Source organism: Phoxinus phoxinus, assembly GCF_949152265.1.
Source record: "Phoxinus phoxinus genome assembly, chromosome: 16".
In the NCBI taxonomy this organism is placed as follows: domain Eukaryota; kingdom Metazoa; phylum Chordata; class Actinopteri; order Cypriniformes; family Leuciscidae; genus Phoxinus; species Phoxinus phoxinus.
In genome coordinates this window covers 15,222,989-15,367,167 of record NC_136891.1, presented here as the reverse complement: position 1 = coordinate 15,367,167, position 144,179 = coordinate 15,222,989, and the positions used below count along the sequence as shown (strand labels likewise).

General features: G+C 39.8%; 3 protein-coding genes across 18 annotated transcripts in view; 2 read left to right on the top strand and 1 right to left on the bottom strand.

Annotated features, from left to right (window-relative positions):
- Positions 1-4,612, bottom strand: part of prkg3 (protein kinase cGMP-dependent 3) — a 43,899-nt gene extending 39,287 nt beyond the window's left edge. The window contains exon 1 of the mRNA XM_079583896.1: positions 4,572-4,612. The gene's annotated coding sequence lies outside the window, so the exon portion shown is untranslated. The remainder of the gene's footprint in view (positions 1-4,571) is intronic.
- A 38,198-nt stretch (positions 4,613-42,810) lies between these two features.
- Positions 42,811-52,289, top strand: nrl (neural retina leucine zipper). Its single transcript, XM_079584059.1, has 5 exons — positions 42,811-42,914; positions 44,525-45,269; positions 45,557-45,829; positions 49,646-49,861; positions 50,816-52,289. The coding sequence occupies exons 2-5, from the start codon at positions 44,673-44,675 to the stop codon at positions 50,963-50,965; spliced, it is 1,236 nt and encodes a 411-aa protein (XP_079440185.1). The 5' UTR covers positions 42,811-42,914; positions 44,525-44,672; the 3' UTR covers positions 50,966-52,289.
- A 12,547-nt stretch (positions 52,290-64,836) lies between these two features.
- On the top strand, positions 64,837-124,675 carry senp6a (SUMO specific peptidase 6a). 16 transcript variants are annotated; one of them, XM_079584742.1, is made up of 24 exons: positions 64,862-65,284; positions 73,149-73,242; positions 75,425-75,488; positions 78,061-78,158; positions 78,348-78,497; positions 78,781-78,819; positions 81,322-81,383; positions 87,047-87,135; positions 90,349-90,733; positions 92,475-92,716; positions 94,680-94,820; positions 98,109-98,142; positions 98,284-98,472; positions 100,489-100,676; positions 100,756-100,979; positions 104,313-104,429; positions 106,790-106,912; positions 106,994-107,086; positions 108,191-108,405; positions 108,491-108,564; positions 109,239-109,327; positions 111,550-111,618; positions 117,477-117,627; positions 123,961-124,675. In XM_079584742.1, exons 1-24 carry the CDS (start codon positions 65,254-65,256, stop codon positions 124,174-124,176), a joined length of 3,177 nt encoding a protein of 1,058 aa, XP_079440868.1. In that variant the 5' UTR covers positions 64,862-65,253; the 3' UTR covers positions 124,177-124,675. The 16 variants fall into 16 exon arrangements, with proteins under 16 accessions (XP_079440866.1, XP_079440870.1, XP_079440867.1 ...); XM_079584743.1 differs by having other exon boundaries at positions 90,346-90,733; positions 100,489-100,670; XM_079584734.1 differs by having other exon boundaries at positions 90,346-90,733.
- Positions 124,676-144,179: the final 19,504 nt, after the last annotated feature.

Genomic DNA, 144,179 nt, shown 5'->3' with positions numbered 1-144,179 from the left:
CTCATGCTATTTAATGTTAGTCAATCCCTGTATAGGCTATAAAGTTGTTGTTTTTCTCACAAATGTATGACTTTTGGAAGTGCAATTTGATTAAGTTACCATATCCAGTTTAAATAAAGTTGAATTAGCTAACCTTCTAAGTCATTTTTACTCTTCAAAGTGTTCACTTGCAGTTGTTGATTATAATTCATTTATAAAAGTATATGATTATCTAACATATGACTCATTAAAAATGAACCACAAAACATAACATAGCCTATTAAATGGGGGATATATCTAGCATAAAAAAATAAATTGTCAGAACGTCGTCTCGCAGTTGCTGAATGTCGCGCAGCAACGTTGCTACAGCCCTGTCTCGTCTTACGTTGTTGTTACTATGTTGTTACAATGTTGCGAGCACGTAGACAGCGACGTTGCCACAGTAGAAATGCAACGTGCCACTGACGTTGCCACAATGTAAATGTGTTTGCTGGGAGTGGAGTTCAGGAAGAACAGCTGAACAGCACTGTGGCCGCCATGGAGTCCTTCATGTTCAAAAGGTTCAAAAGTTCAGCAGCTTTAATCATCAGATTAATTTCAATCTTCCACAGGTTACAATGATAGTTCTACTCAGCTGCACGTCTATTACTGTCAGCCACTGTTGTTCCGTGATCCATGAGGACCAGGGGGAGTATTACAGAATTACTTAAGTTAAGATCTGACAAGTAAATTTTTCACAAATTCGTATTACAGAAGCAAATCTTAAGTTGATTTAGGATTCTTATCCTATCTTACAAAACCTTATCTGTAGGTAGGAAATCTTTAACCCCTCCATAGAGTTCGGTAATCAACTCTCAGGTCTGTTACCAAGCAACCAACGACAGGTAAACAGCTGCTGTGAAGTAAAACGGAAATACTGGAGAGTGGAGAAAAAAAAAGTAGTGCTTTTCATTAAGTGAAGTTTTGATAAGCTTGGTAGAAAAGGCAAAGCCTAATCCCTTTAAGGAGTCTGTAATTATTAAGTTTAGCACATCATTTGGGTGTTCACAAAGTCTTTCCACCATCAAATATTGCTGTTCTTCATCTTGTATCATTAATAAATGTGACGCCATTCTCAGACAGGGCTATTATTATGTGATTTTTACAGTTGGAATTAACTCATTTTGAAGTTAGGACACCATTGGGGTTGCCCCAAGTTACAACAGTTTTTAGGATTGTTTGTGGTTACTGTAGGATGCTTCTGTAATACCCTTTTCCTATCTGTAGTTAAGATAAGATAAGATTAAGAAATGTAATTTTGTAATAGCTTTTGTCCTAAAGGAGGTCCTAACTGAAATTTCCATGGTTACCAAACAGATAAGATTCTAAAGTTAGGATCTTTCTGTAATGCGCCCCCAGGCCCAGTGCTTAATTTATAAATTCCGAGGCCTGGAAGAATGGGAGGGGATGTATCTGGCAAATTAATGGGCAAGGGAATGGAATGCGCAATCTCAGTCGGGTTTCCATCGATTATTTTGATGCACATTTAAAAAATACTCTTAAAAAGAAACCTTGATGGAAAAGGTTGACATGTGAAAAATAAATTCCCAGAATGCTCTAGATGGAGATTATCTTGAGTTTTGCCGTTAGTTAAAGGAGAACTCCGGTCAATTTTAACATTGAGCTCATTTTTTTGTAAATTTGGAGTGCTGTCAATACAGAGAACAACGAAAAAATCATTTGCACCCTGTTGACTTCAATGGGGCAAGTTGTTTTAAACCTGCTTTTAGCCTCTTAACATCCTTAATGTTTCATTACAAGTGCCCAGCCATGTTAGATGATAACTTCAGAGTGAACACGAGTGAATCTGACTGCAGTAGGTGTGAAAGATATGAATAAAAATGATGTTATTTCAGCCAGCGCACATACCTGTATTTACATCCTGTTTTCGGTCGAAGTCCAAAGTAGTCGATTATCGAGTTCACGCGCATAGGTTTAGTTACCTATGATCGCGCGCGTGAACTCGACAATCGACTACTTTTAAAACAACTTGCCCCATTGAAGTCAACAGGGTGCAAATTTTAAAAAGAGGACAACACGGTGTAGGCAACACCGATTTTTGTCGTTGTTCTCTGTATTGACAGCACTCCAAATTTACAAAAAAAATGAGCTCAATGTTAAAATTGACCCGGAGTTCTCCTTTAAAATGCGCATTAAGGGGATGGAAACAGTTTATTCGCATACTGATTATGTGTTATGACCATTTGTGCATGCAAAACCCTATGGCATTTTGTATTAGGCCCAACAAAAGGACTGACCGTGGCACACAATTTCTCCAAAATATAGCCCTTGACATTTATACGGAGTTCAAAAGTTCAAACTCTAGCCATAGTTATTTGTTATTTATTTGTTAGTTAGTTATAACACAAATAACTCTCTCCCAAGCAATGGGCTCCATCACGACAAGAGGTTCATAACATAGTGGATGGAAATGACCTTTTCTTTAGTCGAATATTCAGAAAAGAGCATACAAAATGCAAAAAAATTTGGATATAAACCTAGCATCGCCAGGTTCCCATCTCAATTGTTCACAAATAACAGAAGTGCATCAAAGTTTATATAGCCTATTCTATTGTCAAGTGTTGGAATGTTAAATCCAATAGATCATCGTCAAAACATGGCATGGACCATTTTGTAGCGGCATTTCTTCTACACTCTTAGGAAAAATGGTTTTAAACAGTACCAAATTAGGGTTCTTCGGCTTGTAACAATAGCAGAACCCTTTTTATAAGGTTCCATAAAGAACCATGCTTTGAAAGTGCTGCACAGGACCTTAATGGTGTTATAAATAACCTATTTAATGATATTTATTTTCATTAATATTAATAGATTAGCATTATTTTTTTATATATTATTTATTAATATTATTTTTATATTGTTTATATATATTTTAGTGGTGCATGGGATAGGGGATTTCCCAAATAAGGTGCCGGATCGGATTTTGGAAGTGCTGGATCCGGATCCGCCCTTTTCAGGCACAAATTAAGCCCTGACCTGGCCCTACGGTTCGGCACACATTTGATTTGCAGATTAATTGCAAATTGAATCATCATTGATTGAAAGTTTATCATTTGCAAGTGTCTTGTCTTGCCAATTTACACATTCAAGCTATTTCATTCATAAATCATTCCAGCACAAGAAGAGGCGACAAATAACTAAATTATGTACTCATGCGCACACTTGTATATCTCCAGAGTGAAGAAATGGGCAGGTAATAATCTCAGATCCCTCGCCTGTCTGCACTTCAGACGATACAGATCTCTGTGTAATAGAACATCCAGGCACAACAACAGGGTTTTTTTTCCAGGCTATCTCCACCTTAAACAGCTAACACACACACTACTATCTACCTTTTTTATAGATCAGTATCCTTATAGAATTTATGCCACCAGGGATTGGGCAATACAATTATAAATACATATTTGCTAACACTTTACTATAAATAACTACCTTATTTGACATGAACTGAGAATGAACTATACTTCTTCAGAATTTATTAATCTTAGTTAATATTCATTTCATGATTTACTAATACGTTATTAAAGTCAAATGTTTTATTTGTTAACATTACTTAATGTACTGTGAACTAAAATGAACAAACAATGAACAGCTGTATTTTTTATTAACTAACATTAACAAAGATGAATAAATACTGTAACAAATGTATTGGTTAGTTCATGTTAGTTAATACATCAACTAATGTTAACTAATGTTAATAACCTTATATTGTAAAGTGTTACCACATATTTTTATTTTTATTGAAACAGTTGTTCCATAGGTGTATGTTACTAAACAAATGTATTACCTTAATTATACATAAACATTTTCTAATAATGCTTGTTCTTGTAAGTCAAATAATTAATATTCCTTTCATTTACCTCATAACCTAATGTTTTTTTTATACAGCCAGTCACAGGTTTGAAATAATTTCAGTATTGTATTATAGTGTCATCTATTTCAGATAAAATAGCTTTTAAGTGTCATGTAGAAACAAAACAAATGTAAATGGACACTTTTGGACAGACCATGTCGACCATGACTATAGAAAAGCTCGGCCAGACTTTATGCTGACAAAAGTCAGGCTAAGTAGAAATGACTTCCATTCAAATGGAATCCATTTTATGATACAGCATTTTAAAAGCCAATGTTAACCTTTAAGGAAATGATTAGCTAGCCTCATTGCCCTCTATGGTGTACACTTTATGACTGAAGAGGTGTTCAGGGTCTACCGAAATCCTACTAGTGCCCAGCCATCATTGCTTGCTAAAGGAAATTTCAGGGTTTTGACAGGGTTGGTGGACAACATGATGGATAACAGAATATTTTATACCTGTGCAGAGATATTAAAAGTTATTTAGATTAAATCGCTCTGTCCCGTCACGTGTCTAAAATATTGCCAACAGCCAGGTTTAGTAGATAAATGGAAAGTCCTTGTCAGGTATCCCACAAAGCACAGCAACGTAGATACACACTGTTAATCCATGAAAAAATGTCTGTTTGTCATCTATTCTGACCATAATCAAATCATTGTTTTATTTGTTAATGAAACCTACCTGAAAACCCAAGCTCTCAGTCCCTCAGATCAGTGTGTTCTGACAGAAAGATCAGCTTTATTGACATAAATCATTAACCTGATGCCCCACCCTTCGCCTCAGGTAAAAAGGAAAATGTGATTAACAGACCTAGACATTCCTCTTACATTGCTCAGCAGATTTATTGAATGTCTCAGTTGGTTTATTTATCAACTTCAGGTGTGTCTCATAACATTCCATATAGGAGAAATAATAAACACACAAAGGACAGTAAAAAATGGAGGCTAGTGAAAAAGCTTAATTCTTTATTCCTAACCCCACTTCTACAGGAACAGCAATGGAATGGTTACACTAGAAGACAAGAAAAATGAAGAATGGTACCTTTAAAGTTTTGTATAGCACTGAGCTTGTCTGAAAACACCTCTGGGTGTCACTGCAGAATTACTTTTATGCAGTGCAAGCAGTTTCTGTATGGTTTCTGCGCCTTCAGCAGAGTTCTGTAATATGTCTGTCATTATGTGGTGAACTAATTTATATACAATATTACTTGTTTATATGTTTAAAATACTGAATCTGTGCACGTCTTATTTTATTTGTTGTCATGCTTTATTGTATAGAATTTCGTTTTCTGTGGACAATATAAATACTTTGGTTTTGAATGTATTTATTAATATAAATTGTTTGTTCCACTGCCTTATGTTGTATTTATGGTTTGAGAGTTTGTAGAGTATACACACCTTTTTTTGTTTGTTGCAATTGTCAAAGTTGAGAAATGTGTGTGGTGCATGTGCAGACACATTACGTACTACATAATATTAATTATAATAATCATGATTAATAATTCATTTTAATATGAATATTATTATTAATAATTTCATTTTCATGGATTAATTTATTATTATTATTTTTATTGCAGGAATGCCATGATGGCTAAAATGGACTTAAAGGGAGTAGTTCGCCCACAAATTAAAATTAGCTCATGATTTACTCACCCTCAAGTCATCCTAGGTGCAAATTACATTCTTCTTTCAGACAAATACAATTTGAGTTAAATAAAAAATAAAAAAATCTGGCTCTTCCAAGGTTTATAATGGCAGTGAATGGCTGTCCATCAAAGTGCGTCCATCCATGATAAAAGTAATCCACATGGCTCTGGGGGGTAAAAAAAAAGGCCTTTTGAAGCGATGCGTTTGTGAAAGAAAAATATCCATATTTAAAACTGTATTTGACTTATTTTCATTTTTGTGAGAGTCAACCAAACTGTTATTTAACTTCTTCAATTACAAATGTGCTAACTACTTTTTATTCAGTATTAATGTTGAAGTGATACCTGTCAGGGAACACAGACTCAAGGAAACAGAGTAACTTCAGTAGAAATGGTTTATTGACAACAGATGAAATATGGAGAAATGATTGCTGAACTTTAACAAGAGAGAGGAGAAGGATGACAGTCTGTAATGGTACGTGGCACCACACACACACACACACACCTTTAGATAGCAGATGGTTAGAAGAATAATGCAGTCCTTTTCTCTTACAGCTTGGGCACTTGTAATGACACATCAAGGATGTTAAGAGGATAAAATCAGGTTTAAAACTTGCCCCATTCAAGTCAATAGGGTGCAAATTTTAAAAAGAGGATAACACGGTGTAAGCAACACCGATTTTTGTCGTTGTTCTCTGTATTGACAGCACTCAGAAACACTACACTAGAGAAAAATATATGGATTAACATGTGTTTCTTCAAATGTTTCCATTAGTTATGACGTTATGAAATGAGATTGGAGTAAAAACATGAATCCTAATGTTTGGTACGTTTTGCACATATAAATGTAGCATTAGACTTCATGTTTTTACTCCAATCTCATTTCATAACGTACATTTTAGGATGGCACCAGTTTGACTAGTTGCTACAATTTAAAGATTATATAACAATAACATGCTTACTATTATGAGTGAATGTCTTACCTTTCGCATTACCTATCGCGTTCTTCTAATTCTTCTGAGGTAATCCAAGGTAAACAGCACAGCACAAACACAGTCTTCTAAACTCCATGAAAAGTTACTGAAGTCTATTATTCTTTGTTTTGAGGTAATGAGGGCGTTAACAGCTCTGCGTTCCTTCCAGTGGACTATTTGCATGTCAATCGTTTGAGCGCATGTGGGTGTGGTCACATTAGAGTTAATTAGGACGTGTTTGAGAAACTGTACATGTCGTTGCTTTCATACGGATTACTTAAACAGAGAATATTTGTTTTTGATATAATTTACATCATTCAGAAACAGAGACTCCAAGTGTTGTAAAGACATACGTTTCAAGTATGTGTGAAAAACATTCGCTAAGTTACGAATTTGTTTTACGAAAAACACAACATTTTGTTTTTAATATGAGTGTACACAAATAAAAGAAGACATGTAACCGGTTTCTTTAAATTATTTTTGTGTTTTATTAGTGACAAATTTGGGGAGAGGATAGCCTACATATTGCAAAACTTTCTGAAAATACGAATGAGAATTATTAACCCACTTCACATTCGGCCCCTGCCGTACTGGCTTAAACTCCGGGTTTCAAGCCCACGCTTGGCGCATGGGTCGTCTCCACATCAAGGTGGACCACGGCTGTATCATAGTCCAGTCGGTACCAGACTGGCGTGGACATGGGAGCGTGGACATGGGAGCGTGGACATGGGATTGGTCTTCAGGAGGAATGTGAACTCGACAGATGCTTCCAACACGGTTTGGGGAGCTCTGTATGAGGGCGGCCAACGTCTTGGTTCGTAAGGACAACATGGCAGTGGTGCCCATAGACATCATATAGATAGACGCCCTATCGACCGCTACTGCCTACTAGCGCGGTCGAGCCGTGGGGCCGCCATCTTAAACCGGTCACCCGCTCCACTCAGTGTAATCTGTATGGCAGGTGCAATGAGCTGTCAGCGTATTTAATTAATCATACCTCACTGAATACCGAACTGATTTTCACGCAGGGTTTTTTTCTGCAAAGGTCATTCATGTAGCTATGATATAGGACACATGGTTTGGCGTATTTTAATATTCATAGTAGGCTTAAAGGGGTCATGACATGGTTTTTTTATTTTATTATTATGTTCCCTTAGGTGCAATTATAGTATTACTATAGTTTTTTTTACAAAAAACTTTTAAAATGTAGTGATTTATGACCTTTTCCCACCCTGTTTCTCATCCTCTGATTCAAACAGTCTGTTTTGGGGGTGTTTCCCCTTTAAGAGTTCAGTGTTAACGCCCACTGTTATGATTGGCTAACGTCAGTGCCTATGCATCAATTATTAACGCCCCCAGCCAGAACATTTGCGGATTCAGCGTATTTAAAAAGTAAATACATTACTTACAGTTTGCGTCGTCGTTGTTGAGCCCAGAATAGTCGGCACGGACTTATCTTTGAGCAACAGTTTTCTGGCAAAGCCAGCATCATTTTGGGATTTGTTCTCAAAACAGTCATCCTTCAAATGTATAGAACGAACGCTTAAATTAACACTGCCGTGACTGGGACGTCCGCAAAAAATAAAGTGCATCCATTTTTCCCTGACGACTGGATCTTTCGGCAGCGTATTCAAAGATGTTGTTTGTCCACAGCCAGGAACAGCACATCTGCGGCATCGTAATTTCCCTGTACACAGACCCACTCGCTGTCCGTCGACTGAACACTTGTGAGGCGCGCGGCGCGCGGGCGCGGGCGCGACAATGATACGAAATGAGCGTAGTTGTCTTGCGCTTAAAGCGTAGCTGTCTTGTGCTGGAGGCGGTCATATGCAAACGCTGGTACGTCACTTCGCACCGTGACGTCACTTCTTACCATGGATCCAGAACGAGCTGTATTTAGAGCTTGATTAAATAAATGATTCGTTTATAATGGGAAGGACGTCTTAAGCTATGAAACTTGCAGGACGTTTTAATGACACAAAGACCTCTTATTTACCAAAAGATCAAGGCAAATTTGGTTTCTCATGTCATGACCTAATGATTTAACAGTAATATTTAATATACTGATATAAGATATAAAGTGACCAGACATCCAAAATCAAAATATGTGATGTAGGATATAAGGTATTTTATAAATAACACACTATAAATATGATAAAGAAGCAGAAACAGATAGTTGCAGTAAAGTAAGATATTTTAATAAGTTGAAGAAACAATAATGATTTGTGACAAACACACACACTCGATTTGCGCATCGCCGGCATGTGTGTATTACACAGAGTGTGATGGCTACGGCCACACAGGGTAATATCACCTCAGTTCTAAACATTTGATTACCTTTTTAGTATTTCACCTCTTTAGTTTGAACCTTTGGTCTAATTACACATTGTTACCTTGTCAACCGTTATCTGAGATTTGTTTTCATGATTATCGAATGTAAATAGTTTTATCTCTAAAAACAGTTTAGCCTATAACGCTAGTATAACGCTAGTATATGGGGCATTGAGTAATGACAAATAAAAATTGCTTGTTAATACCACTAACAAGGCTCAAAATAGCCCCACACTAACACGGTAGCATAATGAGGGTCCCTACCTTCAAACCGAAGCATTGAGAACTGTGTAAGTGTCCAGACAGTTTAATAAGAAGATATTTTATACATACAGTCAACTTCGCGAATACAGGCAGAAGCCATCTTTGAAAAACAGTCTCTATCAATCGATCTACGAACCGCCGATCCAAATGCGCTGGACCATATGAGATTCTACACAGTTCAGCGCATTTGGATCGGCGGTTCGTAGATCGATTGATAGAGACTGTTTTTTATTTGTCATTACTCAATGCCCCATATACTAGCGTTATACTAGCGTTATAGGCTAAACTGTTTTTAGAGATAAAACTATTTACATTCAATAATGATGAAAACAAATCTCAGATAACGGTTGACTAGGTAACAATGTGTAATTAGACCAAAGGTTCATTTTGCGCCGGAGTTCTCCTTTAACAGCGGGCCGACGATAGTGCAGTGGTCAACGCAACAGCACGAGCTTCACGAAGCTTCAAGCGATGAGATCGAATCTCACTAGCTTTGGCTGACAGGCAGCGTTACATTTTTTACCATTCTTGATGCTTAGATAGGTATCTAACTGTTTATTGAAGTCAAGCATTTTGTTTCATTATCAATGCCACATTTCAACATAAATTTGCTAAATTCCAGTAGAGCCGCTGCACAGACGACAAAACTGATGAAGGAAGATTATCAGCCGATCGCGTCAGAAAATGAAAATGATGAAGATAGTCTTTAATCTGCTAAATTATTGTTTTGTGAATCATTCATATTAAAATTATACAAAACTAGTTGAAACAAATGGATTGAACACTTCAACTGAAATGCTGTGTGAAACCCCTTTAAATACAATACATAAAACTACAATATTTATAATTTAAGGGCCTACATTTGGACACATCGAGAGATTTATCTTTAAAATATTTTGCCTTTGCCTGGTCATCAGACTCACTCTGCATATGAAAGACAGAACATTTAACACCTCCTGAACCCCCACCCCCCACAGGCTATCTGAGTTTGAGGCCGACTTAAAACAAAGAGAAGTCGCAATTCACACTTAATTCTAGACATTAGCATTAGGCTAGTAAAGTGTTGATAATGAAATAATTGAATTATTTAGCTACATGTAGGCTAGTAGGCTAATATTTCTGCCATAAAAGTTTATTACTAAACATTTAATTATTTCAATAATTGAAGAAATAAAACGCTACCTCGGTTTGGGCCAGCTTTTTCCAAGCAAACCTAAATACAAACGCATGTCAATTTGTTGTCATGAATACAATGTTCAACTCCATGTTAAATTCCGCGGGGATCTTTGGATCCTTACAACCTGCAGGCGATTTGTGAATTATTATTATTTTTTATATATAAATCTCGAACCACAGTGCTTCGTGGTGCTGCTAAACTAAATAACATTTATAGAATAATTATGAACTTAAATGAAACAATATCGCAACATTTCGACAAATACATTATCTGATCTGTTTTTACAATTTAATTCAGGGTGATTTAGCCTATAGACTACATTTAATTATAGCGAGATTTTCACCCTTGTCCGTTCATCATTGGGAAGCGCTCACATGGATGCTGTCGCTTCGAGTTCTGGCTTCACAATGATGTGAAAAACATCCTGCCTAATCGTTCACATAAAACAACACATTGATTTAAACTTTGTAAGACCGAGGATTATGCATGATGGCTGATGGGTGATGGCCCATCAATATTAATGAGATTCAGACCCAGGGTGTGACAGACACACCCCCAATGGCCCATCATGAGGCAAGCCTAAACAAAGAGCTTTGAATCTTTTTTGTTTTTCAATCTGTTTTATTGTAATTCCTCTATGTGGAGGAACTAAATAGATTCATCAAGAGAGCTAGTAAATTCAATTTAAGAGGAACTGAAGTCTTTCAGAAACCCGAGTTTAGAACAAAATTAAAGGAAAGATGTGTCTCAATACAAGGTGTCAGTCTGTGGAACAATATAAATAGTGAAATTAAAACTTCAACATCGTTTTTTGTTTTTAAGAAGAGTGTAAAAGCATTACTAATAGAAAAATATAATGCATCAATTTAGCAGTGTCATGAACTGCTCCGAGACACGAAGGTGGAGAATCCAAACGCAGCTTTATTTAAGGGGAAATCCAAAGAACAGGCAGGGTCAAACACAGGAAGGCAGTCCGTACAAACAAACAAACAAACAAAACAGGCAGGGACCAGAGGCAAGAGAGTAATCCAGGGACCAGAGGCAAGAGAGTAAACCAGGGAACAGGGCAAGATATCCAAAAACCAAAAGACAAGAAAACCAGGAGAATGCTCAGAAATGCAGTGTGACACTAAAACAAGACTTTGCGGTGAGTGAATGAATGAACAAGGTATAAATAGACAGACTAACAGGATGATGAGACACAGGTGAATGCAATCAGTGAATGAGGTACAGGTGATTGTGATCAGTGACAAGTGATGAGGAGTCCGGGCAGTGAGTATGGGAGATGTAGTTGAGAGTGATAGTCTTATGTGGAGTGCCCTCTGGTGGCTCTCAAGGGCACTCCAGCTGGTGACCGTTTCAAGCAGGAAATGTGATATTTGATTTATGTCTTTGTATATGTGTTGCAAAGTAGATGTGTGTTGTAAGCGCACCTCTTTGGAATTGTAATTTAACTTATGTTGATAAGGGGCAAATATTATAAGTTTATCTTCTTTCTGCTCCTTTTCATTTCTTTTTCAAAAGAATGAAATAAAAATATAAATGAAAATGAAAAATGAAAAAAATGAACTAAATGTTCAACTGAAGACACAAGTGAACATTACATGCCTGGCATTTGGTGTGTCCTTCTTTTTACCAAGCTGTCCTTTGCAAAGCACACAAATCTTGCGACCAACTGCAAAAAGGAATATTTCGCAAAACTGCAATGGAAACAGTTTTTGCGCATTTACAGTCACCTGACTTAGAAGACGCGGTGTGTTTGGGATCCGTGTACGCAAATAATAATAATTATTATTATTTTATTATAACATTAATTAGGCTACATATTTAGAGACGCTTTTATCCAAAAAAGAAACAAAGCAATTCGTCAAATGTCATTCATAATACGGGTTAGACTGCATGGCACGGAGCCGCGGACGAGAACACTTGCATTTTCCTATCAACAGTAGCCGCGTTTCCATTACCCTTCAAATTGCGCAAATTGAAATTGCGAATTGAAAATACGCCCAATGGAAACACGTCAATTTCGCAAAAACTCGCGTTTATCGCAAAAAAGTTTTTACGCTCGCATGAGGTGGTTTTTCAGGCAATTCGAAAAAGGAATATTTCACAAAACTGCAATGGAAACAGTTTTTGCGCATTTACAGTCACCTGAAGACGCGGTGTGTTTGGGGTCCGTGTACGCAAATAATAATAATTATCATCATTATTACTAGGCTACAGCCTATTTAGAAGACGCTTTTATCCAAAAAATGAACAAAGCAATTCGTCAAATGTCATTCATAATACGGCCGACAATAATAATACAGGACTAAGATTATCACAAATAAACACAAGATTTTGACGCATATCCAATGGTTTGTGGAGCGGAGTGTGGAACGCGCACTGGATGGCACGGAGGCGCGCGCGCGAACACTTTTTCCTATCAACAGTGCAACAATTTAAAATACTCTATCATTTCTGGTCATACAGAAAATAATACATTATTTGTAACTACTTTTATTTGTTTAAACAATAACAAGAAAACGTTGTGCTTTTGTAAAATAAAATAAAACAATCAGGCCCGTTTCATGATCTCCGTGAACTGGAGCGCGAGAACTGAAACAAAATATAGCCTAGGCTTCCACTTTAAATCGAACAAATTCGAATCGAAAGCTAATACATTTTGTTCTGATTAAGGCCACATTTACACATAGCCGGGTATTTAGAGAAACGAATATTCCGTTTATTACTGTTATTACCGTTTTCAATAATAACATCGTGCACACAACCCGCATAAATACGCCGTCGAGCGCCATCATAACTATGCTAAACCTATGGGCGGCAGTGTAGGGAGAAGGATAAAGCCATGCAAGCCAATCAGAATCCTCAGAATCGACAAGAGAGAACCTAAAACCCCGTTTCTCCCAGTTGACACGACAACATATAACCGGCGTTTTCAGAAATCTCCACTTTGGCCGGAGTTTTTAGAAATGATCGTTTTCTGGGATAAAAACGGCGTTTTCGTGTAAATGACAGGCCAAAACGCAGAGAAATATCTGCGTTTTCCCATCGTGTAAACGGGGCCTAAGTAATCCGTATGAAAGGTGCATTTCTCTCTAAAAGCGCATCTGAACAGCGGAGATGGAGATCTTAGCCGACTTAGAAAACAATAGTTTAATATTGGCTCTTCTCATTCAGCACTGCGGGAAATTATCAATTCCAGGTTCTAATTTGGCCTTAGAAAACCAGTAAAATCGACATGTTTTCCATATGAATTTGTATATATTTTACATGTTTAATAAAGGGGCAAAAAGTCATTAAACAAAAATCTGAAAATTCGTCGATATTTTTACATTTTTCGTTTTTCAATTAGGCCTACGGGTCTAAAAAGGAAAAACGAATGGACACAAAAGTAGCCTACATGGATCGGAAGTTATTTATTAAATTCATAAAATAAACAATAATTAGCCTATAGGAATACTGGATTCTAAACCTCAAAGAAATGTCACAATCAAAACCTCAGAGCAGAAATGAGGGGAAACACCCAGAAACTCCTTATATATCGTATAAGGTATAAGGGTCTTTCCCTGCCATTAATGCTTGGATAACACGTACGTCTCCTTCCATTAATAATAATAATGTATAATGCGGTGGCTGTGATATTATAAACCAATGTCCGTTGCCGTGATTTTTGGAATGACTTATCGCGAGAGAAAAAAGGACGTTTTAGTTGCATAACATCGGTTAATGGAAACGCCGTCATTTCGCAATAGCTTTTTATCGATATTTGGATAATAGCGCAAAACATTTGCGCAAATCTGTAATGGAAATGCGCAAATCTGTAATGGAAACGCGGCTAGTGAAACAACTTAAAATAGCCTACTCTTATCATTTCTGGTCATACAGAAAATAATAATACATTATTCACAAGTCGCAACTACTTGTATTTGTGTAAACTCACAATAACAAGAAAGCGTTGTGCTTTTGTAAAATAAAATAAAACAATCAGGCGCGCTTTCATGATCTCCGTGAACTGGAGCGCGAGAACAGAAACAAAATATAGCCTATGTAGGCTAAAGCTTGAAATGTCCACTTTAAAACTAACAAATTCGAATCGAAAGCTAATACATTCTGATTATGAAATGCGTATGAAAGGAGCATTTCTCTCTAAAAGCGCATCTGCTTAAAGGATAATTCCGGTATTTAAGACCTTGAGTCTATATTGTAGTTTGTTTTGGATGAACAAGAGTGGTGGACAACATTTTTTTGACAATGGTTCCTCTCTCGAGTTTTTGACTATAAAAGAATTGGCCATGGACCCATTTAACATGGGAGTCAATGTGCATGTCCGAAAATGTCATTAAAACAGCCAATGATGTTCGTTTACAAAACTGTTAAACTCACCGAGTGGTTAGTGGTGTTCGTTGATGATTATAAACAATATATCGTCGCAATATATGATTCCAATCCGTTTATTTTGCTATAGTGGAACTATTTTTTCAACAATGGGATTTTACAAAATGACGAATAAAACACGACAGAAACTGTATTTCGCAACACTTTTTGTTTCTGGAACATCAACTAACATCACTAATCACTCGGTGAGTTGCACAGTTTTGAAAAATAATGTTAAAGGTTGTTTTAATTACATTTTCGGACATGCACATTGACTCCCATGTTAAATGGGTCCATGGCCAATTCTTTTATAGTCAAAAACTCGAGAGAGGAACCATTGTCAAAAAAATGTTGTCCACCACTCTTGTTCATCCAAAACATACTACAATATAGACTCAAGGTGTTAAATACCGGAATTATCCTTTAACAGCGGAGATGGAGATGTTTTTAGCCACTTAGAAAACAATAGTTTATTAATAATATTAATGGCTCTTCTCATTCAGCACTGCGGGAAAAATGTCAATTCCAGGTTCTAAGTTGGCCTTAGAAAACCAGTAAAATCGACATGTTTTCCATATTAATTTGTGAAAATATCTGTAAAAAATATCTGTAATAATAGTGGGTAAATATGTAGCCTACTTACTCTTTCTGATTTCTGACAGTGTTGCTAAGCGCACTCCGAGTTGCAGGCGTAGGTAGTGATGAAGCTCCATTCCTTTTAAAAAAGTTGAAGAATATTGTGTCGTGCCATCTTCCCAACGCGCAGGTGACTGAATGACGAAACTTAAAGCATTTGCTTGGGGGCGTTTACCTGTTTTGCATAGATGGCTTAACACATTATCTTGTGAATAGCGTGCTCCGTCAGTAGGCGTAAACAAATTAAAGTCAATGAGCTCGTAATGAGCTCGACTGGAATCGCTCTCTTTTCATACAGATTACAGAAGCTGAGAATATTAGTTTTTTATATAAATTACTTAATTTGAAAGATGCGATCTCAAGCTTTATGCCCGTGGGTATGTTTGCCTGTTTGACTGAATTTTTGCGGAGTTACAGATCATTTTCGAACGCGTTTCAAATTAGAGTTCATTGACAGAGAGAGTGCAGAACTCGCATCATGTTCATTTTTCTTTATTTGGCAAAAAGCAAAACACTTTATTTTTATTGTGAGTATACAGAAAAAAAATAGAAACTGAACAGGATCGATTGATGTATAACACGAAAATGAAAGATCAAAATTAACAGAGTATTTTGAGTTTATTTTGCATTGCTAAAAAAAAACACGAGCAAAACGCGCGGGCGCGTTCTTGGTCCCCAGAGGGTTAAATATTTAGACATTTAAAGGCTTTAGATATAGCCGATTTCTTATCGTGACTGAGCGGAGGAAAGTTGCTTTCGGTTCATTTTTATGACGCGCAGTTCCCGGAGACAGAGACGACAGATAAACTTTTGTCGTTAGCCTAATATGAATAAAAGTTTACAGTTTTGAACGATGTAGGCTACTCTACTCTGATCTGTATGACTAAAAAACTACGGAGTAACCTAAAGGGCCCAAGTTATTTTAGCTGTCTGTTATTAGAAAAATAAATCCAAATGAACGGGCCGCCGCGTCTGCCGAACACTAATTCAACATGCCAGAATAAAACCCGACTTTAGAACAATGGATAGCGCCACTCGGCCTGGTGTGCCAAAATACTTAATTATAAACTTCAATATTTCATTCAAAATAATCTCAAAACGCTTTGTAACATTTTGAAAGCCGTGCATGCATTAAAGGAGAACTCCAGCGCAAAATGAACCTTTGGTCTAATTACACATTGTTACCTAGTCAACCGTTATCTGAGATTTGTTTTCATGATTATCGAATGTAAATAGTTTTATCTCTAAAAACAGTTCAGCCTATAACGCTAGTATAACGCTAGTATATTGGGCATAGAGTAATGACAAATACAAATCGCTTGTTAATACCACTAACAAGGCTCAAAATAGCCCCACACTAACACGGCAGCATAATGAGGGTCCCTACCTTCAAACCGAAGCATTGAGAACTTTGACAGTGTCCAGACAGTTTAATAAGAAGATATTTTATACATACAGTCAACTTCACGTATACAAGCAGAAGCCATCTTTGAAAAACAGACTCGATCAGTCAATCAACAAAACGCCGATCCAAATGCGCTGAACTGTGTAGAATCTCATATGGTCCAGCGCATTTAGATCGGCGTTTCGTTGATTGACTGATCGAGTCTGTTTTTCAAAGATGGCTTCTGCTTGTATAGGCTAAACTGTTTTTAGAGATAAAACTATTTACATTCGATAATCATGAAAACAAATCTCAGATAACGGTTGACTAGGTAACAATGTGTAATTAGACCAAAGGTTCATTTTGCGCTGGAGTTCTCCTTTAAGGCCACTGGAACCTGAACGTAACCGAAACTGGTTCTGATTTTATTGTTTGTCGTTTAAATGTGACTGTTGCATATCTTTATTTTATATATTTTATATGGTCTATTGGTGAAGTAATGTATAGCATTGATTACTGTGGAGGGAGGGGGGATTAAAATAATTCAGCAGAAGCAGGGATGTTTAGACCAGAAGGAAATCCCCGTCCCCCTGGCAAATCGCACCTTATTAAAACCATGTTTTTTTTTTAAATGTATAGGCTAGGAACCAAAAAAAAGGCTATCCTGTATAAAAAAATGTTTTCGATTCGTATCACTCGGCCATGAATTTACTCATTCGTCTCATTCCTCAATAGCATAGCCGTCGATTTCGGTGGGGATGGTGGGGACGCATACCCACCAGATTTCGTCATGAGTCATTTTGTACCCACCACTTTTTAGGGTTGCTAGTAGGGCTGTAAGTGACACCAAACCCACGATTCGATTCGTATCACAATGTTTGACCCACGATTCAGTTCGTATCACGATTTTTGACCCACATTCAGTTCCACGATTTTTTGGGGGATAAAAAAATAAATAAAAAATCGGTGCTGATGCAGTGGTGACCCGTTCATGTAACATATAAGGGTGGCGCTGCCAATAAATTTACGTTTACTGCTTTACTTATTATTTATTAAATCCAGGCAATTGGTTGATGAAACATTGATTAAAGTTAAGATACAATTAATACAAAACGAAATTCACTTTAAAGAAAGGCTTTGTGCTTTCTGATTGAGGTCTGTGAATGTTTTAAAGCATATTTTAGTGCCGATTTCAGAGCAGTCACGTCCGTAACCGAGAACTGTCACGTCCGTAACATCGTTTTTTCCACATAAATGCAAACACGAAAATAAAATAAAATGAATATTTTATGTTCTGTGGAGCTCGTTTTATTTTTTCAAACGTTTATATTATTTTCTGCTTAAAGGCTACTGAGTGCATGGAGGAATATAGCCTAGGCTATTCCGCGCTCAAGCACATGCATAAATCTTGCCGCAAAGCACCGGCAAAAGCAGACTAATGATAATATGTCTGAAAAAATTAGGCATTTTTATTGTTTATTAATAAAATATATATTTCTAAATCAGTGTCGGCTCCAAACTATATACATCTCCGCTGTAAAGTGGATGCGCCTTTAGAGAGAAATGCACCTTTGGATTACAGCCTAATCAGCCGGTATTTGCTTTCGATTCGAATATTTTAGTTTAAAAGTGGACATTTCAAGCTTTATATAGAAATAATCATCATGTTTTTGAGTCTATACACTGCATTTCAGTTCATTATTGAGACGCGCTCCAGTTCCCGCATGGAGATAATTATATATAGCGCGTCCTGTTTGTTTTATTTTATTTTACAAAAGCACAAAGTTTTCTTGTTATTGTGAGTTTACCCAAATAAAAGTACTTGCGACAGAAGCATTATTCCTTTCTGTATGACCAGAAAAGATTGAGTAGGCCTATTTAAAGTTGTTTCCACTGTTGATAGGAAAATGCAAGTGTTCGCGCCGACGCGTGCCATGCAGTGCACACTGAAGAAGGCACGCGCCGAAACGCGTTTGTGCAAAGAAAAACTATTTATGCATAGTGCGGCCTCTCTCCTGTTCTAAATACTCTAATTATTCAGGCCAGCACTCTTAAAGTTTAAGTTTAATCATTGAGTGAAGCCCGCTCCTATTCCCATTTACTTATCACTCAATACATGTCATGGCGATTCATAGACTTTGCAAATAATATACAATTTAATATTGATAACAAAACTCAAGCTTGATCTGTGTATGCAGTAAAATGACCTCTTAATTATTTTTTGTATCTTCTGAGCAACTGTAAACATTAGTTCAATATGCCTCTTTGTGGAAGAGTGGGATACATTTTAAATGCTTTCTTTCTTTCTGCTTTTGTTAATTTATCAACCTATTGTCAGATCTGCTTCTGTGTCTTGTGCTCTGTGGGACTTTTATGTTGTAGTTTCTTTGTGTCTAGTTTCTGTATTCTTTCCTGTGTCCTGTTTCCTGTGGCCAGGTTGTAGTTTTGTAGTCTTTTACATTTTCATTAGTCTGCTCCAGGTGTGTCATTTTCCCTCGTTAAGCTCGTTTACCCCTTTTGTTTAAATAGCCCTTGTTTTCTCTGGTTCTCTGTCGGTCGTTGTTTCATGTCATGCAGGTGTCTCCAGTTCCCCGTGGTTTCTTTGTTTTTCTCAGTGTTATTTAGTTCTTCAAGTAAGTTATGTTTGTTTATTTTCATTAAAATCTCCCTCCATTTGGATCCTTCAACTCTGCCTGCCGTCTTTGATTCCCCCGTCCCGTGACACCTATTCTTGTGGAATAGTGGAATATTTTTTGTTAACTTCTTCTGTGAATAAATTTTTAACCTTTACATTATTTGTTGAACATGGTATTAATAAAAAACTACACAATAGTAAGAGCTGAACTGGTACTTCATTTATCCAATTTGGAAAAAAATGCTAATTTTGAATTCCACCGGAAAAAGTGGGCCGGTCTTGGGCCTGAAACTCCCGGGCTGAAAAGTGGCCCCACTCCGGCCCTGTAATAGGCTATCCATATAATAGCGAACATTTATCTAGGTTAAAGTTAGAGCGAGCTGCCATGCCAGATGGATAAGTCCTTTTCGCTTAGGCTACATTATTAAGCTACATGACGTCGTCTTTCAAAACATGACCTGTGCTAAAGAGAAAAAAAATGAATGCCTCATTGTACCCAGCACTTCTGAAAATGCACTTCCGAATGCGTCTCTGTCCCCAGCACATTTCAAACCAAACTGACGCCCATGCTCAATAGAATAGTAAAACAAATAATCAGCTTCATTGCACCTAATTTATTTTTGTTTGTTATTTTTGTTATTATTATTATTTTTATTTATTTTTTATCATGCTGCTCCCAACGGACAATAGGCTTATGTCGCCCACCGACGTCTAGGCGTAGGCTACAATATGAAATAGCCTAAAGGCTACATTGTTCTCGTCTCTGTTTTTAAATTATGATTCTATTTTTCTGTCCTAAACAATGTTCTATAGTAGGCTATTTCATCTGTTAATTGACATTAACCCCGCTTACATTTCAAAATACGGCAAACTCTGCTGTTTTGCACAATGTCCCTCTGCACCACCTGGCGGTCATTTCGCGAATGACTGTGAAATGCGACTGGATTATTTTTGCCGCGGTAGTTTCGCCGCGGTGCCTGGCGTGGCGGTAATAGGCATTCTGGTTGAGTACCATCTCTATATAAGCTCCCTTCTGTCTCTTTGTGGCAGGTCAGTTTTTTGTTCAGTTAGCCTTGTGTTATGAGTCTACGTATTTGAGTTTATATTCAGTTACTTTTTTGTTGACCTCTTTTAAGGCCTTTTGGTCCTTATGTAAACTTCTCAATATTTTTGGGTAATAAAACCCCCTTTTTGAGAAACAGTCTCCTGTGTCCTCTCTCTGTCACAGTGTCTGGTGGTTCCCTGGGTTAAACACTAGAGGTCCTCAGTTTTCACGGTGTCTAGGCATTCTCACTACAATTCCCATCATCCTGTCTGTCACTGATTGTTCATTGTGTTCAGCTGTTTCTCGTCACCTCGTTTAGCACTTGTGTATATATACCCTGTCAGTTTCAGTGTTTGTCACGGAGTCCTTGTTTAATGTCCCCACACTTCCGTTCCTGTTGCTGCCCGTTTCTTGTTCATGTCTTGTGTCTTTGGATTGCCCTATTGGATTTTGACCCTTGCCTGGACTGGTTTTGTGAGTACGGATTACCCTATTAAAGAATACTGCATTTGGATCTTCGTGTCTTGTGTGTGTGTCGTGACACTTTCCTCACTGCTTTTGTCCCTGACAATTGGTGGCAGCGGTGGGATCATCCAGTGACGGACAAAGGAAATTATTATTACTTTTTTTTTTTTTTTTTTTAGGGTTTAACTGTTGCACTTATAAATTAGTTTCATTACAAAATTTTTTTATTACAATTTATATTTTTACTCAAATTTAGTGTAATGGGTAATTGGTCACGGGAAATTGTATTAAAGTACATATCTCATGTAAATGTTTTTGTTAGCAAAAATCAGATGACTGACAGAGAAATCAGTCAAAGTATCTTGATTAAAAAACAAACATATTAAGTTCACCTCTGTTAGAGTTGAATGTCACATTGTACAGTGACTCATTGTTCAGTTCTTGCTTTGTGACTTTAACGCTGTCTGGTTTAATTGTCCACAAATCATTCAGAGCGTTCTGCAACTCCATCGCTGATGCACTAACTGGGATCGGCCCTGTTTTAAGATCTCCATATGCCAGGAAGAAGAATGTGTTTTGACAGTTGCTCAGAAAGAAACAATCACTGCTGATTCTCAGAGTCAGAACCTCATTGATGGGGGTTACTGGCATCCACCCCACGAAACGAACCACCTGTTTTTCAGGTACTATATTATAGTTTGCATTAATCTGCTGTTTCTCATTAATAAGAGATTCAATTGTCTGTTGGGCCATGAAAGGGCTGATCTCTTTGAAAAAGGCCACATCCACTGATGCTACTACTCCATACTCCTGCACTAGAATCTCAATGTAGTACGGTTTTCCCTTCTCTAAGCGCATGACGTCTGACCTCTGAGTGTTATAGCTGAAGAAACTGCTTGTATAGGAAGGCTGTGATGCAATTTTAACCTTATCCTGGGGAAGACCTGTCTTGCTGAAATATAGCTGGCATCGGTCGTCTGCTTTGATTCGGAAATAGTAGTTGTCTGTCTCCGTTGGAACAAAGAAACCACTCAGTCGTGCCACAAAGTTATCAACTTCATTGGGCCAAACATAGGACAGCGAATCCACCCACTGGACAGAATACCCAGGACTGTCTGGAATTATACTTTAGGACGTCCTCAAGAAGGTTTGGAGAAGATCCGTTCTACATCTCCATTTTAAAACCTCTGCCACCAGGGAACACTGTCATATTGTTTTTTCATAACCAGGTGTTATGCAGACAATCCTCTCATTTGATACACTCTGAATCTGACACTCACGACCTCCTACTAACACCATGGCTGGCTGGTCAGTCTTATCAAAGTAATGTCCCTGAATGGTCAGTAATGTGCCGCCCAATATGCTGCCCTCAGAGGGAGAAACTCCTGTCACCTCTGCGTATGTCTGGAACATGGCAAGCTTGTTCAGTGCTGAGATGCTGAAAACCCCAAAGTCTGGCAAACTCCTCCCAAATTGACCGTCAAGAATGTAACTGAGGTTGTGATGACCAATATACGTCATTTTACAGCTCATATATCCCCATTGGCTGCTCTCAGAATCCAAAAAGAGGCCATACTTTTCATCTGAATTGGGTTTTAGAAGTTCACAAGGCATGCCTCCCATGTACGCTCTTAAAAATCTCGCATCCAGGCCATTTGAGCTTTTTGTCCGTGTTGCTTTCGTACACATCAGTATAGATTCTTCCCTGCAGTGCCACCACAGTCCCTGGGGGACCTGAGAGTGGACTGATACTTTGAATGCTAGGTGTATAGTATGTTCGGCTATAGAACATGCACCAGTAATTCCACTGATATCCATAACAAATGTTACTGGAAGGAATTGGCACGCCATCCACGCTGACCCGCACCTCATAGTCATCTTCTGGCAGAGCTCTTGTATAACACATGATCTGATTGGAGTGAGGGGAGTCTTTTTCGACATCACAGGGAACAGATCTGGTTCGAGACACCAGCGTCACACTGTTGCTGAAGTTTGGGTCATTGGCATTGAGATTGAACTGATTGGCTTGAGCAAAACCTTGCCCCTCTATGGTCAGTCTCGTGCCGCCATTGAGACTTCTGATTTTTGGGGTCACTTTGTTGACACCCAGGTTCTGCCATGGAGGCTGCTAAACTGGCGGATGTGTTTGTGGCGGCGCGGAGAAAAGGACAGCCATGGAGCTACAACTCCTGGAAGACCCCAAGAGACAGCCGTAAACCCCCTCAGCAGTATCAATCCACCCAGCAGTACCAACCAAAGCCAGAGGCCAGCGGGGGTAAGGTTCCCACTGGGGAGAACCAGTTGTTTAGCAGACCATCGCAACCCTCAGGTCGAAAACCAATTTGCTATCTCTGTGGAATAGAAGGCCATACAAAGCCCATGTGCCCTAAAAATACAGCAAAGTTGACTCAGATGTGTGTTGTACCACGCCCTCATGTGGATGCTATTTCCAGGAATGATCAGGCTGTAAAGATGGCTGATGTTGAAGTTAATGGAACTGCTCTCAAAGCTTTAATTGATACCGGGAGTGATCAGACACTTGTGCACAGGAAGTTTGTACCAACCAATATTATCAGCACCAGAGATACCATCCCTATATGTTGTGTGCATGGTGATGAGAAGAGTTACTCAACTGCTGACATGTATATCAAAGTTGACAATCAAACATATCTCTTGAACATTGTGGTAGCTGATAAATTGCCTTATCCTGTTGTGCTAGGCCGAGACCTCCCAGTACTTTTTGATTTGTTTGAATCAGACAAAACCAGAAAATGCTATGCTGCTGTCACCAGGGGGCAGGCTAAGAAGTCTAATGAGCACCTGGAGATCCTCAGTACCTTGCCATTTTATAGTGACGAGGCAACACCCAGGAAGTCACGTAAAACTCATAGGCAGAGAAGACAGAAGAAATTCCTTCACACAGTTGTGAAGTCCCAAACTAACACCCACCCAGAGTTGCCTTTAGGATTTCAAATGCCAGCCAGTATCATAAACGTGCAGGAATCTGATCCATCTTTAGCATCTCTTTTTCAGAAAATCAAGAAGGAGCCAGGAGATGAGCTGGACGTGAGCAAAGAGGAGTACATCTTGCAAAATGGCATTCTCTACCGTCAACAGGAATTCGTATTGCAGCTGGTGGTGCCCCAAGCAGCCAGAGAGGCTATACTGGTTTTGGGGCATTCTGTTCCCTGGGCTGGCCACCTAGGTAAGCACAAAACCACATCCCGCATTAAACACCATTTTCACTGGCCTGGACTGCGTAGAGATGTTGCTGAATTCTGCAAAAGTTGTCCTCAGTGTCAAATGACATCTGCTAGCCTTCCCTCCAGAGCTCCACTCCTAACACTCCCCATCATTGCTACTCCATTTGAACGCCTTGGGATGGACATTGTTGGTCCTGTTGAGAAGAGTAAAGCTGGGAACCGTTACATGCTGGTTATAACAGACTATGCAACCAAGTACCCAGAGGTGTTCCCATTGAAGTCCATAAAAGCTCAATCTGTTGCTTTTTGTCTAGTACAGGTTTTTTCAAGAGTGGGTTTCCCTCGTGAAATACTGACTGATCAAGGAACTAACTTTATGTCAACTCTGTTGAAGCAGGTCTATCAATTACTTGGCATCAGGAGCCTGAGAACCACACCTTACCACCTCCAAACGGATGGGCTGACAGAACGTTTCAACAAGACGCTGAAGCAGATGCTGCGAAAGTTTGTGAACAGCAGTGGTACAGACTGGGATCTCTGGCTGCCGTATCTTTTATTTGCATATAGGGAAGTACCCCAAGCCTCCACTGGTTTTTCTCCCTTTGAACTTCTTTATGGGCATGATGTCAGAGGCCCTCTTTCTCTGCTGAGAGAGAGTTGGGAGGGAGACCAGGGGAGAGGGGATTCTGTTAATGTGGTATCCTATGTTGTGCAGATGAGAGACCGATTGGAGAAAATGAGCGAGCTTGCCTAGTCACACATGGCAGAGGCCCAGAAACGGCAGAAGTCCTGGTACGATCAGTCAGCCCGCCAGAGATCCTTCAGCCCTGGACAGAAGGTGCTAGTGCTTCTCCCTAGTAATGACAACAAGCTTTTGGCAAAGTGGCAAGGACCCTTTGAGGTCCAGAAGAAACTTGGGCCTACCACCTATCGGATATTGACCACAGGTCAGTCACGTTCCAATAAAGTACTGCATGTGAACCTCCTGAAGGAATGGGTGCAACGACCTGAAAAGAAAACAGAAGTGATGCTTGTCAGAAACATTCTGGAAGAGGAGGAAGTGGATGAGCAATACTTACCTTCTGAAGGTGTTCCAGTGGACTTCGATCTCAGTCATCTCTCTGAAGACAGACAGCAGCAGGTGAGAGACATCTGTAATCTTGAAGTGTTCCAGGAGAATCCTGGGAGGACTGACCTTGTTGAACATGATATTGTCCTTAAAGAAGGTGCTTCTGTGAGACGACTCAGTTACAGGATCCCTGAGCACCTGTTGACCGCACTGAAGGAGGAGGTGGATCTCATGCTGTCCCAGGGTATCATAGAGGTTTCAAAGAGTGAATGGTGCAACCCGGTAGTCCTTGTTCCGAAAAAGGATGGTAGCATGAGATTCTGTATTGATTTCAGGTACTTGAACTCAGTTTCTCAGTTTGACTCCTATCCAACACCAAGGATTGACGACCTGCTTGAACGGCTGGGAAAGGCAAAATTCCTGACCACATTAGATCTTAGCAAAGGGTACTGGCAAGTACCACTGACCGAGCGATCCAGAGAGCTGACTGCTTTCCGGACTCAATGGGGCCTATTCCACTTCACGGTGCTCCCATTTGGCCTTCATGGAGCGCCAGCAAATTTCCAGAGGCTGATGGACCAGGTACTTCGTGATTCCTCTGCATTTGCGGCAGCCTATCTTGATGATATAGTTCTGTATAGTGACAGCTGAGAGCAACATCTGGAACATCTGCGCACCGTCTTGGGCTGTCTTCACGCTGCTTGGCTGACCATAAATCCCGCAAAGTGTGCCTTTGCTGCATCTGATACTGAGTACCTGGGCCATATCATTGGGAATGGGATGATACGGCCACAGGTTAGTAAGATCCAAGCCATTGAGTCATGTCCTTTACCCCAAATAAGGAATCAACTCAGATCCTTTTTGGGCATGGCAGGCTTCTATCGTCGCTTCATTCCTCAGTTTTCCACCAGGGTGGCTCTGCTCTCAGACTTGACCGGGTCCCGGAGTCCCAATCAGATCCAGTGGACAGAGGAGGCCGTGGCAGCTTTCCATGATATCCGGCAATCAATGAGTAAGCAACCAGTTTTGTATGGTCCAAACTTTAACGACCATTTCTTTGTGCAGACTGATGCTACTATCTCCTGGGTAGAGAATTCACACTGGAGACCGACCATAAAGCACTGCAGGGGATGGAGAGGATGAAGGACACCAATGGAAGAATCACCTGGTGGTACCTTGCCCTGCAACCATTCCGCTTCAGCATCCAACACATCCCAGGCAAAGAGAACCAGACAGCTGACTACCTGTCTCACTGTACCAGCGAGAGTCCTGAAGGGGGGAGTGTGTGATGGCTACGGCCACACAGTGTATTATCACCTCAGTTCTAAACATTTGATTACCATTTTAGTATTTCACCTCTTTAGTTTGTTGCACTGATTATTATTTACAGTCATCGAAACTATGATATCTAAATAACGAACCCAATGCAGTTTTTTGATTTGGTTTATTTTGCTTTAGCTTTACATTGATTTACATGGAATGCACTAATCACATGTTTCTTTGTGTTGAGTTACCTGGACTGTTGGGGGCGGTCCCTTCCTGCTTGGGCGAAAGGAGTGGCTAAGGGCTGAGGAGACTTATATTCGGAAGCCAGCTCATTAGGCCATACCATGTCTCACCATGTGCCAGGGGGGATTTTGATCTTAGTTAGCTCTTGAGTTCTCAAGTGTTAGTTTGTTTACCCCTTCTATGTTATTTGGTTTTGTCAAGCTGCTATATTAGCTCCCTTCTGTCTCTTTGTGGCAGGTCAGTTTTTTGTTCAGTTAGCCTTGTGTTATGAGTCTATGTATTTGAGTTTATATTCAGTTACTTTTTTGTTGACCTCTTTTAAGGCCTAGTTATTAATTTTGGTCCTTATGTAAACTTCACAATATTTTTGGGTAATAAAACCCCCTTTTTGAGAAACAGTCTCCTGTGTCCTCTTGCCCCGCTGCTTTGGTCCCTGACACAGAGGTAACGTCTAACGTTATTACATTGCTTCCTGATATCACATGCGCAAACACAAATAACCTATATATATATATATATATATATATATATATATATATATATATATATATATATATATATATATATATATTTATTTATTTATACTACAGGGCTGTTGAATGCTTGTATCTGATAACCTAGAAGCTATTGTAATTATTACTTTAACGTTACCCCACCTCAACATGCCGGGTGAACACCGGCTGGTGCAGTAAACATAGCCTAGCTAACGTTAGCTAGCTACGATTTCAGTACAGTAATATCAAAGATCCTTGCTCCTTCTCAATTATCTGGTAATATTCTATTCACAAAATACAACCAATAGTACGGTAATGTTAAAAATTACTTACTAAAAATTTGTAATCCCGGGCCCTATTTGCGCTGGTCCGCCGATTAGAACAGGAAAATGCTCCACAGTGCTCTGGCATCTTAACTGCTGCAACGCAACGAAACTAAGAGTACGACCGGTTTAAGATGGCGGCCGTATTTCTCAGTGCCCAGCGGCCAATAGGGCATCTAGTCTCTATATAATATCTATGGTGGATCTAGTCATGGCTCCCCGAGTTGATGCAGCTGCTAGCAGCAGTTCCCTGGCCAATTCCCCTTAAGGAAGGACCAGACCGAAAGGAATGATTTGGCACCCCTAACCCGAGTTGTGGTCCCTCCATGTATGGCCCCTTGACGGTAACCTACGAACCTCCCAGCAAGAGTCCTTAACGCTATCTCTGAGGCTCGAGCCCTATCCACTAGATGCCTCTACACCCTTAAGTGGTCTGTCTTCTCTGACTGGTGCACAGTCCGGAATGAAGACCTGACATCCTGTGACGTGCCGCTGGTACTGTAATTTCTACAGGAGCTGATAGACACAGGGCGCAACCCCTTCCATGCTTAAAGTGTACTTGGCAGCCATAGTAGCATACCACACTCCTGTGGCCGGCCAGTCTAGTTCTTTAGGCAAGAACAACCTAGTTGCTCGTTTTCTGAATGGGGCCAAAAGGCTGAACCCGTCTGTTCCCTTTAGCATTGTTGACGCCCCTTACCAGAGGCATGTCCTCTTCCTGGGTGTGGTCCAGTGGAGTATCCATTGGCCAAATCTGTGCAGCAGCCGGCTGGTCCTCGCCATTCACCTTCGCCAGGTTTTACAACTTGGACACCTGCACTACAAGTCATGTCTATTTAGTTGGGCTTTGACCTCCAAGCGGGCTCAACCCACTAGTACCATTCTCTCAAGGCTCCGACCTGATGGTCTGGGCCCTTTAGTCTCGGTGAGTACCTTGCCCTAACTTAGCCCTGCTGCCTTCAAGGCCACGACTAGGCGTTCGTTGCTTCTGTCGAGTTAATCTGAATCCTATGGCGAGACAAGCCTGTAATATAGACGGATAGTCCGCCCAGTTCAGCGGGCTGCGCACTGATCGTGAGTAAGCACAGAGGTGTTGTGTGCACTGTGTGAACATGATGGTTACTATAGTTCTAGACTAAATATAAACATTTACTTGTCTCACTAGCACGAAAACAGTCTTCCTCAAAATTAATATAAAAATGCTGCAAACTCACAATATTACAAAAACCTGCAAAAATTAAATATGTTAAATACTTTATGTATTTAATCTCACTTTATCAACCAATATATTTGCTGCTTAACCTTCAGTTATCTGAATTGGATACTAATAATAATCATTTATAAATAATAATAATTTCCCCTTTAGTGTGAAAAAACCTTTACATTTGCCAAAAAAATAGAACCTATTTTTTTGTTGTCTAGGTAAGAAAATGTAACACAAATGTAACACAACACATTACTTTCAACAAAGTAACTCAATTAGTTAGTTTTTTAGGGAGCAACGCAATATTTTAAAAGTATCTTTCCCCAACACTGGTAATGAGACATAATGCTACCATCAGGGGCTAACTGGGTTATGCTAGCCATGACCTCTTGAGTTTGACAAACATTTTAGTGGCCCCTGGTGGTGAAACGGCCTCCAGGTTACAATCGCAATTATGTCTGAAAGATGAGGCCTACATGTCCTGCCATCAATTCTATCCAGAATCATTATTTATGACAAAGTAAATAACATGTTCAGACTGATTTGGGGTTTGTGTGCTGTAATTGAGTGCCAAATCACGATCCAGCGAGCGTTTTTATGTTCTTTTAATGAATACATCTGTGAAAGACAGTCACTCTGCTTTGAGTTCTTGCTATAGCTATCACTCATTTTCTTTTTTTTATTTAAGAGTGAATTTATTTATATTATAAAATATTTGTGATATACTGAGCAATATTTGTGTAATACTGAGTAAAAAACTGTCAGAAACGATGATGAGAGGGGTTGGGTGAGAGGTGGGACACAGGGTGGCTGAGTTTAACAGATTTAGTGTCATCTTTCAGACTGGAGGGTAAGATAATATGTATCGACCATCCTAATCCTCTGATCCCTTACTTCTTCTCCTCTTCTTACCTACATTTAACCCTCTTTTTACCACTTACTGTCTGCCACTTATACCAGTTTTTTTCTGCTTTGGTCTATCCAGATTACAGCTAATGCCCATGTTTGTGTGGTTGTTTTGATGGTTTCAGGGTAAAATGCAGACACTGTCACCAGACAGAGGTAATTAATTCTAGCCAACAGCCCATCTAGACAAAACAAAACGAAGCATTTGTTTTTATTATTTTGATAAAACAGGATATTTATCTGTATAGTTGGTCATTCTTGTGAAATGATGCTAAGCTCAAACTTTACAATTTAAAAAGGTTACTGCTGAGCTATTTTTTTCAACTTCCGGCACATATAGTAGTAACAGGGCTAACCACCACATTGAAGGATCGCAAATATCTAGATTGAGTGGTGAACCAATATATTTCAATGGCAGATTCAATAAACTATTCATTAATCACCTTTAATGTTAATTATGTACAGCTTTGCTAAGTACCAATAGTAATTTATCATTAGTAAACCTAACCCTAAACACAACATAATTTTAAACTCATCACTGAAAACTGAAAAAGTAAATTCTGTGTAAAATCATGTTGTTTGGTAAAAAAAAAAAAAAAAATCACAGTGAAAAATTATCTCCGATTTTTTCCCCATAAAACACGAGACCAAAATAAAGAAGAAACTTACCTCAGTTTGAACCATAAGGTCCAAATATTTAATGATTTCAAGCTCTTAAACATCAAACGTTAAAAACATTTTTAAATGACTCACCATAATTGAAAATGTAGCCTACAAATCCTTAGAAAATACATAAAAAAAGCAACACTGACTTTATATTTTCATTCCGTTTGGGTATAATTTATTAAAAAATTATATACAACCCATTAAAATGCAATAGTGATGAATAGAGACATGACAATTGGCTGATAATCCAATATAATCCAATAATTTAAATAAATAAGGGTTTTATTTTAAAAGTTCAATGTGTTCTGTGAAATTATGGATCAAACTAAATTCTTGAAATGATAAAAACAGTGCAGTTCAAAAGCTTTTTATTCAATAGAATGTGCACTGAAGCAGTAAACAACTGAAAAACAGCAATCTTTTGTTCATTTGTGTTTGGGATTTTGGGATTGAGTTAATGCTGTGTGTCTTTACACAGGTGGGAGGTGTCTACATTACAGACAGTTTACCAGATCAGTCAAATCTGCTAATCTGACACCAGATTACCGTGGTAGAATCAGTCTCTTAATCCAGTCTGTTAATCACACACAGACATGGCTGCATGTTCCATGCATAAACACATATCTATATTCATATTCATATACATGTTAAGACACTGTAAAAAACACACACTAAATGCTCTGATGTCACATATGCGCACATAAATGGAATATTTACATTCACTTACACTTAATCAGTATCCAATATATTTGTGTTAAAAAATATTTTATTAAAGGTAAGCTGTTCAATGGCTAATTCCCTAAAATGTGGTGCATTAAAACCAATGTTCTGTCATGTCAACTTCTAATTTAGACAATGGCATTAGTTTGAGGCAGTATTATCAGTTTGTCTGATTAATGACACATGTCAAGTCAAGTCAAGTCATCTTCATTTATATAGCGCTTTTCAACAATGTAGATTGTTTCAAGGCGGCTTTACAGTGATAAACGGATAATTTAAGGTAACAGAGATTGTTTTGTCACAGTGTATTGTATGTCACACGACAACTCCAAGGTCTGTTTCTAGTCTGTTCTCGTTTTTTGTTCTTGCTTGTTTTGTTTATTTGTATCTGATTGATTGAATGGTTTTCGACACTGAGATGGATGACTACGATTCTGATTATTTGGATTATGACTCTTGCATGGACGACGACAATTTGGATTGCCCTGACTATCATGTTGCTGCGTTTGGATCCACCCAATTCTCTGCTATCTGCCATGACAGTTTTGGCTTTATAGCGGTTCTTGAATAAAGATATTTTCCAGCTAAAGTTAGTTTTGATTGATTCACTTCCGTCGCAACGATCATTAGTTATTAAATTAGAGGCCGCTAAGACGACACCTTTCTCTCTACACAGACTTTACGCTCACGCGCGCATTAAGAATTAATAATATAGTTATGCGCATTTGAATATATGTGCGCAGGTTTGTAATTCCCTACAAACCAAGCCTTAACAAACTACTTGTCTGGCCTTAAACATTTTTATACAGAATTGTATCACTTCGGGGTAGATACGCAAAACCGAAATTATCCCGACAACACTTTATCTGTAGAGTGGTAAAGGGATCCTTCACAGGGGAGAGACTAGTTGGCACTTCAGCACTGCGTTGTCATCGGGTCCAGGCGAAGGTCTTTCGTCAGATCTGAATACGGCCTGGATCCGGCAGGCTGCGGGAAAACCTCGGGATAAACAAAGACACTGAAATTAGCATAGATGCCATTCTTCTTATGATGTAACGAGTACATCAGGATTTATGGAAGGTGTTCCCAGTTCCGACTGACCTAATCTATGCAGCCTAACATTGAATTATAGAAGTCTATAATGTGTTATGTGAATGCTAGGTCAAAGAGGTGTGTCTTTAATCTAGCTTTGAACTGACAGAGTGTGTCTGCTTCCCGGACAATGGTACGAAGACTGTTCCAAATTATTGGTGCTAAATAGAAAAAGGATCTACTGCCAGCAGTCGATTTTTATATTCTAGGTCAGGGGTCACCAAACTCGGTCCTGGAGGGCCGCTGTCCTGCAGAGTTTAGCTCCAACCAGGTCCAACACACCTGCCTGAAAGTTTCTAGTATGCCTAGTGAGACCTTTATTAGGTGGTTCAGGTGTGTTTAATTGGGGTTGGAGCTAAACTCTGCAGGACAGCGGCCCTCCAGGACCGAGTTTGGTGACCCCTGTTCTAGGTATTATTAACTGGCCGGAATTTTGAGATCGCAATAGACGTGAAGGACAATAATGCGTTAAGAGCTCACTCAAGTACTGCGGAGCTAAACCTTTAATTGCATTGTAAGTAATCAGAAATATTTTAAAATGTATACGATGTTTAATAGGGAACCAATGCAGTGTTGACAGAACGGGACTAATATGGTCATACTTCCTGGTTCTGGTAAGAACTCGAGCTGCTGCATTTTGAACTAGCTGTAGTTTGTTTGTTAAGCGTGCAGGGCAACCACCCAGTAGAGCATTACAATAATCTAGCCTTGAGGTCATGAACGCAACTAATTGTTCCGCATTTGTCAATGAGACCATATTGCGTAATTTAGATATATTTTTAAGATGGAAAAATGCGGTTTTACAGATACTAGACACGTGACTTTCAAATGAAAGATTGGTATCAAAGAGCACACCCAGGTTCCTAACCGACGACAAAGACTTAACAGAGCAGCCATCAAGTTTTAGACAGTATTCTAGGTTATTACGTATGGAAGTTTTTTGTCCAATAATTAGAATCTCTGTTTTTTCAGAATATAGTAGTAGAAAATTACAAGTCATCCAATTTTTTATATCAGCTATGCATTCCGTTAATTTTGTGAATTGGTAGGTTTTGTTAGGTTTTGAAGAAATATGCAGCTGAGTATCGTCGGCATAACAGTGAAAGCTAATTCCATGTTTCCTAATGATATCTCCTAATGGTAGCATGTACAGAGTGAACAGCAGCGGTCCTAGTACTGAGCCTTGTGGTACGCCATACTGAACTTGTGATCGATAAAACATCTCTTCATTTACTGCTACAAACTTAAAATCGTTCAGATAAGTATGATTTAAACCATGCTAGTGCAATTCCACTAATGCCAACATAATGTTCTAGTCTATTTAAAAGGATGTTGTGGTCAATAGTGTCAAATGCAGCACTAAGATCGAGTAACACCAATAGAGAGATACAACCACGATCAGATGATAAGAGCAAATCATTTGTGACTCTAACGAGAGCTGTCTCGGTACTATGGGACGGTCTAAATCCGGACTGAAAATTCTTGCAGATATAATTTATTTCTAGAAAGGAACATAGTTTTGAGGATACTGCTTTTTCTAGTATCTTTGACAGAAATGGCAGATTCGAGATTGGCCTGTAATTTACAAATTTTGTATGATCAAGTTGCGTTTTTTTAACAAGCGGTTTAATCATAGCCAGCTTACAGGTTCTTGGTACGTATCCTAGAGACAAAGGTTTTAAATTAAAGGATTTAAAAACTCTGGTTCTCTTACGTAGAGTTCTCTCGTACTGCGTCGAAGAACGCTACGGGAAAGATATTTCTTTGTCGAGATTGAAGCCTAAAATTAATCCTTAATTTTGTAATATTGTAAAACGCTTTTCTGAAGCATACAACCTAGGCGGAGCAATACAGCTCACCCATTGGCTGCTCTGCCAGAAAAGCACAGCCTATGCGAGGCCAGAGACGCTGACCAATGAGGACGCTTCGCGCCCTTCTGCGTCACCTCCCGCCCAAACAGGCGTGGCCTAGGCCTATAAATACGAGCATAGCTGTCTAACACGCCGATTTTCTTAAATTCAACGAAGCTGCACGCATCGCTGGATTGATTCGAGCCGCCACACCCGTTTGGAACAAGCACCTCAGCAGGACGAGCCTCTTACCTGAAGCCGCTGGTCATCGCCGCCTTCAGCCGCCGTTCCCTGCTGCGCTTCTCCGGCGTGGAATATCCTTTCAGTTTTGTGTGTGTTTTGTGTGTGTGTTCGCCTACCGCGGCACACATTTTTTCCTCACAAAAGAGCAACGAGTGTCTTTTTAAAGATGTCTCGCGTTTCCTGCGGCTCCTGCCGAGCCGCGCTCATCGACGGGGACCACCACGAACTATGTGTTTCCTGCTTGGGCGAGGAACATGCAGCTCTCGCTCTCGGTGATGGCGGCTGCCATCACTGCGACATGATGCCAATCGCGACTCTGCGGACTCGCCTTGCATCTTTCGCCGAAGCTGCTCAACCGCCCCCTGTAGCGCCGCGCCGTAAGAAGCGCCGCGCTCAGCGGGTCCCGGAACCTCCCTCCACGAGGAGCTCGCCGCCGCCACCGCCGCTAGCTCCTCTCAACGTGTCGCTTGAGTCGCTCACCGACGGACAACAGCCGCAGCACGCCGCTTTGTCCGTTATGGAGGACGACCAGCAAGCCGTATCAGAGGGGGATGACGACTGCTGTTCGCTTCTCGCTTCGGAGAGCGAGGGATGGGCGAGCTCTGTGGACCTCCCCTCCCCCGCCGTTCCGGAACGTCGAGGAGGGAAGATCAGCATCGAAGCAGAGCTGATGCGTCTGCTCACACAGGCCGTATCGAGCCTCGGCCTCGAGTGGTCGACGCCCGAACAACCTGCACTCAACCGGCTGGATGGCCGCTTCCTCTCTGGAGACCGCGCTGCGCCCCCCTCCAGACACGCACCCTTTCTTCCTGAGCTTCACGAAGAGGTAGCGAAATCGTGGAAGGCGCCTTTTTCAGCCAGAGTACGTACTTCTGCCTCGCCAGCATTCTCCGTAGTGGACGGTGCTCGAGACAGAGGCTACCACGCTCTCCCTCCGGTCGAGGAGGCTGTAGCGACTCACCTTTGCCCACCCTCTGCTGGACGGCGGGCTAAGGGATTCCTACCATCTAAAGCTTGCCGCACATCGTCAGCTCTGAACGGCCGCGTGTATTCCGCCGCCGGACAAGCTGCATCGGCGCTGCACACCATGGCGGTGCTCCAAATCCACCAGGCTAACCTCCTCTGCAAGCTAGACGAGGAAGGCCCGGGCGCGATCAGTGTTCCGGACTTACGTAGCGCCACAGACCTAGCTCTTCGCGCTACAAAGTCCGCCGCACACGCCATCGGCAGGATTATGGCCTCAGCTACTGTTTCCGAGAGACATTTATGGCTGACTCTCTCTGAAATGGCGGAGTCGGAGCGCTCTGCGTTCCTCGACGCTCCCATTTCACCGACTGGCCTCTTCGGATCCTCCGTGAAGGACTTCGCGGACCGATTCGCCGAGGTACAGAAGACTTCGCAGGCCATGAGACATTTCCTGCCAAAGCGCTCCAGTTCCGCAACAGGCCGTCCTAAACAGCCGCCTGCCCGAACTCAGCAGCGTCCCGCGCCCGCCGCGCCAGCACAGCAGCAACAGGCCCGAGAGAGACCACGGTCTCGCTCCGCCGGACGCCGCCCGCCACCGCGTGGTCCTCGGCCCAAGATTTCACTCAAGCCCGAGGCCTCGGCGCCATCCTAGCCCTGCTAGGAAAAAGACGGTGTTCGGGTCCCGCTGCGGCCGGACTTCCACCAAAGATTTTCGCTTGTACAGCCCTAAGTTCCGTGTTTGTACCAGTGTATTTAGCAGCCAACAAACCGGCCGTAAAGCCCGTTTGCCTGCACACAAACGCCGTTTTCACGGCGACCCAGATAAATCTAAAAAAGAGTTTAATTTCTGGTGTTCCGGCCAAGGCCGATGGTGTAATGTGTGTAACTGCAATGCCCACCCAGTGCCCATTCATTCACACAAGCACAGCCCCGTTCAACACAGGGTTTGCACACATAAAATCGGCTCATGCCGGTTGTGCTTTACATGTAGTGAGCGTGCCCACTATCCAGTGCCCACAACCACTACACACTGCACGTTCCGCGGTTTCTGTAAAAACGAAACTAACGAACGGTCAGTCAGTTCACATACACAGTGTCCCCGGTGTTATAAATGTGCCCGCTACCAAGCGCCCACGTTTATTCACAAACATAACGAGCCCCGTAGGGCTCGCCCCGCGTGCTCTCTCTCAACTCAGAGAGTCGAGCGCGCGCGGGACGCATACTGTGTTAAACATGTCCCCCGCCTCAGACGCCACGGCGTCCATGTTACAGCACACGGTTGCTCTCGTGTCGCCGCCATTTCGCGACCAGGGCCCAGATTACATTCAACCCCTAGTCACACGTGCACATGCATGGGAAAGACTTCCCGGGGTCTCAGAATGGGTGCTAGAGACTATAAAAAGAGGCTATTCGCTACAGTTTCATCGACGCCCTCCCCGTTTCACGGGAAAAGTCGAAACCACGGTAAAAACAGAAGTAGCACATCTACTTCGAGCCGAAATAGCGAAGCTATTGAGCAAAGGGGCCATAGAGCCTTTATCTCAAGCTCAGAGCGAAGGGGGTCTGTACAGCAGATATTTCCTGGTACCGAAGAAAGACGGGGGTCTCAGACCCATTTTAGATCTAAGGCGTCTGAACAAAACGCTAACAAAGCGGAAGTTCAGAATGCTCACGACCAGAAAAATCCTCGCGCAAATTCGCCGAGGAGACTGGTTTATGGCGATAGATCTGAAAGACGCGTATTTCCACATACAAATTGCGTCACGTCACAGGCGATTTTTGAGATTCGCCTTCGAGGGCCGGGCATATCAGTACACAGTCCTGCCATTCGGCCTGTCTCTAGCACCTCGTACATTTACAGTGTGCATGGACGCGGCGCTGGCACCCCTGAGACTCCGAGGCGTTCGAATTCTGAACTATTTGGACGATTGGCTGATTCTAGCTCAATCGCCGTCAGAACTCGCTCACCACAAGACACTAATACTCGATCACCTCGAGTGCTTAGGTCTGAGAGTCAATTGGGAGAAAAGTTCACTGTTTCCCAGTCAAAGGATCTCCTTTTTAGGACTGGATCTGAACTCACTGTCTATGACAGCACGGCTGTCATCACAGCGCAGGCGAAATACCCTGCAAATGGCGAAATCCTTCCGCAGCGGCCACATAGTGCCGCTCAGGAGATTTCAGAAAATGCTGGGCCTCATGGCCTCAGCCTCTACAGTGCTGCAGTTGGGCCTGCTGCGCATGCGCCCACTACAGTTCTGGTTGAGAACGCGCGTACCGCGCCGAGCATGGTTACACGGTCCTTATCGCCTCAAGGTCACTCAGGAATGCATTTCAGCCCTGACACCATGGAGAGCGTCAGACTGGTACCGGTCAGGTGTAAGCCTGGGGACTTCCTCGAGCCTGAAGGTGGTGTCCACGGACGCGTCCACCTCAGGCTGGGGAGCACTGCTCGACGGCAGACCGCTCTTTGACCAATGGGCAGAGCGAGCCAAACTACCGCACATAAACTGCCTGGAAATGATGGCGGTGGACTTTGCGCTGAGGCGCTTCTGTCCCCGGATAAAAGGACACCACGTCCTGGTCCGCTCGGACAACATGTCGGTAGTAGCCTACATAAACCGCCAGGGTGGCCTGAGGTCCCGAAACCTATTCAGGTTAGCGGAACGCATACTGGTGTGGGCCCAGCACAACCTGCGCTCGTTAAGAGCAATACACGTGCCAGGCCATTTGAACGTAGGCCCGGACAGACTCTCACGGAACAACGTTCCTACGGGAGAGTGGTCCCTACACACACAGACAGTGCGTCTGCTGTGGAAAACGTTCGGCAGAGCGGAAATAGACCTGTTTGCAAACCAGGAAAACGCTCACTGCCCAGAATTCTTTTCGAAGAGCACGAACGCGCTGGCCAGAGTCTGGCCCCGCCGTCCGCTCTATGCTTTTCCTCCTGTCTCGCTCCTGCCTCAAGTGCTGGAGCGTATCAAGGAGAGCGGATGCTCAGTACTACTAGTTGCTCCATACTGGACGAATCATACCTGGTTCCCAGCTTTGATGCGACTGAAAAGTACTGCCCCGTGGCCGATTCCAGTGAGGAGAGACCTCCTCTCACAGGCCAAGGGCGCGATTCTGCATCCTCACCCCGAGCTTTGGTCCCTACACGTATGGGCCATAAACGGGTACCCGCTAACCTCCCAAGAGGAGTGTTAGACACGATCGAGCAAGCTAGGGCTCCGTCTACTAGACGACTCTACGCTTCCAAATGGTCGGTGTTCTCTGGATGGTGTTCAGATCAAGGTCTGTCACCACTTCAGTGTGGAGAACCGGAGATTCTCTCCTTCTTGCAAGAGCTATTGGATAAGGGAAGAACCCCATCCACGCTCAAAGTCTATGTGGCTGCCATATCAGCGTTCGTTAATCCAACGCTTGGCCGTTCACTAGGCAGGAACGACCTGGTGGTCCGCTTCCTTAGAGGCGCCAGGAGGTTAAACCCTCCAAGGCCCCCCTCAGTCCCCGTTTGGGACCTTTCTACAGTGTTGAACGCTATGAAAGGGGCCCCTTTCGAGCCTATTCACTCAGTTGACATGAAACACCTGTCTTTCAAGACCGTGTTTCTTTTGGCTCTCGCTTCAGTGAAGCGTGTGGGAGACTTGCAAGCGCTCTCAGTGAGAGCTTCTTGTATGGAGTTCGGGCCAAACGACTCTGTAGTCGTATTGAAACCGAAGCATGGGTACGTGCCTAAGTCCCTCAACACACCGTTCAGGGCTCAGGTCATCTCCCTGTCGGCCCTGCCGGCCTCAGAGGACGGAAATAGCTCCCTTTGCCCGGTCAGGGCATTAAGAGCTTACGTGTCCCGCTCCGCTGTTTTTCGACAGACGGAGCAGCTCTTTGTTTCGTTCAGCGGACGCTCCAAGGGGCGAGCCGCGACGAAACAGAGTCTGTCTCGATGGGTAGTGGACGCCATTGCGCTAGCCTACGCATCTAGAGGTTTGGAATGCCCTTTGGGCATCAGAGCACATTCCACGAGAGGCATGGCCTCTTCATGGGCTTGGTATAGCGGAATCTCGTTACAAGATATCTGTATGGCGGCAGGCTGGGCCTCCCCGTCTACATTTATTAGGTTCTATAACCTAGAGGTTCCTGCGTTGCAGGCTAAACTGCTCTCGGTCTAGAAGACTATGTATTAGTGTCCTGCCCCGCGCTGCGGCCCAGGTCACTTCAATGTTAATATGTATAAGTGTTCCTGCCCCGCGATGCGGCCCAGGTCACTTCAATGTTTAATGTGTATAAGTGTTCCTGCCCCGCGCTGCGGCCCAGGTCACTTCAATGTTTAAGCATCACTCACTGACAATGTGTCCCATGAGCATGCTATTACCCCTCATATATATCTATATTTACATATATATGCTATTATGCCTTAAGAGGCACTACTATAAAGGGATGATGCTATTTAGCCGCTCTCCCTATACTTCTTGGGGTAGGCACTTGTATACCAGGGCGCGCGCGCCCTTAGGTGTCTGTGTCGGTCCAAGAGCACGCACAGCGTTTTACATGGGGTTCCCGTAGCGTTCTTCGACGCAGTACGAGAGAACTCTACGTAAGAGAACGTACTCGGTTACTAACGTAACCTCGGTTCTCTCTAGAAGAAGGAACGAGTACTGCGTCTCATGGCCGTGCGTGTCCGCGCTGCGTCGCTTCATTGACGAAAATCGGCGTGTTAGACAGCTATGCTCGTATTTATAGGCCTAGGCCACGCCTGTTTGGGCGGGAGGTGACGCAGAAGGGCGCGAAGCGTCCTCATTGGTCAGCGTCTCTGGCCTCGCATAGGCTGTGCTTTTCTGGCAGAGCAGCCAATGGGTGAGCTGTATTGCTCCGCCTAGGTTGTATGCTTCAGAAAAGCGTTTTACAATATTACAAAATTAAGGATTAATTTTAGGCTTCAATCTCGACAAAGAAATATCTTTCCCGTAGCGTTCTTTGACGCAGTACTCGTTCCCTCTTCTAGAGAGAACCGAGGTTACGTTAGTAACCGAGTACGTTTTAAATCCCATTTTATAACTCATGAGATCTCCAACCGCGTAGTCCTTCTCAGGACATGCAAATGACTGAAGTCTTGGATATCGAAGCAGCGCAGTTTGGTCCGAACAAAGTTGACCCAGGCACTGAACACAGACCTGCTTTTTGGGAAAAAGTGGACTCTGTGACCGGTTTTAACGGTGTTTTTGCACCCAGCACAAACGCAGTAATTAATCATCGTGAAAATACGCCTGCGTATACTAACTATCTAACTTAAATAACTAACTAACTAAATAAATAAATGTCCTAATCACTAATTCTCTCGCTCTATCACTCTTTTTTCAACAATTGACAATTATCAACACAGCTCAGCGACCTGGGGAGACGTCTCCCTCTTATGACGTCAAGCGATTCGTTTGGGGGGAGGAGCAGTTTTAAGTGAGGCACTGAAAATAACGAACTTTTTCATCTTATATTCTGCCTTTAGGTATCGAAAAACATACAAAACAATACATCAACTTTTCAAAACATGTTTAATGTTATTTCTTTTCTACCAATGATTTCCTCATCCAAATGTACTTTTATTTACTTTTATTTTTGTTAATTCATTAAAATGTATCTAAAATTCTTGAGTCGTTTATTAACAGTTCACACGTATTAAACCAGTGGATGTAACATAATAAAATGTGTTTTCTGTGGGGCGGAAGATGGTGGGTGCTGGATGAAATAGTTAATCTGTGGTTTGTAACAGTGTTAGTGTGGATTAGGACATGTATCTGCAGGATCAGATGGGGACATTGTGGTGGAGTGCTGGAGCCTCTGCCTGCTTCATTAAAGTGCATCATAGACTTCTGTAAAACAGCCATTTGAAAGAAGAAGAAAAATCACTTCCATACGGGCTTAGGGTTAGGGTCTCTCCTTTGCACACTTTAATTTTCTCATCCTATTCGGGTATCAGATATATAATTTTATTGTACTAATGTCATTTATTTTAATGTTTTTTATTTTGATGTTTTGTGTGCGTGCCTGCGTGCGTGCATGCGTGTGGGAGAGAGAGAGAGAGAGAGAGAGAGAGAGAGAGAGAGAGAGAGAGAGAGAGAGAGAGAGAGAGAGAGAGAGAGAGAGAGAGAGAGAGAGAGAGAGAGAGAGAGAGAGAGAGAGAGAGAGAGAGAGAGAGAGAGAGAGAGAGATTACACGTCTCACTGTATTAGGCTACTCCCAGTGTCTAAATCAGATTTACTCAGACATTATTACCACATTGATTCCTCAACGAGACATTATTAGGAGCCTCAGATTAACAACTTCAGCCCCCCAGGGTCATTAAAAGTGCTAGTTTGGCAATTTATGCCCACCAGTAAACCTCCACAATTACATACTTTTTTAAGCCACAAAAAAATGTTCATGGACAAAACAAATGTATTATTTTTATGTCAAAATTATTGTGAATTTCAGGATTCCTATTGGAATCGTATTATTTTGATCTAATAATCAATTAAATAATGTGAACATTTTCAAGACTATTATTATTATTTACATTTTACAGTTTGTACTACAGTCTCGCTATGGATAGTTGAAAGGATACTGTACGTTTATAAGATTTTCTTTTGGGTATTGTTCTAAACTACAGTAAGATCTACATTAGTTTATGTTAGAAATAATAAAATCGCATTAGCATTCTTTGGGATTAGTTCAAAATTATGATAGCAATTTCAATAGGAAGGATTTCCTGACTGGTGATGTTAAATTGAATGTGGTTAATTTATCGTTTCAGGTCATCAAGACAGAAACTTCTGATATAAGTAATAGTTATAGATGCTTGTACAATTTGTTTTTTTAAAGAACGTTAAGAAACACTAAAACGACTAACAATCCATCATGATCACCACATTTCTTTCTTTCTTTCTCTTTTCTTTCTTTCTTTCTTTCTTTCTTTCTTTCTTTCTTTCTTTCTTTCTTTCTTTCTTTCTTTCTTTCTTTCTTTCTTTCTTTCTTTCTTTCTTACTATTATAATTGTTCCACATAGGCCTACTTGTACTGTTTCTTTATAGAATCTGACCATTACATTGAAGAGTCAGAGCTGATGTTTGAGTCAGTGCACTAGGTGGCAGCATGGAATGACTCTATGATCAGTGTGAACCTCATGAGCTCATCGCTTATAACCAGGCCTGCTTGCTCTATGAATATTATAATGAAAACTGGTCTGCTATTAGTCATGTCAAACATATATATATATATGTGTGTGTGTGTGTGTGTGTGTGTGTGTGTGTGTGTGTGTGTGTGTGTGTGTGTGTGTGTGTGTGTGTGTGTGTGTGTGTGTGTGTGTGTGTGTGTGTGGTGATGAGTCATGTGGTTAAACAAGAACATCGGAAAATTCAAGTTCATTTATATAAAAAAAAAATTACATTTTACATTTCTTAGTTGGAATTTTATTTTTGTGCTTTGGATATCGACTTTTTATGCCCTAAGATGGGTTTGTAACAGTCTTGGTCTAAAAAAATACTTTTTTTCTATTGTTAGTTCTATAATTGTCTTCTGAACAGCTTAGAACTTTATTGGAGGAATCAAACAAGATTTTACTAAGTGTGCTCCTCATTTGACAGTTTCATCATTTTCAGAAAAAGTGTAAAAACGACAGAGAGAAAGATGGGATGGAGGGGGATTTGGAGCAGGGGGTCAGAGGGGGGAGGGCTGGGGCGCTGTTAGTGACAATCAGCTCCAAAGTGGCTCTCACACCAAACACAAGCTCTCGTACTGACACATACACACTCATGGCAGGAATCAATCAGTCAGTCATTAACTCAGGATGTGTGTGAGCTGTCCACATGAACACACGGTAAGAACATATGGACTTTTAACACATTTATTCCTCTGTCTCTCTCTAAAGTCATGCTAGTTTTATCCTCTTTATGATATTTTTTCCATGTCGTTCTTACTCCACTCTCAAATCCTCTCGTTTCATACTTTATCTTCTGTTCTATTCTTGCTATGAAAGTAAAGACCATCTGAAGCCACTTGAAGGTCATTCTCTACAGTAACGATTTAAACAATGATTGTAAGAAACTTTAAACATGGTTTTAAAAGTTGATTGACTGTCACAGGACTGTAAATGCTAAAGTAATTAAAGCTATAGTTACAAATTAATGTTCAGTTTATAATTAAGATGAATATTTTTTTCTTCATAATATTATTTGTAGATTTTTAATAGTAAATAACTAACAGTTTTAGTAGTTTATAATCGAGCTTAATTCAAATAAGTCTTGCTAAATATGAAGTGACTTTTTGAAAAAACTTTTTGAAAAAAAAATAGCTTCAGTACATAAAATATATGTGTTTAGTTAATAAAATATAGAATCCTGCATAATCTCAAGATGTTTCAGTACAAAAATGCTTTCAACTGTTTTATCTTCATATTTGTTATTTTAGATTTTTAGTAAATGTAGTTTATGGTCTAACCATTTAAGTGTGTCTTTTTGCTCGTTACTGTATTAAAACAAAAAAAAATTACTGTAAATGTAACTTTTTGTACATTTCAACAAGTGGAATGTCAGTTCCAAAAAATGATGCCTACATTTTCAGTTTCTAGCACAAAATGCTTTGAATAGTTGTTGTTGTGTTTAGTTGTCTGTGTCTATAATGAAAGTACTTTGAACAATGTTTTATGAGTCCTCACAAAATTCTGAATTATTGTGAATTCTGAAAACAAAATTATTGTTTTAGTTGTACATTATAACACTTATGTTAAGGAGCAGCCGTTCCGTGGAATGACTAGATTGATGGATTAAGATTATGGGATTGGATTTAGGCCTTTCCTCTATTAATCTCAAACTGTTTGCAACCCACACATCAACATGATTCATAATTAGCCAATAAATGAGTTGCCATATATCACAAAGGTTCTGTAATATTTCATAAAAACAGGTTTAAAGCCAGATGTCGATGATTCATTTCTTACATTGTTTTATATTTTATTCTTTAACAAATGTGTCACTATTAGCCTTTATCGTAATATCAAGCCAGTTGGATTTTTTTGAAACTTCTTGTCTCTTATCTCACCAGCCCTTCAACCAAAAGTATGTTAGTTAGTCAGAGATTATCATACAGTACCTGCACTATATGGAGTTGAAATTAAAATCTCTAAAGGCACGTTGACGTTTTAATCTAGACTTTAATTCTGATCCCCAACAACAATCTGCATAAACTCATGACAGTACAACAAATACTATGGATGTATGAATGGCCCTAATGGTCCTAAAAAATAAGCTTTAAAAAAGCAAACAAGCGTTTTGGGAACGTTGTGGTGAAATATGATCTGAACATCTAAAAAAAAAAAAAAGATTTAATCCAAACCGTCTGTAATTTAGTATGATTTAAGGAGCTACTGTATTAATGGAGCCGTCTGTGGCTGTCTACTCACTATTTTCTCTCTTTCTTTCCCTCTGCCAGTTTCAGATGATAAAACGGGAAGCCCTTCAATTCAAAGAAACAATAATTTAAACAATTTGGCACATTATTGTTTCTTTGTCTGTGTAACAATCGAAGTCTGTTGTTGAGCGCCTTTAAAACTGAAAGACAACAACAACTTCCTGTTGCTATGTCTTCGTCTCTCCCACTGCCCTCTCTGCCTCCGAGCCCCCTGGCCATGGAGTATCTCAACGACTTCGACCTGCTCAAGTTTGAAGTGAAGCCAGACACACCTCCGCCTCCTCAAACCTGCCTATACCCCAAACCAGGCCTCCATCAGGAGATGACCGGGTCCCCGTATGCTCCTTGCCCTCCTCCTGACTCCAGCCTGAGCTCCAGCCCCTACACTTCACTTCCTCCATCACCCACACTCAGTGACGGACACCCACCGCCATCTGCATCCTCCTCTTCCTCTTCTCTCTCTTTCCCGCTGTCCATCTCCACTGGATACATTTCGGGCCAGAGCTCCGGCTCTCAAGGGAACCTGGACGGGAGCCCAGCAGCTGGAGGCCCCGCACCATGTTCAAACCCCACCTCACTGGAGGATCTGCTCTGGTTGGCTGCACTGCAGCAGCAGTTCGGTGGGGAGCCCGGAGGCGCTGCGTCCCTGCTGGGAGCCCTTGGAGGAGTGCCGGAGCGAGGGGACCGGGATCGAGGAGGGTTTCTGGGATGTGAGGATGCAGTGGAGGCCCTGCTAAACTCTGCTGCTGCTGCAGTGAATTCACAGGTATGATCTAAGATATTTGAACCACAAATTTGTTTGTGTGTCAGGCCGAAGCACGTGAAAACGTGAATTAGCTTTTTGCAGGATGTTTTTGCATTGAAAAAACAGAGCTCAAAAGAATGTAACAGATCAGGGTTCTCAACACTTGACATGCCATCTTATTCTGGCGCCCTGCATAAAAATGGCCTTTTAAGGTGGGGTGTTTGTCCAAATGTGAAATTTTCATTATAATCTCTTTGTAATGTGCTCTTTGTAATCTCTTTGCATTTCCTCTGGTCTTTCACTCTCAGTTCCCAGTTATGTCTCAGAGTTCGAGCAGCAGTCACATGGGTGACTCCAGCAGTGATAGCGGGGCTGACGTTGTTCTTAACAAGCCGTCAGACATGTGTCACCGCCCTATACTGGTCGTTTCTTCCACCCCTCCATCTCTTTCCAATCTCAACACATCGACCAGTCCCTTCTCACAACCCCTCAGTCCACAGAGCCGCCTCCATCACCCACACCATTCAATGCAAGGCCATTATCATCATCATCACCATCATCATCATCTGCAACTCTCTCAGGTACTTGCAGTCACCAATTTATCCTCCAAAAACTTTGTCAACACAATCACATACTCAACAGTACCAAAGTATTTTCTCCATATGCTCCATATGCTAAAAGCCATATGCTTTTAGGCCACATCACAACATTTTGTTTTTTTAGAAAAAATATATTTGAAAATCATCTTTTGAGGGACCAAAGAACTACAGTACATGCCCCATAAAGCACTGTTATGATTTAATCAAACCAGTCTGTATCTTTTTTTATGTATCATCAACAAACACCACTATGATAAGACTCTAATGCTACAAAATATGAATGCTAATGGCTAATGCCACTTCCCCATTATATATGTTAAATATTTAATTAACATAAGATAAAGAAATCACTGTATCGGTTGAGTGGCTGCAATGAAGCGCACAATGATATAATCCAACTAGAACAATCTTTAATTACAAATATACAGAATAAACAGGACCGCAAACAAACGTAAACGAGACCGAACACTGAACAGAAAGATCTCAGGGCTTAAATACACGTGGAGAGGAAATCAGCTGAAAAGAAACATGTGCGTGGAACTAATGAACAACTAAGGAAACTAACTGGAACACAGAACACTGGCAAAACGGTAACAAAGTACTGAATCAAAACGAACCCTAAAACAGTGAAACTAAACAAACTAAACATAACCCTGAAAATCACAGAATGTTAAAAGAATGCAAAGTCTGATATCCGCATCCACCAGTAATACTAATTTGTACGATTTTTTGTTATACAAACATCCTTTGTGAAAATAAGTAAACTTTAACATACTTTAATTATATATATATATATATATATATAATTTATTAAGGACATAATATACTTTAAAAGAATATACTTAAGAATATACCTAACTGAATGTAAATGAACTATATTATAGTTAAATGTACGTGCAGTTAGCTGAACTTTTATATGCTTTTTTTTGACCCACTTACTGTAAGTTTCTTCTATTGTCTTTGAAATGTAGTTAAAGTGTACTATACACTGTCCAACGGTTGTTCTAACACTTTTTAGCTAACTTTACTTAATGTCTTAACTTAATTGTAAAAATATAGTAATCTGTACTATTCTCATAATATGCCTTGTTTACTCAGAAAACCCAAGTTAAGATTAATTGATTGGTTTGAGTTAGCCTGGCTAACGCCAGACCCAATTCTCGTTGAGACTTGGGTCTGGGAACCACATGTGCATTTTCTCGTATTTGAGGCGTGGTTTACGAATGCCCGGCGCCGTTTATTGGGTGCTAAGAATGTCTATCAAATGCGCCTGTACGTAGCTCATAGCCAATCGTTTCCATTATCCAGATGACGTATGTAGAGTGACAGAAATTAGACAAGGAAGAAGACGATGGGTAAGATATTTTGTGTAAACAATGACGTTCAGCGACTATTGCCGTTTGTGCAAGATAAACATGAGGGTCGAAGGTATATATGGATATAAACAAACTGCTTAGTTGTGTCGCATAGATGTCGTCATCGTCTTGCTGCTCCCTCCCCGTTCTGTGATTGGTTCCCTAGATGAGGCGAAAATCTGGTCCATGGTATCCAGACTGCCTTTCAGCGTGAATAAAATCGCGCTGCGCAAAGGCAGTATGGGGAAACCCAGGCTAGGTTTGAGTACCATTTTCAAGCAATTCTTAATAGACCTTTCTCTCATTTCCTCCACTTCTGCTGTTATCTTTCTCTGGTTGCATTCACTCATTTCTCATAGTCATCTTGAATGTTGAGTTGTCAATACAACTGAAACATTTGAGAGAACATCACAAAAGATGACTTCATAAATTGATGTTAATTTTCCCAAAATGTTTTAGTTTGAACTGCGCAGTGTATTGATACAGCGATGCAACAATAAATCACAGTTATTTGGTTTCAAATGAAGGGTAGAAATATCTAGAATGCTTTTAAATAGAACTAAATCATTCTATTCTATAATCAAATCTAGTCTTTTTTCCATGTAAATTCAATAAGAAAGTGTTGGTGCACCTGCCTTGTTTCACAAAGTTATATTGTGGTGAAGTATGTTGAAAGCAGTTTAATGGATAGGACTGGTGGATGTCTGCCTCTAAATGTGGAGCAGCGCTATCAGATTATGGTAATATCTACTATTATTGTGATGTAATCCTGATCAATGTCACTTACACTCAGTCAGATTATGCTGTATGGAAATGTAATGCCAAAATCACACATGCACAAAGACGCTCACATAATCTATAGGCTAAACTATGTACTACACAAAGCTCATACATTTTTGATTTTCCATTATCATATTATCCAAAGGTTGTCATGAGAAAGATTAGTATTCATTTGTAAGATTTTATTGAAAGAAAACTATTTTTAGAAAAAAAAGCAAGCCTGAAGGTCCATCCCAACTGGTTTGTAAGAAGATCGTATGGAGACGTACAAATGAGATTACAAATGAGATTAGTACGAATTCATGCGACCAATTCAATTGGCCAAAACGTAAAACAATTACAAATTCCATGAGAGTGTTAATATTATCACAACATGATTTAACATGAATAAATCATCATAAGTCATGTACTTTGCACAAACTTCCTTAGATCATTCAATATTTTACAGATTCATAATTAAAATTGTCAAGCTATTTTCAAAAGAAATTTGTCTCCACTGTTTCAATCGCAACCAAAACTACTTCACTTAAAACAAATAAATGAATGAATAAAACAAGCGTATAGTAATGGAATATGAACTTGCTCAGCCTTATCCTTAGCCAACCTCAGACTACCACAGGTTTTCTTGTTATTACTGGTTTTTGTATCGTCATGATGTTTCCCGATGTTCATATCAACTGGTTTGAACACAGTTCTAGTAGTGACACAAAAGCCACAAGGCAAACCAAATTAAATAAATGATACTTCTATATGACTGTGCTGTTTTCATCAGACTGTACAATTCAAGCGCTCACTGTAAACCCGAATAAGTTGTCAGAACTCAAAACATTTAAGGCAATCAATTGCCTCAAAATTTTTAAGTTCTGAAATTCAAAGTTTAAGGAAGCAGAACTAGCAGATTTTTATTTTGTACTTAAACATTTCAAGTTAAGAACAATTAAAATGCTTGAGTAGTACATTAATTCATACAATTAACTTAAAACTTTCATGTAATCTCAATGTGAACCCTTTTATTAGTATAAACTTAGTTAGCTTTAACAAGCTAATCTGCTAACATACTAATTTGCTAACATATTAGCAATAGTATGTTATACAGAAGCACTTGCTGTATGAGCGCACAATATAAAGGTAATATTTGCTCTCAAATCAAGCTGCATGCACCACTTGTCACCATAATGGTAACTATCCTAAAACCAACATTAACAGACATTTTTCTAAATTAGTTTAACAAAACATTAATCACTACTAAATCTCCCACTTAACATTAATCTTACACAAAAAAAACACACATTATATTACACTTAATTTTAGCATTTACTCTCCCTTTTGAGTTCCATCGGCAAAGCATGCTGGGAAATAGACATCCCAGCCTTTTCAGTTAAACTTAAGTTTGTTTAAATTAAATTAAATAATTTCATAAAACTCATAACTATGAAACAGTTCAGTTTACTTAAATACTCATAAAAGTTAATTTGACTGAACTAATTAGTTTACTTTAAGCTTGTCTTACTCAAACCAATTAATTATTTTGAGCGTTTGGGTTTACAGTGCTGTGTACTATTCATTTCTCCTCCACCGTGAGTGTTTGATGAAGCTTTAATTATCATGATCGCACGTTGTGTCCATTCTGTGACACATCTCTTTCTGTCTCTTTCTCTTTCAGTGTGGGGTGGATGAGCGTTTTTCTGATGAGCAGTTGGTAAGTCTGTCTGTGCGAGAGCTGAACAGACATTTGCGTGGAGTGAGCAAAGATGAGGTGGTCCGTTTGAAACAGAAAAGACGGACGCTGAAGAATCGAGGTTACGCCCAGTCCTGCCGTTACAAACGACTTCAGCACCGGCACGCGCTCGAGTCCGAGAAACATATTCTCACACAGCAGGTACACAACACACACCAAACACTGCAATATGACAAAACTGAGACACATACAACAAAAGTCAATTATGACACAGTAGCTCTCTTCCAAAACCTAGTCAGCTGCCTACGTTGACAGCATTTGACAAAATTATCAAATGAAACGTTCGCATAATGTTCTTAGAACATATTTCTGTTAGCTGGTTAGCAATAGGGAAGAAAAGTTCTGTTGATTGCCAACCTTTTAATGCAACACTCCATATGTCCTTTGCGAAGAAATCAATCCCAGAATCCATTGTAGTGAGCAAGGCAGCTCACTTGGTTTTGAAAAATTAGAAAGTTCTGTAACACTTACAAGATCCCATTAGTTAATGCATTAGGCTCTACCTAGCATTATCACAATACATATTTATTAATCTTTGTGGTAACACTTTATTTCGATTGTCCACTTTAGACATTCTACTAACTATAAGTAACTTTGCAGCTACATGTCAACTAACTGTCATTAGAGTATCAGTAGACTGTATGCTTAATATCTGCTCACACTTTATTTTGTTGGTTCCCCAACAGATATTCTACTGACTATATGTAACTTGGCAACTACAAGTCAACTTATTCTCCTAACCCGGACCCTAACACCCCATAACCTACCAGTCTACTGACAGTCTACTACAGCCTACTAATACTCTAATGAGAGTTAGTTGACATTTTGTTTAAAAGTTACATATAGTTAGTAGAATGTCTAAAATGGACTATCAAAATAAAGTGTAACCATCTTTGTTAATAATATTAACAAATACAAATACAACTTTTTATTTTAATAACGTATTAGTAAATTATGAAATACTCATTAACTAAGATTAATAAATGCTTTAGAAGTTTGTTAGTTCATGTTAACTCATATAACTAAAATTGAAACCTAGGTTCTTTCCCAATATTAATCAAAAGTATTTCAAATCTATTCTTTTGATTCCTCTAGCTGGAGCAGCTGCAGTGTGAGCTGTCTCGCGTGTTGAGAGAGCGAGACTCGTACAAAGCGCGTTACGAGAAGCTCGTCAGTTCGAACGAGACTCAGCCTTCCCATCCCAACACCTCGCCTTCTCCTACTCCTCCGGATTACTTTTTGTGACAAAATGAACATTGAACAGAAGAGAATGACAAGAGAGCTGAGGAAAGCAATGGGTGAAAGTAATTCAACAGAGCTGTGACTACAACTCAACTTAAAATAAGCTATTTAACCAAAGCAGGTTGATTGTGAGGTGGACCTGAGCCCTGGATTGGAATGCTGCTGCTGCTGATGGGATTGCGTTTTTGCCCATTGTGAGCTTGTATAACACCAACCTGATTTCATAAGCATTCATAGGTATTCGTGTTTAAAAAGGGGTTTGTAGCATGTGTATGTTTGGATGGACACTGAATATGTGCAGAACCAAAGAACTGACAGACAGTATTCAAAACATAAAGCATTTTACATATATAATGAATCCTCCACGGATAAGACTCTAAAGTTGTTCTTATGTAAACACATTTACATTTTAGATTCTGTTAATATTGATATTGTACAGATTTAGTGTCTAAACTACAAACATTTATGTGTGCACATTTTCTACTAATACCTATGAATGCGAATTTGATCACCCATGGTAGCACAAAAGATTTGCTATCCCTTTGTGTTGAGCTATTTGTCATGATGAGTTTAGTTCTTACGAGAGTTTCATTGGCATTCACCAAAATGACTGTTAGAGATATAAATCTATGCAAAACTGCTGGCATTTTGAGCAAGAGAGTAATGCATACAGAATCTATCATTATGTGTATAAGCCATCTGTGTGATATTTGCACTATAGGGGTTCGTAGTACCTATTGCAACACACTGTAAAACAATGCAATCAACAATCAAATATAAACACCATCGCTGCAAAAATGTCATGTTCATGCAAGTCAAGTGATGATCACCTCCTAACTTTGAGTGACTGTGTCTTTGGAAGTTACATTTTATGATCAAGTTAAGGGTGTAATTTTAATGTAACATCAAATTAATTTAGCAATTCACAGAGCTGGTCACTGTGGGTGATAGTAGACGCCTATCTAGAGCAGTGTTGACAGACGCAGATTTTTCTAGGAGGTTTACTTGGCCCGCCATAGGTCTATAAATTGACTTGGCTACAGTATTTCACTTATTTATTCACAGTATTTATTTATTGTTTGTAATGTAATAATTGTTTTCATTTGATAGTGTGTAATATCATTCATATTTTGTAGCAGGGTAAAAAATATAAAAATATTATATTCATTATGCTCCGTTTGTAGTGGTTTCTTATGAAATAAACATACTTTTACCATTTATGATTGCACAAAGCATTGTGGACTGTAGAACTGACTCATTGATGTGATGTGTGTCATACTTTTTTATGTTTTTATTTACTTATAATGTAAGTAAAGTTGTTTGAACCAAAAAACATAACTCATAGTACCAAATGACCATTTTCAACCCTGTTGGGGCTGCTTCTCCTTTTAGACTTCAAAGTAAACGCCCATTGTTCTGATTGACTTGCATATTTGGACTAAAATCCATAAATTGTATTTTTCTTGCCATTTAGCTATATTATACTTCATGCTGTACAACACTGTTCAAATAATGCTTTAGAGAGTATAGTAACAGAGTATTCTGTGTCCTGTGTCAAAAACTGCATACTTCCATACTACAATGTGAAAAAGTGTGTGTAAACCGTAAACAGTGTGTGAGAAACTTATTTAGCTCTTCTTTCGAGATTTTTAAGTGCGTTCCTGATGGACACTCTTGAATCCCATCAGACCATAATACCAATATAGCGGATGTAATACATCCAAATTGTATTCACACTACACGCATGAAAACTTTATAGAACAATTTATTTTAACTTTCACAAACTCATCATCATCCATCTTCTTCCGCTTATCCGGGGCTGGGTCGCGGGGGCAGCAGTCTAAGCAGAGATGCCCAGACTTCCCTCTCCCCAGACACTTCTTCCAGCTCTTCCGGGGGGACACCGAGGCATTCCCAGGCCAGCCGGGAGACATAATCCCTCCAGCGTGTCCTAGGTCTTCACCGGGGTCTCCTCCCGTTGGGACATGCCCGGAACACCTTCTCGGGAAGGCGTCCAGGAGGCATCCGGAACAGATACCCGAGAGATTCCCTCTCGATGTGGAGGAGCAGCAGCTCTGCTCTGAGCTCCTCCCGAGTGACCAAGCTCCTCACCCTATCTCTAAGGGATCGCCCAGCCACCCTGCGGAGAAAGCTCATTTCGGCCGCCTGTATTCGGGATCTTGACATTTTGGTCATGACCCACAGCTCATGACCATAGGTGAGAGTAGGAACGTAGATTGACCGGTAAATTGAGAGCTTCGCCTTGCAGCTCAGCTACTTCTTCACCACGACAGACCGGTACATCGACCGCATTACTGCAGAAGCTGCACCGATACGTCTGTTAAATTTCACGCTCCATCCTACCTTCACTCGTGAACAAGACCCCAATATACTTGAACTTCTCCACTTAAGGCAGGAACTCTCCACCAACCTGAAGTGGGCAAGCCACCCTTTTCCGACTGAGAACTGAGAAGGCAAATGGCCTCGGATTTGGAGGTGCTGAATCTCATCCCAGCTGCTTCACACTCGGCTGCAAACCGTCCCAGCGCATGCTGAAGGTCCTGGTCTGATGAGGCCAGCACGACAACATCATCCGCAAAAAGGAGATACGAAATCACGTGGTCCCCAAAACTGACACCCTCCGACCCCTGGCTGCGCCTAGAAATTCTGTCCATAAAAATTATGAACAGAACCGGCGACAAAGGGCAGCCCTGCCGGAGTCCAACATGCACCAGGAACAATTCTGACTGCCGGCAATGCGAACCAAGCTCCTGCTCCGGTCGTACAGGGAGCGGACAGCCCTTAGCAAAGGGCCCTGGACCCTATACTCCCAGAGCACCCTCCAGAGGATGCCGCAAGGGACACAGTCGAATGCCTTCTCCAAATCCACAAAGCACATGTGGATTGGTTGGGAAAACTCCCATGAACCCTACAGCACCCTGGAGAGGGTATAGAGCTGGTCCAGTGTTGCACGACCAGGACGAAAACCGCACTGTTCCTCCTGAATCTGGGGTCACAAACTAAGTTTATCAAATGTTGTTTGACAGTATGCAATTTCAGATGGAGTAGGAAGGGTTTGTAAATAATCAACAAAAGTTGGGGGCACCTGTAGGAATTATTAGCATTCATATCTAGAGGTCAAAACTTTATTCCAGTAAGGCCTTATTCAGAAATTAAGACAGGCAGCAAAAGTTTATTGCTTTTTTATTATTTCTGTGCATGCTATCTTTCCCACAGTGAGAATGAATTAGTCTTGCATTTGAGACATTAAACTTTAAATAAACTGTTTTGTCGCTTTAAATAGATATGGACTGTTTTCTTGCAGGCCAAAATCTTTATTATTTGCATTCAGTTTTTTTCCTTCCTCTGACTAAGAACTATTCAAATGTAATATAATGTATTCAGCCTTTATGCATTCACATAATTTTTTCAGGAAAGAAACAAAATAATATGTAATACATTTTTGAAATCACACAACTAAAAAAAGATACAACATATAATATGACACGGTATTTTAAAAAAAATCCCTTGCAAAAAAAGAAATGCACTTACTTACAGTTCCTAGGCAGAACCGATGGAAGGAGGAGCCAGGATGGAATCAGGAGCCCGACCGCCAAAGGTCACGGCGTGAAAGGAGGAGACCCAAGTGGAACCCAGGAGATGAAAGGCCTGGAGTGCAAAGCGAAACCGCAGGCATCTGTGACGTGGGTGGAGAAAGCGGGCTTTTCAGACCAGGGTGGAGTCGGTGTTACTGAGGACAATGGCGGAACCAGAGGAAAGGAGAGTCGAGGTGAAGCTGGAGATCCGGAAGTCCGAAGCGGTGTGACGATAGACCAAGGTGGGTCCAAAAGGGATGAGGAAGTCCAGCAAAGCCTGAGGGAAGACATACCATGGTGGAGCCTAGGGAGCATGGAGCTAGTGGAGCAGAAGGGCCATGGTGGAGTCTGGGGCTGAAAATCTCGAGGTGGAGCTGAGGGATCCTCAGACCAATGCGGAGTTGACAACCAGGAAGCCCAATGAGGTGGACTGAACCAGTGGTAATGAAGATGATTTGGGACTGGGCTGAACAAGTGGCATTGAAGGAGACTTGGGACTGGGCTGAACAAGCAGAGACAAAGGCAACTTGGGACTGGTCTGAGCCAGACGCAATGAACATGACTTCGAACTGGGCTGAACCAGTGGCAATGAAAACGACTTGGGACTGGGCTGAACCAGTGGTGGCGAAGGAGACAGGAGACTGGATGGGACCAGTGGAGACTGGAGACCTTGAAACATGACATCATCCAGAAAATAAAATAATTATTAATTGGGTGATCAAGCTCAGTGAGCACACTTGGGCGATGGGAGTATGGGTGGGGCTCTAATCCATGCAGCCGAACTCTACTAATATGCCCTCAGTGATGGACACTGGTGCCGGCTAATGCACCTGGTCTGAATCTGCAATGGGCTCGGGGTCCAGGACGGAATTTACCTCAGCATTTGCTCTGGCTTTGACTTCGTGGCGGGCTCAGGCTCTGAGTCTGCGGTGGGCTCTGGCTACTGGTCCGCTCTGGGCATGGCTGAAGGTTGGCTGGGCCCTGAGTCCATGGTGGAATCGGGACTGGAGATGTCCTCCTCTGCGGGGCAGGTCAGTGGAGATCCACACTTAACCAGCACCCACTCCACATAAGCAGTGAAGCTTTCTTGAGGATCTTCCACGGGCAGGAGTGCCCGTGACTGCTCATTGGGGCTGGTGTTACAGAACGTCAGTGTAGTTGAATCCAAGAACGATGCGTGATGCAGAATGAACAATACAAACTTTAATGAACACTGAGAGAAATCTTAAGCAAACACTACACACTTAACAATGGCATTGACGATGCAGAACTCAGAAAACAGAGGGCTTAAATGCTCTGGGAATGATCATTAACGAAACAAGGAACAGGTGTGTAACTAATCCAAAACCATACCAACAAATGAAAGAAAACTCAGGCTGACAGAAACAGGGGGAAACCATGAAATGAAAACTAAACAGAACATAACTGTGACAATAATGTAATATTAATTTAATAAAAGGCCAATATACTTAAACTCTACACTTTCAAAAAAGTTGACTTTCATGACACTAAAGTGCACCTTTTAATAATGTAAAATTAAATGTTTTATTTTGAAGAACATTTAAATCATGTTTCATATACCGGTAATATTTTTCTTGCTTTAAAGAAGTACACTTATTTTGATGTACTGACAAACTTACTCACATGTAAAGTACTTGACTATAATTGTACCTGTAGTTTGTTATTTAAAGTTAACATATAAATTAATAATTTGTATATTAATTATTGAATATACTAAACTGCAACTGCATCACAAATATTTAATTATAAGTATATTTAAAAACATGAGAGCTTGCCAGTTCTCAAAAGAAATTTCTGGATTGTGCTGTGTCTTCAGTGTTATATGTCTAATGCACTTAACCTTCTTAAAGAGACAGTAATCAGATTAACTGTGACCATATTTATATGCTAAGAGATAAAAGAGACGGCAAATTCACAAAAATAAATAAATTAACAAATGAGCAAAAAAAACTAATTTAGATAAATAATAAACAATCAAAAACACTTTAGGAACCCAAGCTATATTCTTGTCAAGCAAGAGGTGTAAAGCCACAACTTTTTAACTTAAGCATTGCAACAGTAACAAAGCAACCACAACACACACATCAGGGTGGCGAGTACAAGTACATCTCATATTTTCTTGTGTAAAAATTTAGTTTTATTTGACCTCTTTTTTTGAAACCTTTATTTCCTGTCCATCTCTTTCATTTCAAACGTGTCTCTGTGATTGTTTCTTTTCCACCATTCTCTCCCGTCTCTCTGTCTCTCTCTCTCTCTTTGTGTCTCTCTGTGAATCTGACCCTGGATGAGAGTTGTTTAGGATGAGCTCACGTTTGTCCCTCCTCCCTCTTTCTCTCTTTCTGTCTCTCTCGCTCTCTCTCTCGGCGGAGCACAATACCATGGGGATTATGGGTATAATGGAGCGCAGGCCGCTCTCTGCCGGGCCTCATTGTCTATGAGAGGGGCACTATTGTGGACAGGACGTACACACACTCACCCCACTGCTGTGCTATACACACATATCTAAACAAGCACACACAAAACAGACAAACACCATCCTGGATGTAATATTTTTAAAATGACATTTACATGTAAAATAGTACTAGATAGCTAGATCTATTATTAGTAAGTTTACAATAGCTTGTACACCATATAGATGGCAGAATAGAGTAATATTTTATTTCCATTTTAACCTCTGAATAAACAGGACTAGTGTTTGAAAAATGTAAAACAAGAACGTTAGGACATCAAATGAAAAAGTACTATTTCCAAGTCACTCATTCTGTGACACTGACCATGTTATCTTCTTTGTACAAAAGGTCAGATTTCCTTGCATAAATTAGGATGTTCAAATATGATCAGTTTAACAATTTGACTAAAAAGTAAATGGAAAATATTTCAGAAGATTTTGGTCAAATTAATTATTATATTATCACAACATCCACTTGAGTTGAGAAGATAGATAGAAGCTGATGATCATGTTATCATTGATCATCTCGACGCAAGGAAATCTTAGTACAAAGATTAGAAAGTTAAGCCCTGAAATAGTGCAGATTCTGAGATATTTCGTATTTATTTGAATTTTGTATTGAGCACTTACAATGATAGGATGATAAGGGCTGTTTATTTTTTAGTTCAGCTGCAGGTGTGATGTTGCATAAAGATTCCTATAACTACTCTCACTCACACACACAGGATGACATTTAGGATGACATCAGTATAATATACTGATTATTCCCATATGATTTGAATGTTCTCTGCTGCCTCCTACTGTTCATGTTGTTCATTGATTCATCTGCACCTGGGAGGATCTGTTTGACCTGTCCGATTTATTTTGTGCTTGCTGAAGTAAAAATAATCATATCCAACTTCAAACTGATGAAAATATGTAAATCACATCTTTCTTGCAATTTGTATCATATTATCATAATTATGGCGTTAGAAAAATATGGTGAAATGTGTCATTTATATTCATTATTTTTAAGAGTTAACTCTTAAATAATTGTACAATTTTTTAATGAATTTCTATATACTCAAACTCAAATAGAGGTACAAGTATGTTTTAAGTCATGAGGCCTACAATAGTGTATATGTAAAACACACTTTCAGTGTAAAATACTTTCAGGTTTTTTTTTTTTTTAAGAAACGGTTTTTTAAGAAACGTTTTTTGTACTTTTATTTAGTAAGGATACATTAAAATTATCTAACATGACATTAAATGTATTTCTACAATTAAAAAACATCTATATAAAACAAATGCTGTTCTTCAAACTTTCTGTTCATCAAAGAATCCTGAAAAATCCTGCAATATTTCAAAATATTAGCTACTGTTTTTGACTGTATTTTTCATCAAACAAATGCAGCCTTTGTGAACACGAATCTTCCTTCAAAAATAAAATATCTCACTGACTTTATTGTCACATCTCTACAAAGTGTCAAGAGCTCAATTCTTGCCAATTAAGTTTATTTCCACATTGACAGCGCCCTCTGCTGGATACTGCCCTCCAGAACAGTTTAGATCAGTCCTCAGTCCTGTTCCTGGAGATCTACCTTCCTGCAAAGATAAGCATTTACCCTGAAGCAGCTGTTTAAGATCTTCAGGAGCACTTGACCATAGGTGTGCTGGATCAGGGTCTGATGACCTCTGCAGGTATAGGTAGATCTCCAGGAACAGGATTGGGAACCCCCGTGATAAAGTAATTCAGTGCTTCTTTGGGGCTTTACACGACAACTTTTGAAAACGTGTTTCAAAGAGCAAGTTTTTGAGAACGGTCTCCATGTAAACAACAAAAACGCAAAATCTCTGTCGACGACGTCATGCACATGCGTATTACGTGTTCAGTCTGTAGTGTTTCATCGCCATCTAATGACCTGGCAGCAGAATACAGCATTTTTAGTTATTTTGCGGATCAGTGTAAATGGGGATCGTTTTGACAATGGCGTCGACTGTATACGGCATATCTTTGCCGTGTAAACGTAGGCTACCCTAAAATCCCCATCCACTGCATATTTTGGGTGCTTCTCAATACTCAAAGTGATGTTTCCTCGTCCTCTGACCTCCAGCCCGTGACCCGGAAACCAATCGATCTCAGGCATCTTGAAGGACATCTCAATTCTTTAATTGCAGCAGAAGGAGATGAAGAAAGAGGAATGACGGAGCATCCTGAGGCCGGTGGAGCTCAGCTAAGAAAGGAAATAAGGTTGCTCAAATAAAAAATTTGACGCACCCTTTATACGTCTCCCTCATCTAACAAATCTGACTCTTACCAGCTCATTAGAAGAGATTGCAAGACACGAGCTGTGTTCGAGATCGCCCTCTATACCCTCATGCACTGTTCCCTACATTACTCCTAATATAGTTTACTTGAAGGAGTGAATGAAAACGTGTGAGTGAATTCGGACAGAGTGCGCCAGAAAGGCTGCTGTTTTTGCATAGTTTGTGTTTGCAGTTTAATAATCATCTAAAACTTAGCAAACTTGCAGCTATTTATCTTGAACTAGCATGTATAAACCTAACTTAAACAATTTAACAATCAAGTAAAAATGAATTTATACCTGTATGATATTACGCTGTGGCCACATTGGACCAGCGGTTTGGAAAATGGATGGATGGATGATTCAGCTTTTTCTGGTCGGACAAGGGAATTCGATTCGACATGTGACTCTCACTGTGCATTATGGGTATTCTCTAGCCATTGAATGTACATTACACTCATTATTGCGGTGCATTATGGGTTTGAATGAGTGCACTTGATAACGTCCACTATGGTTTCAGAGACCACTACAAATGGCTGTCTCCTCCAATAGTGCCCTATTTAAGGGTATAGGGGGATTTTGTACACAAATGTGTGTGTCCATTAAGGGAGCTATACAAAATGTGCAGTGGTGGGAGGTCCTCAGAACAGGATAGGAATTAGGGGTCCAAGGGGTTCTTTAATATTTAATAAAAACTGGAAAGAAAATTGTTCTTACGTATGACATTTTTGTAATGGAGGGAGTGTTTACTAATGCTCAGCTCTCATCAAAGTCAAAATTATTTAGATGGCCAATCAAATCAAACAAGGCAGGCTTTACTGTGCACAGAAATTCTGGTCTCTTTTCACCATAGCCTCTGATCTCTCTCTGGCTTTTCCTCTGTGATCTCGACATCCCTCCCCCTCCACTAACCACTTCTCTTCTCTTGATGTTGATGTAACTGCTGATACTCTCTGACAGTATTAGTCTTCTCATCTCCAGCCCTCGGCTCACAGATGCCCTTCGTGACCATGGAACAAAGCTCAAAGCTGCTCAGGGGAAGTGACACGAGCTGACCGGAGCAAGTTTCAGTCTCTCCTGTCCTCTTCTTCCTAGTGTTCTGTTGCCAAGGTCTTTTACTTTCAAAATAAACAGCAACACTTCAGACACTTGGAAAATATTTACAAAATTATCCTCCCTAGATGCCCTCCCACCTTCTACAGGAGATTTGGCAAACCTGCTCTGACATGATCAAGATATCTAAGACCACTTTCCCATTTTTTTCTGCATTTAAGTAGGCTATGGAAACCCCACAACTAAACGCAAACAACACTTAATCCTACAGCAGATGAACTACAGACCAGCCTCTCTTCAGAAACTTTTAAAAGAGATGTGTTCAATTAGCTTTGCTTCTCTCTCACAGAACTTGATGTCAAGGAGTCTGGCAGACACTCCAGGCCCGGTTTACACCTGGTATTAAGTTTTGGTCAATCGGATCACAAGTGGACGACACTAAATACAGGTGTAAACGGGGTCTAACACGTTTTGAGCTTGTCCACTTTTCAACACTTCCAGAGGTAGTTGAAAACACATTTGACTGGATTACTTGCATAGTGAAAACGCTCATGTGGTCGAATGCATTTGAACAGCCACAAAAGACCGTCTACTCTCCGTCTACTGACCTAATGCCTAAACATGGGAAGAGTGCGTTAGCCAGACGGGATTTAAACTGTCGGCTGAAGACCCAAGTTTGGTTTGAAGATGAAAAACGTACCAAGCACAATGTTCTCTTCTCATCATTCCTGATTTCTAACACACACTCACAGCGTTCGGCTGGTCTCGCGTCTGTCAGAGCAGAAACTAAAGCGTGTGTTTTTCCAGTCGTCTCCGGGCGCATTATAAATTGCGTGAGCTTATTTGTACATTAGATTGAAACATCTGAAAAAGCCCAAACATTTACCCGCCCATAGACCCTTCCCCTGAAAAAATCAGGACAGAAGTGGTTGAAAGTGGACAAAAGAGACAGATTAAAACACCAGGTGTAAACAGGACTGTCTACTTGTGACCTGAATCGACTGAAACGCATCGTAATACCAGATGTAAATAGAGTCTAAGGGCCTGTTTACACCTGGTATTAAGTCTCTTGTGTCCACTTTCGATCACTTCTGTCCTGATAATGATTTCTTTGAGTGGATGGTTAAAGACATTCAACCACATCTGTGTCTAATGCATTTTCGACTACTTCTGGAAGCTGAAAACGTTTTACACCCTGTTTACACCTGTATGTAGCGTTACAAAAAAACACATTTTAATACCAGGTGTAAATGAGGCCTAAGACCACCCTGCTGACTATTGCTGAAAATCTTTGGCTGGCAAGAACGAACTTCAAATCATCTATTCTTATTACTGAACCGGTCTTCTGTCTTTGCACTGTGAACCAATAGAACACCCTGTCCGCCCTTTCTGACTTGGGTATACAGGTACAGCTCCGTGGGGGAATGCTCCTGTGTAGCCCTCAAATCGCCCTCAGCACTTGCCGTCATGGCCTCGTGCATTGCATTGCATGGAGTTTCGACCGCAACTTTGCAATGGTCATGTTCTCACAGTGGTTGCGTTTACATGCACGTTCTAACCCAATTATGCTTAATAAGCCATCAATGCACATCATCATTTAAACGAGTTAACCCGTTTTCCTTTATCGGAGGAAATTCATAAACCACTTAAGTATAACCCGATCACCACAGCTGGATTTTTGCCCCTTACTTCGATTTCGCCCAGCATGTTACAAACGCATTAACATGCTTTTTTTCAGCTTATTGAAGTGCGCATGTGTTATATGTGACAGGAAAGCATCCTTACTGTGGATTTAAGCGCATTCAGACTGAGCGAGATTTTTGCAGTAATATATCACAAACTCAGACTCTTTCTTGATCACACTCTTTCAAAATGCAGTCAAAATGCTGCATGTGTAACTGCATGAAAGGATAGTATGAGCTACAAGTATACCGTTGACATGTTGCAATACTCTTCTTCAGTTTTTAATGCTTTATTTAACATCACAACCGACATAACAAATGAAATGAAATACTCAGATACGCAAATGATTACGTTTTTGCGTCACTACCGGGAAATAACCTGATTTATTAATAAAGTATTGTAAACACAGGTTACTTGCATTGGTTTGCATGTAAACCTGGACAGCAGGTTGTTTCAATAAGCTGATTTTTGTGAGTTATCAGAGTACTGGTGTGCATGTAAACGTGCTCAGTGAGGAGATGAACCATCCATGAAAGCTTTGTCAGCGTGGGTTTGACCCAAAAACACGAGGCAGACATTGGCAGTCTGAGGATAATGGATATCGACCGCATCCAGAAACACACACGTGGAAAAGCATCTTTAAAAAGAAACTCTCCGTCTCTGTTTTGCTCTTTTAGGGAAACAGGGAGAGAGAGTACATCCAGCCGAACTTGGCAAATGGGCAGAGCGATCGTTTATCACAACCACTCGCCTCCGAAGAACAAATCTGAATAAGTGAAAGCCCGCCATCTCCTTTTACACCCGACCCGTATGTCCGGGGGAGTGGAAATGCAAATTCCTCTTGCCAGTTTTCATTGGCCTTTTCTCAAAGTATCAGAGGTGTATGAGGCTCCCAAGTGTGAGAGTCAGTCTAACATTGAAGTGACTTACAGATAGGGTAAAGTCAGGTTGATTGGGACATATGTATGGCAAAAAGTCCCAATCACCCTGAATTGTCCTTCACGCACCTTTTCTTGCATTCCGGCACTTCTCCCATGTTGCCGGTATGACCGCCCACACGCACCCCCCTCCCCCTTAAAGCTGTACTAAAGATGCCTTCATCCGATTGATTTTGAGGACAGCACAGATGCATCTACAGATACCACAATCCTGTGTAATTCTGCGATAGCTAAAGTAAAAAAGTTACATCTGAACAGATTGGTTGGCAGCTCCTTTGGGTGAAATTAGAGAAATGTGGTAACACTTTACAATAAGGTTCATTAGTTAACATTATTAGTTTGTTACTGTAGTTCATCTCTGTTATAGTTAATGAAAATAAAGCTGTTCATTGTTTGTTCATGTTAGTTCGCAGTGCATTAACTAATGTTAAAAAGATTTTAATAAAATATTAGTAAATGTTGAAACAAAAATTTACAAAGATTAATAAACGCTGTATAAGTGCAGTTCATGCTAACTAATGTAGTTAATAATGTTAACTAATGAGCCTTTTTGTAAAATGTTACCAGAAATGTTTGATAATTTAAATATTTGATGTCATCTGTATCTTATTTCCTGTTAGGGAAATAACTAATTGTTACAAATTAGTTTTAAATAGTTTTCAAATGAGTAATTTTAAATTATTTTAAAATTAGTAATTGTGACAATTACAAACTAATTAGAAAAAATGTAAATAATTGTTAAAAAAAAAATTATGTATCCAATTTATGTGTATTTATCTGAAATGGAGGAAGCAAGATTGATAAATACAGACTAATTTGTCCCATTTTATTAACTGTAATCTGGTCATTGAATAATTGTTTTACTTTTTAATATCAAATAATAATGATACTGTTTAAAAATGCTAATGTTTTTATTAGTTTGCAGTGTGTAATATTCATACACTATGTCTCACAATATTTTTTACATTATTGGTATTTGTTTTAAATCAATTAGTGTTTATGCTGCATTCTAATTTTATCATCCTTTCTAAATGGCATGTGTTTGGAGATTTGTAATTTGCCAATGGTACACAGAAATGCATCCATTCACACTTTATAGGTTAGTATTCTCTCTATTCTTGTCTTGTTATTTTCTATTTTTTTGGCAGCTTATGTAGGCTAATAATGTTTGAGAATAGTGACATCATATGACATGGTGAAACTGGAGCTCTGATGTCATGCACCGCATGTCCAGCTTCTGCTTGATTACCTTCTTCAGGTGTTTGATAGATACAAATAAGTTTTGATTTTGTTGTGTTGAAATTTACACATAGCTACACATAGGCTAGCTATCCCCAAAATTATGCATGGACATTAAAATGTATAGGCTATTGTTATTTTTTACAGTCTACAACAACAACCCTCAGTTTCACAGACAAGGCTTGAGTCTAGTCCTAGGCTAAAATGTGTGTCTGAGCTGTTTAACTGAAAGCCACTTGCACTGACATATTTTAAAATATGTCAGTTCCATTGTTCATTTTGTCTGGAGATGCACACCAGTAATGTTTTTTATTTATTTATTTATTTTCTCTAAAGCACCTATATAAAAGCAACTTAAATGTCCTAATTGAATTTAGGCCTAATCCTGGCTTGATCTAAGCCCTTTCTGTGAAACCAGGCCGAAATAAAATTTCAGACATTGATTTAATATTTTATCATATGATATGATAATTATGAGTTGAGAAAAAAAAAACGTTATGGCCATTCACACCATGATGTTAATATTCTAGATAAATATTGAGATTTAAGAAAAATGTATCAATGCACTAGCAAATAGATTATTGAAAATATGACTAGCGACATTTTACTTAACGATATTGCACAAAAGTCTCGGCGGAAGTGACTCAATAGCTCTTCATGCTGCAGAATAATGCACTTTTAACCGCTCAGAGTTTCACAAAATGTCTTAAAATCTACTGTTTTCATGAATGCATTTTAATCTCCCACACTGGTCGAGTAATTATCTTAATAAGCTTTTATCGCCGCAATAAGACGGATATTTTTCACTCTGATCCTGTTTTCAGCTGGATTTCTGCTCATTTGGACTGAAGGTGGACTGATAAGCACAAAGCGACAAAATTTGACGTATACTGAATTTGAGTCAGATTGGGATGTGAACACATTAAATCAAATGTGAAATATTAAAGCGTTTTAAGTGTTGGAGTGACAGAAGCCGCTTGAGTACAGTGCGCGAGATTAAACACGCTTGAAGAAGAGATGGACCAAAATGAATCATAAAAAGAGTATATTTATTGAAGGTAAGTCAAAAGACTTATGCATTTGTGTTTATTTGTCTTTATTGTGTTTTAATGAGCTGTTTGTCTTGTGTTCGTGTAGAAATGTGAATATAATCCGTCAGTTTTCACCGTGTGTGTTAGCTGCTAGCTCACGTGCTAACCGAGCAGCTCCATTCACACAGAAAAAATACACACATCTGAGGTCATTAAACAACAGATATACTTCAATTAATGTGCATTGTATTACACATGTGCAGTTTGAAGGTCTGTCCTCTTGTTTAAGCGTCTGTTTCAGTGTATGAATGTTAAAACAAACTGAGGCCTGATGCTATGAGACGATAAACAAACCTGTAAAATCATTGAATTAAAAAATGACTTTAAAACACTAAATGTACTCATTTTGGTTTGCATCAACAATTAACAAGACTATCTATTTTCATTCATCACCGCTGTCTGTAAATGTTTTAGCCATGTTTCTCAGTGTTTTATCGTGGGCCCTTCAATATACAGTGATACATTGTACAACGTTACAGTTGATACAAATTATACCGTTATTTCCCTCTCTGATACTAATGATTATAAAATAATATATTATGTTGTCATCAGCAGTATCATATTTCATTCAAAATACATAAAATGCATTAATTAAAATTGTACATTATGTTGACTGCTCTTGCACTTTAAAATATTTTAAAATGTCTGGAGATCTAAAGGTCCCTTTTTAAAAAAGTATAAAGATGAGGCTAATTCATGTTCACTGCAGAACATGTAATAGGACACAGCCATAAACAATTTAGTAAACACTTTTCTGTCTATAACAATCTGAAGGTCTTTGCTGAGTTTGGGTTTTAAGTTTAACATTTAGAAAAGTTGTTCTCAGAACCAGTAATGTTTTAATAATACAGTAACCTACACCTAAAAAAATGCATTGCTCCTGGGTGGAAAAATGACTGAGTTTTACAGCATTAAAGCGAAGAACAAAAAAAGTAAATTTTCATAAACTGCTGCTGAAACAAAGAACAGTACTGCTCCCTGATGCACATTCAGTCACAAGTCCCATTCCCTCTAGATCTCCAGAGTTTCTATATTAAAATACAGGTGCTGGTCATATAATTAGAATATCATGAAAAAGTTGATTTAATTCAGTAATTCCTAGGGGTGTAACAATATATCGTGCCACAATATATCGCAATACAAAAATGCAACAATACGTATCGTGGATAGTGACAATATGTATCGTGGATAGTTCACCCAAAATAGAAATTACTGTATAAGAAAAAAAATCATGTTTTCAGAGTTTTAGTGTCAGTACTACATTAAACTACTATATAATGTTGATTATAATGTATAATAATGCAATGGTCAGCTTCAGAATCATGAATATTTTTATTCTGGTGTCACCATTGTCTTTGAATTACAAGCACCAAACCTGTTCATTTAAACCCACAATGTAATATCAAAGTTAGCATTTTAATCAACAGTACATTTTTTGTTAACCTTTTATCATATGTCTTGGGAGTATCGCAATAATATCGTATCGTGAGTTCAGTATCGTGATATATATCGAATCGTGAAATTAAGGTATCGTTACACCCCTAGTAATTCCATTCAAAAAGTGAAACTTGTATATTATATTTATTCATTACACACAGACTGATATATTTCAAATGTTTATTTCTTTTAATTTTGATAATTATAACTGACAACTAATGAAAATCCCAAATTCAGTATCTCAGAAAATTAGAACCAATTTTTTTGTAAGACCAATACAAAAAAGGATTTTTAGAAATGCTGGCCAACTGAAAAGTATGAACATGAAAAGTATGAGCATGTAAAGCACTCTATACTTAGTTGGGGCTCCTTTTGCCTGAATTACTGCAGCAATGCGGCGTGGCATGGAGTCGATCAGTCTGTGGCACTGCTCAGGTGTTATGAGAGCCCAGGTTGCTCTGATAGTGGCCTTCAGCTCTTCTGCATTATTGGGTCTGGCGTATCACATCTTCCTCTTCACAATACCCCATAGATTTTCTATAGGGTTAAGGTCAGACGAGTTTGCTGGCCAATTAAGAACAGGGATACCATGGTCCTTAAACTAGGTACTGGTTGCTTTGGCACTGTGTGCAGGTTTACACTGGACTTCAAGCAACGTGGATTATGTGCCTCTCCTCTCTTCCTCCTGACTCTGGGACCTTGATTTCCAAATGAGATGCAAAATTTGACAACTATGCTAATTAACTACCTAGGCTACACGAAATAATCTAAATAACTATATAAATGCTATGCTAACTAGATGCTAAAATACGCTATCCTGATCGTTTTCAATACTCGTAATTCCAATTTCCAACTCCTGACTCGCTACAGTGGTTTTGACGGAACCAGATGCTTTTATACCAGGGGCTGCCAAGGTGAGCTCGCACCAAGGGCGTGACAGAGTACCGTCACAGAGTACCCTACGTCACAGGGTACCCCTACTTCAGGAGATTCCGTTTAACCTGAAGAGGGCAGCACTCAGACGTTTTTACACCATATATTTGAAAATTAAAACACTTTATACTCAAATGTTAAAAAAATTTACCCGAATCAATGAACAGCATTTATGAAGCTCCATTCTTACAGATCATTAACTAAAAAAAGTTGTTTTAGTGTTTAGTTACCCTTTAAGGGATCAAATTATTGACTACACACAGGGACTTTAAGGCCTTGTTTAAACTGCAGGTCTTGATGCCCAATTCTGATTTGTTGCCTATATGATTTTTTTGACTGTTGGTTTACACGTTCTTTCAATTGTGACCCATATCCGATTCATGTGTTCACATTTCATACTATCTGAAACATCGCGCATGCTTAAAGGGGCTTTTCTGACGGAGGAGGACAAAAAGGGCCATCATTGCAGCCTGCGCATATGCTTCAGTTATTGTGTGCGAGAGAGATCTCAGGACTGGCGGGAACATACAACACGATATCATGAAAGTGCGTATCTATAGCACAAACTTTATTTCTCGTGCCATTTATACGCCAAAAATATTTTTTGCGTGCTTGATGCGCACTGTAAACCCCTTGTGTAGAATTATTAAAGTGCGTGCAGAGGAATGGGAATCTTTTATCTATAATCTAGCAGAGTTTGCACCATTTGTAGAAATGAAACTACCGGTAACTAAAAGGTGGCAATAAATTTTTTTTTCTGGAACAACCAATTATGAAAAACACCCCAAAACCAGGTTGTTTATCAGACAAAAATTAATGAAATAACTTTTGTAAGTTTTAAGATCATAAAGATTGAAATTTAAGACCTGCACGACGCATTAACCAGCAAATAACAATTAAAATTAGCATCAATATGCACTTTTTGTTTACAAAAGCTCGCCGCACGCCTACATTTAAAATAACAAACGTGAGCGCGCAAAAGACGCGATATGTGAACGGCCCCTTGGCGTACCTCCAGTCAGGCCACGAGCTACTGGCAGCTCACGAGCGCCGTGTTTGAGACCCCTGCTCTACAGCTCCGCTTTGTAGGCTATGACTACTTTTTTGCTACTTTGTAATGACTTTCTGTGGCCAGCGTTTCTGGAAATTACTTTAAAAAAACTTCCAGACGGGAGAAGGAGAAGTCATGTTGCCACTGGCAAGCTCTGGGTCTGCTGTTGTGTGACCGCGCACCGCGCATGCATTTGGAAAAAAGTCGCGGGAGTAATTTACGTCACGTGATTGGCTTTTTTGATCGGCGCTTTTGGGGTTAGCCGATCAAGCTATTTTTAGCCAATATCGGCCGATCATGATCGGCGGCCGATCAATCGGAGCATCACTAAATGGCATGATAAATCAAATTTGTGCTATAGATACGCACTTTCATGAGATCGTGGCGGGCTTAAATGAGGAGCAGTGGGTCCAAAATTTTAGGATGAGAAAGCAAACCTTAAAAAAATATAACCTGACACATATTTTGTGTCAACGTGTCCACATTCCTCTCCTACGACGACACAAGTGTTTTGTCGGGCCATCCGTCCCTTTGCAGTTTAATGCCTCAGAAAATCCGATCTGCCTGTTTACATGACAGTCGCATTGGCACATATCTGATTTATATCTGATATATAGAGTTCATATTGTAAAAGCACAATCAGTCTTTGTTTGCATTAGCCCGATGCATAAACATAACGTTTTTACAAAAAAAAAAAAAAATGCAGTTATGTTACTACAAGGTATTATTCTATTCTTTAAGACAACTCCGAAAACAACGACAAACACTTCACATATCTCAATACAATTGTCATTGAAGACCTAGAGGCTAAACGGTGCTTACACAACAAACAAAATAATTATTAATCATGCTACATAAAACATAAAAGCAACAATTATTAATAACACTTACAGGTTGTGATACGGAGGAGGAAGATGATGCAAATACACTTGGAACTGAACCTTCCTTCAATATCAGCGGCTCGCGAATCCAAGTTTGAATGCATTTAAGTTGATAAAGCAATCGTCTTCAAAATGGCGCGAGCAAAGCACAAGGCTCGGACTATACTTCTGTGGTATAGTGAATTGTAGCCACTTAGTCTTCAAATGCTCCTCCTTGGGCAGATGAAAAAAGTTGGCTTTTGAGTCGCACTTCAGAACACAGCGTCTCGTCGCCATGATATTTTCCCTGGCCTTGGAGCGCAATAAGTGGGCGTATCGTATTCAAATAACTTGACAAGTTGACGTCATCTAGTCAGAGAAAAAGCTTCGGTCTTCTAACGATTCATAAAAATGACTCAGAGTCGACTCTTACTTTTGAAAGACAATAACTTTATATACGGTGCACTTTCATATTTCAAACTTTGCAGGATGTTTTTGTTCACTTAGATCTATGTTACACACTACATGAAAGGTAAATTTCAAAATTCCATAATAGGTGCCCTTTAATAAAAAGTCTCACCTTTCAAATGTGGTCATTTTTTTTTAAATAAATGTAAACAATAAATACTGTTTTGTGGCACTTTAATGTGTCGTGACAGATCACTGTAGTGTAGAGCATCAGTTAAAGCTGCTCGTGAACCGATAATCTCTTCCTTCTAGTTCATTTATAGCATCAAATACACATGAATGACCATAAAAAGGAATGTTGTTTTAACCGCGGAAAGTCGTCAGCACACTCCGTTTATCAAGTTCAAATCCTCCCATGTTAATCTACTAACTCTCCTGACTGCTTTGTCGGACAAAATGGCGGATGGCGAAGTATGATTGGTCAGATCACATGGGTGGGAGACATGACATGCAATTTTACCCGTCCATGATGTCATAACCTAATAAAAATGGGTATTTGTTAAAAATATATATCTTCATGTTGTTCCTCTGACAAGATATTATTACAGCATACCATAGCTGTAGTTGGTGTATAAAGACCTCTACTTCAAATTTTTATCTAAACATCAAAATTGTCATGTGGTGTGACTGTCCGTGATATGTGTGACTTTACTAATATGCCAATATATATCAGCAAAGTATAAATAATTGATAGATTTACAGTTTAAGTAAAATAATTAGGCTATTTCAACAGACACAGAAAGTGTTGATGTCTGTGTATGACTTTAAAGCAAGTTCTGGCCAAATACATTTTGTCCGCAAAATGGGCGTCATATGGTGTGACACTGCAATTTATATTTTGAACGGGCAATAATTTGGATATCATTATGATGAAGAGGTCCACACTCAACCGGGAAGTTGCAGTGTCATCTCTGGAGTGGTTTGTAAGGTCAAGAGGTGAGTCCTGGCTTTTTAATTTTTAATTAAAAAGCTCTGTATCTGATATGCTCACTAGTGGTCAATGTTTTGTGTCTTATGGTGTGACTATATTTACATAAAAATGAAACGCTTTTATACAAATTTTACTTATTAATTCTTAAAAATCATTCCTGCCATGTGGCAATTTACATGCTAAGTATAAGCTAGCTGTTTTTAGTTAACCAAGAGATTAGCTTAACTGAACACAACGTCATATGGTGTGACACTGTATCATATGGTGTGACTGTTTTTCTAAGTCACACCATATGATATATTTGTCACACAATATTACATACACCTTTTTTAATGATAAATAAATAACTATTCAAAACATTCAATGAACTTAATAGTGAACATTAAATTAACTATACAATTAATGTATTTCTTTTCAATTTTATACTTAATTTAACCATGTTTCACCATATTTGCAATGCTTTGCCTATTAAAAGATGCAATGTTTTGTCTGTCAGGCAGAAATGTCAAGTAAAGAGAGGACACACAAATACAGGGAAAGACTCAATGCTGACCATGAAAGGAGAGAGGAGGTCCTGAGGGAAAGGAGAAAAAAGTAAAGAGATCATGCCAGTTCACACAGAATAGACACCTACTATAGGGATGAAAGTCTAGGCCACAACATAGTGTAACTTCAACACATGATACTATTATCAAGATGGTGAAACTGAAAGGAATGAAAATATCTTAATACATATTTTTCATTACCAGGTATGAAGAGAAGAAACAAAAGGGAAAACTCAAGGCATTCAGTGTACAGTCTCTTTCTCCAAGACAAGACAAAATGAGAGAGATGTGGAGATATGCACAAAAGAAATACAGAAAAAGGAAAAAAGAAGTGAATTTAATCATTAATGTTAACTGAATTTAATTAATTGAATGTTGAATCCAAATAAAATACAGTTTTTTGCATTGACAAATTGTGGAGTGGTGCAGTTGATCATATAGCGTGACGCTATATAATTTGGTGTGACATTCAGAATTGTGCCAGTAAAAATACTTTCTTAATTATAAATCATAAAAAAGTCAATGGAACACAAGAGAAATAGTGTCAGCAAGAGTCACAAGTATTTTCATATATTTATAACCAGGTTTAACATAATTAATCTAAAATATCTGGAAAGGCTGAGGAGAGATGACTTACTTTGCATGATGATTTAGAAAAACAATACAAAATCTAATTAATTTGAACAAAAGAAATGTTAAATCTTAAGATAGTAATGATAACGATTTATGTTGAAGGTAGTTACTTAGGGAGAGTATATCCCATTTTCATTTTGTATAGAATAACTTTTGTCACACCATATGACAATTTTAGGCACGAATGCAACAAATTGGTGAATAAATCCAATTTCAAATACAAAATCTAAAAGACCACATATATTTTGGGAAATGCAAGAGTCAGAACAACACAACTCAATATTTTTTATGCCTAATATTTTAAGTAAAAAATTAAAACTTTTTTTAGGCTTATATGTCTCCCACCCACCTGTCAATCAAGCTCCCTGCGAAGGGTCAATTGGGTCACATTTCACTGACAGTGTAAATGAGGCCTAAGACATTAATGCACAGATCCAACATACACATGCTTTATATTTTTCTCTCTTTTAACCATTCTTACACAATTTCTGCCTGATGAATCTTGTCTTCCTACATGGTCGTTTAAGAAATGAAAAGCTACACACTCCATTCATTAGTGTTAGAAGAACTGATGCCAAACATATAACATGATAGAAACATAATGATCGCAGCAATAATGATCCAATCATAGACTCTTATGCATTTTCATATTTAAATCCAAACAGCGACTTTATTCTGGCCGAGCAGTAACATTATAAATGTCTTTAATTTGTTTTTACCAATTTAATACATCATTGGTGAATAAAAGTCTCATTACAAGCCTTTTAGTTTAACTGTTACTGGGTGAGCTGATCGCCAAGTTACAGCTCATTGCATCTCAATAAATGCATGTTGCCGTTCTGAAAGTTGATGTAGCCTATATTTACATCTCATTCTTATTCCACTCAAGGGAAAGAGAAAGGTAAATTGATACCTCATGATATAATCGTTTGTATGGCTGTGCTCTGATACGCTGTTCTCATGTGTTTGATAGCCCTGGATAAGAGTGAGGACAGGAGAGATGGAGGCTTTAAGCAGTCCTGGAGGTGTTCTCTCTCAGATGATAGTGAAGACGACAGCAGACATGAGTAAGGTCATTCAGCACAGAGCAGCTTACAGCCCACTCAAGCATCTCTGCATCAACGCTTTGAGTCAAACCTTATTACTGTGGTAAACAGAGAAACATCAAGGTCAAAGAGAAGATAGAAAAAGCCCACATGCTTAAATTAATACAAATTCTGAATACAAATTAGAGATGCACCGATTGATCGGCTGGTGACCGGAATTGGTTGATTTTCACGTGATCGGCCATGACCAGCGATCAACGGTCAGTCTGATATACCGATTTTATGGATGGCGGCGCATGATTAACATCGCGCAACATCTGCATCACACGTGCACAGGAAACCTCGTTAATTACAGGCGTTTCACACCGCAAGCGTGAAAGTGATTAAAGTGAAAGCACACTTTTGATGGACAAAATAAATATTTCACACAAAAAGTGCCCAAAATGCACAGAATTTGCATGTCTAGTGTGTTTTAACAAGAACTGGAGTAGGCTAGCCTATGTCAGAAAAGAAAATGAAAACTTGTTATTCAGTTTGAATGAAAGTATATAGTGTTTTATTAAAAAAAATATATATATATATATAGAATATAAATATTTGTGCATGCTGTAAAGTGGTTCGAAAAAATGAAATTGGTATCGGCAGGTCCAACTCAATGAGAAATCGGAATCGGCCTAGAAAATTGTCATCGGTGCATCTCTAAAAACTATAGTGGTCCGCTGTGCAGAAGAAAAGCTACAATCAAATATCTTTTGCTGAAAGTGTACTTCACTTGTCATTGTTTCGCTACGGCTCGCCACTTTTCGCTACAAGATGCCACTTTTGTCATCAGTGCAGTCCTCTAAAAAGAGATATTTAGTAGAATGTTTAAGGTCCTCTTTTCATAACAATAAAAGCATACAGTGACTAGAGGTCTGTCAAGTTTCAAAAATGAGAAAAAAAAACAACAACTTATGAATAATTAAAACATGAGTTGAAATAGACTTGGAATATAGTGCATTAGGTATATGGACAAATATATATTTTTTTTGGCGCACAACCCCGGGTCACGGTTTGCTTTTATTGTATGTAAAAGAGCAGGCTGGTTTATCTCTCATTCTCTGTTTTCACTCTAGAACTGAATCTGTTTGATGCCAGGATTCTGTTTGTGTGAAAGTGTTTATGAAGTTGGGTTTACATCAGAAAACCTGTTAGATCGAGTCTCCACGTCAGAAATAGTAGATTCAACCCCGGATGCTGGATCCTGTCAGAAGATATCCATTTTGTCTGGTATCCAAAACCTGTCAACAGCAAGTCAGACTGGTCTGGTTCCCAAAATCAGTGTGTGGCACCCAAAACTGTGTTTAATCTTGCATCTAATCTTAATCTTGCCAATATGTTGACTGAGAAAGACAGATGAGCATGAAGTAATAATAATATAAAAAAGCAGGGTTTATTTATTGATTAATCTTAGTTAGTTGCTTATGTTTTAATGCCCAGACTTCATCTGACCAACAGAAATACAAGTGTTATACCAGTCTGCTTTACCACAACATCCCATGAAGCCTTGAAATATTCCCCTTATCTCTTATTCGTGAAGACAAGCATTCCACATTCCATGAAACCCCACATTCATAAGATTAAATCCGCTTGAAATGTAGGGAGTGAAAATGCCTGAAAAGAGACTTGTGGTGTTGGTGAATATGGTCCTGATATACTTCAAGTGAAATCGAAGAACGAACTGATGTGATGACATTTCAAACAAAAGCGGGTCAAAACGAAAAGTTTTGAGTTTAAAACGCTTGCCAAAACTAAGCTTTTTCCAGAAAGGTTTGCTCTGGCTGTTAAACACCTTTGAACTACCATTGGTCAATTGGTTCATATGCGCTGCACGCTTTCCTCTCAATAACAAAATAAACACAACAAAAAGGACAGCGGTGAGACAACATCTGATCATCATAATGAAGATTTCCACGTCAAAGAAGGCGGAGCCTCAGAGCCACACACACATGTTATGTAACTGCCAATGTTCGAAGGCGTTTGCTTTGGAAAGAAGGTTTCGAACTGCGTTTTGGCCTGATTTTGTCACACTGACATTGTCACACAAGTTTGTTCTTTGATTTTACTTGAAGTGTATCAGGGTCTTAAGAATCAAACACTTCGGACCAAGCAATCAAACCAAGTGTGAAAACATCCTAAGTGTCTCTCTCTTGTTGTCCGCTAGCGCTGCCCTTATGACCATGGAGCGAGTGAGTGGCCAGCAGGAGCTTTCACCTGAGGGAATCAAGGTATTTACTCTCTCTCATATGCTCCATTTCCTTTCAATGTCTTTCAATTATCTTTCAATAATTGAGCCCCAATCCTGTCTGTCTTTCTCTTTCCTGCACCCCTCTGGGTCAGAATTAGTTTTCTTAATCTTGGTGTTTTGCTTCGATGGTGCTACACCTACTTCATACCTAGTTACATGTCATGGTACGATACTAGCTGATAGTGATGTAGTACTCAAGACCGATTTCTGCTTTCTCGGACTCGTTCCTTCAAAGACTCTGTCTTGACTCGGACTCAACCCTTCAAAGACTCGGTCTTTGTAGTAAAAGCTTAGTCCATATTAAGACATTAAAGAGGCTATATGCGTTTTTCTAAAATTTAAACTCGCGACTGACACCTGTGGCCAAAAAACAGAACTGCTCTTCCTTTCTGCTCGCTCGTACGTGCACATTTCACAAGTCATCTGCTGCAAGGAGGTCAGGTTAACATTGTTTACAGAGGTAAGAACAGTCAAATACATATAGTGTTTGAGATAAGTGTTCTGAGTGATCTGAAACGTTTAACATGAACGCGCTTGACGTCACATCCGCAGACAGCGCGGGAAAAATCCGACCCGACAGAAAATAGGAAAAATAGGATACAGGCTTATAGGTGCACCCACTTGTGAGCAGACAAGGTGTCAGTATGCTCACCAGGAGATGTTTGAGTCATAAATGGTAAAATAAAAAGGCTATTGTTTCGTTTATTTTGGGGAAAAAGTTCCATATAGCCCCTTTAAGACTGCTCCTCTAAACAATTCCCAATCTAGCTTAGTCTGTAGGCCTAACTGTTGATTATTAACTGGGGTGATATTAAATCATGAAAAATCACAAAATCTCGACTCGGACTTGCTTCCTCAAAGACTCGGTCTTGACTCAGACTCGACTGAATTTGAAAAACAACGGACTCTGTCTCGACCCTTCAAAGACTCGGTCTCGACCCTTCAAAGACTCGGTCTCGACCCTTCAAAGACTCGGTCTCGACCCTTCAAAGACTCGGTCTCGACCCTTCAAAGACTCGGTCTCGACCCTTCAAAGACTCGGTCTCGACCCTTCAAAGACTCGGTCTCGACCCTTCAAAGACTCGGTCTCGACCCTTCAAAGACTCGGTCTCGACCCTTCAAAGACTCGGTCTCGACCCTTCAAAGACTCGGTCTCGACGCTTCAAAGACTCGGTCTCGACCCTTCAAAGACTCGGTCTCGACTCGGACTCCACTGTATTTGAAAACCAACGGACTCGGTCTCGACTCGGACTCGACCCTTCAAAGACTCGGCATAGGCGGTCTCGTCCCCATCACTACTAGCTGAAGTATCATGTAGTATTACAGGACTAATTCTGTTGTTTGGATGCATCATTACAGGGGCTGTTCTGTTGTATTCATTTTTACAGGTTATGCAAAGATGTTACTTTTTATGTAAAATTGCATTTATATTATTATTAGGGCTGTAACGATACAGAAAACCCACGATTCGGTTCGTATCCCGATTTCTGACCCACGATTCGATACAAACCGCGTTTCTTGCGAGGAGGGAGGATTTTAAAAGCCAAATAAATAAATAAATAGCTAAAGCTATAACTCTGTTTTCTTGTAACAAAATACTTTTGAAAAACAAACAGAACTATACTCCATTGTGGAGATGATTCGAGCATGTTAAAAATTATTCTGAGGTAACCGAGGCTTACTGTCTGTGCTGGAAACCACAAATAATATATTGCCTATTCCGCATGACCCGCATCTCAAGCGCAGGAATAACGCTTGCCACAAAGTGAACGCGCCTATATAGAGAAATGCACACTTCCTACGAATTAGCCTAAGCAGCCATTTCTTTGTTTTGAATTAACGTTAAATCAAGTAAAAGTATTTCAAGCTTTCTATATAAGTTTCGATTCGTTTATAAGGTGAGCTCCAGTTTACGCGCGCTTTGCTCAATTGCTCTGGTGTTTGCTTGTATGTGTGTGTGTGTGTGTGCTCGCGCGCGCGTGTGTGCGTGTGGGGGAGAGGTGCGATTTTTGAATAATAATCAAATGATACCCAGCGATCTTCGAATATTATTTTTGCTTGAAATTCCCATACCTAATATGTAAAAGACCCCGTCACAGCCCTAGGATCTATTCTGGACGAGAAAGATAAGTCTGGGAAGGGGTGTGTCGATCGCGATCTGCCTTCTCACACCGCGACACAGGTTCGTGGATCTGAGTGTCGCGATTTCGGTTTAATATCGTAAATCGTTACAGCCCTAATTATTATATAAAAATATTAGTTACATGACATATTATAATTGTAGTATTATAATTGCATACAGTTAGTTTAATTTTTCACCTAATTTTTTATATATTTTAATTGTTGCAACAAAGTGTCAAATACACAGTTTTCTAGAATGTCAATGTATGACATGAGTCCTTCCAGAATTAGCTGGAATTAACCAACTGTTATTTATAAATGTATTATACTCTTGGCCATATAGTGTAATTGTGGTGAGTTACATGTTAATGATCTCATGTTGGATGGTTGTTGAACCTTATAACCTGAGCGCTCTGATCTGTCTCTGCCAGACTCCATCCATGAAGAGCTTCAGTGCTAATGGGTCTGTGGAGACTCACGAACGACGTCCAAATCAATTAAGACCCCTCAACAGATCTGGCAAGCTTAGGTATTGTAGTTGTATATATTTATCACCCTGGGTAAAAAAAAAAAGGATTTAGGAGTGTTATTTGATAATTCAATAATGCATTGCAAACATCTGCTTGTTTTATATATTCTGTCTTTTTAGCAATATACTTTAAGTATTTACATTAGATAACTATACTCATGCCTTTTGTTGTTGTTGGTGGTCTCCCAGTGAAGCAGCTCATTCAGTGAGTGTGTCTGCGCTCCCCAGTCGAACCAGCTATCTGATAATGAGCCCGGCACCGTCCCAAGGAGTCGTGGTTCAGGGGCGGCTCTTCCAGCACGCACAGTTCTCTTCTCCAAGCAGAAAGATGGAGCAAAGGTACTTCACTGGACCATCTGACTTTACAGAATAACATGTGGCCGATGTTTGACATCAAGTAGGTCAGAATATGCTCTACTAGAAGTATGAGCATTGGCAGGAACACTGCCTTGATTTTTGGTAACTGTAAGCTGTTTTCAAGTGCAAATAAGAAATTGATTTTGCCCCTTTTACACCTGGTATTAAGATGTGTTTTGGTTGATCGGATCACAAGTAGACGAGGGAGACCCATTCCTGTTTACACCTGATGTTTAATCCGTCTCTTTTGTCCACTTTCATCCACTTCTGTCCTGATTTCTTCAGGGGAAGGGTCTATGGGCAGGTAAATTTTTTTTGCAGACCTTTCAATCTAATGGAAAAAATAAGCTCACACAATTTATTTGCATGCTCCCAGAGACGACGGGCAAACACACAGAGAGCAGCAGCTTTAGTTTCTGCTCTGACAGACACAAGACCAGCCGAACGCTGTGACTGTGTGTTAGAAATTAGGAATGGAGAGAGAACATTGTGTTTGGTACGTTTTTCATCTTCAAACTAGGGGTGTGCGATTATCACGATTTTTGATCGTGGATGATTACAATGTCTCCACGATCTGCTTTTTAAGAAATATCGTAGTATCGTGTTACAGTGCAATCTATCAGTTGCAGTTCTAGCACCTCTGTCTCAACACGATGTACATTCAGGTCACACGTTAATGCAGAGATAGTTACACTCACGGGATACTGCAATTCACAGAAGTTCATTATTTGCATGTGCTTTAAAGCCTTGCCGATTAAACATTTCATTCGCGTGCTGATGCACTGTTCTAACGTGTGCTTTTCTGAACGCGTACACGCGAAGCATAGGAACTAACAGCCTGTCAAACAGCGCCTGGATACTGGACTAAGTTATCTTTAGTCTCATTGCGCTAATACTGTCAAATACACACAAGGTTTGCATAAACAGTTGGTTATATCTAAAGTGAAAGCAAACATTTGAGAGAAAATCTGGTGCATGTGTCGTGTGTATATTAGATGTGTTGTAGGGCTGTCACTTTTGAGAAAAATCAAATTCGAACGGATATCAAATACCAGCCTATGTATTCGAATATATTCGAATATCTATTCCCATTCCACCCCCCCCCCGCGCGCGCGTGCAAAAAAAAAAAAAAAACCGTCAATCGAAACTTTACCAACAGTTTTACAGTCATTAACAGGACTCCCAAAATTACACTTATAGGACTCATATCTGCAAATAAACCTTGCCTTTACATGTGCATCTGCACGGTGCCGACCGGTTGTGCAGGAAAGTATGCAGTCATACGATGTTGGACGCCTGGCGATGCTCTGGCCGTCTGCTGCGTTTCTGGGGCTGTTTAAACCTGGCCACTTAATGCGTTTTCTCAGATCGGAAGCTATCAAAACGATTCCATTTACACCTGGTCACACTCACATAGGCCTAAATGTGGTTTATACCGGATATAAATCCGATCTTCAATTCCCGCGCTATATGCAGATTTAATGTCACCGAAAGCAACATATGAGCTGCATTTTATTGATCATCAGCTAACACCAAAGACTGCAATAAGAGAGAGCGGCAGCCCTGGTAAGATCATTTCGTTTATTTACTTTTAATGAAGATTATTATTATTGTGTGTTAAAGCGTCTGCGACTTACTTTCACTTTGATTTGCGATAGTTTGCACATTGGCTTGGCGCTTGATGAATAGATCATCTGCGGTGATGCGTGTTGTAGCGCGCCGTCATATCTGACTATAACATACAGCCTGTAACACGCTTTCAAAATAACACCCTTTCAAAATAACACGCTTTTTTAAAATAAAAAGCAAACGGTCTTATCATAGACTGTAAAAAATGCGCTAGACATGGCACTTTAAAAACCGAATAGTTTATTTGAAGTTCGATTACGGTTATTTCACGTCATGTTCGAATGCATATTCGAATATCGAATAAAAAGTGACAGCCCTAATGTGTTGCGTGCCGGTCTTAAAGCGACAGTAACCTAATAGTAAACATGCTGCTGCTTGTCCTTAAACTAGGGATAATTGACCAAAAAAATTTAATTCTGTCATTATTTATTCACTCTAATGTTGTTCCAAACCTATTCATTTCTTTCTTGTGCTGAAACAAAGATATTTCGAAGAATGTGGATAACCAAACAGTTGCTGGTCCCCATTGACTTCCATAGGGGAAAAAACTATATACGTGATATGATATTTTTGGCTACCGTCTCGCTAGCGCTCTTCCCATAATGTTCACGCATTAAATCAGTAAGGCGGAGAGTAGACGGTCTTTTCGGCTTTTTAAACACATTCGACCACATGAGTGTTTACACTACGCAAGCAATCCGGTCTAATGTGTTTTTGAATACCTCTGGAAGTGTTGGAAAGTGGACGAGCTCAAAACGTTTTAGACCCCGTTTACACCTGTATTTTGTGTCGTCCACTTGTGATTTGATCCACCAAAATCTTAATAGCAGGTGTAAACAGTCTGTAGTCTTGGTCAAATAAAAACCCTTTACAAATCAGACGCACTTGACCTTCCTTTACTAAAGCTTCAACCACATCTGATGGGAAATGCATTGTGTGGCTTGTTGCAGGTTACAATTGATTTAGTCCTCTTACATCCTAAAATAGTATTTTAGGTTCAGTGAGTTAAGATTTATCTTCAGAATTTGTGGTGTAATGTCGATTACTACAGAAAATTAAATTTTAAAAACCGAAATGATCTCAAATAATGTTGATGGAGCCTAATATGAATTGTACTGTGACGTATCTGCTGTATTTCTGAATTCTCATTCTGTCTGCCAATGTGTCTCTCCTGCAGATCTGATCTGATCCAAAGAGTGGAGCTGGAGAACATTCTTCTCACGTGTCCACCAATGTCCGGTAAGCAGACGGAGCAGGTCCTGCACCAATAAGTCTTCTGACTGTCACCAAGAGTTTACTGACAGATAAAGAGCACATCAAAATTTAGAAAGGAGTGTGAACTGGTTACTGGAGTTTACTTTATGAGCAATCAAGTAAAGTGTTAAAGGAACATTCCAGTTTTTTTGGAAATAGGCTCATTTTCCAACTCCCCTAGAGTTAAACAGTTGAGTTTTATCGGTTTCGAATCCATTCAGCCGATCTCCGGGTCTGCCGGTAGCACTTTTAGCATAGCTTAGCATAGATCATTGAATCTGATTAGACCATTAACATCTCTCCAAAAAAAATGTCCAAAGAGTTTAGATATTTTTCCTATTTAAAACTTGACTCTTCTGAAGTAACATCGTGTACTAAGACCGACAGAAAATGAAAAGTTGCGATTTTCTAGGCCAATATGACTGGGAACTATACTCTCATTCCTGCGTAATAATCAAGGAACTGTGCTGCCGTACCAGCAGGCGCAATGATATTATGCAGCGCCTGAATATAGTCCCCAGTTCGGTAACTTCCAACGTGACTGGCACTAAGTTTGTAATATCATTGCGCCTACTGGTACGGCAGATGCGGTGGTGACGCGTTCATGTAACCAGAGGGTAACACAGCCAATAACACACATGACAGCTGTCACAAAGAACCGGCAAAAGTAATGAATATGTGTCAAATTTAGCAAGGAGACATTTTAATTGTTTATTAAAGGGACAATAAGTAGGAATTACTCCCATCTAGTGGTGAATTTGTATTTTGCATTCAAGCTAATTTTGCTCTCCAGCACCTAGCTTTTTCAAATGCGCATTGCATCTACGGTAGGCGATATGTACCAAAAAGCTTTGACATGATGTCTTCTAATAGCACTTCGTCGAGTTTTCCTTCAGCTGAACAGGTGTTATTCCAAACAAACTGCAACATGACAACAAACAAACTATTTTTACAGTATGAATTACTGACTGTGAAAAACATGAAATATTGTAGTTATGCCCAGGGTGCGATTTGTTAAAAAAACAGAGGGGGAGGGGGGGTGTTTTGAAACATTGTTATTAGGGGTGTGCGATATTACGATTTTTGATCGCGGACGATTAAAATGTCTCCACGATCTGCTTTTGAAGAAATATCGTAGGATCGTGCATTTTATCAGTTTGCATTTCTGGCGCCTCCGTCTCAACATACTGTACAGCGCGACGTATATCCACATGAAACGCAGAGGAACGGGACACTGTAGTTCATAAAAATGTATTATTTGCATGTGCTTTAAAGCCTTGCCGGTTAAACATGTCATTCGCTGCTGATGCGCTGTTCTAACGGGCGCTTTTCTGAACGCAAACACCCGACGCGCACATGCACTAAAAGCCTGTCTAACAGCACCCGTTTCTGAACTAAGTAATCTTTCGAGTCTTATTGCGCTAATACTGTCAAATACACACAAGGTTTACATAAACAAAGTTGGTTATGTCTAAAGTGAAAGAACAATAGAAAAAATGAAGAAAAAATCTGCTTGTCAAATGCGTGTAGACTCGTTGCGCGCAGATCTTAAAGTGACAGTAGCCCTAATAGTTAACATGCTGCCGCTTGTCCTTAAAGGGACAGTTACCCCAAAATAAAAATTCGGTCATTATTTACTCACTCTCTAATGTTTTTCCAAACCTGTATTAATTTATTTCTTGTGCTGAACACAAAAGAAGATATTTTGAGGAGTGTGGCTAACCGGGCGGTTGCTGGTCCCCATTGACTATACCATAGTATAGGAAAAAACTATTATGGAAGTCTCTGGGGTACATCAACTGTTTGTTTACCCACATTCCTCCAAATAACTTTTATTTTCAACAGAAGAGGGAGACTTATTCGGGTTTAAAGCGGCTTGAGAGAATTTAAATTTTTGGGAGAACTATCCCTGTTAATAAAACTACAAAATACAAAGAGCATCTCACTCACTCTTGACTGAGAACTTTAATAGTAGCTTTAATAAGAATCAATGTAAAATTTATACAGTGAAGTCGACGTTGTTTTATTTTCATATTTGTTAATTTAATTACTTTCTTCAATGCTGTTAAATACACCTGTAGCTGAAAAAATAAAACACTGTTTATTTAATTTGTATATTAAGTTGTGTATGTGTATCTTTGTTCTTAATTTTTAATAACAAAGACAATGACAAATATTTTTTATCTTTGCCACTTTGGCCTAAATGTCTGCCATTCTTTTTTATTTTATATTTTGTTACCTAAGGGTTTGTTTTTAAAATGGGGACATTAGTTTGGCTGTGATGCTCAGTCAATTGAAAAATAGTAAAACCAACATGAAAAGGAATCGTGATAAAATCGTGAATCGTGATTTTCCTGGAAAAAATCGTGATATGATATTTTTGCCATATCGCCCACCCCTAATTGTTATTCATAATAATAAATCATGAGAACATGAACTTCATCACTGCATTTGCAGGAATTGTAAAATCTTTTTTCTTATTAACTGAAGTAGCCTAACGCAATATTTTTACTCTAATAGCTTATCTTTCCCCACACATATGAACTGTGATCATGCAATAACGTTAACTTTACATCGTGATGCTGAGCTTCAGTGAAATGATAGAAAAGACATTATCTGTGATAGCAATTCGCCTCATTCGCGCAAACTGGAGTAGAATGAGGCTAGCGTCGCTAAACACCGCGCCGCAGGACCTCTAGACGCGCATAAACGCGTCTTTACATTGAAATCACTCGCGCCAGACGCTCAAGAGTGAGTGAGTAATCATTTTAAAATAAAATTGACTTCAATCAAACCACGGATCCGTGATAAGTTTTGGGATCCGTCTCGCCACTAGTAATGGGCGATATAAACGATATGCGATATAAATGATACAAAATTGGCCTACGATAGAGATTTTAATTCTATTGCACTATCGCGATAATGCATGTTGATGACGCAATCTACCTGCAAAATTTAGAGCCACGAGCTGCAACCGGCTGAAACGCATCATATTCGTCGTCATCTTGAGTAAACATGGCTGAAAGCGAAACGGAGGAGCTGGTGAAAAAGATCGGTGCAACATCCATTATTTGGACTTGGTTCGGATTTAAGCCGTCCGACGAGCAGCAGCAAACTATACAGAGTGTGTGGGGCAACAGTTCGGTAACACACACGACTAATCTGTTCTACCACCTCAAAACGAGCGCGTATTCACAAAATAGTGGTGTAAACACAATCTCTGTGTCTGCCCGATTTTAAGATTAGTTGTTGTGTTGCTTTTTAACTGAGAAGACATCAGTTTTTCTGCTCTTTGCATCTTTTGTGTCCTTTAAAAAAATAGCCAAACTAAAACTACATTTGACTTTGAGTGCCTTCTGCACTGTTCTGCACTTTTTACTGTCTATGGCATGGCACTACTGTAAATAAACTTTTATACTTGAAGCATTTTCTTTAGTTGGCGTATAACAGGAGAAACTCAAAAAATTGGAATATCATGCAAAAGTAACAGGTGAAACTAATATATTATATAGACTCCTTACATGCAAAGTGAGATATTACAAGCCTTTATTTTTTATCATTTTGATGATTATGGCTTACAGCTTTATGAAAACCTTTTCACAATATTCTAATTTAGAATTTAGGGTTTCATAAGCTTCTAGCCATAATATAAACATTAGGGCTACTTAAAGTCTAGTGTACTTGAATTTTATTTATCTGCAACATTATGTTGTATAATTACAGTTTTGCACAATAAATGTTCTCAAAACTACATACACTGTTTCTTTCTTTCTTTAAAAAAAAATTTTTTTAGCAGTTGTTTGGCTTTCCTTAGGGTCTATGTAACCTGTTCTGAAATGGTTTTATTATAATTTATATATCGTGATATATATCGTTATCGCAAGAGGCTGCAATGTATATCGCAATATGGATTTTAGGCCATATCGCCCATCCCTACTCGCCACTATGTAGTAGCACTATGATCACTTTGAGGGGAGGATAAATTTATCCCCACCGGCGATAAAATAATTAAGCAGAGGCAGGGATACATTGACCAGAAAGAGGGAAATCCCACGCATTTTACGTTCTATTTGTGACTTTTTTGGCGACGATGTTTTCTTCTCCTGTGGCTTGGCATATGTATGGTCCATAATAACAATACGATCCACACTTTTAAACTTGCCGGTGCAGTTTCAAGCGCCTGTCACTGCTCTGCACCTGCGTTTCTGCTGGTTTCGGCTGGCTCTGAACGAAAACGCATTGTGGAAACGCGTTGACTTAGTACTTTTTGTCCCTCTCTGCTATTATAGTTTTGCAAGATGGCGGAACTACATGGAAGCCTCCGTGGACCTACCCGTCCCATGTATATAAAGATAATAAATTCTTCATTTATAAGGATAAGTCAGATATTTGGCCGAGGTATTTGTACACCATTGAGGACATATTTATGAATAAAAATATTGATTTTAGATAATAAAATACCTAAAAAGATACTTAATGTCCCTTTAATAAACTAGTTAGGGATGCTCATATTGACCGTTTAACCGTTAACCGAAAGTAAAAATGTTGACCGATTAATACTATCAGTTAAACGGTTTAAAAGCAAAAAAATAAATATATATTTTTAGCTTTTTTTTGTTGTTTGTTTGCTGCATGGTTAAAAAAAATTGTATATAGCCTATATTTGTTAACTCAAAGGGGTGCGTCGGGCCGTCGGCACGCGCAACCGCTATTACCTAAAGACATATTTCGCTGAGCAAGCTAAATGAAGCAAGCGAAAAGAAGTAGCCTACTGTGTGGGACCATTTCGACAGAAAGGGCGATGAAGTTACTTACAAAATATGCTACGCGGTATTAAAATAAAGCAGTAGTGCAAGTACAATGCAATAGGCTATCACTTGCGAAGCAAACATCCACAAGCAAATGAAAGGCGCTTTCCGAAGTTGGCCACTCTAGCGATACGTTATCTCTGTATTCCCGGGACATGATCTGTGCCATCGGAGACCCAGACTTAACCCCACATCATGTAGACATGTTACTTAAAAAAAAAAAAAAAAGAACTAGACAAGCTGTGGATTGAGGTAGGCCTGCTATTTTTATTTGACGAAAAAACGTAGTCTGATGGGGAAAAACCCTGTGTTTTTTTCTTCAAAGCTTCAACCTGATTCAGTGTTTTCTTCTTGTCATCTTAATTTGTTAATTATTTAAGTTTCAAAAATATATTTAGTGTAGGCCTATTTTAGTTTTTTTATATATTTTATTTCATTCTGTTGTTCTCTGTTGTCACTGTCAGAAATGCTGCAGGTGCGTGATCAGATCGCAAACCGTGATTCAAAGCCGACAAAGCTTATATTTATGGGCTCACGCACAACTCTCTTATTCGTCATGAATCCAAACGTTTCCAGGCTGCGATGTAACATTTAATTGCTAACCTTTTATTTCTTCTGTAAACAAAGCTTTGTGCTTCACTCGTGTCATTATATTCATGCTAAAAATGTGTTTAGGCGGACCACCGCCGGTGGAACTCAGCGGTTACCAAATGTTTACCGGCACAGCCCTATGTCTAATGCCATATAAAATATAGTGGCACTGGCATATGAAATACTTACCTACTCATCATAAGACATAATATTGATATATTTGACAGTTGTTCTACTGTACATCCCTAGATTCAGGAGACATCGCTATTAAGAGACGTGTCCATCAGAGACGGCGGATGATGAACAACAGTCTTGATACTGTAGGCAAACCAGTTGAGGTGAGACTGTACCCCTCTACATTTAAATGTATGATAATTCATGTCAAATGTGGTTTTTTGAGGTTTATTAATTTTTCTGTCAAGTTCTGTCATCAATTACTCACCCTCATGTTGTTCCAAATCCATAAGACCTGATGGCTTTATATGATGAACAGATTTAATTTTTGGCTTTTATTCACATATGCTTTTATAGAGTAGGGCTGAACCATTAGTCGTATTAATAAAAAATAATCATTGAGATATTGGCCTGCTGTTTATTTGACCTGAAAACATTTATTTATTTATTTGACACTTACGGAATCTTGCATTGGTAGCAAGCCTTCACTATTTGTCCTGCTTCTGGGGTGCCAGATGTCAAGAGTTTAAATCCCCCCTAAACTGAGCTTTTCTCAGTAGGAGTAGTTCACTTTAAAATGAAAATTAGCCAATGCTTTACTCACGCTCAAGCCATCCTAGGTGTATATAACTTTGTTCTTTCAGACGAATACTATCGGAGTTAGATTAAAGAATATCCTGGCTCTTCTGAGTTTGATAATGGCAGTGGATTGCAACCAACAGATTGAAGCTCAAAAACGTGCATCCATCCGTCATAAACTAACTCCACACGGCTCCGGGGGGTTAATAAAGGCCTTTTGAAGCAAAACAATAAGTTTGTGTAAGAAAAAAAACATTTAAAACTTTATCAATTGAAATAACTAGCTTATTAATTAAAATAACTAGCTTATTAATTAAAATAACTAGCTTATTAATTAAAATAACTAGCCAAACGAACATACGGATGCCACTTAAGGCTAAAGCGCAACTTATGCGAGTAATGCGACGAACTGCTGATATTTACGCTACAGCATGATGCACTAAAGCTACTTCTGACGTCATGAGTTGTTCGTTTGGCCGGAAGCTAGAATTTTACTTTGTAACGTGTTAAATATGAATATTTGTCTTACACAAACTCATTGTTTTGCTTAAATCTGAGTGAACCATCTCACAGTGACGCACTAATAAATAAATAAAATTATTCTCGAACATATTGTTTGCCATTGTGGCTGCTGAATAAATGCACTTACTCTCTGCTACCATACAAAAGTTTAAATGAAACATTATTGGAATTAATATTAGGAATTTCACAGTTTTAGCTTTTGAGAGAAGCTTATTCAAACTACATAGCCACCATCTGTTTATAAGGTTCAGACTATTCAAAGATGTAAATGGCTAAAAGGATATGAGTATCTTTCTTTGCAGTCTGTCAGTACAAATTGGCATTTGCGGAGTGATCCGTCTCATTTGCAACTAAAGTGCTTCTCATAAAATATCAAACATGAAGACAAATTACAAAGCACTGCCCAAAACCATGCATTACTAGAAGTCGTATTAATGGTTAGGGTTCAGTTTACTCTTATCAATACAATTGTGATCAATATTTTTTTATTTTATTGATTTTCCATTCCATAAAGCTAATGTGTCATCAATCATGAAATCATTTTTGAGCAAAATAATCCTTATTATCAGTTAAACCATTATCGGGAAGCCTTAATATAGAGCACATCAAATATGGCAAACAAAAGCTCAAACATTTATGCTTGACGCGCGAGAACCAATGAGCTTCATTCTTGCGCGTGGTTAAGCTTTTGTTTACCATATTTGATGTGCTGTATGTATACGTGTTGATCAATGATTGAATGTTAACAAAAGGTTCAATTAAATTAGTTCATTATATAAAACGATCGTGTCTCTTCAAAAGACTTGGATTAAACTTCTCCATTCATATGGGTGTGTTTTACGATCTTATTATGAAGGTTTTGAATTTTGGGTGAATAGACTTTCAGTGGAGGGACATAAATCTCTCAGATTTCATTAAAATATATTCACTTGTGTAACAAAGATGAATGAAAGAAATAGGGGTGCACTGAAATTTCGGTCGCCGATAATTTAGGCCGAAAATGGCATTATCGGTTTCGGGCCGAAATAAAAAAGCCAGCCGAAAATGTCAACCGAAAATGAATCCCCTCCCATCCGGGAAATCCGCCTATCTATATCTGATTTATCTTATATTGGATGCATCCCTTGAATTAGTGCTGTAGTGTGCGTGATCAGCTTCAGCGCGCGCTGCTCCAACGGCACTGCACAACTAATAATGACTATTGGGAGGACTGTCATATTACATAACATTATAAAGAGAACAATATTGTAATAAAACATTGTGCATTATTTGAGTTTAGTTGCCGCGTCGCGTTGCTCCAGGAAGAGCGCGTCCACAACATTAGTCATTCTGAATGAATGGCACGTAACTTAGTTCAAGTTCACTTGTGCATTCGCGTCATTTTCTGCAGAAATAATTTGTAATATTATGTTTATTTTTAATATATCTGATTAATCTCATATAGGATGCGTTTCTTTGAGTTAAATAACGCGTTAGCAAACTAAGTGCTCCATAGCCTTCATTCAACGTGCGCAGCTCAAGCAGACCTTCACGACTAATAATAACGATTAATAATTTGGGACTGACATATTACATAACATGAGAACACTATTGTATTAAATGGTTGTGAATGCACTGATTTTAGTTGCCGTCTTCAGTGCGGTGTTCAGGGAGAGCACGTCCACAGTCACACATTCTGCACGCATCTGAGACGGCGCTGGTGACGCGTTGTATTAGTAGTAGTAATTATATTTGATTATTAAATAATTAATTTAATTAAATGATCAATCACATCGAAACATTTTACAATCCTACTAGCCCTTTATTTAGATTAAAAACCATTCTCATTCATTTGGTGAGGAACATCGCGTTTTGAGCAGGATTTGCAGACCCTGTCCTGCTGTTGGCCATGCACTGCAGCAGACGCATATCGCAGTATTAAGGCTAACGATTAATCGATTAATTGATCGTTAATTTAAACGACGTTCGATCATGGGAATTTGTGAAAATTGTCATCCCTAGTGTTAATACAAGTTTGATGATTATTCTATTGGTTTGTGATTTTTAATTTCAGATCCATTAAAAATTAAGCAATATAAATATATATTAAAGTTTTTAAAAGAAGCCATTTTCGGCTTCAGTTTCGGTTTTCGGTATCGGTTTCGGCCCAGAATTTTCATTTCGGTGCGTCACTAGAAAGAATAAGTCTTACAGGTTTGGAACTACATGAGAGTTTTTGGGTGAACTATCCCTTTAAGTGTGTAATGTTATAAATTATGTCTTCCCACACCCAGCAGCCACTTCAACCTGATGATTACCTCACAGTTTGTGGTAAATGTGGCCAGCCAAGTGAGGACCATGTAAAATGTGACAATTGTGGAAATATCCTTCCTGCTGAGACTCTTTCTGCTGTTACGTCGTCACTGCCCCCTCGGCCCTCGGTTCCCTCGCAGACGCCCAGCCTTCAGATAAGCAGAAGCTTTTATAAGCCCACCTCTGGAGGGTGCTCTCAACAGCTAGACGTCATAATAAACCCATTGGTGCGGATCACCCATGGAAACATGCTCCTCCCGCACAATGGACGAGCCATCGCCACATCTGGAAGCTCAGCGTGTAACGGACACAAGCCAGCTGGAGGCAAGAAACAGCAGGCCACCAAACTATGTGAATTAAACGACCCTAGTAAGTACGACTACACTTCAAACTCTTACATCACTTATCACATTATGCTACACCGATCATCTCAAACATTTGTTGTGTTGTTTTCGGTTAGCCGGTTCGATTAGCTTTGCTAAGGAGCAAAAGGCACAATACAAGTGGTCCATAAGGGTAGGGACACACCAAGCAGACGCTGAAGAACTAGCGCTGATGAAAGCCGACTGCAGAAAAACTGCACTTGAGAACTACACAGAGACCTACAGCCGACTCTCAGCGCGCCTGCGTGGAAATGAGACCACTATCTATATCTGCAGAAATATTTGTCTATGTTCGTCATCCAAAAACGGAAACCGGCGTAATTGATACACAAACTGTAAACAAAGCAGCGTGTGCTTATCCTTTTGAATATCAATCCTGATGATGTCAATATCAAACCTCCACTATGCTAATGTTAATATTAAAATATTCACCCAGGAACACTCGGGTAAGATTACGTAAATTTGGAACTGCCTTCTATCTGTACCTTCTTGACTTCTTTGCTCGCTGTTTTGCTATTATTCTCGTGCACTGACTCATTCACTAAGCTGAACAGCCAATCAGAGTTCTCTCTCTCACGAAAGCCCGACGCTGATTTCTACATGCTAAACTGGCCCAAATAACCCAGATGGCGTCCGATTAAGTCTTATGAAGACATGATAACTTTGTGAGGAACATACCCAATACCAGGGTTGTAACAACTAATCGATTATAGATTATGAAAATAATCAACACCGCTTTTGATTATAGATTTATCGCATCTGCACATTGTGCACAGAAAACATCTGCCAGTTATGTCACTTTACAAGCAGTGAACAAAGCATTTCTATAGACCAAACACCTGAAATATAGCAGAGGACACAAGATGGATCTTGCACTTTTCCCAGCTCAGTCTATCCAAATCTTGAGAACGCTTTAGTATGCTTCAAACTAATTCATCAGCATTTGGTTTGACACGGCTTGATTGGTCAGATCTGGCAGGGTGCGTTGTGTGTTGTTTAGGGGTGGGAATCTTTTGGTACCTCACGATTCAGTTCAAACCAATTCTTGAGGTCACGATTGATTAAAAAAATCGATTTGATATATGCATATGTTCGATTCTAGTTTACTGTTTTGTGTTACTTTTATTTGACTGTGGTAGATGGCTTAATAGATCTTGAAGAAATGTATTTTGTTTTATTACTAAGCTGACTGCAATCTTTACACACATGCCTGGAAGTAATAAAGCAAGGCAGGCATTCTTATTTTATTTTTGATATGAAAAATAGGAACAAAGTAGCAAATTACAAACTAAACAAACAAAAGAAAAATACATACAAAAGAAAAATATATACAAATGAAATAAACTAAGTTTTTCAGGAACAGTAGCCTAGGTTTATTTAACATGTGTAAGAAATACATATTGCAGTATTTCTGTCTTTTGTCTCTTCAGCTATCTTATGACTGACATACTACCAATTTATTATATTTTTCTTTTTTATAACCTTCCACAAAACCCAAGTGCATAACAAAAGAAGAGGAACATACAACTTGCAACAAAGCAACATACAATAATGTTACTGATAGTAATAAACATTCCAGAATAAATATTATACTATATTTTTAGTGTTCAATAACTGTTAAATCGTGAGTTAATAAGCATTTTTGATCAGGCTTAACCAAAAGATAATCCAAAAAATAACCAAACCAGTAATCCATATCTGTGTTTGTGTGTTTTGATGAAATGCAGTTGTGCTGTCCAGTGATGAGGATGAAGATAGTGATGATGTCAGCAGCACCGGGATGGTCAATCGTTTAGACAGCGTCTCTCCAAGGCCAGCGGACTCTGCCCACTCGTCTCCAGCGCCCTCCGGTGGCCGGGTGGAAGCAGCGGTGAAAGCAGCCGGTGAACACGAGGACCCTAGTGCTGACTTTTTCACACAGGCAAACCACAGAAACCCGCTGCCCAGGAGGAGTCGCATGAGAGATTCAGTAAGGAGTGTTACATGTGTTTTCATTTATTTTTGCTATTTATTTTTTGTCCAATAACAAAAGATCAGTAAACATTATTTGTAGAGCACCTGCCGTTCAATATTCACAATAAGCTTTCTAATTATGTCAGTTTTATCAAATAAAAAAAGTTTTGGCGCTCTTTAATGTGGCGTGACAGATCGCTGTAGCGCCTCAGTTTAACCGATCATCTCTTACTCTTTACTAGTTACAGCTAGGGCTGGGTATTGTTCAAAATCTTTCGATCCGGTGCCAATTTCGATACCTCAGTTTCGATACCGGTTCCTAACGATACTTTTTTCGATACCAATTTTATGAAATCAATTTTAACAAGATTACATAACACATTACCTCAGAAAAACTTTGGTTTTATATATTTAAAAATGTTTTATAAAGAGCTAATGCTCACCAAAGCTGATTTTTTTAAAATAAAAAATACAGTAAAACTTAAGTAATATTTTGAAATAGTATTACAATTTAAAATCTTATTTGAATATATTTCAAAATGTAATTTATTCATGTGATGTCAAAGCTGAATTTCAAAATCATTACTTCAGTGTCACATGACCCTTCAGAAATATGAAAACAGTTTGCTGCTTAATATTTTGGAAACTATTATACATTTTTTCATGATTCTTTGATGAATAATTTTTTTTAAAGAAAAACATTTATTTAAAAACAAAATATTTTGTAACATTACACATGTTTTAATGTCACCTTTGATAACTTTAATGCATCCTTACTGAAAATCTATTCTGACTAACCAACACATTTTTGAACGGCAGTGTACATTCAGTAGGTTATTATTTATTGCAATATAAACACTGCAGAGTGATCAACAAGGTATCTCTTCATTTACCAGTCGAAGACGGAGCAACTTTCTGCTCTTATGTTTACTCCGTGAACTGTCAAGGTCTTCATCATATTTGTCGTGGTACCGGTCTTTGCAGCAATTATTTTACCGCAAATACTGCATCGCGCGCTGTTGGCATCGAGCCTGGAGAAATGTACCCACACTTTTGATCGACTTTTCCACATCTTTAAGGTATTATGTGTGTGTGCTCGCGTCTCATATGAATATGTGCGCGGAGAGTTTGTGTGTGTGTGTGTGCTCGCGTCTCATATAAGTATGCGCGTCAAGAGTTTGTGCGTGTGCGCGCGCGTCTCATATGAGTATGTGCGCGTCTCGTGTGTGTAGTATTTGCGTGTATGCGTGAGCGACTTTGTGTGTCGTTGTGCATTTCATATGTATTTGTTTGAGCAATGACGTTGACGAGTTAACTCCTTAAATATCGAAATCTGGAACCGAACAACATGTCCTTTTTCGATACTCGATAGTATTGAGGCAATTCGGTCGGTACCTAAAAAGTATCGAGACTCGGTACCCAGCCCTAGTTACAGCACCAACTAAACATGAATGAACATCAGAAGGAATGTTGAAGGATATAGTGAAACTTACTGAAATCAATCATGTCTCAATCAGTGCTTCAACTGCAGAAAGACGACAATAGAACAGCTTTTAAACGGTCATGTAATGCTGCATTTACCTAACCCATAGCTCGGTAGCTAGAAAGAAAAACTAGAGGGCGGCATTATAATGCATTCTTTTATATTAGATATTCATTATATTTTTACTAAACCTGTTAGTGACATCTCCTTTATTGTATGTTTGAATAAATCTGTCATGAAAACAAGTTTTTATGATGGCCACTAATTAAATGTTTATATTTAATTAATTGAATTAGAGTAGAAACTAATTATATAATTAAAAGTTAATAAAAAACAGCCATATGTACAATTTAAATGTAGAATTGAGCAGTTGAAGTTGTTCATATTTAAACTTACTGACCCGTAAAACTGAAAAACTCTTTACAGGATGTAGAGTGTGTTTTCATTTGTTGTTCGTGATGTGTTTGGATTTTTTATTGGTATATTTCTCTTGCAGTTTGGGAACACTGTGTGTGAAGATCCATCTCCGTCTAAGAAGAGGAAAATGGAGCAGGTGCAGATGTTGAGCAGTATTATTCTGGAATGCAGGAGCGTAAGGATTGGCACACTACGCAGGATGGTCACCAAACCTGTCGTGGTGAGATCCCTTAAACCAAACACCTGTTTCAGATCATTTGTAGGATTGGGAAATTAGTTGTATTTTTTTTTATACTCAAATTGAATGAGGATCTTGACGTTCAGTTCTGTTAATTGCTTAGTTGGGGACATTTCATTTAATATTCAACAATATTATTGATCTGCCTGCATTGACACCATTATATGAGAACTAAACTGAGCTGGACTATGACATCACGGTGTCTATATATATAAATTGACTAAATTAATAACTTTTTTACAACAAAAAATAAACATCACTGAGCTTTCTTAAGCTGGACTGTGACACTGTTTTCTTCTGGAAACTAACTTTTTTTGTATTATTTTCCTGTTATCTCTGTAAAGCTGCTTTGAAACAATCTGTATTGTAAAAAACGCTATATAAATGTAGGTGACTTATTGAACAACGTGCGTGGTTTTTAAGGAAAGGGATGGTTCACCCAAAAATGAAAAAAAAATTTCCCAGACAGAGGGAGATTGACCGTCATCTTGAACTTCTTCCATTTTCAAATAATTGCGCCAACAGTTGTTGCTTTCTCACCAAGCTGCTTGCCTATTGTCCTGTAGCCCATCCCATCCTTGTGCAGGACTACAATTTTATCCTTGATGTCCTTACACAGCTCTCTGGTCTTGGCCATTGTAGAGAGGTTGGAGTCTGTTTGATTGAATGTGTGGACAGGTGTCTTTTATACAGGTAAAAAGTTCAAACAGGTGCAGTTAATACAGGTAATGAGTGGAGAACAGGAGGGCTTCTTAAAAAAAAACTAACAGGTCTGTGAGAGACGGAATTCTTACTGATTGGTAGGTGATCAAATACTTATGTCATGCAATAAAATGCAAATTAATTATTTAAAAATTATACAATGTGATTTTCTGGATTTTTGTTTTAGATTCTGTCTCACAGTTGAAGAGTACCTATGATAAAAAATAACAGACTCTACATGCTTTGTAAGAAGTCGGCAAAATCGGCAGTGTATCAAATACTTGTTCTCCCCACTGTATGAATTAAATGGTTTAGTCCAAGTTATCTGAAGAGATACAAACCCTTTATATGATGAAAAGATTTAATTTAGGCTTTTATTCATATATAAACATTCATCAGCAAACATAAACAGAAGCTCAACCGAACTTGCTGTAATGCACATGAAAAAACCTCATTGGTTCTTGCAGAAGCTCAAACGTGCTGCGTAACATGAGAATGAACCTCATTAGTTCTTGCACGTCATGCGAACATGCTTGTGCTTCCGCTTACCAAATCTGATGTGTGAGGTGATGAATGTTTATATGTGAATAAAAGCCTAAATCCAGTCTGTTCATAGTATAAAGCGATTGTGTCTCTTCAGAACATTTGGACTAAACTGCTCAATTCAAATTTCTGTCATGAAACTCTAGAATGGCGCAGGTTGACAGGTCCTTAACTCAACCTGCTTGCAATCACCATACATGCCAACCCTCCCGATTTTTCCGGGAGACTCCCGAATTTCAAAGCCCCTCCCGAAAATCTCCCGGACCGACCTTTCTCCCGAATTTCTCCCGATTTCCACCTGGACAACAATATTGCTACACCATCCGTCACTGGGCACCGTTTCAGACCGAACAATAATAAAGGTTACACACCTAGAAGTCAAGCACGGCAATCAGAACGGAAAAAGAAGCAGTCTATGCGCTGTCAGAGCGTTTACTGTCTATGTGTCAGAGCCGTCTATGGGTTTGCGAGCCTCCGCTGCGCACGCTTCTGCTGACTGCGCGCGCGCCTCCCCACGAGGCATTTATACTTCACGCTCGCCTGTGTACTATTCTTTGAAAAGACAGGGTGCGACTCGGTGTAATTGTCCTCTAAACCATCAGGAATCAGCGGTGAGAAGTCAGGTACACTCGTGAATGTTTATTTTAGTACACTTTAGTAGGCTACACCAAAACCACACTACAAAAGAATCGTGCAAAGCAGTAAAACAGATTATTCCTTGTGACATTAGAAAAAAAAAATGGATATGAGAATGTAATCTACAACTAAATTGACGTTATCTTACCTAATTTCTATGTTTTTATTTAGTTTTGTCAACCTTTTTATAAAACATGGCCATTTTGTTTATTTCAAGGGCTCTGCTATTGTAGGCTCATTTAGTTAATGTAAGCAACTAACATTGCTTACACAAACTAACATTGCTCAATCCCCCCCCCCGCCGAATTTCTCCCTAATTCTGACGTCTCAAGGTTGGCAAGTATGGCAATCACATTATTCTCTAATGCCGAGTTCACACTGCACGGTTTTAGGCCTCATTTTCGCTCGCTGACAGGTTTTGTGAGATCGCCGACAAATGCCCGAAATCATTGTCACTTGCGTGAAGCAGCGATTTGCCTATCACGCAGTGTGAATTTATCAAAGACGCGATCTGAAGGAATTGATTCAAAATTCTGCTGTGTGAATGTGTTCTGACTGAAAACTACATCAGCGATGACCTACAGCCAATGAGAGCTTCAAGAAACAGGACAGGGATGAGTTATAGATATCAATAATTATATCTGAATATATATATATATATATATATATATATATATATTTATAATTATATCAAACAGAAAAAAACAAACATTTGCTTGACCAAACATTCTCAATCTTATTTGATAACAAATTTCAGTCTCGCATGAGAACTCCGGTTTCACGCACGCGTGATCTTGCATTATTTCCTTATCACTTCTTGTGTGTGGTTGTGAAACGTAGTTTGCGGACCAAACAGAAGTTGTCGGTGATTCTTTCTTTAGTAAAGTCATGCAGTGTGAAACCTCCTGTGGCCAACCCATCATCCAGTGTGAACACATCAGCAAATGAATGTTACCCCAGACAGTCGTGCAGTGTGAAAAGAACAGTGACCCGACTACTTTGAAAATCGTTCAGTTTGAACTCGGCATAAAGGGCACAGCTGATTGGTTCCTGCTATATCAGTAGCCAATGAGCTTGCATGCTCAACCTTCAAATACTTAGTTTGCATTTGCTTTAGCTATGTAGCGCACTTCAGAAACCCTCCACCTTCCCCAGCTCCACCTGTATAAATCTGCTACGGGCAATTCATACGCTGTATTGTACAGCAGCAGCAGCTTGTGTTACCTGCTCACAGCAGCGTGTCATGTATGCATTGGCAGTGGAAACACCTGAACTTGCTCTGCAGCAGCAATAATCAACAAAACAGTAGCATCAGCACCAGTCATAACCATTACTATGCCAAACACTCTAAGAGTTGTCATGACTGAAGTGTTTTTTTTCTTCCTTTAGTTTACAGTGGACTACATTCAGCTGGAGACAGAAGGTAAGATACAGGTTTGAAAAAAAGTAAAGTAGAAAAAAGTTGTTGTCAAAGGTCACTAGTATGACTTGATGTGTAAAATAAGACTCAGTGTTTGTTCCCGTCTCATTTGTCATTTCTTCGCTGTGGTATTGTGATTTGGAGGTCCCGAGGAGGACGTGTTGGAGAGCGTTTATTTGAAGTCGTCTGAGCTGACCGGATGTGAGTGGTGTAATGTCAGGAAGCTGCCGGTTCTCTTTCTGCAGACCAACAATAAAGAGTGCCAGCGTTTACAGGCTGAGCTGCAGATGTCTAAGGACAATGAAGGAATATGGTACGACTGCAACGGCAACAGTGAGTATCGGAACTAAATCATATCAAACAAGCATCAAAAAGTTAACGTAAGGGTCAGTGCACAAATAAAAAGTTAGTTCTGGGGAAAGTTTTGGCAGCATTTTCTTTTAGATTCAGCAACAGACTAAAGGCCAATTCACACTTCACTGACCAACACAAACAAACACTTATGTTTTGTATGTCACTTCTCAGTAGGACTGCACAATATTAGAAAAAACTTTGCGATATTTTGTTTTTGTGTGATATATATTGAGATATAAAAACAATTTCACCAGATGATTTGAAGAGCTCAATTTGTAAAGAATGAATCATTCTCTGATTCATCAATAGTGCAGATGTTTATAGCCCCAGAAGTATGAGTTTTTGTTGACGCGATCGATAGAAAGGTCCCACACAAATATCGTGACCTCTGTCATGTAGGGCTGCAACAAACGATTATTTTGATAATCGATTAATCTAACGATTATTGGACCGATTAATCGACTAATCGTCGATTATATTGACGACTAATCAGTAAGTTTGGAATGATTATTCAGCCTTTTCAATAAGTTAAAACATTGAGTTATACATATTATAATCTTAAAAAAAAAAAAAAAATCACTTCAGCTTTTGAAATGGTGTTTTAATGAACTTTAATGAACCTCCAACTAAACAGGTCAACAAAAATAAATCAGCTGCATTGCAGACAAAAATATGTTTGAATGTAAATATCTCTTGGCAGCAGTATTAAGAGCTTTATTTCTAAAACCAAGTGTTCAGTTAGTTTAATAAAAAGCAGTAAGTAACTCGTGTCCTTTCTGCACTGGCTTTTTTGGATTTTCAAATAAGTGCTGAATTAAAATGAAGGAAGGTCAGCATATCAACATGTTCACGTGACAAGCTTGCTCTTTTTTGTGAGCAAATGTTTCCTGCAGCTGAGAAGATCCGTTCTGCTGGAGTGGATGTTGCAGGAATGCAAAGAAAATATCTTTTTTGCAAAGAAAAAACATTTTATTTTAACTCTCTTAGTGATTAAACTGTTGTTTAGTCATCATCTTTACTGGGTGTTTAGTTTGAAATCTAGAAGCAATTCACACTAAGGTAACAGTTTAATTTGTAAACATTAATGTATTTACTAACATGAACTAACTAATATGAGCAGCACATTTGTAACATTATTAATTTTTGTTAACATTTTTGTTCATGTTAGTTCATTGTGTTTATATTTATGTAATAGCTAACGTATTTACCTAATAGTGTTACAATAATAAAAACAGCCCTGACTCCTAAGCTCGATCAAGGTTTATTCTATGCAAAATAAATAATCACATTACTGTATTTATATTATAATTTTTAATATTATCACTTTTATTAATGGTAGTATTGCATTCTCTAATAAAGAGATTTACAACTAGTTAGTTAGCTTCACCTGGAGATTGAACACTCACCGGCTCCTTTTGATCCGGGATGCTTTCTCTTAAGTGCTCCAATATGTTGTGCTCCCGTGAAACGCAAGCTCAGCCTTGCATGTATTGCACATGACAGCATTTTTAGTTGGCAGTTTTGTGAAACTTTCCCACACCTTACTGGTCCGAACTCGTTTACACTCCGCCATAATTCGCCGTTTATTTACTGTCTATGTATTTCGCGCTGTTTTTTCTTCTACCGCAAAAGCATTTAACGGCTGCATTACACTCTAGCGCTACAGCGTCGTAGCGGTCAAAATGCGATATTGCAGGCCCATACATTGGTCACGTGAGATCAAACGACTACTCGACAACAAAGATATTTGTCGACAATTTTTTATTGTCGACATTGTCGACAATGTCGACTAATCGTTGCAGCCCTACTGTCATGTATCTATTTGTTTTCATTGCTGGGAAATTAAAGTACAATTGTTCAGAGCTGGTAGTGATTTTGTTTCAAGGTCACTTCATTTTCTTGGTTTAATCTTTGTTGGTGATTTTTACTGCGTACATTTGGACTAAATCAGAATTTTTCTCTTTGATTTCCCTTTCTCGTTCTGCTGATGCTCAGGCGATGAGAAGTATATTGTGCTGATTTTCGAGAACGGCCCGTCGATGCAAGAACAAATGATTTTGGAGGATATCCTTGCTGAAATCGGCCGAAACAACAAACTGGCAGATTTCCCTAAGAAGATTAATTTTGATGAGGCCAATGTTAGACTGGTTGAGTACAATAAATCCTCCAAAGAAAAAGTAAAGGTGATGTTACGCTCTTTCATAATAATTCTGACTTAACGTTTGTTGTGTTAAAGGTGCCAATATTTGTCCCTCACCTCAGGTTAAAGAAGCTGTGGTATCAGCAACACCTTCACCTTCATCACCCTCAGCATGCTTTTCGGTTGTGACGGTTACCGTGGCAACAGCAAATCCAGCCCCAACAGTCCCCATCCCGTCTGCAGCGACGAGTTTCCAAACACGCATGTCTGCTCGGCTTCTAGAGTTCTGCGAAGAGGAGGATGAGATGGCAGAGCTCCAGCCAACCTTCACTGGTCCAATCGTCAAGTAAGACCCATTACATCTGCTTGTTTCATGCGTCACATTTGGTTTATATCCTTTTTTTTTTTTTTTTTTGCTTTGACAGGGCTCAATAATAACACTTTAAATGCTAGCTTAGTCAGGCCAGTGGTTCAAAATAGTACTGGGCGATCTGAGGAAAAAAAATATACAATCTTTTTGTTATTTTTTTTTCAGAACGTTTCACCAAGTGATCGACATCGTGTAGACATTAAACAAATGACTTGTTAAATATCTGCAGAGAAGATGTATGAAATGTGAAAGCGAATATCATACAAACTTATTTTAAACTAAACCTATATGTTCAGAATTAATATAAATTCGAAAAATGCTAAATATTTCTTAGCCAAAAAGTAGACATTCAGTTTTAGAGGTCAACCCCAAAAACTCAAGGCAATTCAAAATGATAAAGTATAAAAGCACGTTTCAGCCTGTCACCATCATGCAAACATGAAATATCAAACATGCAGAAGTAGTCCTTTGCAGGTTTTTGCATTCCACTGCGCTGTTTTTCCATGTGAACATGCTCTTGACAGACATGTTTGGCTGTTGCGCTCACATCTCACGCATGAAACGGCGTTCCAAAAACACGGCGCTCAAGTTAAAAGTCTGTTATCCTTGCATTTGTTTAGCGATGTGTACGGTATTTCACACGAGAGTGTCATCATGTAGTCAGTAACTTTTTTTTTTTTCTTCTCTAAATTGACATCAACATGTCTAATTGTAACATTTGCTAATCTTTTTTTATTCAAAACCACAATTTGTTGATAAATTTTTTTTTTATTATTGTGGCAAACCATTAAATTCAAATTGATCAGAAAAATCACACTGGCCTAGTTCAAATGTTTACTTCTATTTTGTAAATGCATTTTAACCTTATTGTGAACGATTCATCCTCGCAAAACTAGTTTTCTGGTTAAAATGACTTTCTCCTTGGTCGAATTATTCCAGGCATCATTTAGTCTGCTTAACTTTTGTAGCTTTAATTATTACTTAAAGTTATTGTCGCATAGCATGTTATTAATCACAATAAGCTGTGAAAAAGGACTCAATGCGGTTCTCGTGCTGATGGACACACAGCCGAAGCGTGAGCACAGATGCCGCCTCTCAGATGCATGTAATCCCAAATTCATTCTCTTTCACAGTTTATTGCGCTTTAATGGTCAAATTAACACAATCATGTCGAAATGCACATTGTGTGGAGTATTCATGTAAACAGTCTGTTTTGTCCTTTGTGAATGTAAACCATTAGGATCAAGTCAGATGTGTAATAGTATATTAGATCCATGCATTTGTTCTTAAAGGGAAACCAGCCTCATGAACTGTTGCCATCCGTGTCATTCATTTATTTTTTTGCTTTGACTGGATCACTTTTGTATCTTTAAAGACCCACTCCGATGAAAATCATGTTTTTCTAGGTGTTAACATGTTCTTGTGGCATTCTTCTGATGTTATAGAACATATCTTGAGAAAAATAAGCTCTGTATTTCTGAGTATTTCTACATTCAAATGACTGTGAATCAGTAGCAGACGCTAAAATGCCATCTAAAATAGACTGGAGTTGTGACGTAGTAACTCCACTGGGCGGGGCTAGTTAGTTAAAAAAGTTAACTCTCTGTTAACTTAACTTCATCTGTGTTAAAGCGATGTAGATTATAATGTAATGTAATGCGTTTTACAGGGGCTTTTTTGAAGTTGTGTTTTGTGTTTAATTTTACTCAGCAGCAGGGTCAGATACACACACACAAGCCATTGCATGTCATTGTGAACAGAGCTCTTATAGTGGCGCTGAAATTGGAACACATACTGTAACAATAAGTCACTTTCACCGTCGAGTTTCGCCTGTTGCAGTCGTTTGTCCCCTCGTGTGTCAAGCCCATCACTCGTGAGAGAGTCAGTCAGTTTTTCAGATAGAGAGGTGACATTAGCATCATAATAATCCCGAAATTCCCAGCAATTCACTGATACTAAATATGTCCTTATTGATCACTGTGGGAGGGATGAAATATCGAGGCGAAGTCGAGCTGTTTTTTACCGCGACGTCTCGGAGTGAAATAATGATCGGTGATCAGAGCTCTCAGCAACGGGGAGAGGGAGGGTCGTCTTTGTGCAAACGGCTCCGCCCACAACGCAGAGGTAAATTGCTAATGAGCTACTGCCGCTCTGCTGAAGCAAAGTCCCAGAAAACAGCACAGGTTTTGAGATTTTGGCTAAACATGGCATAATCATAATTTAAAGACCACTGGGAATGTTTAAAAATAGCTCAAAATATGATCGGAGTGGGACTTTAATATGAATCAATTTATACTTAAGAAATAATACAGATATTGACAAATCAATTGTAAAAATAAAAGTAGTCTTCACTCTATTAATTAAGACATGTTAAATAAAACTAGGCTTCTTCACCTGAAAAACTAAGTTTATTTAATTTGTATATTTTTGCTTTTGTATTGTTTATTCATTTTCAATTTTATATTTGCAAACGTTTGTTTTTATAAATTAATTTTATTTATGTACAAGTAGTTTTTCTTTTTTTGTCTTAGCCTTGCCTTGCTTTATTACAGAACACTTCGTCATATGTGTAATGATTGCAGTCAGCCTAATAATAATATTGGGTTGACTAAAATGGTAAGAAAAGAAAAGAAAGAATTTCAAGATTAACAATTAATTCAGTGACATTTTTTTCTAGACCTAATAAACTGTCTGCTGCTGTCAAATAAGAAAAGTAACACAAAACCATAAACTACAATCAAGTCTATGCATATATCGAATCGTTTGTTTTAAAATTGAGAATCGATTTTCAATCGAATCGTGTCCTGAAGATTCAATTTGTAGAATTTGAAGAATTCGTAAGGTGCCAAAAGATTCCCAGCCAACTGTTTATTTAATTTGTGTCTTTGTTTTTATTGTATTTATTTGTGCTATTGCTTGTCATTAGTTTATTTGTTCTTATAACTGACTATTTACTTTGTCTTAATAATGTTTGAACTTTATAACAGTTTGGCTAGTAGTTTTTGCTGTGGTATCGAAATTTCACTGGTATCTGAAATGTTGGTGTCATAACAACCTTATTCATTGCAATGCAACATTGCATGGGTGAAAAACATAAACGGTAGCTTTTTTTTATCATTATTTTTTTTATCTTCTTTGAGGTGAAAACTTTGGCATGGCAAGTACAAATCTGAACCACTGGCCGAACCGGTAAAAAGTATTTAGCGTTAAGCCCTGCCCAAATGCCATGTGAAACAAATAAAATGTTATATACATCTACAAAACATTAAAAGCCGCATTTGAGTTGTTACTGTTGTTTTTTTTCTGTAGGTTGTTGGTTTACCCCCCACCACCTGCTAAAGGAGGAATCTCTGTAACCAATGAGGACCTGCACTGTCTGAATGATGGAGAGTTTCTCAACGATGTCATCATTGACTTCTATTTAAAGTAATTATCTTTATTTCAATCAATATTGAGTGTTCAGACTAAATACATTGCTTTGAAAAAAACAAGTACACCCCATGAAAGGTTTTGTCCCATGTGGACATTTCATATAAATACTAAAGTTTTATTAGGACATTTGAATTTTTGGGACTTTGGTTTATTTTGAATTTTTATTGATTGGCGAAGGTGTTTAAGTTTAGCAAGAAAATGTAACTTTGAAATATTTCATTCAGCAAAAAAATATTCCCTTTGGCAGATGCTTAATTTATTGTAGGCTTCTCACAATAATAGAGTGTCTAAAAGTCTCTTTCATCAACTAGCAGAAGTATCACTTGTATGATATTGGAACTTTGACATGTTCTTTCCAAAACTATCAATTTCTCTGTGGATCTGCTTGAATATTTTTGGTCATGTTAAAAGGTCACTTATGGTTTAGCTTAAACTTGTTTAGAGATGGGCTTACGTTCTTCTCAAGCACTTTTGGTATAATGTGGAATTGATAGTTGTGACAACCAATCCATAACAATCACACCATTGTGATTCACAGTTGGTTTTCTCAAATGGAGTGTTTGGTTTGGAACTGTTGCGAAACAACTCCACCTTTGAGTCACTGTGAAGTCCTGTTTTTCACTTAGACATTGATTGGAGAACTACTCTGGGGAATATTTGGTTTAGACAGATTGCCAGTGGTCTGAAACATTCTCCTTTTTTGGTGGCTTTTCTTCTTTTACAATCTTAGGGTATGCTTGCCTTGCATGACAATGATGTACTAAATATCAGAAAATTTGCATTTTCTTTGCATTTTTCGCATACAGACGACAAAGTTGTCAAAAGTGATCCTTGTTCACATGGATCTGCGAAAACGACCTAAAATGCTGTTATTATAGCTATATATAGTTGGCGATGTCACTTTGTAAAAAAAACCCACTACAGACTGAACACGTAATACGCATGCGCATGACGTCACCGTTTTCACAAATGTTCCGACAGCAGCGCCACAATGCATGAACTGAAGTTTCTAGTTGAAAGCGGTGTCATGAAATAACCCTTTAGAAGTGGCTTTAAATATCTTTTAAATAGCTTCTCAGGCAGCTTGTTTGATGTGGGCATAATACTCCCACTATGTACTTCAAATTTCAGCTTCAACTTGAGTTTTTAATGGTTTATATAAAGAGGTGTTCTACTAATTAGTGTATTTGCCAAATATTTGGCTGTTGATGTAGTCATTAATGGGCGGTGAATGGGTGTACTAACTTTTTCCACACAAGAAATTGAAATGTCAGTGTCTTTTAATCTGCTGAAATCATTACGAAAATGTACGGTTGAAATGTCTTTCCTTAACTCTTTTCCCGCCATTGACAGAAATTTACGGCTTTCCGTGTTTTCACTGTTTTACGGTAGGGGGCGCTATTACACATCTTCTGAAAGCATACTGAATCTCCTGATCAAAACACAGGCGACTAATGCCTAGTTCACACTACAGGATTTTAAGCCCTATTTGCAAATCATTGAGCTCGCCGACAGGTCGGGGTGTTATCGCGTTCAAATCGGGCGGGATTTGCGGCCGATGAACGCTCGCCAATCTGTTAGTATGAAAGAGCCAACAACGCATCAAAGATGCTCGCAGACACGTCGCCAAGCCCAGAAAAATATCCGGAGCTGTCGCACGACTCAACCACATGTGATGTCATGAGCTACAGCCAATCAAACAAGGCATGGGTTGAGGTCACTGGAAAAATACGCGTTTTTTTTTTTCTTTCTTCAGAGCAAATCATCGCGCAAACAGTTTGCAGCACTAATTTCTGTCTGACGTCCATATTCAAACAAAGACTCGCGTGTTGTGTTCTTCTTCGTCGTCTTCGCTGGGCAGTGGCGCACGTGCTTTATTGCGTCATTTCCGGTTCGTTTTATCGCGTGATTTTTTGTGACAAAACGTGGTTTGTAGACAAGATAGAATCGCTGGGTGAAAAAGTTGTTGTCAACTCGTGTAGTGCGTTACCTCCTGTTGCGGATCAATCGCGTTGTGTCGTGTGGTGTGAACAGCTCAACAACTTGAACACTCCTGATTTCACAGAGAGCAAGTCATGTAGTGTGAACCGCACAATTCAGCCCGACGTTTTAAAATCCTGAAGTGTGAACTTGCCTTACGAAGCAGAAACAAGCGATAGCGTATATAAGCAGATGCGATCATCAACATTAAACGGCATATAAATTAAAAATGCCAACGTTTTTTTTTTAAACGCTGGCGACAAACAGTTAAATTAGATTTTCTTGATTTACAAAAGTAGACTTATCATGGGGTGTACTTGATTTTGTATGAAGTTTGCCATGTTCTGATCAGCATGTGTGCTGTCTGCTACTAGATATCTATTTTTGGAGAAGTTAAAGAAGGAAGATGCTGTCCGCAGTCATGTGTTTAGCTCATTCTTCTATAAGAGACTCAATCAAAGAGAGCGGAGAAACGCAGTTGACACCTCCAGCTTACCGTGAGCTTACGTCATTTACTCAAATATTCACCTGTTCTTGGAGCTCGCTTACTGTGCTGAGATTAATTTCATGTGTTTCAGCATTCAGAAGAGGAAACACAACCGAGTGAAGACATGGACACGTCACGTGGATCTCTTCCAGAAAGACTTCATCTTTGTGCCCATCAATGAGTCGTGAGTGTTTATCTACATTTAACCATCAGTTACTTAAGAAGTTGTTAATTGGAGGAAAGAGACATGTGAATGTCTTTTATTGTGATTTAAATGTATTTCAAGCTTAAATTGTTCAGAAGGCAAATGGATATCATGAATTGCTTTTTGTTTCCATGAATGTTTTTTTTTTACACGAAATTAATGTTAAATAGCTTTGCTTCAAATGCTTAGTGTTGGTGATGTGCAGGCTAATTCAAACTAAAAACCATAAAAAAGTTACTTGTTTCATTACTTGAAATAAAATAAGTCGACTGATATAAAGTAAAATATAAAATCTTAAACTTATTTCAGTCAGTTGCTAAGCCAAACTTTCCCCTTTTCAGTTAGTTTACCTTGATCTGTTAAAATGGCTAAAACTAAATCATTAATACATATTTATATATAATATATATTATACCTATTTTATCTGAAAATGGTTCGTTTGTAGATTCAGTCTCTCTAAACCCCTCCTTTCCGAGAGCCATCTCTGGCTCTGATTGGTCAGATGGTCCAGTCTGTTGTGATTGGTCTACTCTGCTCTGATTGGTCAGACGTCCCAGTCTGTTGTGATTGGTCTTCTCGACATGTTGACAACACGAACCAAACTTCCCGTCTCTGATTCAACTACAGTGTTTGAGGGTCAAAGTAGACTTCTTTTTTTCAGGCAGCCAATGAAGACCATAGGCTGGCATTATGCAAATTTGTTATGTAGGTTTGTAACAGGAAGTGAGACTGGAATTACTGACGAATCGTTTCAACAGTTCAGAATCTATTATTTCTTTAGGAGACAATAGCTTTATTCGTCGTGCATTTTGATCTTTGAAACTTTGCAGACCTTTTTCATTCATTAACGGCTACATTACACACCACATGAAAGGATAATATTGGAAAAAGCATAATGGGGCACTTCAACAAAATGGGGCACTTTCACAAAAAAAACATTTTAACTGAAATTGAAATATAAACACCAAATCTAATTAAAAATTATTTAAAAAAACTACAACAGTATCCCAACGATACAACAATTATTATCATGTTTTTAAATCGACTTGTAATCCCGTGACCCGTCTTTCTATGTCCGTCTAGTGCACACTGGTATCTGGCCGTAATCTGTTTTCCGGGTCTCTATAAGGCTCATGTTGAGCCAAACCCACTGTACCAGCCTCAAGCTCCAGTCCACAGCACTGCAGTCTCCTCCGCCCCCCCCACAGCTGGAGGTTCAGATGAGCTGGAGGAACACAGCCAGCACACAGCCGTCCCGCACAGATCTGCAGCTGATGTGAACAGACAGCAGTACACGGGTGAGGAGACGTGAACCGTACCAGTCAACGGAGGCTGTCGGCTGTCGAGTGTCACTGCTTGACTTGCTGTTTGGCTTTATTGCAGATGGTTTACACAGAATAATCGAGTGTTACGGAACAGACGACTCCCAATACTCTGATGACCAAAGCTCATGTCCGGTAATTCACTTCAGTTTGGATAATCTGGGGGCAGTAAGATTGTTTTATTTATTTTGCATTAAAAAGATCAAAAGTGACAGTAACAACATTTATAATGCTTCAAAAGATTTATATTTCAAATAAAGGCTGTTCTTTTGAATTTTCTATTCATCAAAGTCATGAAAAAAATTTATTATGGTTTCCACAAAAATATGAAGCAGCACAATTGTTTTCAACATTGATAATATTCAGAAATGTTTCTTGAGCAGCAAATCATCATATTAGAAAGATTTCTGAAGAATCATGTGACACTGAACACTGGAGTAATGATGCTGAAATTTCAGCTTTACTTAACACACTATAATATAGTATTTTATTACTATATTATAATAAAATATAAAATATTTCACAATATTACGGCTTTCACTGTTTTTGATCAAATAAATGCAGCCTTAGTGAGCATAAGTGACATTTTTCTAAATAATAATAAAAAAATCTTACCAAGCATAAACTCTTGACAGTAGTGTAAATACTTAAATTAAAAGGTTATTCATGCAAACAGCTGGTAACATGTGGCTGTTTTGACTAACAGAAATTGTAATTAACATGTTTTAGATTCCAACATTGCTGTTTATTTTTCTTTACCCTAGACTTCTCTCACATTGATATGCTTTGCTTGTTATCTGTGTTTTCAGGATGAGTGCAGCGATGACGGCACTTTGGTCGATGACACTGGGAGCTCTGACCGAGCGGAGTGGACATCCAAACCCACCATCTGCAAACAGTGAGCGCAAATATTCCTGGCTTATTGTCAACATATTACTGTATTGTTCCGAATATAAGACAGTGTTTTTTTTTTTTTTTGTAAATACATTTTTTAAAAATCTGGAAAAATGGAGTTGTCTTATATTCAGGGTCTAGACTTTTACATGTCAATAATACACCCGCAACAAAGGGTAGCGCCAACTACGTTTATACGCAGCGGAGTCATCAAACAACATTCAGTAAGCAGCCAAGAAATACGGTGTGTCAGAGTGTAATGTTAGAAGATGGCGAGTCTTAAAAATGCTAAGTCAAAGAAAAGCTTACCAGCTTTTTTGGAAAGTTTGTCAGTACGTAGCTGAAAAAAATAAATGAGGAGGGTTTCATTTTAGTTTAATTTCTAGTTATTTTTGTTATGTGCTTTTTGTTATTTGTTTTTTATACATTTATTAATTTATTTTTAGGTTTTATGAATTTTAATTTTAGTTCAGTTTTAGTTTAGTTTTAGTTTTCATTTACAGGTAGTAATTTCAAAAACAGGTAGTAACTCAGTTCAATTTGGTGCCCAGTAGATAATTTTGTTAATGAAAGTTTGGTCTGCTAGCTTTTCTTCAATGACTAAGACAAGGCGATGACCAGACGATACCAATGTCATTAAACGATAATTGTGGCAATATCGCCGACGAAAAAAGAGGAGACAAAAATGTAGGTAAAAATAAACAAATGTATTTTATAAAAATAAAAAAAGACAAAATATAACAGACTTCTGTACAATACTCTATGACAGGGTGTCCTATGCTCTGTGACAATACAAACATCTTTCTTTGCTGTTGTTTAAATGGATAAAGTACAATAATTCTGATAAAATGTAAAAATACATTTATTAAATGACAAAAAACGTTGCAATTATAATTGAGCAAAATAATTGATTTAAAGGCACAATATGCACGATTTCCATTTTTGACAAACAGCGACCCCTAGAGTCACTGTGGAGTACTTGTATTTAACGTTACTAGCGTAAATACCACTCACGCAGAGCCGTCTCTGCACTTGCGGCCTGATCCCCTCCCCCCTGTATACCGGTACCTGTTCAGTAGGATGCAAGCGTCGGACATTGAACAGGCACAGATAGACTCTGAAGATGTCTACTGACCAGGTAATGTCAGTTACATCGCTGTTGCATCCTTTGCTGCTTTTTAGCTCTCGTCAACGAGTGAAAGCCTGACCGAGTGGGACTCTTGTCCGGTTCCTCACGCTGTCAGTTTCTCGTTTTCTTTTCCTTGACTCATCCGACCGTGCTTTCTTCGTTTTCTTTGTCGACCCTGCCATGATTCACGTCTGAAATGCGTGCTAATGTCTTAAATAGAGGCTGCTTCATATGTTGTTGATGTATGTGACGTCGTCCCGTAAAGCAAGTCGTGATTCTCGCAAGATTTGGCGGGGTGCCACCTCTCAAACTTGCATTGCTTTGCTTTGCAGTCTCCCACTGGCAAATGTGATGGGAACTATAATCTGTTGACTCGGGAATAAGGCTAAATAAATAAAAGCTGGTCAAATTAACACTACTTTTCATTTAGTGAAGGTTTTTCATTTAATATTTACACTACCGTTTGGGGTTGGTGAGATTTTTTTTAATGATAAAAAAAAGTATCTTCTGCTCAAAAAACATTAAAAACTCAAGTATCTTTGATCACAAATACAGACCCCAAACTTTTACATTACATTAGCAGAACACTTCTTTAAAAAAAACATATTACAAAATTTTTTATATTTTTAAATATTTTAATTTATTTCAGCTTTTTAAAAATTGTTTATTTAATAATAATTACCCTATTTGCATGGTCAACCAAATCAAATGGTAATTAAATGTCACAGAACAGTGAATCGGTTATGTCAAATGTGTCAACAGTGTGGAAAAATTAACAATGTTAAGCATATTATCTAATTGCATACTTTAGCGTGTCAGCTTTGATTGTCCAATAAACGTTACACCTGTTTTTCTTCAGTTAGAAAGCTACGGGACAGTTTCAGTCAGTACATTATAATATAAGCCATGATGAAAGGCAGAAGCACAAACCAGGGTCCTGAGCCATGCACAATTGAATTGAGATTTCTTTAAAATTCCAGTTCAATTTCTCAACTTAGCTTAAAAAATAATTGGGGATCGACTGATTACAATACATGTTGTTTGTTTTGGTTGTGTATATTTTTCAGCACTCATTGTCCTGTTATTGAAATCCTCAGGCCTTGCATTCTGATCATGGACTCTCTACGTGGACCGACGCGGTCGACTGTGGTGAAAACGCTGCGACAGTGAGTTACTTCTCAATAAAACCTTTATTCGACATGGATGTGTGATTTCATGATCACAGATATTTTTGCATATAATATTGAAAGAAGTGTTGTCAAAGTACCGGTACTTCGGTATCAAGTCAGTACTGAAAATGTGACGATACCAGAATTTCTGTAGCACTGGGTATATTCTGTACACTAATAGGCAGCTGCTTTCAGTCGCTTCCGTGTTTATCTAAGCGTGGGGCTCGAGACTAACTTTTTTACTAGGAGCACTGTAGCCGATATATACCATGACAGAGAATGTCTAATATGGGGAGAACTGCCACTCTCAGTAAACTTCCGGCTTCTGAACTGGTTGCAGTTCCACTCTGGTTCCATATGAGGGCGCGCACATGACGAGTGCAGAATGAATGGAGGTCTATGGAGCTATACCCCTCAAAATCCACTTTTCACAGGATATAATTTTTTGTCTAGTAATTTGAATGTTGTATTCGAAAGATGTAAATAAATTACACATTGCTGGTTGTTAGATTTTTTAGAGTCACTTATTTGCTTTAAAAAGTCTTTTAAAATGTCAATGACGTCATACACATCGTACGACCAGAGATACTGCTTTACGGCAATCCTTCAGTCACTTTGGTGCTTTCGCGCTCTGCACTTTCTTTTCTCTCAATGCATCGACAACACAGCTGACATAGGTAAATACACATGCTAGAAGACATGCTGGTCCCACTTCGATGCCATCAAGCGGTATCTCTGGTCGTAATCAGTCCTTCACTGACCAATTAGCGTTCATTAGCAGAATGCTAGCATGTTATGGGCAACAACAACTCAACCTCGAAAAGGTAAACCGAAAGGCCATAAGTACTCGTTCATTCAACTTTCGACCTATAACCCATGTTGAACTTGCAAAACCTGCAATCAAATCTGAGATTTCTCAACGGCAATCGGGTGAAAGAGACACATTTAGCCGTCTAGCTCCATACACTCGGGCGATCGCCCCCAGTGGAACTCTGGTGGAACTACAACCAAAATTCGGTACAGTAGGACTTAATAGGGAGTGGCCAGGCTCTCCGTAGACTGGCTCTGACCACGATATATATAGCAGGGATGCAAACAGTGCGCTTTTCGGCGCCTTCCGCTTTTTACACGTCAGTTTGGGTGACTTGTGTGAATCGTGCAGATCCGAAGGGGAGGGGGGCATCAGAGCACTGCGCGCCAAAACAGCAGTATGTGCAAGCGTGAACCACTAGTGTTTCTTTTACTGTCTATGGTATCTGCCACTGCATCAAATTTCACCCTGAGACCAGAGTTCGGCACCGCGCCTTCCCGGCCGGCTACTCCCTGGCTGTGTGGCGTGTCCGTTTTTATTTCGGCTCCCATGTTAACTGGTTAGAGCTTGCACACTGCCTGCGTGACCGAAAACGTGTGCATGCTAGAAATAGAACCGACGCCTATTTTTCACGTGACACGCAAATGTGTTGGAAGCGTTTCCAGGCAAAATAGAATAGGAAAAGATGTTTATATGTCATTTCGACAGAAATGCATATTAATGAATGACATTTTGATGTTTGAAAGTGGTTTTTACATAAATTCAGATATAATTGTAATTTAAAAAAAATTAAATAATAATTATCGATTTTCAAATATTGCATCTGTCAATACAGAACAAAATATTTTGTAGCCTATTTTGCCGTCAATACTGCCGGCGTTGTATTTATGTTTAACATTGTATTTGTTTAACATCCAAATGTCTGTCGGCGCACAGAGCCACGCAGTAGCAGACAGCATGTGAAGTTCGTGAACACCGAATTCCCTTTTCTTTCTTATCTATTTGTGTTTGAACAAAATAAATGTACCTGTGCATGAAAAAATAAGGCAAAGTGCCCGTCTCAACGAGTTTCCCCGTAAACGCAGTCAGAGAAAGAAAACGGATGTGTGTCATTACTGATATTAGATATATGCATTCGTCTTAAAGGAACAGCAACCCAATATACCTGCAGCTGTTTGTGTCACCAAAGTTAATCAAACAACAAAAGAGAAAGAGAAAAATCACTTTTGTAGCTAAAGATATACTATTAATTATATGAATCATATTTAATGTATACAGTGTTATTTTACATTTGATCATTCAATGTCTGTAACTTAATACAGTTAATGTACCTGAAAAACATAAAGCACTGCTTTATTTCACGTGTATTTTTGTTGTATTTATATATATGCTTGTAATTTGTTTATTATTTTCTATGCAGGGGCACTAGGCCTACCCTACAAAATTACCCCAATCATCCTAGAATGATTATTTCTTTACAAAAAGAGCTACTCAAATCATCAGGTGAAATTGTTTTCAGGAAGAAGAGGAAGAAGTAGTAAAGCAAGAAGAAGTGCTAGATAGTTTATCAGAATTTCATTTTATTCTATGTGCCTATAGGGGTGGGCCGGGGATTGTGGCAATGTAAGTATCTGGATATTTGCCGCGGGGCGAGGGCTTCGATTACCTCTCTCTTTTTTTGACCATACATGTGTTTGGATCCCTGCAAAAGACTATTTAAAAGACTGCAAACTGCAAAAAGACTATTTAAATATTAACCCTGCATGTTCTGCTTGTCTCTGTGTGAATGAATGGCCCAGCCGCTCGGTTTCATTTACCTCACACACACACTGACTGAAGCGCTCGCGCTGTTTTCAGTCTCTTGCTGCCTCACGATATGATGACATGATAAAATTAATCTCCAGAGCCACTCTTGAGTTTTACCGTTTCATTTGAGAAAAACTATCGTCATATACACACACAGAAACTCAAAGGTAGTAGTAAAATCTTTATTTGTCCCTTTACAGGGCAATTTAAAATAGCTTCAACCTCACAAACATACAATTTTTTATAAAACCGAGAACAGTAAAATATCACAAAACCTTACGAAAAAAAACATCACATACCCGGGGCATTTATAATAATTCTTCATATATTAAAAAAAAAATTATAATAATTACGGTACCTTTATCTTTGTTTCAAATAAGTATTTACACTCATAACTGCATTTGAAACAAAAGACCTAGAAGCTTTAACGGTCCTCCACTTGGGCACTCTATATCGCTTTCCTGAGGGAAGCAATTCAAATTCTAAAAACAAAATGTGGGATATATCCTCTAGGATAGTCAAAGATTTCCTAAGAACATTTCTCTCACACAAAGCAGACAAACCCAACTATACAGATCCTGTAATCTTTGACCCTAAATTAATAATGTGCTGAAGCTGGGATCTACTTTTAACATTTAATCCATAAAACCAACAGATCATCGCAAAGGTTAAAACACTTTTAATGAAAGATCTATAAAACATTATCAATATGGATTTATCCACTTCAAAGGACTTAAGCTTCCTCAGTAAATATAACCGTTTTTGTGCTTTCGATATGATAAGGTTTGTGTTTTCCACCCACCTAAGTTTATCATCAAAGTGCCCAAATACTTATATGAACTGACCTTCTCAACTTATTTACCTGCAATAACTACTTTAGATGGAGTTCCGACAGAATTATAAAATTCTATAGTCATATCCTTAGTTTTGGATACGTTAATTTGTAAATGAGAACTCTCACACCAATCCAAAAAATATTTCAAAATGGGCCCATGCTCCGTGTCACCTTGCTTTAACAGACTCAGCACCACTGTATCATCAGCATATTTAAAGGGGTCATGACATGAGAAACCAAATTTGCCTTGATCTTTTGGTATATAAGAGGTCTTTGTACCATTAAAACGTCCTGCAAGTTTCATAGCTTAAGACGTCCTCCCCATTATAAACGAATCATTTATTTAATCAAGCTCTAAATACAGCTCGTTCTGGATCCATGGTAAGAAGTGACGTCACGGTACGAAGTGACGTACCAGCGTTTGCATATGACCGCCTCCAGCACAAGACAACTACGCTCATTTCGTATCGTTGTCGCGCCCGCGCGCAGCGCGCCTCACAAGTGTTCAGTCGACGGACAGCGAGTGGGTCTGTGTACAGGGAAATTACGATGCCACGCAGATGTGCTGTTCCTGGCTGTGGACAAACATCTTTGAATACGCTGCGAAAGATCCAGTCGTCAGGGAAAAATGGATGCACTTTATTTTTTGCGGACGTCTCAGTCACGGCAGTGTTAGTTTAAGCGTTTGTTCTATACATTTGAAGGATGACTGTTTTGAGAACAAATCCCAAAATGATGCTGGCTTTGCCAGAAAACTGTTGCTCAAAGATAAGTCCGTGCCGACTATTCTGGGCTCAACAACGACGACGCAAACTGTAAGTAATGTATTTAAAACTTTAAACTACTTTTTAAATACGCCGAATCCGCAAATGTTCTGGCTGGGGGCGTTAATAATTGATGCATAGGCACTGACGTTAGCCAATCATAACAGTGGGCGTTAACACTGAACTCTTAAAGGGGAAACACCCCCAAAACAGACTGTTTGAATCAGAGGATGAGAAACAGGGTGGGAAAAGGTCATAAATCACTACATTTTAAAAGTTTTTTGTAAAACAAACTATAGTATTACTATAAATGCACCTAAGGGAACATAATAATAAAATAAAAAAAAACATGTCATGACCCCTTTAATAATATGTCTGTGTGGATATTGACTTCTGCACCTATCTGTATATAAAATAAATAATAAAGGTGAAAGAATACAACCCTGGGGACAGCCCACTGAAGAGTGCAGTTCCCTGGAATGTTCTCCCTTCACCCGTACTATTTGAGATATTCTGGTCAGAAAATCTCAAATCCAGGCCACCAAACACTTAGGGACATTAAATTCAGAAAGCAAACGTTCAGCTAAAAGAGTTGGTTGACTAGTATTGAACGCTGAAGAACAATCTATAAATAATAAACGAGCCTGATGCTTACCGATATCCACATGTTTATATATGTAATTTAAGAGTGTCAGAGTGGCATCCTCCACACTCCTATTTCTCCTATAGGCAAATTGTAGCGGATCAATCAGCTGACTAGTATGCTCTACGAGCCAAAACTTAACAATTCTCTCAAAACACTTAATCAATAATGATGTTAAAGAAATTGGTCTAAAATCATTCATTTGTTTGGCATTGTTTTTTTGGGGAATTGGTACAATAATTGATTTTTTCCACACTGAGGGTACTCTCTGTGATTTCAATGAGGTCTGAAAAATGAAATGACTAATCACAGAGCTGATAAGCACAGCTCTTCAAAACTCTCGCACTGACTTTATCAGGCCCAGGGCTTTTATTTTGTTGGGTGGTCTGTAAAACCCTCAAAACAGAAGCTTTATCAGGTAAAGCTGCAGGTTTCACGGCAACCTGTCAAAAGGTTGCCGTGATAGGTATAGGTCTTCACGGCAACCTGTCAAAATAAAAGTTCGGTTTTACTTGAAGAAATTGACATAATTATATTAGGCTACTGTACAGTAGATTTAGCCATGTCTAAATGCATTAAAAATACTACTACTAATAATAATGTGTGCATAGAAGGTTGCTTATTTTTCACTTGATTTTTTTTAAAGCAATATTTACGTTTAAACAGCATGTAGCCTTCAATGCTTATATGTATTATTTACTTATGATTAACGTAATAATAAAGTAATTGAATTTAATTTAATCTTTTTTTCAAATAGTTAAATAAAATAGAAAAATAAGATTTTTGATGTGGTACCGAAATTGGTACAGAGAACTGTAAAATTTTAATGGTATCGGTACCCACTACTGGAATTTTGGTATCGTGACATCCCTAATTGAAAGAATAGTATTTTTTCCCGTGGGAATCATGGAGAATCTGCACGAGTCTTTCAACAATAACACGAGTGGCCTTGAGTTCTCATTTATGTTGGTGTAAGTATTGTGAGTGTTTGTGCAGGTATCTAGAGGTGGAGTGGGAGGTGAAGAAGGGCTCCCAGAGGAGTTTCGGGAAAGAGGTGATGAAGGGCTCGAGTCCTCGTGTGCCCCAGCAGGATAACTTCAGTGACTGTGGAGTGTACGTGCTGCAGTATGTGGAGAGCTTCTTCGAGGTGAGCTTCCCAAACATCTAGAACTTTTCTGCCGTTGCGTCATTTTGTTCACTCGTATAATGTGCTTTAATTCACACACATCCCAAACAGCCCTGTTAAGACAAATGACATTACAATGTTTCCAGGATTTAATATTAAATAGGGAAAAGTTTCATATAACCGGGACTTTTGCGAGCTGTCAAATGGGCTGTGGAAAAAGAGACGGGTTATTTTTATTTATTTACTTTTTTTTTTGCAAGAATTGTATTAAATGATCCTGACATTTGGCAAAAAGTTGCTTTTGTACTGAAGTACTATAAGAGTATCATTAAAGTAACCTGTAAACGTGATCAGAAAGGGGACCAGAATTGATTTCCTTAAGCTTTCCGTCCCTCATAATTATGCACACCTTGAAACGTGTGTCAGATGATCAGAATCGGTCATTTAACAATATAGGGCTGCAACAAAAATTATTAATCAATATTTAAAACAATCAACTAATTTGATTGCGTGCTGTGCACAGAAAACATCTGCCAGTAATGTTGATTTACACTAGGGCTGCAGCTATCGATTCTTTTAGTAATCGAGTATTCTACTGATTATTCCATCGATTAATCGAGTAATCGGATAAAAAAATTGTGGTAATAAAAATAGATCCAAGTGAACAACAGCCTTTAAAATGACTTAAAATACAAATAGGTAACACTTTACAATATGGTTTATTAGTTAACTAACTTAGTTTAACTTAAGAATGAACAACACTTCTACAGCATTTATTAATCCTAGTTAATATTAATTTCAACATTTACTGATACATCAATCAAAGGTTGTATTTGTTAACATTAATGTACTGTGAACTAACATGAACAAACAATGAAACTAACAATAACAAAAAATAATAAATACAGTTACAAATGTATTGTTCATTGTTAGTTCATGTTGGTTAATACATTAACTAATGTTAACTAATTAACCTTATTGTAAAGTGTTACCTAAATATATAATAACAAGCAATAATTATTTGTTCAAATTAAGTATCAAATTAATCATATGGGTTTTATTGAACGCTATTAAAATACACATGTAAAATAAATTATATAAACTTACATAAACATAACTGTACAACATGTACATTACGTAAAAACAAATGCCTGCAGAGTGCGCCAATGGCCTGGTTACACTACTAAGGCATGATCAAATGCACGTCAAAACATGCAAACTCAGTGCAAGGCTAAAACTTTTATTTTGAAATCGCGATGGACAACAATTCGCATATATTTCAGAAAGATTTTTATGCATTCTCCTGTGTTAGCGTATATTTATAAATGAGTTGCGTTACGAATCTTGTGAAATGGCGCACACTGGGTGCAGGTGACCGTTATAAACCACACAAACTCACAGCACGCATAGATTGGAGAAACCCGAGACGCTGACACGCATAAATGATGACAGTGCAACTGAAACACGCGTTCAAAGTTTTGCGTTCCCAAATGCTATTGGAAACCTAAACTAACAGCATATGCAGAGACTGTGAGTGTGGAGCAGCGCTTGCTGTGAACGGAGCTGAGGTACTTTTAACACAATCTGCATGCATTAAAGCGTCATGCTTCTCTGTGGTTAAAAAAAACCCCTCCCAGCGCATATATTTTTTCACATATCACAGCCTTATTGATTTCATGATAGCACTATGCCATATTATGATTGTGAATGGTTTTAAATAGATCGCGTAGCCTTAGAAAACGATGTAATAATACGGTTCATGGATTCTCGTCTGTGGAATGCGCCACTTCCGGTATTTTGCCGGTTACTCAAAATGGGTAAATTACAATCGAGGATTTTTTTTTAAATCGAACACTCGATTTTAATAGAGGAATCGTTGCAGCCCTAATTTACACCAGTGAATAATGCGGTTATATGAGCTAAACGCCTCACAGACTGAGCTGCTGCTGGACAAAAGTGTACCATCCAAGATGTTCTAACATGAGAACGCATCAAACCAAAGCATGTAGTTTAACATGGTGGCCTGTTACATGCTTCAACGGATGTGTTTGTGTTTAATGCATGTGAGATGCGTTTTCCTCCGCACATAACGATTCATGTATGATTATTTCCATTTTGCGATCACACGGGTGCTTTCGAAACATGCCTCATGGTCAAACTGCCAAAGTCACTTGATTTCAGTAAACAAGGCTTTGTTGACGAAATTACATTGGTTCACCACTAGGGGAGATGATTCCTGTGAAATCATGAACCAGTGTCTGTATGGTTTTTACCTGATCTCAGATCCGTTTTATACATTTGTAGACATTTAATGACACATTTGTATAATGAGTTGTAGTTCAGAGTCTCTTATTGAACTGAATAACCAAGCTCCAGGGGTTTAAAGTAACGAATTACAAATACTCATGTTAATGCAAGTATTAGACATTTTTTCTTTAAAACAACACCAAGTAGTTTTTCAACCTTCATAATATATTTCCAAGACCCTTGTGATGGTACATCGACTTAAAATAGGTTGAATGACACGTCTGCCATAGCCTGACGGGGTCTGTATCGCTTTTACTGGCACTACGGAACTTCGGGGTTCGGGTAGTAACCCGAGCACAAAAAGAACTACAATATTCGACTGCTTTACGGCATACCTCACTTCCCCCACCACCCCCCACTTCCTCAAATTCGGACGTGAGAGCCCAACTAGCGTTTGTTGGCCGGCTGGTATAGCGTCCGTATGTTGTTGTCACGCCTGAAGCAGCAACTTAACCGAAGGAGGCAAAGGTTTTGTCAGAGGACGAGGATCAATATTGGTCCAGCGTTCGCTCGCTGGCGTGAGCTAAAGGAGGAGGGGTGCCCGACCGATGCTGACTTGGCCGTCATGCTGTCGGACTAGTAATAGCTACATGATTAGACGGACAAAATCATCTTTTAGGATAACTATCCTAATGACTGCAGGCTGATAGTCATGTTTGTTTGTTTATTTATTTTTCTGGTGAAAGTGTCTTGCCTCAGGCTATAATGCAAATCGATTTTTCAAATTTGCAGATTCATCTAACTTTATGGTTGCTTGATATTATAATATTGACGATATATGGCTATTACCTACCACACAAATATTTAATTGAATTAGCATATCCGTTATGTAAAACAGTAGCCAATAGGCTAATATAATGACGCTGGCTTGTAAACGTGAGCTATGCAATCTTTTGGCGTTTGAAAAAAATAAAACCCATAAAAAATTATATTCACATGACATGCTGACATATATGCCACTGTACCTGGGATGAAGACATTTCACACGCAACGCAGGCAGTCTGCCCAAGACGTGAGAACTCCTTCTGTTTGTTTAGGACAAACATAGGTCTGTACCTCCAACGTGTTAATACAACACCACAGAAAACAAGTCCTGTGCATCTTAGAAGTTTGTGATAAACATCGGCGCATCTCCTGCGCATCTCCTGTGACGTAGGCGACGGCGTATAATGACGTGTAACGGTGTAGTAGTGGTGTCCCATTTCTCCCATTTCTTAGGGGAATATTTTCACCCCTACGCCTTGCCACTCTGTTTCAAGGGTCAAGGGGAAGGGGAAGGCGAAGGGTTAGGGGTAGATGAAGGGGAAAGGGGTAGAATTGGGATTGGGCCTAAAAATTGTGTACTTTTACTTGAATACATTTCAAGTGATGTATCTGTACTTTAGGCTGCCATTTTCCCTCCGATTGTGGACGTTACGTGCTTATTTTAATTAATCTTTTAAATTGTGTTATTTAGATTGATGCTAAAAGCATGCTCTAAAGCCCTGTTCACACCGCCAGCGACTTTGTCGCTGTATGTTAGATAATGGACTGCAAATCGGTGTTTACTGGGCAAAAAATTTTACAAAAAAAATTAGTATCTTATCAGCCTTTTCTAAAAACTCACATGACATGGTCTTACAAAATGCTTTATAAAATGCATAGATTTAGATATATAATCCTCAGACTTGAAGTGAAGTTTGAGCACACTTGCAGCTTCACTTTAATTGTGAATATAAGTTGTTCTACCACATACACATAATATTTGTATACATTTAAAAAAATCTATTCTTTATTATTTTTTTATGTTTGAGCTTATATATCTCTATTATTAATATGGTCGGAGTAATTCGGAGTCTTGAACTGTAAACTCTCAAGTGTTGGCTTTAGGGATGGGACGGTATGAAAATTTAATATCACGATTATAGTGACCAAAATTATCGTGATTATCAATATTATCACGGTTTTGTTAAAACGAGATGAAAGTGTTCAAAAAGAACTGTGCTCACACTGAAAACATTTCAACAAGTTTTATATTTGAAAATCAACAAACAACAAATAAAACAAGCAGCTCTATGCACTTTTTTAAACAAGATTCTATTGTGTCATTTCCTTTCTTATAATGACCGTCGTCATAGCAACGTATTATAAGCGTACTTCCATGTATCCCAAGGCGTCATATACTGACGCTTTTGACAAATCGTCTACATCCAATTCACATGGCACCCTTTAGCATCAATATGAGACGCAGATAGATATGGGCCAGAAGGCGCCTCCTAGCGGTCTAACCCAAACCCTACCCCAGACCTAAACCCAACCATAACCGAACAAAGCTCTGTGCGTGTCATATTGACGCTAAAGGGTGCCATGTGCGTTGGATGTAGACGATTTGTCAAAAGCGTCAGTATATGACGCCCAAGGATGATAATGCGTTGATTACAACGGACACGCTCTCTCGTTTTATTCAAATAGGCTACAACTTGCCGTCTTGCGTCTCCGTTTTTGATTGTATTGAAAATGAAATCAGAGTTGATTTATTGTTTACAGAGATTGATAATATTGTTGTGATAATCTTGTCTGGACGATTGTTTTGTAATGTTACGCTGTACAAAATGGATTTATAAACGGGTAAGATTTAAAACATTGGTAACACTTTACAATAAGGTTCATTTATTAAACATTATTTAATGTATTAACTAACATGAACAAAACATTTGTTACAGTATTTATGAATCTTTGTTAATGTTAGTTAATATGAATAAAGCTGTTCATTGTTTGTTCATGTTAGTTCACAGTGCATTAACTCATGTTAACAAGATTTTAATAAAGTATTAGTAAATGTCGAAATTAACATTAACAAAGATGAATAAATGCTGTATAAGTGCAGTTCATTATTAGTTAACGTTAACTAATGTAGTTAACTAATGTTAACTAATGAACCTTATTGTAAAGTGTTACCAAAACATTAATCTCAATTCAATATGTCCCTGTAATTATGCGGTAAAAAAAAAAAAAAGAAACGGTGTAATAAGTGTACAATGTATCTATACATTATTATCCCATAAATGGCACTCTTAATAATAGTCTTGTTTGAACTTGTTCGTTCGTCTTTGGCTCAAAGCCACTTACTGCAAACTTTTCTTCGCGGAAACTTCACGTTTATTTCAAGCGAGTGAGATAAAATATTTCAACTCAAAATAACATTTCGTGCCTAATTATTTCCCAGACGTAGTTTTGGTATTGAAGTCATTAACTTGACTTGCGGTTCGCTATATAACAGTGGGTGATTGTCACACATGACGACTCGGCAGATCTGAAGTGTTTCTATTGCAGCGACTTTTTGTTCTGCAGACAGGGTGACCATCAGGACTTTTGTAAAAGCCAAAATATGACCACACCTCAGATTTGGTCCTCTTAAAAGGCTGAAAAATCTCACGAGCACGGTCACTACCTACCGCCACTCCTTCTCAAATAAAAAAAAACAACAACATTGCGCGCAGCGCCTGCGTCAGACTGTTGCTGGCTGGACAGGATTTAGGCTACAGTGAGTTATTAAAATCACGATAATCAAACACGGTTTTAATAATTAAATTTTAAACGATAATACTAACCGCCAGTACATTTTATCGTGAAACCGGTAATCGTCCCATCCCTAGTTGGCTTTATAAATATATGTTGGTTATGCGTCTATTCAGAATGACTCATGAGCAATTTAATTTGTTTTCAAATTGCTCATCATTTGGAGGACAATTAAAAACATTTAAATTAACATTTATTAATATTTTTTTCCATCTGATTAATTAAAGAGATAGTCTATATGGATTAATCGGTTATCAAAATAATCGTTAGTTGCAGCCCTACAGCAGTGTCATGATGGTACTTTATTGGTTATGTTTTTGCCTGTTTTGCCAAAAAAGTTGCTTCAGGGTGCAGACGAAAGATTATCAAAACAGGAATATACATTACAGCTATTTAGTGACCCTCATATCCATATTGAATTGACTGCTTAGTTTAGGCTTTTTCGTTTGTAACTAATGCAATAAAAAAATGTATTTGTTTCTTTTAAAGAATCCTCTTCCAAGCTTTGATCTGCCGATGAATCTATTGGATTGGTTTCCCCAGCAAAGGATGAAAACCAAGCGGGAAGAGATCAAGGATCTCATTCTGAAGATTCAGACTCAGCAGCAGCTCAATCTGGAGAGCGAGAAGCATTCGGACGCCGGCCACAGCCCGTACGAGGACACATTAGAGTCAGCTGATCTAATCCCTCCAATCAGCTCCTGAGCTCCACCCACGCTGCTACGCTTCTACCATCACATGACTTGTAAACACTAAAAGCCAATCAGGGCCTTGTGTGATTGTCACTGCTGGACAACTCTGCCGTTATTTCTTATAGTTTCGATGATGCGAAATATGAAAAAAACAAAAACACATTTTTTTGTATTGAAGTGTACATAAGCTAGGCTTTTTCTTTTTCTTTGCTGTTTTTTTTAAAAATGCCTTTTGAGTTTTGCCTCTCATTTGTTAATGCATCGGATTTCAATTTTGCACCATCTGTGAAATAAAAGTTCATGTGTTCATCTTTGATGATTTACTCTAATGTGCCTAGAGGATTAAATACAAAACTGTTCAGTATTCCATCGGGAATTTTTTTGTAAAATCAGTATCCAAGCAAACTTTGATTACAACGAAATATAAATAATTTTTCAATGTTCTGCTATTTGCCGGTCAAGATTGCACATTTGCCTTAGTGTACTGTCTAATACAAGATTATTATGTGTCAAAAATTAGGCCTGCTTCTTTATTAATATCTTGTTTGCATTATTTCAATTGATTCACAACATTTAAGTATAGGTCTTTTCCAAGCACATTATTCGTAAACGTTCCGCAAAGTATCGGATTTAAGCAGGTCAGACGTGTGAAGCTTAAAGTCGGATTTAACTTGGACCCTGTTTGCTGTAGACTTTTAGGAGTAGCCGGTGATTAAGTATTGTTACATGGTATGAAAAATCAAAAGATGGAAGAGACGCTGATACTGTGTGTATCTAGATGCATTGAGTTGAAGGAACATCAATAATTATTCAAAATAATCAAAATTGTAAAATTGTTTAATTTTCTCAAGTTATCTGCATAATTTAACGTTTCATTTTGTCGGTTTTACATGGGCAATGTACAATAACATTAGTTCTAAAAACTCGTATTAAAAATGTATGCGCTCAATTGAGGTGGATAAACTTTTTATCCGATAAACTACAATGGATACACATGAATGCATTTACAAATTTCATTTCATTTGTAGTAATTTACAGGTCTAATAGAAACTTCAAACTCAAGTGGAGGTCAAATGGTTGTATGATGTTTTGGTCCTGCCTCACCCTAAACCTATTTAGGTTAAGCTCCACCCACTAGGTTCACAGAGGTGGAGCTGGACAAGGTCTAGCTCCACCAGTTGTGTCCAGAGAGGCTTTGCACTGAGCACAACTTGTCTGATTTTAGTGGCTAATGGGCTGTCACCAATTGCCCGAGCCTAAAAGTGTCATCGATTAATGACTCTAGAGCCGCAAGAAAAATAACCAGTCAAATTTATTTGTACAGCACTTTTCATAATATGCATTGTTTTAAGCAGCTTTACTGAAACTCATCTTCAAGTTCATGTTTTAAGATATGAAGACATTTTCTGAATATATATAGTTGCATTTAGCAGGTAATAACTGGGTGATAATATAGTTAGATTTTGCAAAGATGCAAGCAATAAAGCGGCTGAAATACAATATAATATAAATCGCCCTACGTGATTCTCTATGTATGCGGATAAAGTTGGACAAGCTTATATATCCAATTTTGTATAAAGTACCGGGTGATAGTACATACAGCTATGGAAAAAAATTAAGAGGATTATACTATTTATAGATATGTGTTTGGGTAAAATTTACATTTTTGTTTTATTCTATAAATTACTGACAACATTTCTCCTAAATTCCAAATAAAAATATTGTCATTTAGAGCATTTATTTGCAGAAAATGACAACTGGTCAAAATAACAAAAAAAGATGCAGTGTTGTCAGACCTCGAATAATGGAAAGAAAATAAGTTCATATTCATTTTTAAACAACATAATACTAATGTTTTAACTTAGGAAAAGTTCAGAAATCAATATTTGGTGGAATAACCCTGATGTTCAATCACAGCTTTCATGCCTCTTGGCATGCTCTCCACCAGTCTTTCACATTGATGTTGGGTGACTTTATGCCACTCCTGGTGCAAAAATTTAAGCTGCTCGGCTTTCTTTGATGCCCTGTGACCATCCATCTACCTCTTGATCACATTCCAGAGGTTTTCAATGGGGTTCAGGTCTGGAGATTGGGCTGGCCATGTTAGGGTCTTGATCTTGTGGTCCTCCATCCACACCTTGATTGACCTGGCTGTGTGGCATGGAGCATTGTCCTGCTGGAAAAAACAGTCATCAGTGTTGGGGAACATTGTCAGAGCAGAAGGAAGCAAGTTTTCTTCCAGGACAACCTTTTATGTGGCTTGATTCATGCATCCTTCACAAAGACAAATCTGCCCGATTCCAGACTTGCTGAAGCTGTATAAGAGCTGTATATTCGCACACACATTTTGTCACTGGAAAAACTCACACGCCTCTAAAATTCAGGTCAGCACCAAACTCAGTGATCAGTTTATGAAAGTAGTCAGTTTTATTATTTCATCATGTTGAATGTCTAAATTTAAATCAAGACATAAACACTACACTACACTGATCATCTAGGGGGTGCTATAGAGACCCCTGTACCCGTCCATCACATTCCTGGTGTAACGTATAGTCCACTGAGTCGAGTAGCAGTGAGAACCCCAGTGCAGTTTATTAAACAAAATAGAGAAAAACAAACCAAGAGAATGACTAGAACTTGGCTTGACTAAGAATATACCTTGAACATAAACCTGGTTATTACCTGAACTGACAAGACTCAACAAAAGCAGGTTACAACCAACAAAACTAGACAAGAGACAATGGGAACATGAAGGATATACATACATAAAGACTAATGACTAGTCGGAAACATGTGAACAATCAGGAATAAGGGAATCACATGGCATCTAAAAACTCCAAAATAAAAAAAAACAATGAAAAAATGAACGTGAATCAAAATCTTACACCTGGCATTGTCATGAGTTGCCGCTACACACGCTTCCCTGGGGGCCCTAGGGATGATCTATTGCATGCATTTACGTAATGTTATAATAAAGAGGAGCAGCCTATCTCTCTCGTCCCTTTATAAATTGTGGCCTTCATCATTTAATGCCACAAACTTTAAGCTGACAAAGCATGAACACTATATGGAGAAAGTGCTGTTATATCCCCAGGGTGGCTGTATCTGATGCTCTACCGACTATCCAAGCTCGATTGCTTACAGAGAGGCTTTAAAAGCTGCTCGATCTGCTTATTTTTCAACCCTATTAGAAGAAAATAAACATAATCCTAGGTATTTATTTGAAACAGTGGCTAAACTAACGAAAAAGAAAGCTTCAAGCCCAGAAGCTTCCAAGAAACACAGCATGACTTTATGAACTTCTTCACTTATAAGATCGATAATATCTGGGACAAAATTATAACTATGCAACCGTCTAATACAGTATCGCATCAGGAAGTCCATTGTAGTCTCCCTGAGGGAAATTTTGATTAATTCATTGCTACAGGAGAGGAAGAATTTTGCAAACTCGTCAAATCATCTAAATCGATAACTTGTATGTTAGACCCTATACCGACTAAGCTGCTGAAAGAGATGCTACCAGATGTCATAGATCCTCTTCTTAATATCATTAATTCATCTTTGTCTCTAGGATACGAATCAAAAACCTTTAAGATAGCTATGATTAAACCGCTTGTTAAAAAAACGCAACTTGATCCTACAAAACTAGTCAATTACAGGCCGATCTCGAATCTGCCTTTTCTGTCAAAGATATTAGAAAAAGCAGTATCCTCACAACTGTGTTCCTTTCTTGAAAGAAATTATATCTGCGAGGATTTTCAGTCCGGATTTAGACCGTACCATAGTAGCCTACCGAGACAGCTCTCATTAAAGTCACAAATGATTTGCTCTTATCATCCGATTGTGGTTGTATCTCTTTATTAGTGTTACTTGATCTTAGTGCTGCATTTGACACCATTGACCACAACATCCTTTTAAATAGACTCGAACATTATGTTGGCATTAGTGGAATTGCACTAGCATGGTTTAAATCATACTTATCTGACCGTTATCAGTTTGTAGCAGTAAATGAAGATATGTCTTATCGATCACAAGTTCAGTATGGCATACCACAAGGCTCAGTACTAGGACCGCTGCTGTTCACTCTGTACATGCTACCATCAAGAGATATTATTAGGAAAGCCGACGTTGAACTCCTTTTTGCCAACGCAATATTTGAGCCGGGTGCAACCTCTGCTGCTCACGTTCACACAGGAGTAGTCGTGGCCGAGAGGTTAAGGCGATGGACTTGAAATCCATTGGGGTCTCCCCGCGCAGGTTCGAACCCTGCCGACTACGTTGCTCTTTGTCTGATTGCGACAGGAATTCGTGACACCCAGGAGCTTTTTATGTGCTGCTTTTTTCTCTAACACGGAAATTGGGCAACCCACATCTCTTTTCAAGCCTGAAGTGAGCAGGTTTTTGTGTAGGTGAAGACGTCGTTGAACTCCTTTTTGCCATCACAGTATTTTAGCCGAATGGCATCCTCTGCTGCTCACATTCACATTGATGGTTGGCCCCAGTGTCCTCTGCTGTTCACATCCAGAAAAGAAAATAGCATGTGACCAGCAGGTAGGAGTAGTCGTGGCCGAGAGGTTAAGGCGATGTACTCGAAATCCATTGGGGTTTCCCCGCGCAGGTTCGAACCCTGCCGACTACGTGGATCCTTGTCTGTTCGCGACAGGAGCTGTGTACGAGCTGCTTTTTTTCTCTAACTTCAAATGCAGCATGTAAATTAGGCAACCCACATCTCTTTTCAAGCCGGAAGTGAGCACCGTTTCAAATGGCCCAGATCATCTGTGATTTTGGCCATTCAATTCAGGCAATGGCTTTGGCGTCCCTGATAACTTCAATGCCTTTACAGTGTGCAGCTCAAGAGTTTCCGCATTCTATTTTGTGGAGAATCTCGCATATTAGTGTTTGGAAATGTCGCATTTGTTCTCTCTTAGCATAGTGAAACAGAAACCTACTCATTATGTACCAATTACTTGTTTGTCCAAACCACCTTAGAGTTAGCAACAGGCAATGGAAAAAAAAATACTCTTTCAATGTCAGTGTGAGCAGCCTATCTCTCTCGTCCATTCATTAAGTATGGTCTTCATCATTTAAGGCCACAAACTTCAAGCTGACAAAGCATGAACACTTTATGGAGAAAGTGCTGTTATATCCCCTGGGATTTGACCTTGGCAAGAGCCCGGATAGCTCAGTCGGTAGAGCATCAGACTTTTAATCTGAGGGTCCAGGGTTCAAGTCCCTGTTCGGGCGAAGGTCTGTCAGTTTGTTGCTGAGCCCCTCTAATAGCTTGCTGTGCTCTTACCAGCCTTGGAGGGAGGAGGTCTTCCTCTTCAAGAAAAGTGTGGTGTTGTTCCCAGCAATTTGGTGTTGTTTTGTCTTCTGTAATGCTTGGTTGCTCTCTCAGCAAGCAGTGGTGGGGGACTTTAGAGAAATGAGCTGAAGCTTGCCGTTGACTCTGTATGTTCAGTCACTTCTTAGCGGTCGTGAGCAGGCCCGACTGAGTGGTCTGCTTTCTCGCCTAATCACTTGCTGTGCTCTTACCAGCCTTTGAGGGAGGGGGTCTTCCTCTTCAAGAAAAGATGTGGTGGTGTTATTTGTGAGTGAGTGGTTTGCTATCTCTGTATAGCGTTTAGTACTTTGTGTTGTGCCCGCAGCATCCCCAGTCCAAATCCGGATCACGACAGTCTTTGCGTGTAGGGGAAGCCGACGTTGAACTCCTTTTTGCCAACGCAATATTTGAGCCGGGTGCAACCTCTGCTGCTCACGTTCACCTTGATGGTTGGCCCCGCTGTGCTATGCTGCTCACATCCAGAAAAGAAAATAGCATAAGGCTCACTGGCAGGAGTAGTCGTGGCCGAGAGGTTAAGGCGATGGACTTGAAATCCTTTGGGGTCTCCCCGCGCAGGTTCGAACCCTGCCGACTACGTTGCTCTTTGTCTGATTGCGACAGGAATTGGTGACACCCAGGAGCTTTTATGTGCTGCTTTTTTCTCTAACACGGAAATTGGACAACCCACATCTCTTTTCAAGCCTGAAGTGAGCAGGTTTTTGTGTAGGTGAAGACGTCGTTGAACTCCTTTTTGCCATCACAGTATTTTAGCCGAATGGCATCCTCTGCTGCTCACATTCACATTGATGGTTGGCCCCAGTGTCCTCTGCTGTTCACATCCAGAAAAGAAAATAGCATGTGACCAGCATGTAGGAGTAGTCGTGGCCGAGAGGTTAAGGCGATGGACTCGAAATCCATTGGGGTTTCCCCGCGCAGGTTCGAACCCTGCCGACTACGTGGATCCTTGTCTGTTCGCGACAGGAGCTGTGTACGAGCTGCTTTTTTTCTCTAACTTCAAATGCAGCATGTAAATTAGGCAACCCACATCTCTTTTCAAGCCGGAAGTGAGCACCGTTTCAAATGGCCCAGATCATCTGTGATTTTGGCCATTCAATTCAGGCAATGGCTTTGGCGTCCCTGATAACTTCAATGCCTTTACAGTGTGCAGCTCAAGAGTTTCCGCATTCTATTTTGTGGAGAATCTCGCATATTAGTGTTTGGAAATGTCGCATTTGTTCTCTCTTAGCATAGTGAAACAGAAACCTACTCATTATGTACCAATTACTTGTTTGTCCAAACCACCTTAGAGTTAGCAACAGGCAATGGAAAAAAAAATACTCTTTCTATGTCAGTGTGAGCAGCCTATCTCTCTCGTCCATTCATTAAGTATGGTCTTCATCATTTAATGCCACAAACTGCAAGCTGACAAAGCATGAACACTTTATGGAGAAAGTGCTGTTATATCCCCAGGGATTTGACCTTGGCAAGAGCCCGGATAGCTCAGTCGGTAGAGCATCAGACTTTTAATCTGAGGGTCCAGGGTTCAAGTCCCTGTTCAGGCGAAGATCTGTCAGTTTGTTAGAGAGCCCCTCTAATAGCTTGCTGTGATCTTACCAGCCTTGGAGGGAGGAGGTCTTCCTCTTCAAGAAAAGTGTGGTGTTGTTCCCAGCAATTTGGTGTTGTTTTGTCTTCTGTAATGCTTGGTTGCTCTCTCAGCAAGCAGTGGTGGGGGACTTTAGAGAAATGAGCTGAAGCTTGCCGTTGACTCTGTATGTTCAGTCACTTCTTAGCGGTCGTGGGCAGGCCCGACTGAGTGGTCTGCTTTCTCGCCTAATCACTTGCTGTGCTCTTACCAGCCTTTGAGGGAGGGGGTCTTCCTCTTCAAGAAAAGATGTGGTGGTGTTATTTGTGAGTGAGTGGTTTGCTATCTCTGTATAGCGTTTAGTACTTTGTGTTGTGCCCGCAGCATCCCCAGTCCAAATCCGGATCACGACAGTCTTTGCGTGTAGGGGAAGCCGACGTTGAACTCCTTTTTGCCAACGCAATATTTGAGCAGGGTGCAACCTCTGCTGCTCACGTTCACCTTGATGGTTGGCCCCGCTGTGCTATGCTGCTCACATCCAGAAAAGAAAATAGCATAAGGCTCACTGGCAGGAGTAGTCGTGGCCGAGAGGTTAAGGCGATGGACTTGAAATCCATTGGGGTCTCCCCGCGCAGGTTCGAACCCTGCCGACTACGTTGCTCTTTGTCTGATTGCGACAGGAATTGGTGACACCCAGGAGCTTTTTATGTGCTGCTTTTTTCTCTAACACGGAAATTGGACAACCCACATCTCTTTTCAAGCCTGAAGTGAGCAGGTTTTTGTGTAGGTGAAGACGTCGTTGAACTCCTTTTTGCCATCACAGTATTTTAGCCGAATGGCATCCTATGCTGCTCACATTCACATTGATGGTTGGCCCCAGTGTCCTCTGCTGTTCACATCCAGAAAAGAAAATAGCATGTGACCAGCATGTAGGAGTAGTCGTGGCCGAGAGGTTAAGGCGATGGACTCGAAATCCATTGGGGTTTCCCCGCGCAGGTTCGAACCCTGCCGACTACGTGGATCCTTGTCTGTTCGCGACAGGAGCTGTGTACGAGCTGCTTTTTTTCTCTAACTTCAAATGCAGCATGTAAATTAGGCAACCCACATCTCTTTTCAAGCCGGAAGTGAGCACCGTTTCAAATGGCCCAGATCATCTGTGATTTTGGCCATTCAATTCAGGCAATGGCTTTGGCATCCCTGATAACTTCAATGCCTTTACAGTGTGCAGCTCAAGAGTTTCCGCATTCTATTTTGTGGAGAATCTCGCATATTAGTGTTTGGAAATGTCGCATTTGTTCTCTCTTAGCATAGTGAAACAGAAACCTACTCATTATGTACCAATTACTTGTTTGTCCAAACCACCTTAGAGTTAGCAACAGGCAATGGAAAAAAAAAACACTCTTTCAATGTCAGTGTGAGCAGCCTATCTCTCTCGTCCATTCATTAAGTATGGTCTTCATCATTTAAGGCCACAAACTTCAAGCTGACAAAGCATGAACACTTTATGGAGAAAGTGCTGTTATATCCCCTGGGATTTGACCTTGGCAAGAGCCCGGATAGCTCAGTCGGTAGAGCATCAGACTTTTAATCTGAGGGTCCAGGGTTCAAGTCCCTGTTCGGGCGAAGGTCTGTCAGTTTGTTGCTGAGCCCCTCTAATAGCTTGCTGTGCTCTTACTAGCCTTGGAGGGAGGAGGTCTTCCTCTTCAAGAAAAGTGTGGTGTTGTTCCCAGCAATTTGGTGTTGTTTTGTCTTCTGTAATGCTTGGTTGCTCTCTCAGCAAGCAGTGGTGGGGGACTTTAGAGAAATGAGCTGAAGCTTGCCGTTGACTCTGTATGTTCAGTCACTTCTGAGCGGTCGTGAGCAGGCCCGACTGAGTGGTCTGCTTTCTCGCCTAATCACTTGCTGTGCTCTTACCAGCCTTTGAGGGAGGGGGTCTTCCTCTTCAAGAAAAGATGTGGTGGTGTTATTTGTGAGTGAGTGGTTTGCTATCTCTGTATAGCGTTTAGTACTTTGTGTTGTGCCCGCAGCATCCCCAGTCCAAATCCGGATCACGACAGTCTTTGCGTGTAGGGGAAGCCGACGTTGAACTCCTTTTTGCCAACGCAATATTTGAGCCGGGTGCAACCTCTGCTGCTCACGTTCACCTTGATGGTTGGCCCCGCTGTGCTATGCTGCTCACATCCAGAAAAGAAAATAGCATAAGGCTCACTGGCAGGAGTAGTCGTGGCCGAGAGGTTAAGGCGATGGACTTGAAATCCATTGGGGTCTCCCCGCGCAGGTTCGAACCCTGCCGACTACGTTGCTCTTTGTCTGATTGCGACAGGAATTGGTGACACCCAGGAGCTTTTTATGTGCTGCTTTTTTCTCTAACACGGAAATTGGACAACCCACATCTCTTTTCAAGCCTGAAGTGAGCAGGTTTTTGTGTAGGTGAAGACGTCGTTGAACTCCTTTTTGCCATCACAGTATTTTAGCCGAATGGCATCCTCTGCTGCTCACATTCACATTGATGGTTGGCCCCAGTGTCCTCTGCTGTTCACATCCAGAAAAGAAAATAGCATGTGACCAGCATGTAGGAGTAGTCGTGGCCGAGAGGTTAAGGCGATGGACTCGAAATCCATTGGGGTTTCCCCTTGCAGGTTCGAACCCTGCCGACTACGTGGATCCTTGTCTGTTCGCGACAGGAGCTGTGTACGAGCTGCTTTTTTTCTCTAACTTCAAATGCAGCATGTAAATTAGGCAACCCACATCTCTTTTCAAGCCGGAAGTGAGCACCGTTTCAAATGGCCCAGATCATCTGTGATTTTGGCCATTCAATTCAGGCAATGGCTTTGGCATCCCTGATAACTTCAATGCCTTTACAGTGTGCAGCTCAAGAGTTTCCGCATTCTATTTTGTGGAGAATCTCGCATATTAGTGTTTGGAAATGTCGCATTTGTTCTCTCTTAGCATAGTGAAACAGAAACCTACTCATTATGTACCAATTACTTGTTTGTCCAAACCACCTTAGAGTTAGCAACAGGCAATGGAAAAAAAACACTCTTTCAATGTCAGTGTGAGCAGCCTATCTCTCTCGTCCATTCATTAAGTATGGTCTTCATCATTTAAGGCCACAAACTTCAAGCTGACAAAGCATGAACACTTTATGGAGAAAGTGCTGTTATATCCCCTGGGATTTGACCTTGGCAAGAGCCCGGATAGCTCAGTCGGTAGAGCATCAGACTTTTAATCTGAGGGTCCAGGGTTCAAGTCCCTGTTCGGGCGAAGGTCTGTCAGTTTGTTGCTGAGCCCCTCTAATAGCTTGCTGTGCTCTTACTAGCCTTGGAGGGAGGAGGTCTTCCTCTTCAAGAAAAGTGTGGTGTTGTTCCCAGCAATTTGGTGTTGTTTTGTCTTCTGTAATGCTTGGTTGCTCTCTCAGCAAGCAGTGGTGGGGGACTTTAGAGAAATGAGCTGAAGCTTGCCGTTGACTCTGTATGTTCAGTCACTTCTGAGCGGTCGTGAGCAGGCCCGAGTGAGTGGTCTGCTTTCTCGCCTAATCACTTGCTGTGCTCTTACCAGCCTTTGAGGGAGGGGGTCTTCCTCTTCAAGAAAAGATGTGGTGGTGTTATTTGTGAGTGAGTGGTTTGCTATCTCTGTATAGCGTTTAGTACTTTGTGTTGTGCCCGCAGCATCCCCAGTCCAAATCCGGATCACGACAGTCTTTGCGTGTAGGGGAAGCCGACGTTGAACTCCTTTTTGCCAACGCAATATTTGAGCCGGGTGCAACCTCTGCTGCTCACGTTCACCTTGATGGTTGGCCCCGCTGTGCTATGCTGCTCACATCCAGAAAAGAAAATAGCATCAGGCTCACTGGCAGGAGTAGTCGTGGCCGAGAGGTTAAGGCGATGGACTTGAAATCCATTGGGGTCTCCCCGCGCAGGTTCGAACCCTGCCGACTACGTTGCTCTTTGTCTGATTGCGACAGGAATTGGTGACACCCAGGAGCTTTTTATGTGCTGCTTTTTTCTCTAACACGGAAATTGGACAACCCACATCTCTTTTCAAGCCTGAAGTGAGCAGGTTTTTGTGTAGGTGAAGACGTCGTTGAACTCCTTTTTGCCATCACAGTATTTTAGCCGAATGGCATCCTCTGCTGCTCACATTCACATTGATGGTTGGCCCCAGTGTCCTCTGCTGTTCACATCCAGAAAAGAAAATAGCATGTGACCAGCATGTAGGAGTAGTCGTGGCCGAGAGGTTAAGGCGATGGACTCGAAATCCATTGGGGTTTCCCCTTGCAGGTTCGAACCCTGCCGACTACGTGGATCCTTGTCTGTTCGCGACAGGAGCTGTGTACGAGCTGCTTTTTTTCTCTAACTTCAAATGCAGCATGTAAATTAGGCAACCCACATCTCTTTTCAAGCCGGAAGTGAGCACCGTTTCAAATGGCCCAGATCATCTGTGATTTTGGCCATTCAATTCAGGCAATGGCTTTGGCATCCCTGATAACTTCAATGCCTTTACAGTGTGCAGCTCAAGAGTTTCCGCATTCTATTTTGTGGAGAATCTCGCATATTAGTGTTTGGAAATGTCGCATTTGTTCTCTCTTAGCATAGTGAAACAGAAACCTACTCATTATGTACCAATTACTTGTTTGTCCAAACCACCTTAGAGTTAGCAACAGGCAATGGAAAAAAAACACTCTTTCAATGTCAGTGTGAGCAGCCTATCTCTCTCGTCCATTCATTAAGTATGGTCTTCATCATTTAAGGCCACAAACTTCAAGCTGACAAAGCATGAACACTTTATGGAGAAAGTGCTGTTATATCCCCTGGGATTTGACCTTGGCAAGAGCCCGGATAGCTCAGTCAGTAGAGCATCAGACTTTTAATCTGAGGGTCCAGGGTTCAAGTCCCTGTTCGGGCGAAGGTCTGTCAGTTTGTTGCTGAGCCCCTCTAATAGCTTGCTGTGCTCTTACCAGCCTTGGAGGGAGGAGGTCTTCCTCTTCAAGAAAAGTGTGGTGTTGTTCCCAGCAATTTGGTGTTGTTTTGTCTTCTGTAATGCTTGGTTGCTCTCTCAGCAAGCAGTGGTGGGGGACTTTAGAGAAATGAGCTGAAGCTTGCCGTTGACTCTGTATGTTCAGTCACTTCTTAGCGGTCGTGAGCAGGCCCGACTGAGTGGTCTGCTTTCTCGCCTAATCACTTGCTGTGCTCTTACCAGCCTTTGAGGGAGGGGGTCTTCCTCTTCAAGAAAAGATGTGGTGGTGTTATTTGTGAGTGAGTGGTTTGCTATCTCTGTATAGCGTTTAGTACTTTGTGTTGTGCCCGCAGCATCCCCAGTCCAAATCCGGATCACGACAGTCTTTGCGTGTAGGGGAAGCCGACGTTGAACTCCTTTTTGCCAACGCAATATTTGAGCCGGGTGCAACCTCTGCTGCTCACGTTCACCTTGATGGTTGGCCCCGCTGTGCTATGCTGCTCACATCCAGAAAAGAAAATAGCATAAGGCTCACTGGCAGGAGTAGTCGTGGCCGAGAGGTTAAGGCGATGGACTTGAAATCCATTGGGGTCTCCCCGCGCAGGTTCGAACCCTGCCGACTACGTTGCTCTTTGTCTGATTGCGACAGGAATTGGTGACACCCAGGAGCTTTTTATGTGCTGCTTTTTTCTCTAACACGGAAATTGGACAACCCACATCTCTTTTCAAGCCTGAAGTGAGCAGGTTTTTGTGTAGGTGAAGACGTCGTTGAACTCCTTTTTGCCATCACAGTATTTTAGCCGAATGGCATCCTCTGCTGCTCACATTCACATTGATGGTTGGCCCCAGTGTCCTCTGCTGTTCACATCCAGAAAAGAAAATAGCATGTGACCAGCATGTAGGAGTAGTCGTGGCCGAGAGGTTAAGGCGATGGACTCGAAATCCATTGGGGTTTCCCCTTGCAGGTTCGAACCCTGCCGACTACGTGGATCCTTGTCTGTTCGCGACAGGAGCTGTGTACGAGCTGCTTTTTTTCTCTAACTTCAAATGCAGCATGTAAATTAGGCAACCCACATCTCTTTTCAAGCCGGAAGTGAGCACCGTTTCAAATGGCCCAGATCATCTGTGATTTTGGCCATTCAATTCAGGCAATGGCTTTGGCATCCCTGATAACTTCAATGCCTTTACAGTGTGCAGCTCAAGAGTTTCCGCATTCTATTTTGTGGAGAATCTCGCATATTAGTGTTTGGAAATGTCGCATTTGTTCTCTCTTAGCATAGTGAAACAGAAACCTACTCATTATGTACCAATTACTTGTTTGTCCAAACCACCTTAGAGTTAGCAACAGGCAATGGAAAAAAAACACTCTTTCAATGTCAGTGTGAGCAGCCTATCTCTCTCGTCCATTCATTAAGTATGGTCTTCATCATTTAAGGCCACAAACTTCAAGCTGACAAAGCATGAACACTTTATGGAGAAAGTGCTGTTATATCCCCTGGGATTTGACCTTGGCAAGAGCCCGGATAGCTCAGTCGGTAGAGCATCAGACTTTTAATCTGAGGGTCCAGGGTTCAAGTCCCTGTTCGGGCGAAGGTCTGTCAGTTTGTTGCTGAGCCCCTCTAATAGCTTGCTGTGCTCTTACTAGCCTTGGAGGGAGGAGGTCTTCCTCTTCAAGAAAAGTGTGGTGTTGTTCCCAGCAATTTGGTGTTGTTTTGTCTTCTGTAATGCTTGGTTGCTCTCTCAGCAAGCAGTGGTGGGGGACTTTAGAGAAATGAGCTGAAGCTTGCCGTTGACTCTGTATGTTCAGTCACTTCTGAGCGGTCGTGAGCAGGCCCGAGTGAGTGGTCTGCTTTCTCGCCTAATCACTTGCTGTGCTCTTACCAGCCTTTGAGGGAGGGGGTCTTCCTCTTCAAGAAAAGATGTGGTGGTGTTATTTGTGAGTGAGTGGTTTGCTATCTCTGTATAGCGTTTAGTACTTTGTGTTGTGCCCGCAGCATCCCCAGTCCAAATCCGGATCACGACAGTCTTTGCGTGTAGGGGAAGCCGACGTTGAACTCCTTTTTGCCAACGCAATATTTGAGCCGGGTGCAACCTCTGCTGCTCACGTTCACCTTGATGGTTGGCCCCGCTGTGCTATGCTGCTCACATCCAGAAAAGAAAATAGCATCAGGCTCACTGGCAGGAGTAGTCGTGGCCGAGAGGTTAAGGCGATGGACTTGAAATCCATTGGGGTCTCCCCGCGCAGGTTCGAACCCTGCCGACTACGTTGCTCTTTGTCTGATTGCGACAGGAATTGGTGACACCCAGGAGCTTTTTATGTGCTGCTTTTTTCTCTAACACGGAAATTGGACAACCCACATCTCTTTTCAAGCCTGAAGTGAGCAGGTTTTTGTGTAGGTGAAGACGTCGTTGAACTCCTTTTTGCCATCACAGTATTTTAGCCGAATGGCATCCTCTGCTGCTCACATTCACATTGATGGTTGGCCCCAGTGTCCTCTGCTGTTCACATCCAGAAAAGAAAATAGCATGTGACCAGCATGTAGGAGTAGTCGTGGCCGAGAGGTTAAGGCGATGGACTCGAAATCCATTGGGGTTTCCCCGCGCAGGTTCGAACCCTGCCGACTACGTGGATCCTTGTCTGTTCGCGACAGGAGCTGTGTACGAGCTGCTTTTTTTCTCTAACTTCAAATGCAGCATGTAAATTAGGCAACCCACATCTCTTTTCAAGCCGGAAGTGAGCACCGTTTCAAATGGCCCAGATCATCTGTGATTTTGGCCATTCAATTCAGGCAATGGCTTTGGCGTCCCTGATAACTTCAATGCCTTTACAGTGTGCAGCTCAAGAGTTTCCGCATTCTATTTTGTGGAGAATCTCGCATATTAGTGTTTGGAAATGTCGCATTTGTTCTCTCTTAGCATAGTGAAACAGAAACCTACTCATTATGTACCAATTACTTGTTTGTCCAAACCACCTTAGAGTTAGCAACAGGCAATGGAAAAAAAAATACTCTTTCTATGTCAGTGTGAGCAGCCTATCTCTCTCGTCCATTCATTAAGTATGGTCTTCATCATTTAATGCCACAAACTGCAAGCTGACAAAGCATGAACACTTTATGGAGAAAGTGCTGTTATATCCCCAGGGATTTGACCTTGGCAAGAGCCCGGATAGCTCAGTCGGTAGAGCATCAGACTTTTAATCTGAGGGTCCAGGGTTCAAGTCCCTGTTCGGGCGAAGATCTGTCAGTTTGTTGCTGAGCCCCTCTAATAGCTTGCTGTGATCTTACCAGCCTTGGAGGGAGGAGGTCTTCCTCTTCAAGAAAAGTGTGGTGTTGTTCCCAGCAATTTGGTGTTGTTTTGTCTTCTGTAATGCTTGGTTGCTCTCTCAGCAAGCAGTGGTGGGGGACTTTAGAGAAATGAGCTGAAGCTTGCCGTTGACTCTGTATGTTCAGTCACTTCTTAGCGGTCGTGAGCAGGCCCGACTGAGTGGTCTGCTTTCTCGCCTAATCACTTGCTGTGCTCTTACCAGCCTTTGAGGGAGGGGGTCTTCCTCTTCAAGAAAAGATGTGGTGGTGTTATTTGTGAGTGAGTGGTTTGCTATCTCTGTATAGCGTTTAGTACTTTGTGTTGTGCCCGCAGCATCCCCAGTCCAAATCCGGATCACGACAGTCTTTGCGTGTAGGGGAAGCCGACGTTGAACTCCTTTTTGCCAACGCAATATTTGAGCCGGGTGCAACCTCTGCTGCTCACGTTCACCTTGATGGTTGGCCCCGCTGTGCTATGCTGCTCACATCCAGAAAAGAAAATAGCATAAGGCTCACTGGCAGGAGTAGTCGTGGCCGAGAGGTTAAGGCGATGGACTTGAAATCCATTGGGGTCTCCCCGCGCAGGTTCGAACCCTGCCGACTACGTTGTTCTTTGTCTGATTGCGACAGGAATTGGTGACACCCAGGAGCTTTTTATGTGCTGCTTTTTTCTCTAACACGGAAATTGGACAACCCACATCTCTTTTCAAGCCTGAAGTGAGCAGGTTTTTGTGTAGGTGAAGACGTCGTTGAACTCCTTTTTGCCATCACAGTATTTTAGCCGAATGGCATCCTCTGCTGCTCACATTCACATTGATGGTTGGCCCCAGTGTCCTCTGCTGTTCACATCCAGAAAAGAAAATAGCATGTGACCAGCATGTAGGAGTAGTCGTGGCCGAGAGGTTAAGGCGATGGACTCGAAATCCATTGGGGTTTCCCCTTGCAGGTTCGAACCCTGCCGACTACGTGGATCCTTGTCTGTTCGCGACAGGAGCTGTGTACGAGCTGCTTTTTTTCTCTAACTTCAAATGCAGCATGTAAATTAGGCAACCCACATCTCTTTTCAAGCCGGAAGTGAGCACCGTTTCAAATGGCCCAGATCATCTGTGATTTTGGCCATTCAATTCAGGCAATGGCTTTGGCATCCCTGATAACTTCAATGCCTTTACAGTGTGCAGCTCAAGAGTTTCCGCATTCTATTTTGTGGAGAATCTCGCATATTAGTGTTTGGAAATGTCGCATTTGTTCTCTCTTAGCATAGTGAAACAGAAACCTACTCATTATGTACCAATTACTTGTTTGTCCAAACCACCTTAGAGTTAGCAACAGGCAATGGAAAAAAAAAACACTCTTTCAATGTCAGTGTGAGCAGCCTATCTCTCTCGTCCATTCATTAAGTATGGTCTTCATCATTTAAGGCCACAAACTTCAAGCTGACAAAGCATGAACACTTTATGGAGAAAGTGCTGTTATATCCCCTGGGATTTGACCTTGGCAAGAGCCCGGATAGCTCAGTCGGTAGAGCATCAGACTTTTAATCTGAGGGTCCAGGGTTCAAGTCCCTGTTCGGGCGAAGGTCTGTCAGTTTGTTGCTGAGCCCCTCTAATAGCTTGCTGTGCTCTTACTAGCCTTGGAGGGAGGAGGTCTTCCTCTTCAAGAAAAGTGTGGTGTTGTTCCCAGCAATTTGGTGTTGTTTTGTCTTCTGTAATGCTTGGTTGCTCTCTCAGCAAGCAGTGGTGGGGGACTTTAGAGAAATGAGCTGAAGCTTGCCGTTGACTCTGTATGTTCAGTCACTTCTGAGCGGTCGTGAGCAGGCCCGAGTGAGTGGTCTGCTTTCTCGCCTAATCACTTGCTGTGCTCTTACCAGCCTTTGAGGGAGGGGGTCTTCCTCTTCAAGAAAAGATGTGGTGGTGTTATTTGTGAGTGAGTGGTTTGCTATCTCTGTATAGCGTTTAGTACTTTGTGTTGTGCCCGCAGCATCCCCAGTCCAAATCCGGATCACGACAGTCTTTGCGTGTAGGGGAAGCCGACGTTGAACTCCTTTTTGCCAACGCAATATTTGAGCCGGGTGCAACCTCTGCTGCTCACGTTCACCTTGATGGTTGGCCCCGCTGTGCTATGCTGCTCACATCCAGAAAAGAAAATAGCATAAGGCTCACTGGCAGGAGTAGTCGTGGCCGAGAGGTTAAGGCGATGGACTTGAAATCCATTGGGGTCTCCCCGCGCAGGTTCGAACCCTGCCGACTACGTTGCTCTTTGTCTGATTGCGACAGGAATTGGTGACACCCAGGAGCTTTTTATGTGCTGCTTTTTTCTCTAACACGGAAATTGGACAACCCACATCTCTTTTCAAGCCTGAAGTGAGCAGGTTTTTGTGTAGGTGAAGACGTCGTTGAACTCCTTTTTGCCATCACAGTATTTTAGCCGAATGGCATCCTCTGCTGCTCACATTCACATTGATGGTTGGCCCCAGTGTCCTCTGCTGTTCACATCCAGAAAAGAAAATAGCATGTGACCAGCATGTAGGAGTAGTCGTGGCCGAGAGGTTAAGGCGATGGACTCGAAATCCATTGGGGTTTCCCCTTGCAGGTTCGAACCCTGCCGACTACGTGGATCCTTGTCTGTTCGCGACAGGAGCTGTGTACGAGCTGCTTTTTTTCTCTAACTTCAAATGCAGCATGTAAATTAGGCAACCCACATCTCTTTTCAAGCCGGAAGTGAGCACCGTTTCAAATGGCCCAGATCATCTGTGATTTTGGCCATTCAATTCAGGCAATGGCTTTGGCATCCCTGATAACTTCAATGCCTTTACAGTGTGCAGCTCAAGAGTTTCCGCATTCTATTTTGTGGAGAATCTCGCATATTAGTGTTTGGAAATGTCGCATTTGTTCTCTCTTAGCATAGTGAAACAGAAACCTACTCATTATGTACCAATTACTTGTTTGTCCAAACCACCTTAGAGTTAGCAACAGGCAATGGAAAAAAAACACTCTTTCAATGTCAGTGTGAGCAGCCTATCTCTCTCGTCCATTCATTAAGTATGGTCTTCATCATTTAAGGCCACAAACTTCAAGCTGACAAAGCATGAACACTTTATGGAGAAAGTGCTGTTATATCCCCTGGGATTTGACCTTGGCAAGAGCCCGGATAGCTCAGTCGGTAGAGCATCAGACTTTTAATCTGAGGGTCCAGGGTTCAAGTCCCTGTTCGGGCGAAGGTCTGTCAGTTTGTTGCTGAGCCCCTCTAATAGCTTGCTGTGCTCTTACTAGCCTTGGAGGGAGGAGGTCTTCCTCTTCAAGAAAAGTGTGGTGTTGTTCCCAGCAATTTGGTGTTGTTTTGTCTTCTGTAATGCTTGGTTGCTCTCTCAGCAAGCAGTGGTGGGGGACTTTAGAGAAATGAGCTGAAGCTTGCCGTTGACTCTGTATGTTCAGTCACTTCTGAGCGGTCGTGAGCAGGCCCGAGTGAGTGGTCTGCTTTCTCGCCTAATCACTTGCTGTGCTCTTACCAGCCTTTGAGGGAGGGGGTCTTCCTCTTCAAGAAAAGATGTGGTGGTGTTATTTGTGAGTGAGTGGTTTGCTATCTCTGTATAGCGTTTAGTACTTTGTGTTGTGCCCGCAGCATCCCCAGTCCAAATCCGGATCACGACAGTCTTTGCGTGTAGGGGAAGCCGACGTTGAACTCCTTTTTGCCAACGCAATATTTGAGCCGGGTGCAACCTCTGCTGCTCACGTTCACCTTGATGGTTGGCCCCGCTGTGCTATGCTGCTCACATCCAGAAAAGAAAATAGCATCAGGCTCACTGGCAGGAGTAGTCGTGGCCGAGAGGTTAAGGCGATGGACTTGAAATCCATTGGGGTCTCCCCGCGCAGGTTCGAACCCTGCCGACTACGTTGCTCTTTGTCTGATTGCGACAGGAATTGGTGACACCCAGGAGCTTTTTATGTGCTGCTTTTTTCTCTAACACGGAAATTGGACAACCCACATCTCTTTTCAAGCCTGAAGTGAGCAGGTTTTTGTGTAGGTGAAGACGTCGTTGAACTCCTTTTTGCCATCACAGTATTTTAGCCGAATGGCATCCTCTGCTGCTCACATTCACATTGATGGTTGGCCCCAGTGTCCTCTGCTGTTCACATCCAGAAAAGAAAATAGCATGTGACCAGCATGTAGGAGTAGTCGTGGCCGAGAGGTTAAGGCGATGGACTCGAAATCCATTGGGGTTTCCCCTTGCAGGTTCGAACCCTGCCGACTACGTGGATCCTTGTCTGTTCGCGACAGGAGCTGTGTACGAGCTGCTTTTTTTCTCTAACTTCAAATGCAGCATGTAAATTAGGCAACCCACATCTCTTTTCAAGCCGGAAGTGAGCACCGTTTCAAATGGCCCAGATCATCTGTGATTTTGGCCATTCAATTCAGGCAATGGCTTTGGCATCCCTGATAACTTCAATGCCTTTACAGTGTGCAGCTCAAGAGTTTCCGCATTCTATTTTGTGGAGAATCTCGCATATTAGTGTTTGGAAATGTCGCATTTGTTCTCTCTTAGCATAGTGAAACAGAAACCTACTCATTATGTACCAATTACTTGTTTGTCCAAACCACCTTAGAGTTAGCAACAGGCAATGGAAAAAAAACACTCTTTCAATGTCAGTGTGAGCAGCCTATCTCTCTCGTCCATTCATTAAGTATGGTCTTCATCATTTAAGGCCACAAACTTCAAGCTGACAAAGCATGAACACTTTATGGAGAAAGTGCTGTTATATCCCCTGGGATTTGACCTTGGCAAGAGCCCGGATAGCTCAGTCAGTAGAGCATCAGACTTTTAATCTGAGGGTCCAGGGTTCAAGTCCCTGTTCGGG

Excerpts from the sequence above, each read along its gene's own strand:
- nrl (XM_079584059.1), top strand. The coding sequence starts at position 44,673 with ATGTCTTCGTCTCTCCCACTGCCCTCTCTGCCTCCGAGCCCCCTGGCC. Across the intron at positions 45,270-45,556 it reads CTGCTGCAGTGAATTCACAG|TTCCCAGTTATGTCTCAGAG; the intron begins GTATGATCTAAG and ends TTTCACTCTCAG. Across the intron at positions 49,862-50,815 it reads AACATATTCTCACACAGCAG|CTGGAGCAGCTGCAGTGTGA; the intron begins GTACACAACACA and ends TGATTCCTCTAG.
- senp6a (XM_079584734.1), top strand. The coding sequence starts at position 65,254 with ATGAATCATAAAAAGAGTATATTTATTGAAG. Across the intron at positions 90,734-92,474 it reads ATGTGAATTAAACGACCCTA|TTGTGCTGTCCAGTGATGAG; the intron begins GTAAGTACGACT and ends GATGAAATGCAG. Across the intron at positions 92,717-94,679 it reads GGAGTCGCATGAGAGATTCA|TTTGGGAACACTGTGTGTGA; the intron begins GTAAGGAGTGTT and ends TTTCTCTTGCAG.